This window comes from Salminus brasiliensis, chromosome 9 (genome assembly GCF_030463535.1).
Source record: "Salminus brasiliensis chromosome 9, fSalBra1.hap2, whole genome shotgun sequence".
Lineage (NCBI taxonomy): Eukaryota > Metazoa > Chordata > Actinopteri > Characiformes > Bryconidae > Salminus > Salminus brasiliensis.
In genome coordinates this window covers 19,780,370-19,909,769 of record NC_132886.1, presented here as the reverse complement: position 1 = coordinate 19,909,769, position 129,400 = coordinate 19,780,370, and the positions used below count along the sequence as shown (strand labels likewise).

Sequence of the window (129,400 nt, the reverse complement as noted above, 5' to 3'; positions counted from 1 at the left end):
GTTAGGTTCGTCTGTTCTCCCAGAGCAACAGGCAGAGTGGTCTTAAAAATGTAATGCAATGGCTGCACAGTGTGGCCTGTACAAAAACTGCTCTGCACTGTGTTCCCCTGTGGGATCATGGTAGAAATATAAAGTTTAGAGACATAAACCGTTCCCCCAATTTAGTAAATGGGTCCCTTAGTCTATAGGGGATGTTTTAGTCAAACCGAGAGAACTATTTATTAAATTGTGGAAACTGAGTGTTAAATTAAAGGAAGCATTTATTAAATGTAGGGAATACAAAAATAGGGAACAGAATATTAAATTGAGGGGTTGATTTATAGAAATTGAAGGGATTTTAAAATATATTTTTATACCTTGAGCTCAGTACGTGCCAAATCTGTGCAAGTGAATTTATTACTGTAGATACCTTATCAGTGCTTGACTGTATTTACAGATAGTTCAGTTTAGAGATAAGTCAGACACACATCCATGAACCCAGTAAAAAAAAAAAGCAATACATTGGATTGGCTTGATTGAGGTGTTTTCTGCCTTCTTTAAAAAAGGTTCTTTAGTAAGACAGTGGTTTTATATAAAACCATGATAACTCAAGAGAACCTTGTGGATACTTAATTGGTTCTCTGCTTTGTTAAAGGGTTCTTCAGATTCAATGTATATTTAATGAAAAATATTTACTGTAGAAAATAGTGCACTTAGGTTTAGACTGCAACAACAGAACATCACCAAATAATTAACTACACACGCATTTCTTAAACACCACTTAGACGTTATAATGGATTTTTTTAGAATGCTGAGCTACATGCAGATAAAGCAAAAAGTATGTGAGCTTTGCTCTCCTGTAGAGAGTAAAATCAACAAGCTTGTCCAGACGGAAGGTGCAAATGCACCAGTAATATTTTGGTTTTCTACCAAACTAACAGTAATGGGTATTAACAGTGTTATATAGTCAGTTTGTACAGAATAGACTTATTAGTATAAACTATTAAGCAATGTTTGAAGCTAGTCCGTTAGGTAATTATATGGTATTTATGTTACTATCAGGGAAAATGCAAATGTGTCATAACTCGTTAATGAATTTGGATAATAACTCATTACAGTAAATTTGCAGACAATAGTAATTGGTTCTGGTGTACCTCGTTTCCACATGAAACTAAAAATACAAGTGAAAATAAGTCACATAGAATACATTTCTGCTCATTTGCTAAATTAAACATAATTGACATGCTAAAAAAAATATTAATGGTGCTTTAAATGTACATGTTTCCTATAGAGGATTTGTTTACCTACTTTTTTATTTAGAAAAATCTTAAAACATGTAATTTAAAAAGGGGTGCCCAAACATTTGCACATTATTTTGTCCTGTGTGTGGAAATGTGTACAAATTGGCATCCATTGAATATTAAAAAAAAAAAATATATATATATATATATATATATATATATATATATATATTGCTGTGTATGCTGTACAGTCTCGTGCAGGTCTATGCATGTCTCTTGTTGGCAGGGTGAAGATGTCTGGGCTTGGCAAGTTGCGAGTTGCTGTGATTGGGGCTGGGGCGGCAGGTCTCTGTGCTGCACGAAACCTTCTTGCACGGCAAGACCTTTTCGCTCCTCCGGTGGTCTTCGAGATCACCAAGAACATAGGGGGCACCTGGGTGTATGAGGAACGAGTGGGGCACTATGACAACGGGCTTCCCATCCACAGCAGCATGTACAGAGACCTCAGGTAAAACACTGTGTGCCCGGATGTCTTTTGGAGGCAGATGTTGGTTAAACCCTGACCTCCTAAAGGTGTATAAATGGGTCCACACTTCAGGTTTCCAGTGTCATTAAAACTACTGATTAGGGCTGCATGATATATTGTTTGGCATTAGTATTGAAATACTGGTATTCCAAATATTTTTGACCAACACCAAGACCAACACCACATTAGTTTCAATAGCTATTTTCATTAATGAAGGCTTTAACCTTAAGATGAGGTGTTTTTATTCAAACATTTAGTCCATATTATGCAGCCCATCTACATGCACTATATATTAGTGTCAGAGTAGTTATTGAATAATTCAAAATATTTACTTTATAACAAGTATAAATAGTTAGTAGCTGGACACTAAGCCTATATTTTTAGGGGTGACATAATTTTGTCATATGAAAAAGCATGAATACAGTGGAGAAATGGCTTCATTGTTCTGTGGTCAGTGTTAAAAAACATAGTGAAGAAACTTTTTTTTAACCAATCTTTGGATTTTTCCCATATGGCAGAACCAATATTCCCAAAGAGGTCATGTCATTCCCTGACTTCCCCTTTGCAAAGCATCTTCCCTCATTTGTCCATCACACAGAGGTGCGGAAATATCTCGAGCAGTACTGTGATCACTTTCACCTCTGGGACCACATACAGGTAAAAATTTGGCACAGATGCTGTCATTAACTGCTAATAAAAATAAAAGATTATGTGTCTTATCTGTCTGATAAGTCCTGATGCCTTGTGAACAAGCTGCACTGTTGTCCAGATCATCACTCATCACTCTCTAGTACTTTGTGATAAAGGTCTGGGTTTCTAAAAAAGTGGAAACTGCAAGAATTTTCTAATATAACCTGTAAGCAGCACTGCTGTAGGAGTGTGGATATATTTTTTTTATTTTAAAACATCACAGTTTATATTATGCAACAGTTATACGATTATTACCCATATCTTAACAAACATATCCATGGCTCTTCTGGGAAACCGCTTCCAGTTTGGCACCACGGTGGACGCAGTGAACCCAATTAAAGTGCAGAGTGGCTGGAAAAATTTGGCTTGGGACGTCACTACGAGTGATGGTGTAGACAGGAGCAAATCCATCAAGGAGCGCTTTGATGCTGTCATGGTGTGTAATGGGTGCGTATAGTATTTCTAAGCCTGTAACAAGCCCTAAAAATGACCGTTAAGCATTTGTTTCCCAGAAGGTACAAAAATAATTAGTGTAGAATATATAGTGATTCATACTGTAGGGAAAGAATATGTCTCTTTTATGATATATAAAAAATGGATTTGTCTCTTTTATGATATATAATACACATTCTCTTCATACACAGGTTAGAAGGAACTGAGATGTTTGAAACATCCAGTATAGTTATATAGATAAAAGATTGATGTCAGTATTCAGGCTGTAAAAATGTGAGTTGACCGTTTATTAAGTGCACCTGTGTTCTATTTACACTCATTGGCCATTTTATCGACTACACCTACCATATAAGAGAGATGACACTATACCATGTTTTCTTTTCTGATACAGATACAAGTGTTTTTTCCTTAAAGAACTACAACACTTTAAATGAGCTATTTTAATTAAAGCAGTCTAATTGAAATAGGCTGTCATGCTCAGTCACTCTACTACCGCTCAGGACACAATATACCACTAACAAAATGACATCACGCAGAGTAAATGTGGGTTGTTTCAGGCTAGATTTGTTACAGGATTAGGTTGGATTCATTTGATTAACCCTCTGATATCTGATCCAGCATTTTCTGCTGATATTGGCCCAATACTGATTCTTATTGATGCGGATACACCTTCTGTATTTAGGACCACCACTGGCCACATATTATTTGGATGGCCATTCTCAGCACCAGTGTGGCATGAGTGGCATGTTAATAAGTTCTTTGAGCATTCCCATGGAAGAACAAGTTTTAGTTCCATAAGTACCATTTTTGTAAAAAGAGATGTGAGTTTGAAGAACCTTAAAGTTCAAAATGTTCTTTACACATGTATTTCTTCATAATAATAGTTATTTGTGGGACCAAAAATGTTTTTTCCATGGCATCACATAAAGTGGTGTTAAACAATAACTACATTTTGGGAGGAGGAAGATGCCTGAAGCCTCTCTTGACAAATCTAATATCCTATAAAGTCCATCTCATTTTTGTTTACATGTCTTGGACATGTCTTTACAACACTCCAACCCTGGCATCTATCATTCCTTGCTTCAGTGGCTTGGCTTCCTTCCACAACCAGAAGTCCTCATCATAAGGCATGGTCCGAACTAGCACTGAATTAAACAGAAATCCAGCACTGTTCCGTTTCAGTGTCCCTGATATGCTGAGAATGGTTCATCACTCAGATAAGGTCAAATCTATTTAGTGGTATTTTTTTTGTCCTGGTCATTGATGTAAATAGTAGAGGATGGTCAATAAATAGTGCAGAAACAGATGGTCTACAGTCAGTATATGCCCACAAAGTGATCTGATATGATGGATGGAACAGAAAAAATGGCCAGTGAGTGCAGGTACAAGGTACAGTAGATGTACTTAATAAAATGACAGCCTGGTGTATATCTCACATTGTGCTCCTTTACACTTAGCATTCCTGTTGTGCTGTTAAAGAATGCAACAAGATTTCACTTTTGTTTTTAGTGTATATTCTACAATAAGTAACCATCTCTCACATATTGTTCAGGTTGAATGAGTGCAATATGGACTCATCCAACTCTTTCAGTAGTAATGTGATATAGCTACAATTGTAGCAGAGTGATTGAAACTGTAGTGAGACTGAAGTGCTTCTTCTGTTTTGATGGTTTTGAATCATAGACATTTCTATGACCCTTACATCCCTACCATACCTGGATTGGAGAAGTTCAAAGGTATGTGTACCTGCAGAACACTGTAGCGTTACGTAATAAGAACATATGATGTGAAGTTTATACAACTCCACTATCTTTTCCAGTGGCACACAGTGTATCAGTATTAATTGTTATCTTTTTCCTTAGTCTTTGTGGCGTACTGGGACTGAGATGGATATAACTTACATTAGGCTCATCGCCAAGGAAATTCCTACTTGAAACCTTTAGGGTTAGAACTTTGTAGTCATAAAGGCATATCTTATTACCAGTTTAGTGGCCCTTTTAATTATTTACATAATGTAATGTACAATGGAGTGTACTTTCAAACTTCCCTTGAAGTGTCTAGGCAAAGACCTGAAATATGAAATTCCTCAAATTTCTGAGAAAAAAACATGTCATAACAGCCCAGAGAAGCTGAAAGTGCTATAATGAGTTACACTGTACTTCTCCACAGTATATGGCCTGTTCTATTAAGGCAACTTATGTTGCTTAAAACTGCAGAATCTATATGCATATGGTTTGCATTGTTGTGTTATAGTCCTTCCCCATACATATTCTATACTTTCTGCATGTAGGTGGTAAACAACTACAAACAAAAATAACATTTTTGGTGACCAAGACTATTGTGTGTTTGTGTGTAGGTATGCTCATGCACAGTCATGATTATCGCAGTGCAGAGGCCCTTGCCGGCAAGTCGGTGGTACTGTTAGGGGCTGGTCTTTCTGGATTGGACATTGCAATGGAGCTTTCCAATGTTAATGCTAAGGTAATTTCACCTGTATGTATCTGCCATATTACTGTACCAAAACATGTGCCAATATGTGGCCTACAAAGGTTCACATGCTGTTCTTCCATGTGTGTGTCCAATATATATAATCATATATAATATATTATATATTACAGTTAATTACATGTCTACACCCAACATATCCTAACAGTGGGACTCTTTACACACATATAAAATACATTTTGTTAGAACTTAATAAAACAGTGTCTCGTTAGGTTGAGTGGGATGTTCTGTAAAGCTTGTCTAAATGTTCTTTAACCAGGTAATCCTGAGTCATGGTCAGCGCCCCCTGACCTGCCCCCTTCCCACAGGAGTGGAGCAGGCTCCTCCAGTGGTCAAAGTACTAGAGGATGGCACTCTGGAGTTTCAGGATGGGAAGCAGGCAATGCCAGATGTGTTCTTATTCTGTACAGGTTACAACTTTACTTTTCCCTTCCTGAATGAGAAAGTGGGGGTTCAAGTGAAGGATCACCTGGTCTTTCCTCTCTACAAGTTTTTGATGCCTCCTGCCTACCCATCACTTTTCATAGTAGGCATCTGCAGAGCCATATGTCCCTTTCCTCACTTCCATGTTCAGGTGAGTTACATGGTAAAGGTGACTACTCAATGAGTAAATGCACTCTCACAATTGAAACTCCCACAATGAGTAAATGCACTCTCACAATTGAAACTTCCACAATGAGTAGATGCACTCTCACAATTGAAACTCCCACAATGAGTAAATGCACTCTCACAATTGAAACTTCCACAATGAGTAGATGCACTCTCACAATTAAAACTCGCACAATGAGTAAATGCACTCTCACAATTGAAACTCCCACAATGAGTAAATGCACTCTCACAATTTAAACTTCCACAATCAGTAAATGCACTCAAATTTTATTTAAAGTCTCATAAAGAATAAATGCACAGATTAGTCACAGTTTTAGTCATTAGTTTTTTCACAGTGTTCAGTCCTTTACTGGTCTCCTCTTTTCTTTTCCTTTCCATGCACTTCCCCTCCTAGTCTAAGTTTATCATCTCTGTGCTGGATGGCTCCTTTCCCTTGCCCTCACGTGAGGAAATGGAAAAGGATATCGAGTTGGATATGGCGGCCCGTAGGGCTCGCGGAGTTGCCACCCGTCACATTCTGAAGCTGGACTCTGAGCAGTGGGCCTATAATGACCACCTGGCTCAACTGGGTGGATTCCAGCCCCTTCCTCGATACTGGAGCAACTTGTATGAGTCTAACAAGGTGTTCCGTGCCCGGGATATGCTCAACTACAAAACACACAACTACACTGTCCACAATGAGACCGACTGGATGGTGCAGAATCTGCAGGGCGAACAGTTACCAAAGCCCCAACTTAAACACATATAAGTTAACATGGAAGAACTATTTTGGTAAAAATGAATGCAGAAGGATAATTTCTTTTATTTTGGCATACAGTGCATTCAGCATCAAGCTACTGATCTCTAAAACATGCATATTATTTAATGCATATTGCATATATTAAGTGCTCTTAATTGCCTGCTAAAGAGCTGTTGCAATTTCTTCTACTTTCCAAACAATGGTGCTAATAACTTTTAGTCATGATACATGACATGTTGCAATATCATCTGAATCAGCAGAGCAGAGTGAAGATGTTGTACTTCTCTGTCTGTTGCTTATTTACATTTCCGTCCTCCTTGCAAATCAAGTTTTTAAATGCAATTAAGCTAAACCAATGTACTGTTGTAACCTCCTCTTTCTTGCATTAAAGAGTAGTTGCATTAAAGTGCAGTATTTTATTTTTGGGGACTTTTTGCAGTTTGTGTTGTGGACTATAGTTTGTATATCATCATTGTCACAAAAAACTTGTTTCTCCAAATCGGCAACTTAACAATTTTCAATGGAAGTATTTTTTTTTAATTTAGTAAAAAATTATTCATTATGAAATGCTGACACAACATAAAGACCATCTTCCAGATTCAAATTACATTAAAAAGTGAACTACATGCAAGGTTTTTGCATAAAGTAAATTAGCGTTTCAAAGGGGTGGAAAATATCAGATCAATTTCCAGTAAATTACCTGTAACTTTCAATGGGAACTTTAGCACGGGAACTTGAAAAATATTCCAAAATGTAATATATCATATCAAATTATTTTAGCCAAGATTGTGCGTCCGTATAGTTTAACAACTATGTAAGTTTCTCACCTTTACCTTTAAATATTCCCATTTTATGAATGTCAATTCCTGTTAATTCCCATAATTACCCGTTAATTCCCATGGTAAATTTCCCAACTTTGAAAATTCACAGAATTTTGCAGCCCTAGAGTAAATGCACTTTTACAGTTTCAATTTAAACACAATGAGTAAATGCTCTCAAATTTAAATCGTCACATAAAACCTTGTATCTCTAAATCTGCTTATATATATATATATATATATATATATATATATATATATATATATATATATATATATATATGGAGATTTTCTATTTGTTTATTCATTATGAAATGTTATATTGACACAATATAAAGTCAGATCCAAATTACATTGATAAGCAAACTCCATGCAAGGTTTTCACATGACAGCAAAGATAAGCTGCTAGTGTCCCAGGACTGGTGACTATGATACATGACTAACACGTTCTGTTGAGCTGATCACATAACGCAGCTGAACGGAAAAGGCACCGCTGGGATTCGAACCCAGGATCTCCTGTTTACTAGACAGGCGCTTTAACCAACTAAGCCACGGCGCCGCACGCGTGTTACGCTACACCGGTGACGTCAGGAACACGCGCTGCTCGCTGGTTGATTACATAAGAAATAGAGCATAGGTTGAGCCAAGCTGCAGGAAGATTATCGCGCTGTGTGCTTTGGGGTTGGGTAAAGGGTCACAGCAGGTCATGTTAATTTCCACTGAAACGCAAACTCAACCGAAATGGGGTCTGAGATCTCTGCGCAGTGCTGACTGCCATATTGTCAAAAATAATTAATAGTCGATTAATTACTTATGTGATTGTAATGACATCCGATAAAGATTTTATTCCATTACAAACACCTTAGATTTAGTCGTAAACATATTTAATCATACAAAGTCCTAAATTATGATGTAGGTCTCTGAGCAAAACAACTTAATTATAGACATGCTGATAAATCAAGTTCTTAGAAAGAAGCGAAAGCTGTTTTAGTGAACAGTAATTGTCACCCTTCAACGTTCACCCATCACTTCTAGTTTATACTGTTTTAACTGAATAATGGAAAACTAAAAATGTGTCGTTTATGCTAAACTGTAAAATGCAGAATTAAACAGTTATCATAAGAAAAACAATTGTAAGAAAACAATATTTTATTAAGAGAATTAGATATCTAAGAGCATCTTATTTTTGTAATAATTGCATTTAAGAACTAGTTTGTTTGTTTGTTTGTTTGTTTGTTTTTATCGAGGAAAGCTGTTGTGAATCCGCCTCTAGCCTCTGTAGCATGCATTGCTGTGGAGGCCAGTGTTTGACTATCCACGCCACCAGGGGGCGCCATGATTCAATGACTTAAGGGAAACCAGCAGCTACAATTGTAAACCGTTAGAGCATTTATTAGGGAATATCAAAAACACAACAATGTGAAAAATGACTAAATAAATAATAACAACACATTAAATGCATTAAAGACATGCAGCGAAATGTTTGGAGTTCATTAAGAGAAGCTGAAGCTGTTCTCGACAGCTGTACAGACTCAACTGTCTATTAATGCTTTAAAATACGAAAGATTAACTGCAGAGCCGATTACGAGACAGGACCAGACATGGCACTGGGACGCTTTCCTATTATTATTATTATTGTTGTTGTTGTTGTTTTATATTTTTCATATTCACTTTACAACACATTGCTGACATTGGCAAGTCCTCGTGCTTCCTTGTTTCACGTGCCCCATCGTTAACACTCTTGGTTCCACTGGAGGAGTGAATCAAGTGTGTGACAGCAGGGAGAACTGAACTGCAGTGCTGTTGCCCTCCAGGAATGGAGTGTGATAACACATGCTTTCTGAATGCTGTCACATGCCTGCATGACCACATGGAAAGCTTTCCTGACTTGTCATTTCCCCTAAAATCCTAGTAAGTGACTTGTTGAATTTTATGCCATGATATTCACAGATTCACTCTGTGCACATGCAACTAAGGCTACATTTTAAGAACCTGTCCTATATCAAGTCGCTCCTATATCATCGTTAGAAAAAAATATAAAAGCCATTTTTTAATAAATGATTGCCATATATTGGCAAAAATATCAACCTCCACACCAAGCTCCACACTTAGACATAAGTATATATATATATAGAAATTGATTTTCAAGTCGTAACATCAGATCATGATGTTATATATATATATATATTAAACAATTTACTGACTGCCACACAAGCTTTCTGGATACCAATACCAATTATTTTCATTTTAAACAAGGACCCACAGTGTCATTAGTGTCACAATGTCTCCCCCTGTTGTGGCAAATTGGTATTGACTCTTCCAGTTCTGACCCCTCAGACCCCTGATCCTATAGCTCTTAGCTCCGCCCCTCACCTGATGTAGATTACTAGTCTGTCCTGCAGCTCATTCCCAGACTTGTTGTTTGCCCCATATCAACTCCTTGTTTGCACTCTGCTTTTGTAAAAAGTCAGTGTTGTTTCACCTGAGCTGCGTTTTTGTTGTTGCTTTTTTTATTTATGTGGGATGTCCCTAGCAGGGCTCCGTATCTTTGCTCTCTGCATGACTACTTTTTGACCTCTGCCTGTGCATCTGACAATAAGGTTTGGATTGATCCCTATAAAGCTACTGTGCACTTACGGACTTCATCTACTCGTTCAGTACAATTAGTGGGTTTACCATCCACCATTTTCATTTAGTTACAAATGTATTGTTTGGTTTATTTAATTTTTTTGTTATTTTGGCAAATTAACTGGGCCGCTTCATGACTGGTCCTCTGGTCACACCTTTAGTCATACTTTATTTATAATATTCTTCTTGATCAAGTCATTTTTTGATCAGGTCCTCTTTCCAGAAAGCATTTTAATGTTAAAGTCTCTGGGGACCTAAATCTTTCTTTCTAATTAAGTTCATCTGACTGGGCCCCCATGGCAAATATACAACATAGGCTGTCTTATTAATGTCTTCCCAAAATCTGGACATCTGCTGTATTTCTTACATTTAAACGAGGAATGGGCGGTCCTAATAGTGAGTAATTTGTACGTCATCTTACCCCTGACCAATCACAATGCTAAGATGGTTCCGCCCTCTCGTCAAGCGACCTGGAGAGTAAAGCTCAAACCGCGACTGGGGGAGCGGCTGTCCTACGTCCGTCACCTCTCTGCTTCGCCGCGGAATTTAGCGGCTAAGTACCGGGAATGACGACGGGCACGTGGGACAGCCGCTTCCCCAGTCAAGCTCGAGCTTGTAGCTATCTATAAACGGACTAGTAGATTACTACTAGATTATAGATATCAAGTAAGTTAAACCAGATAGATGTGTGAAATCAGAGCCGCAATTCGAAGTAAAAAACTAAAAAAAAAAAAAACCTGACTGGCTGTGTGCTGTGCCACGGTAACGTTAAGACTGTTCTCCAGTGATCGAGGGCTGTCAGTCACGCACTTAAGACCACGCCCAGATCGTTCTCGGAACGGCCTGATAAGTGAAGAGTGTTTATCTGTGTTCCTGCGTTGCACTTTTCACAACAAATGTTACGAATTTCATAAAGCAGCTTTACGGAGATCCGGGTCCAAGCCTTCTATGAGCAGGCCAGGGGTGACAAAGGCAAAAAAAAGTTTCCTTAGATCAAGATAAAGAATCATGTAACCTAACACCCAGTGTTAGTGTTATACAAAAATGCAGTATATCAAAATGTGTTCAAAAGGATTTAGCAATTGTTAAACTGAAAGGGAAAGCTTGATTTTAGGAAGCCCAGAACAACTTCTTGTACTCAAGCCGTTTTCTGGAAAGTTGATTTTGCTTTTTCCTGAAGTAATTATTTCATTGCCATAAAAAAGCCCACTCTAATAGGCTACACAGCTCACTGGTAAGAAAACATACTGCAATTTGGTCACTTCCACTTACTAGGCCCACTATCCACTGATTTTGTCCTCCCAGAGTGCACTGAAACTGCTGAATGACAAAATGAACCCACCTCTAATCAGTTAAGGATTGAGTGATTGATATCAACATTGCTAACATAGTCCTAACAAATGTCATTTTTCAGCCACAGGATATCCTGCAGACCAGAAAGTGTTCACTCAATGTTGAATTCTTGCTGTAAGTGTTCACCCATGGCCCAAATACCTGTAAACAGTAGTTAAGTCAGCTGCCTACATCACAGATGTTGAAATAATAGTGCACACACACACACACACACACATGCACTAATACTTACTCACCTTACATATCTAAAACCCACAGATGTGTAGTAGACTGGAAAGTGGCTTGTGGTTCTAATTCTTTCCACATCTGTAAGCAACTCTAACTTCAGTAACCTCCCTAAAATGTCTTGTAAGACTGGCTGTTACAGTAGTCCACAGTCCAAGTCCACAGATCAGAATCCACTGTCTTTTACTGAATCCGCTGCAGCTTTTGTTTCATTTGGTCACTTGTCAGAAATGAATAAGTCCACCTTACTTACCTACACAACAATGACCATAATTCCTAGTAGCAAATTGAACTAACATGACTTATCCAGAATAATACTGTGTCCTCCCATTTAGTCAGTGAAGCCTTCTACCCTCCACCTGTGTTCTCGATGGATTCGTTTCTGTTTTTGGGCTGATGTTCCACCTCAATAAAAAAATGCAGAAGGCAGCCATTTTTCGTTAGAACACAAGTAAGCTAGCCAAACATGGACAAGGAAGGAGAAAACATCAATGAGGTGGAGAACAGAGAGCAGTGCAATCCTCTGTGTTGAAATATAGCTGCGCTCAGTTACAAAATGGAGCTATTAAGTAGATAAAAGCGACCTTACTGTTAACCAGGTTTTGTGTCTTCTTTGTCTGAACTGTGGTCTAATCACAATAAAACACTCCCAATTGTGCTACACTCTGAATATTGGCACTGATGTGTTAATCTTAGTCCAGAATGTTTGAATGGCCAGTGTTTATCTGATAAACCAGGGCAACATAGAAATTCTGGGAACATTTGGGGATCATGATCTGATGTTACGACTTGAAAATCAATTTCAGATGTCCTTCTTTCCTATGTACTCTCACTACATTCTAAAACTGCTTCATTTTTTTAGGTTCAGCTTGTTGGGTCCTTTTTACTTGGGTATTTCCACAGTGCTGGGTAGATTTGGTGTAGCCCTGCCTCTTTAACAACCTAGCCAATAGGTCATTTTAGTGTTAATGCAGAACACGAGAATGCTGATTAAAACAGAAACTGTTTTTCATCAGGCTGTGGTTTAGAGTTTACTACTTATCAGCTTATCAGCAATTTATTAACAAGATACATGCTTTATTTCAGGTAAGAATTATATTAAAAACTATATTTCTCTGAGCTGTTGTGCAACTGATAGGATCAGATAACATTTGTTTGAATATCTGTGTCAATCTGTCTTAAATGTATTTAATACAGTATTGTATTGTAATCCAAAGAAAGTAGCACATCCAGTACACATCTAGAAAACTCTCAAAAACTCTAAATTACCACCCCAATAACCATATTGCTGCTGTCCAATGAAAAACATGTATCTCCATTTTTGTCCATTTACTTTTCTTTGAACTATGTACATTATCTGTACACTGTGTACATAATTATTGTTGAACAGACCAAAGAAAATGCTCTAAACTCTTTGGAATAAACTCTTATTTTACACTGACTTCCATTTAATGTTAAGGCCTTCTCTTGTAAAGTCAACATTTTGGAGATCCATGTTTTTCACTGGACAGCAATATATATACTCTTATGATGCCGGGTATTTACATAACCAAGTGATTGTGGATCGAATTAACCGACATATGTTCTGTAAAATAATAACCCTATGACCCTAATAATGACAACCTTTTTAAGTGTATAAAGCTGTGTTTAAATGTGGCTAGTTTGTGGAAATATATAAGTTGGGTTGTTTTTAAGACAGCATTGAGTGCTTGAGGTTGGTGTGACTGTCAAATGGAAGTCCATACCAGCGATCAGTTAAACTGTAGAAACAAACTCCCACAGTGTTGTAGCTTTCTGATTGGAGAAGGAGATGTTAAAATGTCTTTTCAGTGAACACATTTGTCAAGTGTAACAATCTGCTTTTGTCTTTAGATAATGTGACCCCGCCAGTTTTGAGTTCCAAACCTCCAAAGTGTCTCTTCCTGGAACCTGTTCTTGGAAGAGAGTCAGTAAGGAATTTCCTCAGCTTATTCCAGTAGTTTTCACAATATCCTTCACCATCTAAGCCTTTTCATCATGATCTGGAATAGTTTTTACTGTAATCAATCAATTTGAAAGAGTAACAGTAAGTCTTTTAAGGCCAGTTTATTGAGCCTTGTTATCTATGATGTATCTGTAACATAAGCACTCATGCACGCATCAGGCCAGAAACTCACTTTGGATGTGTTGAAAATATGATGAAACTTCTGAAATTCAGGGACTGTTAATCACACGAGAATGTTTAGAGAATTATTTCTTTGCTTTCTTGCAGTCTTTTTTAATTATATCTTGGCACATTGTTTAATTACATCATTGCAATATTCAGTTGATGTGTGTGGTCAAACTTGAGAGTTGTTTATAATATAATATAAGACTTGCTTGTTTCACCACAGAATGTTCAGTTTTTAAGGAAGCAGATTTTGCTGCTTGAAAACTGAACCGTGACAAACATTTTTTTGTATTTGATATCCTCTGAGTCACTGTGGTTTCTGTTGAAATTGAAGGCAGAGTTGGCGTTATCTTCACTTACCTTTTTTCCTCTGGTAACCGTTTAATTTAGTAGGGGGAACATTTGATGAAACTCAGTCCAATGACTGTTAATCACGTGAGAAAGCGTATTTTACAGTCACAACTAACGGTCACTAATTTGGGAAGCTTTGTGGCCTTGGATGAAATACAAAAACATTTGCCTATATTGCGGTCAAGCAAAACCGAAATACATTTCCAGGCTCTTTCACTTTTTTCCTGTCAGAAACAAAGAGTGTTGGGAAACCCCATGACTTAATTCCAGATGTTTATGTCCTTGTACAGTGCGGCTTGTCTCTCTGCACCTTGTATTTGTCCCATTCCGATTTTTCTGGGAAGATGAGTTTCCTGATGATGTTATTGACGCCTAAATGCTGTGCACAGGAACTAAGTGCAGAATCATAGCATGAGTTTCCAGTGTGTTACATCCTGGGACGTACACTGGACAGTGTTCTAGGGTTATCTTTAACCGTGGTGTTTCAGGAAATACTGGCCTAATCTATCCTTATGCAGCATTTCTCATCCTGGATTCTACTCAGGGCAAACAGCATGACTCACTCAGAGCACTCAAATTAGTGATTCAAACATATATTATCAATCTATATTATTGCTTATTCATGACACACACACACACTCGCACTGTTCATATATATATATATATATATATATATATATATATGTATGTATGTATGTATGTATGTATGTATGTATGTATGTGTGTGTGTGTGTGTGTGTGTGTGTGTGTGTGTGTGTGTGTATATATATATATATGTGTGTGTGTGTGTGTGTGTGTGTGTGTGTATATATATATATACACACACAATGTTTAATTGTTGTTACAGTACTTATGTTTAGTCATTATTAGGGTGCTTAAGAATGTCAAACTATTTACTTTGGCATTCTTTAATAATTTGTTCCATGGAAACGACATTGTTGTAAGAACCTCAAACATTGTTGTTTTCCACAAGTAAAACAGAGCTGTAAAGCCAGGCAGTTCCAAAGAAGCTTTTTAGCTTTTTAGTCTCACTTTCATGCTCTCCTGAAGCAAGCCAATTCCAAAGGGTGAGCCTTTGGAATTGGCTCGCTTCAGGAGAGCATGAAAGTGAGACTAAAAAGGCTAAAAGCTTACACATGACCAGCTGACCAGGTGAAGCACCGCTTACAGAAGGGCCAACTGAGCTGCTGAAACTATTTGCGTGATGGACCGACCATGAGGAGTACTGCAAGGGCTGCAGAAGAGCCAGTAAAGCGAGCAGGAACAGTCTGGGTGCTAGGACAGATAAATTCACCATACCCTACTACAATCTCAGACAGGAGAATAATTATAAAAATGATTACAATTCATGTCACATGTCTAAAACCAATGCTAGACTAGGCTAAGCTATGTGGCTACTGTGGACAGTCACAGTGCCATTAGCCAGAGCTTTATTTTTCCACCAGCCCACCATAAAAGGAAAATCAATGTGTTGTTCTGAGTCAGAATAACAGGGTTGTGAATAGGCTTGTATCTGTATCTGGGCATTTTCTGTCCCAACCAATTGCACATTGCAAATTTTATATATTTTATATAACAGCTTAAATACTGAATACATGCATTTAAAGAACTAGAGTTAACTATGTCAAATCACTGTAACACGTAGTCACTTATTGCTTAATTTAAGGTACTGGTATTAGAAAACATGAGACAATAGACAATATAATACATAACATAGACAATATGATACAATATGACAAATGATAGCAATATATTTAGAAAATAATGGAATTCTTTTTTTTTTTATAATAACCACAAGGAACTATCCTTTGGTTAAGCAATGTTGATTGTTAACGGTTTTATTAAGGTTGCCAAGCAACATAAGGATGAAAGATTATTTAAGGACATGAATGAATGGTTTTTTAGCATGTTAGTACAGTTATACAGAATCTGGTTGAGGTGTGTGGTCATATATACACATTTGGAGTACTTCACATTGGGCTTAGAATGTGGTCAATCCCATCAGGTTTTAGGGAAAGATTTATCTGACTTTTTCTTTTATCATTGAATGATTAATCCTGAGGAGAATTGCCTTTGCTGTGGTGTGCTGAAACCTGAAAAGAATCTCTATGACTGTCTCAACCGTGACAAATACTTTGCATTTGATGTCCTCCAAGTCATTGTGGCTTCTCTTGAAACTGAATGGGGGCTGTAGCTGTTAGCTTCACTTTTTTTCTTTGTGTCTTTGGTGAATTTACATTACTTCCGTTGGGTTAACAGTTGTGGTTGGGAACAAAATCACTCTGTAACTTGCAAACCCTGTCTAGCACTTTAAGAAATGAATTACTAATAACTGTGCTATTTACAGGGGTAGTTTCAAAGGACACAAACGCAGAAGTAAGCGGAGAAGCGGCTTGTCTAGCCTGAAACCAACAGACTTTATCAAAGACAGTATTGGGAAGGTAAACGGTTCATGTGCTCCAACATGGGAAAACAACAGAAGATTTGAGGAAAAAATACCATGACTGAGTCATGTTGAGTTTATATATTTATGACAGCGTGGGTTTAACAGCTCAACAGGTTTATTTATCAAGAGGGAGTTTTCCCCTAATGCTTTTACATTGTATGTGCACTGAGGGACTGCTATTACATAATGGTGAGCCAGGCAAATTGGAAAATCTGTCTCAGCGGAATATCTGAACTCTGACACACAGCATAGAGAGCTTTTTTTCTTCTATTACTGAAGATGCCAGAACACAAGGAAAAGGATGACACAAGCATGCATCATAAACAAGAATGCACAGGCAAGAGTGAAGTGGTTTGAATTCAGAATGAAAAGAACAATGAAAAGAAAATAGATGTTTTTATCATGTAAACAAATGCCAAACCATTTTTACACTCCTACATAATCATAATCTAAAATGTAATTGTAATCCAATTTACAGGTACAACGTGCCTCTGTGCAACACATGGCTCATGTTTACAGGACCAAACAATACAAGCAAGGACATAAGAGTGCAATTAGACAAGACAGTGTGTTAGAAACACCATCAGCAATACAGTCAATTCCTAATCGTGAACAGCTTGGTTCAAGGTCCGACAATGAATACAACAAAATTTAATAAATCATTGCTAAAAAGTCTCCAAAATGTAAACTACAATGGAAGTCAATGTAAAATATGTTATTCCAAGTTGTTTTGGAGAATTTCTGCTGGCCCTATTCATCATGAAATTGTGACACAATGTGAACAACAACTGTCAGACTCACATTATGTTAAAAAGTGAAAAAGTAAAAAATTAAGATACAGGGTTCTTTGTGACGGTGATGAAATATTCAGATCAAGGCAGTATAAGAGAGAAGATTGTATAGGACTTGCTCTTCTGACTAAGTAAACAATAGAAATTGTTTGCGATATTTAATATTTACTTCAGATTGTTCTATAATTCTGTTGTTTTGGGCTATTTTGCAGTATGATGAGTAGCTCCGCCCATCCTCATACATTTTAATGACAAAACAACTAATTCTCCATCTAGCTTTAGAGATGCAGTGGATTTTCCATGGATTGCACTTTTACTGTTGAAACATTAAAAGTTACTTACTGGACAAATGTTTTTTGCTTGGCTTCTGTGCTCCATCTCTGGTCTTTAATGCACAGAATCTGACTGTAAACTGGATGACATGAAGCAACATGACAACAATTTTGGCTTAATTTCTATGTAACAGAACAGACTGGAACCACAGAGTCCATGTTTTACATACATTTAGATACAGAAAGAATTGCTCAGATGTCCATGTGTCATAAACTGATGTTCAGGGGCTGCTGTTCATGTTTCAAGGGAACTGTCATCTCCCTTTTGCTGGAGAACCACAGAAAATGACTTGACACACCAAATAGTCAACGCAAACTGCCACAACATTCCAGTGATGGAGTGGGTTGAGGAGCGAGAAAGTTCAGGTGAGATAATGGCAACAAAGCCTTGTGAACTTGTGGGACTGTATTGGGAAATGTGTGAGTAAAAAGCCAACCACTAAAGAAGGTCTGTGGAGAGATATGATGAATGTGAGAAAAGTTGTTCATTTAGACCACAAACACTATGATCTCTATGAAACCTTTTTTGGTACTCCTTTCAGGTTTTATCACTGTATGTGCAACGATGCTGGGATCGTGAAGGTTAAATGTGTGAATATAATTATTGATTCATTATGACACAAAGATTAAATTATGCAAAGCTAAGTAATGGGTAAGTAACTCAAGCTTGAATACCCACAGAAAAGTATAAATGAAAGTATATGATAATATATGAAGAACACCTGTGCTTATGCTACCTGCAGAGCATAAAAGGAAAGATCAGTGAGTGTGTACAGCAAATAAGAGAAAGAAAGTGAAAGGGAGAGAGCCAAGTAGAGGATCCGAGGTCCTGTGTAACCAGCCCAATGTGACCTACCCCCCTGGGATTTGTTGTGTTCGTATTTAGAAATTCTTACCTTGACCAGATTATTGTCTTTTAAACAAGCATTGGTATAACCAGCCAATCCAAAGTGCCCTCAAGTTTCAATGCTGCTTACCTTTTTATAAGTTATATTTTTATATTTTATTATTTCTGCTACACTACATAGAGCCCTTTTGCTAATTGTATACAATGTTTACAAAGTGTGCACTGAGCTGCATTTTTAGGTAGCTTTGTAGGCTTATTGTTTCTGAACCCATCATGGGGTCACTTATAGGACCACCTCTGACCAGATAGCATTTGGGCACTGGACCATTCTCATCACAACAGAGACTCTCACATGCTAGTGGCCTGCTAGTGGGTGTTGAGGCCTTTTTCTGAATACTGTGCACATTCTGTTTACCACGCCTATCTTGTTGGTACACATTGTTGCTACAACATTTGAAGCCTAAAGCTGTTTTTACACATAATTTGAGCTAGTCATCACCTAGCCCTTCATTGGTTCCACTGTTCCACTTGTTTTTTTGTCAGACCATTACCTTGTTGACATTAGTGCTATGTTGAAACTGGTCCACAAATCAAATACTACCTTGTAAGCAGTGGTCCTAAGGGGGTCCCTTGCTAGTGATGGACAGCAAGAGGGTTATAGTAACTGCATGTCTACAGTAAAACACCTCTACGTATAATAACTGGCAATGGTATGTGTACCTGGCATGCTTAAGCACACCATAAAAAAAGATCTGGATTTTCCTTCCCTCTAGTAGGCCTTCAGTGTAGAGCTGGAACATTGTGTACTTTTGGATATAATCTCAAGGCATGAGGCATCTGTGCACCCCCCCATCCCTCCACCGCCCCTACACACACACACACACACACACACACACACACACACACACACACACACACACACAGACACAACATATTCTGTTTTGTAGAGGCGTCTCCCTTGGAAATCGGCAATTCTGAGTAAGCATTTAAGCAGTAAAACCATTTGCATGCTTATCCAGAACCATTTGCGTGGCTATAGGTCAATAACTATTGCTTACTGGGAAGCCCATACTACAAGTGACTTGCTGATGCAGCTTGTAATATGTATGAAATGGTACATTTCGAGTCATGTCATGTTTTTGATGCTTCCTGTGTCACTCCAGATGAAACTAGACCACACTAGTTTGCAGACTACTCCAGGGTATTAAAAGAATGGCAGAATGCAGCGTTTGAGGAAGTACACTTTCATGTGACAGGATTGCTTGTGTGCATTCTGCATATGGGCAATGTGGCTATTTGGGCTTTTTGTATGAAAGCAAGCTCATGGTCAACTCATGGTCACAATTATATGTGCAGGGTCAGAAATATGCATACAAACAGCACACCTAATATTTGGTTGAATGTCCCCAAGCAAACTGCAATTTGACCAGATGCTTTTGAATTTGATCACACTTCTTGGCGAGTTCAATTCAATTTGTTGGTTTTCTGGCAAAGACCCTGCTTTAAAGCACATTCCACAAATTTCAGGTCAAGAAGGTCATTTCAAAAGCGTAATGTTATTCATTTTATTTATTTATCTTATTCTGCTTTATCCATTCCACAACTGCTTTGATGTGTGTTTGGGGTCACTGTCCTGTTGTCATGAGTTTGTTTTGAAAACATTTGACATAAAAGCTCATTCTTAACTTCTTAAAATTAATTTTTAGTCTAACAAAAGCCTTGCAGGTGATTCCAGTGAATGAATCACCAGCTTTTTTTTAAATGCCTCTCTAATGAGTAGTGTTCAGCAGGCACACATGTGCTCAGCATATGTGGAACTCCTCCGGGCGCTGCTGGAAAAGCATGCCAGCTGACTTCTCATGAAGCTGTATGAGGGAATGCAGACAAAGTGTAAAACTGTCATCTAGACAAAGAGCTACTTCTTCTAAGAAGCCTAAAATAGCTTTGACCAGATGTGAACAAGGTTATTTATATTATTAGCATTATTTTAATGGCCAACAATATTACAAACTAGACACCTTAAAATTTTATCACCACTTTGAAAGGAGGAAGCGTTCTAGATATTCTTCTATTGTGATTTTAAAAAATTAGATCAATTATTAGATATTGTATAATATATTATATATTAGTTATTATATTAGATATTAGTTGTTAACTTTTGGTAATGTTTAGTTTTAGAAACTGTAAGATATAAAACCATAAGGCTGCTCATAACCAGTGTGCTGAACTAATTTATCTTGTATATCTGAAACTAAATTAAAATTAAATTATTATTTAAATTATTGACAACATTGATTACAAATGTTTAGCTGTAGTAGACATGGCATAGTGCTTCAAAGATCTGATGCTTTTCCTACTTGAAAAAATACAAAAAAAGGAAAATACTTTTTTTTTTTTTACAGTATGGGCATGCATGTGGGTTCATACCTTAAATCATCACCCTAAAATGACATGACAAGCAAACTAGTTTTCAAGCAGTTACAAAGTTTTCTAAAAGTACAAATAAACAAAACACCTCAAATGTTCACAGGGTTGAAATAAAGATGCCAAAAAGGTAGAGGCTTTAGTGGAGCGTTTATTGAGGTACCATTCTTTGTCACTATGATGTGTATGTGTGAAGGACCTAAAGATTTAAGACCCTCCACATAGTGTAAAGGTTTCCATATCAATAAGCTGTTTCTCACCCAGAACGGAACAGCTAGGCCAAGAATCATTAAGCCTTTAAAACATTTTAATTGTTTGTGTGTGTGTGTGTGTGTGTGTGTGAAGAACAGTAACATACCAGTGTGAGAAAGTGACTCATAGGAGGCTGGTGTTGTTATGGAAAAGTACTTTTGGAACATGGACGATGTACGTGATTTGGAAAGGCACTTCCAGACAAACGAAGCGGCAGTGCTTTAATATTAGATATAAACAATCCTGTTGCTACAACAAAAAGTCCTGCTACTAAATCTACAAAAAGGTAAAACATTTAAATGTTCACTTTTCAAAATCAAAAAGAGAAATATAGGGGTTGTCACAGTCGGGACGCAGACAGGAAGTATGTCAAGTTCTTAATTTCCTGCAGGGCTTTCCTTGCTAGACAGACAGGTATTTACTTAAGCGGTTCAAACTATGACAGTGGAACACTCACTGTATAAGAACATGAAGAGATAAGACAAAACACCTTAAAGTGACTCAGTAATGCCAGCACATTGTGAGGAAAACAGTGAGTCAGGACACACACACACACACACAGACACACACACTCACTCACACACACAGACACACACACTCACACACAGTGCAGGTATAAAAGTCCAGTGTAGAAAGCAGTTATAAAACCCCAGACATTTTGGAAAACATACATTCAAACAAGGCATGTCAAGAGCTATGAAATATGTTCCAAAATGGTTAGATATTATTTACAAATGGGCATTTTCACTGTGTGTGTGTAGATAGGGTGTGTATCCTGGCTGAGTCTTTCAGCAAGGTGTGTGTCTGGACAGCACAGTTTGTTATGTAACATGTCTGGAAGTTGCTGGATGACTGGATGCATGCATTTGCTGGATGCATGCATTTCAGTCTGTAACTAACTGAACACAGTCACTACTTCTCATGTTTTGTCTGCATTGACTTGGTCATCTACTATCTTTTCCTAAATGCATGAAATTACTTTCTTTAAGCAACTCTCTAAAGCCATGTTCACACTGCAGGTACAGTAGCCTAAATCCAAATTGCTCACCAAATCCAAGGCTGTTAAAACCATCTTAACGTGACTTATATCTAACATTTGTTAAAACATTCGTTCATGCTCTTTAACTGATGCACATGCGCAGAGGGGTGTGTGTTACACGGACCAGATGATGTGGGACAGGGCAACAGTTATGTTCCCTGGAACACCGGGAGTAAAAGAAGGAGACAGTGAGGCAATGTTTCTGGTTTAAGCTCTCAAGTCCATCTTTTTTTTTTTTTAATTTCTTATTAAAAAGACACAAACATTAAATCTCGTTAATTTGGTCAACTCTGGTCTTTTTCACTCTTTTTTCTGTTTTGCAGTTTTACGTCTCAGCTCTCTACTACATAAGCACACTTAAAAAAAACATCTTCTGCATAATCTTCTGCATAATGCATTTTAACGTGTGCTATACACAGAACATTTAAATATATGTGCGACTATCATCACCATGAGCACAACATCTAGACATCTCTAGAGTCTAAATGACTTTGGTAGTAATTATTTCAGTAAATGTATACCATAAAACCAAACACTATCAAGTAACTTCTTAAAGTAAGACAACATTTCAATTTAGCTATATAGCAAATAGCTAGACTAATGCTAGCAGGGAAACAATTGGCATGTATTGAGCTACCAGCTAGCTAAATAAGCTAATCTACCAGGGTAAATAGGCTAATGCCAGCGATGAAATACTAGCTTGAGCTAGCGGATGCTTATTTGCCTGGTTTATTTACCAGGCCAAATAGGCTAATGCCAGCGGAGAAATAATAGCTTGAAATGTTGTCATTTAAAAATGTATTATTTAGAAATATTAGCTAGAGCTGGCGGAGGCAAGGTGCCAATTGCCAATGGGCTAATGCTGGTTGGTGTGGCGCAGCAGATAACACCACTACGTGCCACTGAGCTACCACACCATGTGGGAGGCTGGGGTTCGATTCCCGGTCTGGGTGACTATGCTGTGCTACATCAATAAGGGTCCATGGGCAAGACTCCTAACACTACACTGACCCACCTCTGTAATATGAGTAACCTTGTAAGTCGCTCTGGATAAGAGCATCAGATAAATGTCATAAATGTAAATGTATATGTAATGCTAGCAGAGGCTACATGTTTATTTACCAGGCTAAATAGGCTAGTACTAGTGAAGGAATACAAGCTGAGGCTAGCTGAGGCTTGGCGTTTATTTACCAGGCCAATAGGCTCATGCTAGCAGAGAAATACCTTCTGGAGCTAGAGAAGACTTCCTGCTTTATGAATAATGCTAGTGCTGTATGAATTCCCTGCATCAAGCGCCCACCATTACGCTTTAATGTATTTAACAGACACCCAATTATGTGCCAAAACCAATATTTTACACCCTAACATTAATTATACCCAACAGCAAAGTATATGATTTCAGTGTATGGTGCTTAGTGTATTTTTTCCCCACCTGGAACACAGGGTGTAACAGAAGGAGACAGTAAGGCAGTGTTTCTGGTTCATGATCTCAAATCCATCTGAGAGTATTTCTCTTCTTTGCCTAAAACCCCTTCCTCTTCTTCAAACACAGAGCGATTGCGATATGTGCCTTCTAATTTAGTTTAGTTCCATGTTAGTTTAGTTCTCCCTATCTGTTGTCTGCAATTTTGCCTTGTCTTCAGCATGGATTTATGAAGAACATCGAGTTGGATTGATGTTGCATGAATTCCCATCTGACTGTGAAGGTGCTGAAAATGTCAGATTCAGTGTACTCTTTGCTGTTCACACTGCAACACAGAAAACACACCTGTGCTACAGCTGAAAAAGATTGGATTCAGAACACTGTTACCTGCAAAATGTTCTGAACTCTTAATGTAATGTAGTCAAAGAGACTAAAAATCATATCATATCAAAAACAGTGTTCCTCACTACTGGAAGTCTGTGATTGTTTTGAGTGAATGCTTGTGTATGCAGATGACTGGTAGATATGGACCTCAGTTTGTGCAGACAGCAACCACAACCTCACCCTTTAGCAACCACAATCACAAAACAGGTCCATACAAGCTTTGCCCTTTAGTGGGACATCCAGCTGGCCGGTAAAATGTGTGAGACATCAGGCTATTTCTTTTCTCTTGGTTTGAGAGACCATGGCAAAACCAGACATTTGTGCTACTGTGTCTTGGCAAGCGGCAGAAGAAAAAACTCATGTTGTGGCTTTGCTCTGTTATGCAACATTGAAAAGGCCTGTCCTAAGAAACTGCCAAGGCCGTTGTGTGTTCGAAATTATTGCCCTTGAGCTGCTGTTTTTAAATTGTTTTCTTCAGTGCTGCTTCTGTTCAGAGTCTAAGCTGAACACACTGTCTCACAATCTGTACTCATTGAACTTATTCAGAGGCATATTACAGAATTACATGGTATATAATATTATATTAATATATATTATAAATATAATATATAATATAATAACTGCATTTAAAATGTGTAGTGGGCTCTATGAAAAATGTGCTATATGTCATGTATACATAGTTTTCTCTTTTTATTAGGTCACAGATAGCAAATAATATGTACTGATGAAATACATTATTAAAGTAACCCTTCCAATCCTTGCAAAATAATTTCTCAAGCTAAAGTTAGTGCAGATTTGGGGTCATAAATTCAGGCAGCACAGTTAACAATTAATGCACTCACATTTAGGCTACAGGACTAAACAAGCAAATTAGCGAATTCTAAATAACCACAAGGTAATTGCAGAATATGAGGGGATCGGTGGGATGTTGGTGAATAAGGTGAGAAGCTGTAAGTTTCTCTGGTGTCTACATAACTTGCTTCTATGTCCCCCAAAAACTGAGAAGAGTCAAACAGCCACAACCCCCTTCTCTGCAAAAACGTCTACAGGTTCATTTAGGAGAGCATTTCAAACCAGCAATTACAACAGCTGCACTCCCAAACATACAGGGTATCTACAATAAACTGTGCAGGGTGATTGGCATTTGCCAGAGAACACCAGAATTGGCAGATTTATGACAATGCTAGGCCTCATATGGCTTAAGTGTGTCAGCAGTTTCTGCATGATAAAGGCATTGATGCTATGGACTGGCCTGCCCGTTGCCCAGAACTGAATCCAATCAAGCACATCTGGCACATCATGTCCCGTTCCATCCACCAACACCACGTTGCACCACAGACTGTCCAGGAGTTAACTGATGCTTTTATCCATGTCTGGGAGGAGATCCCTCAGAAGAACATCCACCACCTCTTCCGGAGCATGACAGGCATTGTAGGGAGGTCATACAGGCACATGGAGGCCACACACACTACTGAGCCTCATTGTCTTGAGGAATGATCCACTTTTGGATCATCCTGTAATTTGATTTTCCACTTTTATTTTGAATATGATTCCAAATCCAGACCTCCAAGGGATAATAATTTATAGATTTACATTTATCATTTTTATGTTATTTTGTTTTCAACGCATTCCACTATGTAATGAATAAAGAGATCTAGGATGTGTTATTTTAGTGTTCCCCTTATTTGATTCTACCTTTTGACCTGCAGTTATTTGCACACATTTCGTACTCACTGTCTATGGGCATATTGTCTTTGTCTTGTCTATTGTCCTTACACTAGTATTACACTTGCATTGTCTGTGCCCCAAACCATACGGTACCAAACAAGAATATCTACTTGCACCTGAAAAATGACTATCACAGATTTGCTCAATAACTGAATTCCATGACCTGTGAAAATTCAAGCCAATACATGTAAAAGCGCTACATGCTTCTCAGTCACCAGACATTGTTTAGTCATGAAAACTGTTGCACACTTCCTCTATGCTTTTCTGAACTACGTGGTTAACAGGCAGTGGTTTGTGTCAAGACTCTCATCTTTGTGTTGATGTTTGTTTACTGAACTGCTCATGAACTCTTAATTCAGTCTCACCGTTTAACAATTCAACACAGTACATTGGTTTGCTGTCCAGGGTAGCACACAGGAAATGTTTTTCCCTTGTCACCCCATTGTCACCCTATTGGTCACATCCTGTTCTTAAGGTTGCTGCAACTTTGTTTTTGCGACTTTGTGTGTCAAATGTGATTGGGCATCCAGAATAATTGTTCTTCATGAAACATTTAGAATAGTAAGAGCAGGCCTGAAATGCAAGGAATTCAATGTAGTGGCTTAAAGTGGACTCTGTGATTCTACTGTAGATTTACATATAACAGTAGCCTCAGTATGAAGGGCAATGTCTTTTCCTCAACAGTTGCACTTTCAGTGTAGCAAACTGTGTCTCTGGAGATTGTTATATTATAAAATAATTATTTTAGAAAATAAATAATTAAAAATCTTGTTTAAAAAGCCATCATAAAGAAAAGTAATATACAGATACCATACAGATACTGCTCCAGGTTACTAAAATTCATTGTGCTGTACAGGAAATAAAAACTACATTTGCTTGAACTGTTTATTGTGATTATTATTAGCAACAAATTAAATGAATTATTGGATGATAATGTATTTTATTACTGTAGATATTTATCACTATATTTTGTCACTGTTTATTAAATATATTTGACCATTTTACTCTGATAAAATCACTGTAACACACTTATAGCTTGTTGCTTTTTTATTGCTTTCTGAGGCTGGTGATCTAATAGGCCTACTTGGTGAATAATTAAACTCTAAAATTCTAACTAAAAAAAGGTTAGTAATAGGGTTGCCTTAAAATGACCAAAGAATGCATTTATTTAGTATAGGAATAAATGGTACCTGAGTTTGGTTGGGGTGAAAAATGCCCAGACATGTTTTTAAACCTGATATGCCATGATGAGCTGAGCTTTTATACAATACCACAACAGCTCACAGGAGTCACTTAGCAGAGCATAACATTGTATAGCTTTATTATTAGCGCTATAGCAACAATTGTTAATGTTGGTGTCCTCTCTATGTCCTTTAACCATTAGAAGAGATTCAGGTTAGCTAATAGATTACACCTTTATTTAACGTAAATACAGTTTTACTAAGACACCTTTATACTTTTGAAATTGAATTGACTTTCTAATGGTAAATTACCTAAAAAAGCTGTGTCTTAAATTTTGGTAACTTACTATTTAAGGTCAACAAACCCAACATTTTACAGCAGCAGGTTACTCATGTCTTAAGTTAGGAAGTCATTTTTTACATTATAATCAACAAAATATAATTTTAGCTTAAAATCATGTTTACGCCTTACACTATTCTGTAGACCTTATTTTAGACAATAAAAATGTTTTAAAGCTTATTATTCCAATAAGAATAAAAAAAAAAAAGATAGATAGACATAAAAAAGAAAGACACAATTACAATTAAAATGGTATCTATCATTTCAGGTATTTGCATTGGGTTGTTGTCACATGTGGAAATGCAGCCTCATCATTTGATACTGTTACTCATCTTTTTCACGTTCACTGCTCAGGTCAGAAAGAGTGCAGGGTGCCCATCGCGTAATGAAGGGATTCCCTGGCCTCTCACTTGTACACTAAAAACACACAACTCACAGTGCTTCTGCTTTCTTTCCTTCACACTTCTCCATTTGAGTTGTTCAGCAGACGTCATTACATTAGTCACTCTCTCGACCAGTGTCAAGGCTTTCTGTTTAAAGCTCCTGTTCCTGGCTGTAATGTTACTTCTGGGAAGAACAGAATGGATATGACATATATATTTAATAAAAGAAATTCTCCACAATTCAATTCTTCAAGTTATGAATATTAGAAGTGAAACAACATTTTCGTATGAATGAATAATAGGAATAAATGATCATGCACTTCCTCCAATCGTCATTAAACATGAACTACTAAACGACACATACTTTGAATAAAACAGTGCAAATTAAATAAAGTATATATTATTATATACTGTGATCAATTACAGTATTATTTTATTTATTTAAAAAAAAATATTTCTGTACTGTTTCACTTTTTACAGTCAGGAACCATCAAGGCTGGGAATTAAATCATATACATCTCTCTAAAATGTTTGTTTAATGGAAATCAGGCATGTACACCTGACACATATTACATTGACACACATACTTCATTGTTAAGATTAGTCAAGATATGGTTGGAAACAACAGGGTTAGATTCTTTAGACTAAATGAATGGCTCATGGTCTACTCCATGTTTTATTTATTAAACTGTTGGGTGATATTAAAACAAGCTTCAGCTGTGTGGACACAACCGCCAGTGCCCTAGAATTTGCGAGTTTTGGGAGTGTGAATTTTAGTGTAAAAAGTGGCTATTTATTTTGAGATTTGTGGTGGGTTCTTTTCTACCGTGGTGTTTATTAAAATGGCTTTGTTGTTGTGGGGACATTGTGTGTGTTTTGTGTTTTTTTCTGTAGTTGATAGGATTATATGTTATATAGTAGGGTTTTTATGTTGTGATGCTCACACTGATTTGTCGTCAAGACTTAAAGCTACAAGCTAAGCAATTTTGCATTCAACCTGATTCAAAGTTTCACATATAACATGTATATACATATATTAATTTAAAAAAATCTGTTTTACTTTCGTTTCTTTTTATATCGAGCTTGTTCTTCCATAAATCCCCCAGAAAGGGAAGGAAAGGTGTTTAAATATAATACTACACAGCAAATTTACCAGATTTAACACAAATCGTGTTGATTTAACACTGGAATATTTGCTCTCTGCTTACATTACATTTTATTACTACTTACACTGTCATCTTTTAAAATCAGTACATGTGAATAGAGATAACATTTATTTAACAAATAGATGAAATTAACATATATTTGAAAATGGGAATTAAAAATGTGGGACAATTTACAGGAATCTTACTGTACACCACTTATTCTCTGAATTCAGGTGTTTGATTCAGCCCCCTTGCCTATTTAGTATTACAAGAAAATTTAAAATGTTATCTGTGAGGAAAGGTAGTCCATCCCCTTCAAAAACAGTAATGATTTGTAAAAAAATGAAAACAGTATTATACTTTTTAAAGTAATAAATTACAATAACAGCCTGCATTTAAAGAAATAGTGTTTAACCATACATTTCTACAACAGTGAGATACTATTAATCTTATGGTAACTATGTACGATTGTTCAGCTAGGTAATTTGGTGACTTCTTTATTACTTATTATTTTACGTAGTATTTTTACATTTACTATTTCTGTTATTGTTAAAGAAGTAAACTTTGAATACCAAACATGCTAGAGGTGTGTAAATCAGGATGTTTTGGCATTTGTAATGGTCTTGCCCTAATCCCTTTATTGTCCATGTTCTTGCCTAAAACAATTACTGACATCTTTGATATCTCTTTATTTCACCCTATTTTTCCTTTCTCTCCTTTTTCCCATCACTCCTTCCTCTTTCGCTCCCACTCATCCCACTGCTCCACCATCTGGTGTCTTTAACCCATCGTTCAGCTATTTTGAGCTTATCATTTATTAGTCACGGACAGCAACAATAACAAATGTTATTCGTTTAGACTGTTTGTGTCTTCCTTGACAACACAATACAGCAGTACTATTATTCAGGGTCAGGTCATTCTTTTCTTGTGTATCAGGATTACAGATCCTATTCATTTATGCTATTGAAGACAATTGGAAAGTTATTATCTTAGAACAACATACTAATCATGAAAGTAACACCCCAACATTTACACAATATCTCTTCTTTGTAAGCTGACTCGTTATAGTCATCCTTGTATATAGGGTTTAGATACAGTCTAAACAAGCTTAAGTTGCACTCAACTCTATAATAAAAAAGGGTTGTTACAGAGTGTTTATGAATTAACTCACAAACTTACTTTGTCAAACGTTCTACTAACTCACAATTTTCAGTTCTGCATCTCTGTTCAGTCAACCATACATATTGAGTTAAACCTCTAAATCATTAGTAAATAAAGTGCAGTTGAAATTGTTATATTGAATATTTTTTATTTTTAGTCTGTTCCAGCTCCCACCAATTTGTTTACTGCTTATTTCCATCTGCAGGTTAGACTCTTGACATCTGTTCTCAGACTCCTGACCATGGAGGACTGCAGTGTTGACAGAGTTAGAACTTATGACCTTCTGTTTCTTGACATGCAGGCAGTTAGACTGTTGTCCCACTCCAGAGTAAATTTACACTACATAAAAACACAGTTTTGAGAAATTGTACCTTTCTGTTCTTTCTTAGACACAGGTAATGTTTATGGTGAGGAAATGATCAATTCAAATCCCTTTTAAGGGCTTAGCGCTCGAAAAGCTTTCCAGTCCGGGGACGTCATATGAGGAGTTCTAATGTAAAATGTAGAATTAAGGGGCACAGACAGAACATCTTACAAAATGTTTAAGCAATTTCAGCTGCAGCTAATTTACTAATGTTGTGAGATTCAGCTCGATATGTAGTGTTGATATAACCAAGATGCCGAACTAAACAATTTAGGTGAACTTTGGCCTAAACTAAGCTGAGTGAACTCAAAGAACATTCTTTGCTTAGTTACCTTATCATTTAACATTGGCCAGACTTCATTTTTGTACAGCATAGAGCAATCTATAAAATATCTTCCACCAATCAAACAAACATTTGGACCAGGCAAATAATCATTTAAGCATCCAGATTGAGTTTGAGTTGAGTCATAGTTTTACATTTACATACTTGAAGAATCCTTTTATTGGAAACTCATATTTGGTTGCAGAGAGGCTTAGAGCAACATACTAATCATGAAAGTAACACACCAACGATTACACAATATCTCCGCCTTACAAATTGCAGTCAGCCTTGGCCTGATAATCACTTTCAGTCAATGTCAGTTACAGTGTATGAGCTTGTCTGCTGCATGGTAATGCTATGTAGGGTGTGGATACACTCTAAGCAAGCAAGGCTCTGTATATAATATTGAAAAAGTTATTTTTTTAAATCGTAATGATAGTAATGACACCCTTTTTGACACTTTGACACAATTTTCAAAGGTTCTAAGATCTACAAAAGATCTTCCACCATTCCAAAGAACCTTTTGAACATGCAAAGAACCTTTGAAGCATCCAGATTGAGTCAGAGTTGTCATGGTTCTTTATGGAACCATTACTTTTATTATTTAGTGTGGCAGCCATTGGATACATATCTTTAAGAACATTAAAAGGTTTCTATTACAAAAGAGCCCCACCTTTCATATGAATTAGGTTGTGTTTTGACTTTTGCCCTCAGGACTGTCTTTTTGAGTTTGTTCATAGTTTAATGCCTTACAGGTGACAGTATTCCATCTCCTTTTCTGCAGAGCTGTGTACAAATCATCATGAGCCAGGTTGACAGCCTAAGGCAACATGGTGATTGATGTATAGTTAAAACTAAGTGAATCAGGAGTTCACAGGAACAGAGGATTAAACACATGTTTCTTGGCAAAGGTTATGCCAAATTCCTTTAATATGAATCATATTCATAGGTTGACAGGTTTTCAGTAGCGAATCGGTAGCAAGAGCATGATGTTACGGATGGCCCACTGCAGATGTTGTGTAGATGCTCAGCTTGTCTGTATTCAGTTATTTTTTGATATCCACTGTATGCAGCTGTGACTGTACAAAACTCGTTCTACAGTACTGAAACAAGGCCAGGCAAGCCCAGTTTTGCTTGACAGTCATCAGCTGTAAAGGATTTATCACACTTTTGTGTTGCTTAATAAAGCATGCCCAAATGAATTTCTTTGTTACCCCTTTATTCCTAAAAATAAAGGTTATTCAAATGCTAATTTGAATGAGAATGTCATAGAAGAACCATATTTGGTTCCATAAAGAATCATGTTTGTAATGTAATGTAAAGAGATGACTGTGAACTTTAAATGAGTAAAAATAAACTTTACATCAAGAGGTGTGGTTTTTAAACTAGGTTAAAAGGTTCCTCACACTCACACATCTCACACATTACAAACATGGGGCCTCATTGATCAACATCTTCCTTAAGTTGTTCTTAGCTAAGCTATACTCTTCCAATGATGGATCCAATTCTTAAACAAATTGGTGTTGGTGAATGTCTGAATGATTGTTAAAGCCTGCATGATAATTTACAAAGTTGTGCCCATGGTTCTTTATGGAATAAAAAGTGGTACTCCTATGGTTCAAACCATTTGACACACCTTTATTTTTAAGACACTGAGAGATTGCAGATTAGTTAGCAGACATAGTGTGTTCTGTAGGTCTTAAATTCTGTGAAGTCATTGTAGGCTCCCTGCCCACATCAGGCCATGTGGTAAGTGGTAAAGCTGGAGACAAACAAACGGCATGGTGGTGTTGCATAAAAGCTTTGTGCTAGACCCAAACTGCGGTTTGGTTTAATAGATTTTCCAAAATGGTCTTGGTTGGTTGCCACGGACACGATGAGTCCTCGTCCAGCCAAAGGGAGTTCCCATGTTCATCTAAAATGTGAATCGGGTGGGTGTACACACTGGGGTCTGTGTGATTCTACATTTTCCATTCACCCCTTTATATGGAATGAAGTGCACTTTGTGGAGGAGGTGGGAAGTGATGATGTGTACAAAGGCTAAACGTAGCTTAATGGTTTCATGAATGGGGAGTGGATGAGATGAATTGATTGGTAGTTCAAGCATGTTGTGTATGACAAGTATAAGAAAAGATAAAAGGATCACTTTCCACAGTATTCCTGTGGTATTTCGCTTCAAATAAGATCACAAAACAAAGCCAAACAATTAGAGGTTAAAGAAACACCAAAATGTAGTAGATCATACTTCCAGAACTCTTAATTTTACTGGCTCTCTGTTTTGTCATTTCAGAGTCTGGTCTTGTCATCAAACTGACAGACGTTTGTAATTGTAATTGTAATAAGAGATTCAAATAAAAGTGGGGAACGTTCTCTGAAATTCCTCAACCTCCTTATCAAAAGAGTCAAATCTATTCTAATCTAATGCTACCTTTCACTGTGCTCATCCGCACTCTTAAAAATAAACCATAATAAGTGGTTATTGACCTAAATATAGAGTTCTACTCCTACAAATAAAGGCTTCATTTAGTGCTTTTAAAGATAAAGGAAACCTTTATCAGTGTAGTAACAGTGTAGAACACTCTTAAATAGGTTTAGGTTCCCTAAAGAACATTTTAATTGATGGATGGATAATTGATGGCCACATTATGTAAAGATTCTTAATTAATTAATTTTCCTAGAACTGTAAAGAAAATGGTTGTACTGGTAGATAATCCTTTGAATACCTAACTTGGTTTCTAAAGAACCAATCAGTGGATGGTTACTATTAAAATAAAAAAAATAATGGTGGACATGGTGACAGTGCAGGTAGTGCATGTGTCGCACAGCTCCAGGTGCTGTTGGTGTGGAGTGTGTCCCCTGTGTGTCCATGTGGGTTTCCTCCTGCCACCGAAAAAACATATTGTAGGTGAAATGGCCATGCTAAAATTGTCCTTAGGTGTGTGTGTGTCTGCGTGTGAGAGAGAGTGAATGGTTGGTCATCTCTATTCTGCATCTCCAGGTACAGGCATATTAAGTCATATGAGGCATGCTGACATCATTTTATTATAGACGGCTGGTTTAAATGTGAAACAACATTTCTCCCGGCTTTTACTCCTCCTCATCTTACTCTCGTCTCTCTGTCGCCAGACGCTCAGTCATCTGTAGAACTCTGAGCATGCAGCTCTGTTCGTGAGCATGTCCCAAGGAATGCTGGATCTGTAGTTCCAAATAAGGCAGTGTGATGTGTCAACTTTTCCAGAGACCCTAGCTGGTGAAATGTGGCCTCGACTGATGTTTTTAATTGGGCTACATAAGAAGAAAGGATTTCGGTTGTGTTTCCTCTCAGTTCCACTTCCCATTAGGGGTTCCAGGTTAAAGCCTCTAATGAGCAAGGAAAAACTCCATAGCCCATCCTCCTCTGCTTGATGCCAGATAGAAAAACAATAATACAAAGAGAGAAGATGGAGCTATGAAAATAATGAATATAGAAATGTCTGATGAATATAATAATTAGAGAACCAAGGTGAGACTCATCACTGAGCAGAAGTATCTGGGATTACCACTTAAAACCAAATGGTTAGAAGACCCTGGGACCCTTACCCTACCTATTACATACATTGTACTTTCATATTAGATCCCATATGATTTAAAGTAGGGACTGAACAATAGCCCTCAAGATGAACCTTCTCATGGTTGATGAAACATCCTTCTTTCTGGTCAGGGTCACAGTGGGTACAGAGCCTACAAGAGATCATTTGACGTAAGGTAGGAATATCCCCTGGTCAGGGTGTCAATCCATCACAGGGCACCACACACACAACCATTCACTCACAGCTAGGGCCAGTTAGCACAGCTACTTCACCTACCATGTGTATTTTTGGGAGGCAGAAACCAAAGTACCTGGAGAAAACCTGCGCAGACATCGGGAGGTTTGAACCCACAACCCCACATGCACGACCTGTGGCACCACTTTTTTATAATTTTTAAAACAGGGCAACGTTAATAGCCCACTAATAGGCCTAGAGTTCAAGAAGTTAACCTAAAAAGGTAGAAGTGGTGTGTACAATACGTCTAAACCAACAGCACCCCAAGAATGGAATAGGCCTAGATCATTGATACCCCCTATTTTTATTTAGACCGAGCATTTTACTGTTATTATAATGTGCATCATCTTTATTAAAACCAGATCTATCTATTTTCACCAGTCTGGCACTGGGGCATTGAAGCTGTGATTGTGTAATGCAACATAGTGCGTGGGCATACGAGTGAGTGGGCTTGTAATTGAATTAGGAAACGATCCCAAAAGGTTCACTGAGTCTAAGTTGCTGCCAAATCCTGTCAAAGTCAGCAGCGGAGCTCCCTGGGGAGAACAACATGACTAGATTTGCTTAAGCCCTGTAAAAGAAGAGGGTAAATCGCGTGTGTGTGTGTATGTGTGAAAGTGAGCCAAGGAAGAAGGATGGCTCAGGCTGGAAAAGCAGACAGAGATGACTTCATAACTTCCGTTCACTTTGAGGGGGAGGGGCTCTGGGTCCAATAAAAGCGGAGGAAGGCACTCAGGCTTTCAGTCCATGCTTGGGTGGTACAACGGGAAGAGATATCCACAAGCCAACAAGCTCAGAGCCACAAAGCCTACTACTTTCAGGTATGGGTGATTCCTGCTTGCACTGTTTTAGACCTAATTTGTGCTTTTTTTAAGGCTTTTTTTTATTTTGTGGAAAAGAATACTACTACAAGAGCTGGAGTCCTGTAGCAATGCTATTGTGTATTATTTTATTTAGCGTATTACTGTAATAAATAGCCTTTTTGGGTCTGGTTACCTCCACTAAAATGACTTTCAGTAAGTATTCTGAGGTTAACTGAAGTGTAACATCTGAGTATAAGCTATAGCCAGCTTTTAAATGTGACTGTAATAGAGGAAAGCTGAGCACAGCAGTAAATAATCTGTAGTGAATGTTATCCACTGATGAAAGTTACTGTCCTGCAGTCCTTGGTATTTGTAAGAACAGGTCACATAACTAAGCTGGTTTATTTTAGAGAACTTGTGAATAGACCTTTTGAGAGATGGAAAGGTTAGTCAAGGTTAGCAGTCAGGAACAGCAGCACTGTATTTACATTGTGGGTGTTGAAGCACATAGAAAAGAATACGTGCCATTCAGACACACTCTTGTGGGCTCCTTAGGGTTTGGCTGAGGGCTACTGGCGTCAACCACTTTCAGTTGTGTGGGAGTTTAATAGCTTAAAACAGTTACTACAGCACATGCCAAGTTAGGAGTAAAGGACAGGAAGCACTACATTATGAAGGTGGTTTACACTATCGATTCACGTATATCTTGGGGCACTAAATGTAGTAGTAGTAATAGGTCTCATTCATTCATTACATCATTAGATCCTTTATTAATTCATTCATTTATTTGACTGATTGATTGGGCAGCAAAGTATGTGGACAGTGTAGTGTTTATTATCAGGCAGCAGTCAGCTAAAAGATAAAATCCATGTTCTGATCTCATTCATTCTCTCCCAATGCAGAATGACTCTCTGTGTACTGATGACTCTCGCCCTTTACGGGTCAGCGATGGGTAGCTTCCTGCAGAAGCAGCAGACAGATTTTGGACTGCGGGTGTTCTCAGAAGCTGCTCGTTCACATCCAGACCAAAACTTTGCCATGTCGCCCTATGGCATCTCGTCTGTGATGGGGATGGCCCAGCTGGGAGCTTACGGCAGCACACTGGAGACACTCAAAGACCACATGGGTTACTCTCTGCAAGGTAGGAATGGAGACGAGATGTTCAGCCATGATATAAAAGTTTTGCACCAAGGAAGTGCTTGTATGTTTCCCCTTAGAACTGAATGTCCAATCCAAGAACCATTTAGAAACTTTACTTTCTATACTCTTCAGACCGTGGAATGCCACGACAACAGAGGCTTCTCCATAGAGACCTGTCCAGTGAACATGGAGTTGAGGTGGCTAGTGGCGTAATGGTGGACAGAAAGGTGGTGCTGGAGAAGGGCTTCCGACGCAGCCTTTCAAAAGCGTTTCAGAGTATCCCTCACCAGGTGGACTTTAGCCACCCAGAGACTGCCCTGCAGGTCATTAACTCCTGGACGTCCGATAGAACTGGAGGTATGTGTGTTTTTTTTATTTATTTTTTTATTTATTTTTTTATTTTTTTATTTATTTTTTTATTTTTATTTTTTAACGTGAGACTGTATGTGTTTTGCTTTAAAATGTAATGACTTTAGTGTGTGAGGATAAACTACACTTAGTCTTTTTATATTGCTGTAAGATTCAAAGATTGTGTAAGAGTAAACAAGAGTTATCTTCTGTACTACTGGACAAGTATTGAACTCTGTGCTCTCGCCCACATCCCTCAGGCATGATTCCAAATTTCCTGCCATCTGGAGTGCTGAGTGAGCAGACTCGTTTGGTGCTGTTAAACGCTCTCCACTTTCATGGCCTCTGGATGACTCCCTTCGACCCCAAACTGACCATGGAGATGCTCTTCTATGGTCCTAATGGCAGTGTAGTGCCAGTGCCAATGATGAGAATGATCCAGAAGTTCAGCTATGGTGAGTATGAAGATGTAATGATCAGAGTGAAGAATTAAACAAGCTTATTCTGAGATTTCATTCACTTATTGTCAGAAAATAATACATAAACCATACCCATGCACTTTTTATTGTATAAGACTTGCTAAAATGTAATGCTGTTTATTTTCAAAGACAAGTGACAATTAAGAATTGTCAATCAGTCAGCAAAACACTGTTTATCTGAATACTTGCTAATAAAAATGAAATTGCTTGTGTATTAGTAATGATGAAAGGATGAATTAATGGAAGATACATGGGTATAAGCTCTAAAGAAACTTGATAACCAGCATTTATGAAGCTACGTGCCATTGTCTAATTTTGCCTACACGTCTTTCTACCTAGGTGAGTTTGTGACGAAGGAAGGTGTTGATTACGATGTCATTGAGGTGCCTTATGAAGGGGACTCTCTAAGCATGCTCCTGGTGTCAGCGTTCGAAAAGGACATGCCACTGTCTGCCTTAATCAAGGAGCTGAGTGGCAGCCAAGTCCAGGAGTGGAGAAAAAAGCTGAAGAAGGTTAACCGCCAGCTGGTGCTGCCCAGGTAAAAGAAAGAGCCTTTATTTCACAGATGTTGAATACTTAAGTCTCAGATTCTGATTCTTAATTCTGATTATTCAGTGTCTAATGGAAGTTTTTATCAATGTTATTTCCAGGTTTTCTATTGACACTGAAGTTGATTTGAAGACCACACTGAGCAAATTGGGTCTTGGGGACATCTTCAGCCAGACCAAGGCAGATTTCTCTCGCATCACTAGTAAGTATATGCTAGCATGCTTGTACACTAGTATACTATATGCTAGTAAATAATGCTATAAAAGAGTAATTTTGGGGTTGTGAACTTTGGGTTGTGGAGAGTGGTTTCAGTTGAGATTTTTAAAGAATCCTCAATTCAAGGCAACTAAATTCATGATAACATATCCTGACTGGGTTAAAACTGTTTGTGTGTGTGTGTATATAAATATTCTTTATATATCCAATATATTTATTATGCACTCTTTCTCTTCCTTAGCTGAAGAACCATTGTGCGTATCTGACGTTCTACAGAGAGTTAAGGTTGAAGTGAATGAAGATGGCACCAAAGGCTCTGCTGCCACAGGTACAAACAATTCCCAATTACCATATATACACTGCTCTTCTCCGTATAAGATCTGGGAAAGATCACACATTTGTACCTTTTTTGTATTTCTACAGCTGCCATCATCTACTCTCGCATGGCTGTAGAGGAACACACTTTGGACCGTCCATTCCTTTTCCTCATCCAACACAAGCCAACAGGTCAGTCCTACTATCAGTTCAGTTCTGAGTTTGATAAGTTTGACAGTTGACAGCTCACTAATACTGATAATCTAACCACTATTAAACAGCAACACGTCTCTGTTTAACTCCACAGGCTCTGTGCTCTTCATGGGTCAAGTCAACCAACCTCAAAATCACTAGCGATCACAGTGCTTCGTCAGAATTCAAACTGAAAGCACAGACTAAGAGCGTTACACAGACATTGACCGTATCTACTGTCAACCAACTTACTACTGAGGTTACACGTTTGGGGACAAGATAAAGAAGACACTGAAGATACTAAAGTGTACTTTGGAACCTGACCCTCAAAGCAAATGTATCAATATGCAGAAGCTTGCCTGAAGTTAAGTGGAGACTGGAGAGTAATTATGATTACTGGATATCAAATGAAATCAGTAAGAAATGTACAAACAGTAATGCGTGGTGGAGGCAATCACACACTATTTAAAAATGCAGATAAAGATGAAGGAAATGCAGCTTAAAAGCCAGCAAATGTCACAATGATTTGGGATTAAGGATGCATTTCAATGCATATGGATTTGGAATGCTTTTAAAAAGCCATAATCCCTGTTAAATGAACTTGAACTATTTAAAACAACCAGTGCAGTGACGGGATGTATTAATATTGATGGGCAATATTTTGACATTTTGGTGTTTATTTTTCATATTATATTAAGTGTTATTTGTATGTTTGAAGCTGTATATCTATTTTTGTATATTTATACTGAAGTTTTTTTATTGACATGAAGATGATCTATTTGCACATGATATGTATATAATAAACATATTTTATGATTCAATAAGTCTTTGCTTAGTGCCTTTGTAGGTAGGAAGTTCATTTGCAATTGGCGACACCTGGTGTCTGCAGATTTATATCACTGCAGAGAGAGAGAGAGAGAGGAAGCGAGAAAGAATAAATGAATAAATTCTGACGTGGGTAACGATGAGCCTCTTTTGGGATACACGTATTGTTAAAATGCACTGTAAACATTTTACTACAGGAACGGAATTGTCCTCTATGTATTTCAACATTTCGCATGTCGGAGGTCCCTTCACTGTCCTATAGCTACATGTAATGTAAAACCTGCCGAATCCTAGCTCGGTTACTATGGTAACCTGAATCAGCCTTCGGCTTTGTCATGGCAACGAAATCCGAACACCTCGTCCACTCCACACAGTAACCGGCGACCACAAAGACGACGATTAACACAATAAACAACATCAGTAACCTGTATCCTGACCCTGACTGAGGAGCTGAACCCACTCTAAACACACATGAAGCGACATTACTCCCCACTTTACGGAGTCGTCACTAGAATTTATCCCAGAAAAGAGTCTTTGTAGCTGTTTGACACCTTAAGCCAGTAATGCGCAATGCGCATGTTCGCTGTGGGCGATGACGCTAAACTACCTGATTCCTCTCCAGCCAGTCTCCCTCAGTGGGTCTATCAAACCCACCGAACTACGAAGTCTGAAACAGACATGAATCAGTAGTGCTTTCGCCTTTCTGATGAAAAGGGTCTGGTAATATATTGCGATCGCTAGGGCGCTCTGGAGAAGGCAAGAAAATGGTAAGTTAAAACTCGAGGGTTGCCACCAACCAAGACTTTGCCAGCCAGCTAACGTTAGCTGTTGAGCTAAAGGAAGAAAATCAGCTAGCTAGTTCGCTAGCTAGTTTAGGTTCTAGATAGCACATAAACCCTGGCAAAATCTAGCCATGGTTGTCATGCTGAAGCTGCACAGCTTTCTGGCACCGTCAATTATTTTTGTAGCGGTATATTGAGTCTTAAAGCCAGCTAAATGGGCTGGGGTCCAGTGTGTGTGAGAGATGTGTGTCGAATGTGTCGATGTTGTATGTGTGGATATCTCCGAACCTAGGAAGTCTTAGCCAGCCAGCCAGTCAGCCAGCCAGTCAGCTAGCTAGCAGAAGAAGAACTCGTGTAGTTAGCTAGCTAACACTACCTAACTTTATATAGGATAGTCTGTTTCTATTACAAACTTTTTTTTTATTGTCGATATGTCATAAATATGAAGTACTTTAAAAGTTATGCACTTTCTGTGTGCTCATTAGATATTCATGAACATAAGACCGGAAACGTCTTGGTTTACCTGTGTAGCTCTGAAAGTCCAGAGACACAAGCGTTAGCTAGCTGTATTAGCTGCTATTTACTGCTGTAGTATCGTGGTCTGTCAGATCTGCTTTACAGCAGCTACAGTGCACTAACCCTGCGCCATTCAGAAAAGAAGAGCAGCTATTAAATGAATATTAATTGCAAAACTGATAGTGATAAGTTTCCACTATCTGTTTTCTAGCTAAATAAACGTGTGCTCTGAACACCTGCGTTTCCTCGCGATGTTCACAGACTAGATAGACAGACGTTGTACACTCGCTTGATACATCAGACGTGGTTCACTCGCAGCTTATACTGAAAAGTAAGAAATAACATTGAGTGTATATTCATTATTACAGTATTTTGTATTCCTGTTTCACAACTACTTGTGAAGACTTCCATGAAAGTGGTTTCAACAAGAATCAAGTTACTTCAAGTGTAAGAATCACGTCTGGGACGTTAATAGCAGTTACTACTGGATTTTGTGGTCTGCACTTTTGAGAAGGAGGTGCAGGCTTTCTAGATGTCCTGAATTACCCACCAAATGTTATGGGATACAATGATGGGATTATACGCTACCAAATGCGAATACAACCTTTGAAAAATCTGTCATTAGACATCATGTAAATGATTATATTAATATATATTCCACATTTGGCATCTAGACCTATAGATATCTAAATTTCCAGACCACACTATTTTAGAGTGTTATTGTTTCATAGGGCAGAGCAAAGTAATGGATGGACTTCCTGTGTTTTACAAATTTCACCGGCAGGAAAGTGTTGTTCAAAAAGATAAGGTTTAAATGGTGTCTGTGTGAGCTATTTGTGTTCCTTTGCAGGATGAATTTCTGTCACAAGTTAAGAAGCTCTTATTCCCCCCTCAAACCTGTGGTTATATATGGGTAAATACTATTCAGGCCCCAGCAACGGCATCATTGTGGTGACAATAACCGTGTGTGCTGTGTAACCCTCACTATTCAGTCAGCTTTGATTATTATAGACTGTATCTTTTGCTACATTCTAAGTTTTCTCTTCCTCTTTTTGTGAACATAGACATACAAAAACAGCAGAGAACGTTCACCTCTGTAAGTAAAATGACTAGATTAGTTGTGTCTGGCTCTGTTTGTACTGTAGATTCTGTGTTTGGTGTATTAACAGTAGCTGCCCGGCAGATGTGAAGCCGATGTTCCGCTTTTGCATGTTATTTTGAGACTAACTTTCGTTAGGAAAGAGTGATCACAATCAACTTTCAACCAAATTATACTCCCTATATCAATTTCACTAGGCTTTCCTAGTTGTGATTTGTCTGTGTCTGTGTGTGTGTCTTTTTATAGCTGACGTGTTGCTTAAAAAAGGCTGCTAAATATAAATGTAAAATAAGAGCAAGTACATTTTTTTTTTGTCTGATCTGACACAGATGAGCAGAAGGTAGCCGTTCCCTCTTAGGAGGACTCTATTTTTGTCCATGGCCTCAATTAATCTTTCTCTCACACGCCTCATCATACCAGGCTAGGGACGCACAGTAAAATCAGATTAGATCACATTTCCTATATCGGCATGTACCCAGTGTGATACTGGGTACATTTGGTGCCAATAAGTCAACTTATTTATTGGATTGGGGAATCTTTAGTGATGCATCAGTCTGTTTCCATGTTAAAACACTTCGTGATAAGATCTGGTGACTAAAAAGGACAATCCATATATTGTGGCTCCTGGGCCTTGAAGGCCATACATTGTAGGTCACTGACTCTTTTGTCTGCGATGTTTATTTTTCCCTACATCAACTGCACATCCAGACCAAGTCATATACTCATATTTTTAAAAAGTGGGGATTAACTTTAAACCATTCTGAGCAGTTTGATTGTATTGTATTTGTTTTACCGCATTTAAATAAAATATCATGGTCCTCAATGTCTGATAGTAGTTTGATATTTGACCTACTAGACTGAAGGCATAAAAGCATGTTGTTTTGTTAATTTTCAGCAATATCAAGTATGTACATAGCATTATGTACACTATTCAGCTATAAGATTGAAAGTACCTGTGTAATATTATGTAGGTCAAACTCATTCTGCCAAAACAGCTCTGACCTCTTTAAAGCTTGACTCTATGACCACTTTAAAGACTCCACAAGACCTCTGAAGGCATCCTTTGATATCTGGCACCAGATCCTTACTGGCTTGTAAGTTGTGAGTTGGGGTCTCAAAAGATTGCACCCATGACAGTGTTGCCGGTTGGTAGGTACTGACCACTGCATTCCAGGGACACCCCACAAAACACCTGAGTGATGTTTTGGGGATGCTCTGACCCAGTCGTCTAGCATCGCAGTTTGGCCCCACACAGGAAAATGCATATTTTGTCACTTAAAAATAAACAAAAACTGTATTTTGATCAGAGATGTCCAAATGTTTGCATACAACTATATCTGTTTTCATATTTATAATTTACATTTGTATCTTAATAATAAGTAATTAATCTAGCTTTCTAACAAATCTGTTATTAAGTTAACAGGGCAGTAATTGGTGAGTTTAATTCTGTCAGTGTTTCATTTGAAGTTTAGTCAAATCTACAATTTGTGGCGTTTTCACACCTGGTGCGGTGTGAGTACAGGAATTGCACACGGATTCGGACCAAAACAACCGTATAGAGAAGCTTGAGAAGAGGTGGTCTCAGTCTTGTCTCAAACAAACTCTGGAGCAGATCTTCTGTGGTGATAACATGATCTGATCTCGACCCAACCCAACTATCAGGTGTACTGCTCAAGTTTGAGCTAAACGGCTCCCACAGCCAGGTGTTAACCTGGTATGTGGCCCAGATAAATTACTACAGCTCGGAACAAATGCTATTTCTGCCAGTGTCCCATGTTAATTTGCACAGAAATATGCTGGAACTAGTCCGGACACAGCACATGAACTAAGGGTGCCAAAACATTCATTTACAAAATGTCATTTTACAGTGCATGTCTACTGCTATACTGTACTTACATTTGAATACATATTCTAAAATGTATATTGTAGTCACACTTAATCAAATTAATTTTACTGCCCACTGTCTGCTTTGACACTAGCCTGAAATGTGTTGTCTCTTCTGTGTGTAGCAGCCGTGTTTGTGATAGCATTCGTCCTAATAGTTAATAATTTCCTGTCACTGCCCTTCCAATGTGTGCAGCAGGCACAGAGTTGCAGGCTGGAGTATTAGCTGTATTAAGCTAAGAGACAGGATGGAGTGAGCTCAATGAAGAATTGTGTATATAGGCCAGGGCCGCAGGGAGCAATGTAGTGCTCTACAACTCCATTCTTAAATATTTAACAAACGTGAAATGTATAAGCCCTGCACGTGCTCCAATTTTGAAATGCTAAGTGATGAATGATGTTGAAATGTGGCAGTGGAGGTCGAGAAGCTGTTTGTAATATTCTTAGCTGGCAAATTTTGTGGTCAGTGTACAGCATAATGGATTTATGCTTCCTAGACTAATTCCTCCTAACATGTTCACCCTACATGAACTAGCCGTGGTCCTGAGTTAAAGGACATCTCTGTAATCAAAATAGCTGATTTTTGGCAAATGGACATTTGCAGTTCTCTCAGTTAATCCAGTTATCATTAACATGTACAAAAAGTTTGAAGAGCCTTCATGTGGCAAGATTTGTGATGGGCTCTCTACAGGGACCTGGAGATTTTGAGATCTGTTTAAAAGATTTTAATGAACTCTCTGTCCTATTTGTTTCTCTGTCTCTCTGTCTTTTCCTTCTGTATGTGTCTGTGTGTGGGTGTGTGTGTGCGTAGATGCGTTTTATGCTGCTGTTTAGCCGGCAGGGGAAGCTGCGGCTGCAGAAATGGTACACAGCGACAGCAGAGCGCGACAAGAAGAAGATGGTGCGGGAGCTCATGCAAGTGGTTCTGGCCAGGAAACCTAAAATGTGCAGCTTCCTGGAGTGGAGGGACCTAAAGATAGTGTATAAGAGGTGAGATGACGAATCTGTAGTTGATTTAAGCACATCAGCTCACCCAAAGCACTGAAGCTTATTGCAGTCATTCCACTTTTTTTTTCTTGTGTTTACATTGTTTAAAATACATGTGAATAAACACTTTGTGAGCTAAATCAAACAAATAAAGCAGACAAATAGAGTTAAAGCTGCAGTGTATCTGTCCTACCACTCACCAGTTGCATTTGAAGTGCACTGATTAAAAACAACACAATCCAAACACAACCATGTCCCTGTGTTTGTGAGTAACACTATATGTGCAAATGTATAAGGACATCCCTTCAAATGAATGCATCCAGCTACTTTCCGTTGCACTCATTGCTGACATAGCTGTGCAAATGCACACACACAGCTTGTCTAGTCCCTGTAGATAAGTGTTGCCCATAGAATAGGACTCTCTGGAGCAGATAATTATGAAGCTATTAGCACCATGCCTGATACTAGACATGGGCTAAAGAAATATAAAGACCCCCATCATTAAGCAAGGGTCTCTGGAATGAGAGAACACAGTTGCTCCATTCAGTACATTTGGGATGATTTGGGGAGTTGAAGAGGTGACACTCCAATGTCCTGACCTCAGTAACACTCAGGTGTCCAAATACTTTTGTTTATAAAGGGGTGTATCTAACATTTTTAAAACAAATCACTTTTATTGTCATGTCATATTGTCATGGTCTTTTGCAGTAAGTAATACACAATAAATACACAATAAAACACAGAATAATATATACACTAACATACAATTTTGCGCTGTTTGTTCCAAACATAGAAGTAATTTGCAACTTTCACCAATTTTTACTTGTTACAAGCTTAAAATGGTAAATGTCAAGGTTCTTTCAAGGAGTGTCTTGAATAGGTGCTTTGTAAGCATGCTCATGTGATTGTAAGCTAGCTGCCCACGTTTATTACCATCATACATGCAAACAGTTTTAATAAGGAAAGTCACTGGTTAATAGTTTAAATTCTGTAAAAGGTTGGCAGATTGTGGTAACTGGTGAATGTAGGTTGTGTACGTGCAGGAAGTCACAAAGATATTCTTGACATGTTCTCATGCTTTTTCTAATATGCACTCTCACTGACGCTCTGTGTAAACAGTAAGCTTTCAGTGTGTAGCTGTTTGCACTGTGTAAACTGCTGCCAGGCTCTGTGACTGGAGTTGACCTTAGATGTCAGAAGTTGGCACATCAGATTGCTGTCAGTGATGACTTATTCTGCGTGCCAGTGCGGCAGTGTGGAATCACTTATCACATCAAAACATGCGCACATTTATAATCCTCCCTGCTAGTCTTTAACCTTTAGAAGTCCAGGGTTACTGCTTTTGCACTGATGTACTGTTCAAATGTAATTACATTAGGTAATTACACAGTTGAATAAGTATTTTCAATACATTGCGTTCTTTATGGAGATGTTTGAGATTTTTATTTGTTTCGATGACAAACGTGGAAAAAATTGAAACAATTAATTTGGTTTCCTAAACAAAAACTGTACACACACCGATCACTTCATCAATTTCAAGTTATAATCGAACATCTCCTCTTAAGTTTACTAAAGAAGTGTGGTATTGATTAAAAGTTTAGACAGCATGTCTTCACTTGTTTTAATGAACTGTGATAATTTGAGAAATGATTAATATAAAATTACAGCATGCTTGTTGAAGGCAATAACTGTGACTAAAGGTTATGAAGTACACATTCACATTTCTCTTTATCACTGGCCATTTGCACTGCCACCAGACAAAGGCTGCATGATGTTTCACTTGGTAGAAATGATGTAGGAGTATTTGCATATGTCTGTGTGAATTCTGGCCACCAGGGGGCTCTCACAGTAAAGTGAACAAAGCCACATATGTGAACAAGTCATACACTTTAAAGTACAGTGGTTCAAACTAATTGTGCTTTAACTGAACTCAATTAAACTTACCCCAGTTGAAATTGTGTATTACTGATATATATATATATATATATATATATATATATATATATATATATGTATGTATATATATATATATATATGTATGTATATGTGTGTGTGTGTGTGTGTGTGATAGATATATATCAAATGTATCGCTTCTGTTTTTGGTTTTCTCCATGGCTTAAACCCTGAAGCTGCTCTGTACACTGTAAACTCTGGCAGAGTAGACCAGAATAGACCAAGACCAGACCAGATCATGTTAGAACAAATGCACCTAAACATAAATACATTTAAAGTAATCAGAATTTCTCAATTTGAAGAAAGTAGTTGAGTAACACCCTGCATACTGCTGTTTTATGTGCTTCTACATTAGTGCGTGTATGAATATATAATAATGGCATGTTATATTTTGCCAAATTTGTTCTCATGTATATATGCCTGCATATATGTGTGTGTGTGTATGTATATGTTCGTGTGCGCAGGTACGCCAGTCTGTATTTCTGCTGTGCGGTTGAGGAGCAGGACAACGAGCTGATTACCCTCGAGGTCATCCATCGCTTTGTGGAGCTGCTGGATAAGTACTTTGGCAGTGTGAGTCATTCTTCAATTTTACCTCTTTGGTCCGTTTTCTTTCTCTTTTTCTCCTTTCCTCTGTTTCTCTTCCTCTATCTTTCTCTATTCTTGTATCCCCTACAGCAATGTCCTTTCTGTTCTCCGTTTACTTAATTTTTTTCTTCCTGTATCCATCTTTTTTGCCTCTGCCTTTTCTCCCAGCCCTTCATATCGATGTGTGAGCTGGTTCTTGCTTTTGTCCTCTCGCTGCCATTTCTTCTTCATTTCGTTGATCCCAGCATGTTTTTTCACATCATTAGTAAATGTCAAAGCTACATTCTTAACTTCTTCATACTGATTTATTTTGGCTGTTGTGGTCTGGTATATTAATATTCATTAGTACTGTGTATGTTTGTGCTAGATGTAAAGCTATTTAGAATGGTTTAAGATCTTGTGGTATTTTGTGATTAGTTTTTAATGTTCCCTTTGTCTGCCTTATCTGTGTCTGACCCATCCAGGTGTGCGAGCTTGACATCATTTTTAATTTTGAGAAGGCTTACTTTATCTTGGATGAATTTCTGATGGGGGGAGAAATCCAGGACACTTCCAAAAAGAGTGTGCTCAAGGCCATTGAACAGGCTGATCTGCTTCAAGAGGTGTGGGTTTTTGTGAAAATGTATTTAAGACAGTATTTAAAATCCTTTTTTTTTCATCCTTTCAGATGATCATATGGTGTTATTATTAGACTGTGATTAAATATTTCCAGGATCTGACCACAGATAATGTCAGCGTTATTTTAAGTGATCAATAAAAATGTGTTGAATGATGCTTTACAAGCTGATATGATATCAGTATGTTAAATTCTAAATGCTAAACAGAAGATGTTTTTTTTTTTTGTTACTGAAAGACATTGCTTAAGAGTGGTTAGGAGCGTGGCCAATTGTGCACTTTTAGACTCCAGCTGTCGATGGTAAAGTGACATGGCTTGGGATTCAAACTCACAACCCCCAAACCATAGTGATAGTGCATTAGACCGCTGAGCCACTCTGAGCCTCCTTGTATTTCTCGTCCAACCATTTGTTTGTGATTTATTACGGGCTGTTTCAATCTAAAGGCTAGGTTTTGATCAATTTTGCATGATTTTATTTCATCCAAGGTGTTTTATGTTTCAATTTACTAGTTCAGCCAATGGTTTCATATTTAGCTGACATACACTGTACAATAAGAAACTAATGAAATATACTGGTAACCAGCAACTTAACCAGGAGTCAGACTAGTGAATTCCTGATAGTACATGTTTCACTCATGTCAAAAAAGGTGCTTAGAGCTGCTAATTCTCAGTGCTGTATAGTCAGGGGGGTTTGCAGATGCCAAAATATCTGTGGGTCAACATCTGCTAATATTATCATTTGATCTAACACTCTCCAGCCCAAATCCATAGTGCAACCATTGTTTAGTTCTGACTGCTTTTTTCTGTTTGCTCTTCTCAGGAGGACGAGTCTCCTAGGAGTGTATTGGAGGAGATGGGCCTGGCATAAAATCCATTCCACCTTAGAAAGGACATCTTTAGGTACTACTGCTACACATGGTGAAGAGATGGGCTTTATTGAAGTGGGTTTGGGGAGGGAGGGTTTAAAAAAATGAGAGGACAGATGGATGGATGAATGGAAGACTGTAGACAACTTTGATACTACTGAGTTCAGCATGTGATTGTACTTTTTTTTTTGTTTTTCCTTTTCCCCTCCAGTTCCCAAATTGTCTTCATACTCTTAAGATGTGTCTAGCTAGAATTCCTTCTTTCGTGAGACACGTTATACAAAGATTATTGCAGGTTGGACCTTGTGAAACTTGACACAGAGCCATTTATTTGAAAGGTTGAAAGGAGCTAAAAGTTCATTGAGCTTTACCATATGAACAGCTTGGTTGCTTTTGGCCTGTATGATTGTTATCTGTACCTGCAATCTCAAATTAATGTATTGATAAACATTTTGATTATATTTTTGCTGCTCAGGAAGGATTGACAATGACCATTCATTCATGCATGTCTATTTTTAAATGTGACGCAGAGTTTTAGGTGGAAGAATTGTCAAGCTTGAACTGCTTGCTTTTGCAGTGTAGAGACTAGGGCTGCACAATATGGACTGAATATCATGTTACTACAAACTGCAATATTTTATAGACACAGTAAACCAGAAACCCTCGGTATAACCAAGGTTAAAGACTGGTCTGTAATATTTTGATTACAGTTATTTATGTTTAAAGTCTTTTATCCATGAAATCACACAGTCGTTGTCTCTGAGATCCAAGGACGTTCACAATTTACAAACAGTAAATTGCAATGAGCTCATTTGCATATCGCAGTTTGCAATATCAGTATTGCAAAGACCAATATTGCTATATGCTGTGATCTATTATACAGCAATATATCGTGCAGCCCTAGAAGGGACCACACAGTAAATCTGTGTACATTTTGTTTGTGTGTTTGTTTCTAGTGAGTGGGAGGACTACCTGTGCTCTCAACTTTTGGCTAGTGCAGTTTACCGTTAAAGCAGTTTTCAAATAAGCCAGATTTTAAAATGAAGCATGATGTGCGTTCCCGACCTATGAAATTAAAGAGGAATGTTGAATAGGCATTTAACTTGATAGAATATTGGCTACGCTGTTGCATATGGTCTATTCAATCTATTCTAATTCTATGAACCACATCTGAAAAGTCTCTTAATGTGTGTCTTAATATAAAACAAAGGCACAAAAAACTCCAATCCACTAAATAGCGCTGAGCCCCCTCCCCACTTCCTCTTTTGTCCCTGTCTACTTCCTGCTTTCCAAAGAGATGTTTCTGACTGTAAACGTGTAGTTGAGGAATAAAAAGGGAATAATATTTGAATAACTCCTTGAAACACAAAGCAAGAGGGCTATGACATCGAGTGTGACGTAGTTTGGGTGAAAAGTAACACACAAAAAAAGCTTTCTACTGTGTCATGTGAATTAAAAGAATGTTTTAAGAAGAGTTGTGTGTTTTGTTTAGTTTTTTGTTTGTTTGTTTTTCCTTTCTTTTAACATTGAAATGTTGAGTCATTCTGGGTCGAATTGCTCTGAGCCACCTGTCCTGCGTTTTGGTGCTAGATCGTTGTGAGAAGGTACATGAATTCTGTAGGTGCTCTCTGAACCCTGGTGGTGAGGAGGTTAATTGAATGCAGAGAGGAGCGCACAGATGTTCAGAGGTTTCTTTCAGCTGGTTTAGAATGTCGTAATTACAGATAGGGCCTTGTCTTAGCTCTGTCAGTGTTATATAGCTCAAATGAATCCATAACAACCTTGCAGTGAAGTTTCTTAATTGCAAAGTTTTAACAGTACAACCATAGAGCCTGCTGTTACTAAACAGGATAAGAACCTTTTTGTTCCATTTGTGTAGTTAGTCATGCAGGGCTTTGGAGAGAGAGCTTGGTGCAGAAATGCAACACTCCAGTTACCATTTATTTAAATTAAATTAACCGAGGTTTCTTCAAATCTCAACTTTTATTTAAAGACAGTGATATATATATATATATATATATATATATATATATATATATATATATATATATATATATATATATATATATATATATATATATATATAAACAACATGCTCAAACAGCAGCTTGGATGTCTTCATATGTATCATGTGATGCACTGGCTCTATGATCTTTGCCAGGTGCTGAACCGGTGTTTGTTCAGGTGATTTAACGCAGAATGGCTCAATTAAGTAACTCAGCATGAGGGCATGTCTACCTGTCAAATAGCTGTCAGGTAATTGAATCAGATTGTGTGTGAATGTAATTTTATAATGAAATAAAAACCCAATTTCATTGTACATTTGGATCTGTATGAATCAATTTTTTTTCCTCCTGCGTTTTCTTTTTGTTGTTATTGCTATTGTCAAATTATCTGACACGTCCTAGAACTGTTTGTACTGATGGAATATTATTTGCATCTTCATAGAATGATGACCGATACACTACAGGGAAATGCTTTTGTTTGCATGTGTGGAACAGAGATGGACGCACACATACAGAGCGAGAGCTAACGACAGAGAAAATGGGAAGGAGAGGGAGAGAGAGAGAGGGAGAGAGAGCAAGCGAGAGAGGGAGAGATGGAGCATGTAAGTGGATGAGTCACCGCTCTTTTGTCACAGTGGTGCAGTGAAACTGACTGCATCACCTCGACAAGAAAGACAAAGAATGAGGGAGGAGGCAGTTTTACATGATCCTCAACACTCTTGTGTGTTTTATATTCACACTTATTGGAGATTTGGAGGAAGTGTAAACTTTAGGTATGTTGACTTGTTCTGTGAACCTCTGCCTTTTTTATTATATTTTATTATCTCTCTCATTGTCTGTCTCCCCCTCATACAGACATAACAAATTTGTATGTAACTACTGTATCCATTAGAGGTATAACTATACCCATAAATAAGGGATAATAATATGTGTGTCCGTACCAAGTCATCATGGTATGTATGTCACAGTTTGGTGCATATGTTCATAAGGACAATACATGGACTGTGGTTAGCTTTGAACAAAGCTTCCAAAGATTACGGAACACAATGGGAAACCAAGGTCCACAACTGCTATATTATTATTTGCAATGCATTGAGAAAGTCTTCAGACATTTTCACTTTTTCAAGTTTAATGTGGATGCCTTATGTTAAAATAAAAGAAATATGTTTTCCTCCATCATTCTGCAGAAAAAACTAAATAGTGCACTGATAGGTATTCAGGCTCTTTACTCAGTGCTTAGTAGAATCACCTTTGCAAGTCCTCTGGGGTATGATGCCTCAAGGTTTGCACACCTGAATTTGGGGATTTTTTACCATTCTTCTCCGCAGGTCCTTCAGCAATTCAGTGACAAGAACAGTAGCGAGGTCTGGATGTTGGATTAATGTTGAATGATCACCATCCCACCTCACACTCAGCTCCCCAACTCATCCAAAAAGTATTAGATGGAGCACCATCATGGGGGGGGCTTCATACCCATCTAGCCCCTGTCTGGCATCAGACATGGTGCCAATAAGTTCATGTTTATCTGAACCAGCAATGGGAAGCAAAGGCCCACCTGGTTCGACTGCATAGAAAAGCTGCTGTAGCCTAAGCAAAAACGTTGTCTATGAGAGAAAGGTGTCAGAACACACCATAGCTCATTTTGCTGTGTAGCTGCAGGGTCCCAATCGGAGTGACCCCTGTCCATAGCTGATGGCACGTACAATAGGCACGTGATCATTAAAACATTTTTCTTTGCATCTCATGGACAGCTGGGTGCATCATTTTCATGGGGGAGAGATGGTGCCAGGATGCGCTATGGAAAGAAGGCAAGCTTTGTTAAAAGCACTTTACAAAGACAGGAACATCTAATCGCTCCTGACATGATAGGTTACCTTTATTTTTTCTGGTTTGCTTTGCTAAAAATACATGGAAACAGCAACGTCTTTCTTCGGCCTTTCCTGTTATCAGCACTCAAATTTTGAAATATCTGACCTGTGATGTGATTTTGCCCTCCATCCATCTAAACGTAATCGCAGTTGAATGTCTGAGCGCAGTCCATTATATTTCATCCTTCACCTGGAACTCTGTTTTCTTTTTCTAAGCTCTTATCTGTTTGTAGTCCTGTGACCCATGTATCAGGGCTCAGACAGGGACAGTTTCAGCCCTGCTTTATATATATATAATTTTTTTTTTGTAAAAGGCCAGTTGATAACTTTTTCTAGGTTTTCTAAATCTTTCACTGGAAGAACAAAGATAAACAAGGAACCTTTCAGAAACTATATGTCAAAAACAACATGTTAACACAATGTGGGTATAAGTATTATGGAAAGACCTGTAAAGCTTATCTCTGAAGATTAGTGCTAACCCCATTAACCGACATTTTGGTAGCTCTTATAAGTAATTCTGCATTTCCTTACTCCTCTGAAGAGCTCTTTAAGTGATTCACCATGCAAAGCATTCATGAAGCAGTAATGACGTCACAGATTAAAGAAAGGTGCCATCTTAGCATTCCCATCCAAAAAGACAAGCAGTTCCACATAGTCGCCTCAAATAATAATGCAAAGGCTCGCTTCTGTCACTGCAGCGCAAACTGTATTAAACCCTTGGTGGTAATGCACTCTCAGAGGATTCTCGTTAATAATCTGTGGGCGTACAGATAGATGTCATCTTATTTGGCACAGCTGAGTCACATACATTTTTTGCAATTCCCTTTACCAAGGACATCAGATCAGAGCAGTATTCGTTTTGAACATGACATCCACCAACAGAAAAGTGGCGTTGACTTTTAGTTAGTGTGCACTTAGTAGGTCACTGCTTATAGGTCACTAAAAGTGTGTGTAAATCGCTTGTTTTTAAGTGAGGACAATTGAGCTCTCAGGACTTATGTAACACACACAAGGCTTTAGTATTATCTTTGGGATGTTAATTTGCTTCTGAATTTTTCTTTTGCTTCTGAGTTCTGGCATTGTTTTTTGGAATTGGTCCCAGAAGACAGTGCTCACCTTAAGTGTCAAATGTCCCCAGGTCATTAAAAGCAACATTATGTATGTATTTTTACCTTAACATTACAGCCTCAGAGTCATGTTGAAGCTCCACTTACCTGTAATAGGCAGAATACCTCCTCTATTGTTGGTTCTGCATCTCTCAGCTTGTCCAAAAATGTGTGTGTAAAATGCGTTCTTTTGAGGGAGCTCAAAGCACAAATTAAATGTCCTTACTGTAGGGGGAGACCAGCAGCAAGAAATACCAAATGCTCAATGTTAAATACGGGTACACATATTGATGGAGCTTTCTGTCTGTACATGTTTAATTAGTTCGTATTTCAGCATGTTTTCTAAAAACCTTACGGATACAGACGAAACAGAGCAGTACCAATGGAAATCGAGGGGTCAGTGCAGCCAATAGTTCAGGCCAAATACGGCCACTTCCATATGGACACGGCGAAGAAGAAACTCTAGCAGAGAAGAACCTTTACACTGTTTATTTTATTTTTTATTTTTTTGACTGCTAACACCGGTGCCACTTTTGTCTTTTTTGTAGCAAGTACATTATCACGACTTCCTCCACCGTTGCTTGTTGCCGAACTTTTGTCTCTGAACTGCCCTCTAGTGGATATATTGCTTATCATCCATGCCAGTGTAAAGGACACCCTAAAGTATGTGGGCAAGGACAGTTGAATCATTTAAAACGGACACCTAATTTTTGTATAAATGAGCCTTAGTGATGATTTAAATCATTAATGGAACACATGCTTAAGTATACAAACCTTGTTGGACAAAGCTGTGATACCTTTCCATTTTGCAGCTCCAATCACTAACTAGGATATAATTGGTAGATTAGGCTAGCGACCGCTTGTAGTGGCTTGTATGCACTACAAGTGGCTTGTAGCTACCTCGTAGGGACGGAAATGACATTACCATTGCCTACTGCTAGGCTGTGCTAGGTTGCTAGAGCTGAGTTGGCCTGCCCACAAAATAGTAGATTACCTTCCATGTAAGGGGCTGGACCTCTATTTCACCATGCCAGTTCACAGAGTGCTGTTGCTCTTTCCTCCACATTAATCACTGCCACTTTTTTCATGTTAATACAGTCAGCAAGCAATTTTTAGATAAATTGCCGGCCTGAGGAGGAGGGTATTTATTTATTTTTTTCCTTTGCTTCACCTGTTATTTGACAAGGATGAAGTTCCAGTGCACATGCTCTGACTGGGTTTGTTCTCAAGGACACTTCAGAGTTAGGAACTGTCTAACAATTACTTACAAAAGAGTACTGACAGTATCTTAAAATGTTTACTGTATCATTAATGGCCATTTGTAGATATGGTATCTGCCTGCAGCATTGATCAGGGCTGAGGTTCCCAAAAGCCTCTTAGCACAAAGATCACAGTTAAATGATGAAAAAGCGAGCATCACAGTGACATTCTCTCTACCATTTCAGATGATGTTAATACTATGAGACTTTTGGGAAACTGGGCCTAGGTTCAACCAGTTTAGCCTCATTAATTATTTTTTTCTTCTTTTAAACCGGCTGCAAATGAGTTTTTACATTTACTGGAGGCCGCTACCATGGTAACTTGGTCAACTGTCACCAAGCACAGGCCTAGTCTACAGCTTTGTTTAAGACTGCCTTAACATTCTTCAGTTTGCAAAATACTGGATACTGTTTTACACAGTGTGCATCAAATTATGCAAATATGGGCCTGCCCATATACAAGAAATGTTCACATCAACCACGATGATGGATATAAAATGTGATCTGATTTGAAGCGTGGCATGATTGTTGGTTTTAAGTATTTCTAGGACTGCGGATGACTCCTGGGATTTTTAACATCCTGTGAGCCACAGTTCGGCAGATGGAAACTCCTTGTTGATAAGAGCATGGCCAGGATGGTTTGAGTTTACAGGAAGGCTATGGTAACTCAGACAACAATTCAATTGTGTACAATTGTGGTGAGCAGAAAAGCATCTCAGAATACACAACATGGCCAATGGACTACAACAGCTGAAAACAACACTGGGTTCCACTTCTGTCAGCCCAGAACAGATAGCTGAGGCCGCAGTGTTACAGGCTCACCAACATGGGAAAGTTGAAGAAAAAATGGAAAAATGTAGCCTGGTCAAATGAATCTCGTTTTAATTTTTTGTAAAAGAGGTCTGTGAGTGTGAACAACTTTAAAATGGGTAACGAGCCTCAAAACATTCCTAATCACTTACAGACCTTTTACCAAAAATTTTAATGAGATTAATTCGACCAGGCTCCTTTTTTAAAAAAGTGGTTCTTCTGTGGTATCGCTTAAAGAAGCCAGTGTAGCTGCTTTATTTTCAAGAGTGTATGGAACTAATGGCAAGGTATTTGGACACCAATTATTTATATATTAATCACTGAACTGATAAGTATTTATAGAGGTCTTATTTTTCATGCAATGCCAGTTTTAATGACTTTATACCAAATAAAATATGTCTGCTTCCATTCAAATAAGAAAATGCAAAAAAGCAGATTATGATGAGGTGTGATTTTTGTCCAGTTGCATTGTAAGGAAGTAGTCTTGGTGAGACTGGTGCATACATAAATAGACAATACAAAATACAAATAATAAACACACATGCATAGAAATACTAAGAAACCACCATGGAGGTTATATATATATATATATAGCATGTATTATATACATGAATATTTTACTACAGCATACCTGTGGTAAATTTAGGTTGATTAGCATTTACATTTATGAAACACAACCATTCACATTTTCTGCATTGTGATATCCCCAAAACATTAAAAGAGAGATTGCTTATATACTATAAAGATTGTAACATTTAATAGACAAATTCCTTTTCAGGTTTACAAGAACCAGGAAAAAGGCCATCTTTGGCATCATCTCCCCCCACCTAAGACAGACTTTGTCAACCCCTTTATACCTTTATGCAAATCATATGTAAATTAGAAAAACAATGCATTAAACACTAAAACAAAACACTTGTTGATTCATCGTTCAGATGTGCATCATCACAGCAAAACTATTGAAACAATGGAGATTCCTTAAAAACATTACTAAATACAAGATAATTGGTTAAATCAGTCAACAAAGAGAAGGTTCGTCATGCGCCAAATGATGTCTGTAACAGTCACAAATCAGGCACGAATCAGACACAAAGTTAGCTTTCACACAGTTCCAAAGTAGGGGTACACACAACTTATCTCAGCCCCAAAGATCTCAACAAAGATAATGTCCATCCACAAAAAGAACGAACAAAACACAACCACAAATGTGTAAGGGTATTGCAAATATATGCATATGCTTACTATGTAAATTTAATGTACAGACTGTTTAAACACAGTTCTAGGATAGGACAGCAAAATACACTACATGGTCTTTTTTGGCAGATCATAAATCATAGTTTGTCTTGAGCAGAGGCATCACTAAACTAGGCAGTAATAGAACAGGTCAGGGTAGACTATGACTGCCTTATAGTACTGGACTAGTGTTGCTTGTGGGAGGTTGAAATACTTTAGCAGCCATGGGATGAACAGCCTTGGCTGAGTCTTCTTGATGATGCAGGTGATGTTTTCATCCCACTTGAGGTTCTGTGACAGGATGGTGCCAAGGAACTTAAATGACTCAACTTTTTGAACAAGTGAGCAATTTAAAATGAGTGGGAGATGAAGGTTTGTTGTTGATGGGAATGTTGGAACTGCTAGCACTGGATCATTTTAACTTTAAGTTTATAAAAGGCCAACAATGAGTAGTTAGTACTCACTTTACTGAGGCAAGTACATAAAAGTGTTTTTTTGGCTCCATATATGTTTTGATAGATTTAATTTATTTAGGATAAATACATAGTAAAGAATTGTTATGGCATTTTTATATGCATAATGGCTTAAATACTGGACTAATCTAATCTAAATCTTGGAGATCAGCTGTGTAAGTTGCACTGTACGTTTGTCTCAGTCTCATGAACCTCCTGTTTCACTGTGGAGTAAAATAGAGTTATTATTTATATATGAGTTATTATTTATATGAGTCCTACTAAAGCATGAGCAGACTGATAAATCACTGATCAGTTCACTTTCACCATGTTACTGAGCTCATTTGAGAGATTATTGAACTGAACAGCATACATAGTTACTAGTTTTATGTGCCTTACTTGGTTCACTTACCAACAATGGATTCAGTACCTGTCTATAATAGAATTAGGTAATAAGAGCCCATTAACAAAAATAATTAAGAATTCTGGAACTGCCTTGTCAAGATGTATGTATTATGAATGCATATTCTGAATGATTTTCTGTGTTGTAACAGAAATAGCTTATTGAATTCATTTAGGATTTCACACTATGTAAAATTGTCATTAAGGGTGTAGAGCTATAGAAAAACACCTTCAGCTCCCTAAGAAATATTTTAAGTGAAAATTGACATTTTTGTTAAATCTATTAGAAGGTTCTTCAGGGACCTAAACATGGTTCTTGAATGACATCGTTACAAAGAAAGAAACACTTTTTGGTTCCTTTATTGTCAAGAGTGCATGCTTTCACACATACACACCATGTTTCCACTAGGAAACACGACTAAAGCTGAATTATTAAGAAATCTGAAGTATCAGTTAAAGCAAACCCCTTTGAGCTTCCAGAAAGGGCTTCCAACCTGCCTTTGATTTTCCCCTGCATGAGGCACATCTGCACTGATCTGGCCTGATTTTAGCTCCGTTGGTGACTGAGACTCTGCCAAGTGCTCATGGCCTCTGCTGCTCCTTTCTCACCTCACGTGTACTAGCTCCTTCATAGTCATCACTATGAATTTTTAATGCCATGTTTTTACAGCCTCCCATATTATCCGTATGGACTGTCGCTTGGCTACGGCATCTGCTGTTGAATGTCATGATAACACTTTTGCAGATATTCGTACACACACACACACACACACACACACACACACACACACACTTGCACATTACATTGACAACCTCAACTTTCCTTTTAAAAGGTCATGGATTCAAAGTGTGTTTTGTCGTTTTTCTCTCAGGAGACTCAGTTTATCACTCTTCCAGAATGCTTCCCATGCAGTGAATGTCAGATGTCTAGAAAACACGAATGTGGAATTGTGTTTTCAGCACAGAATTGAGCCAGATCAGTTCAGTGGCTCATTGCCATCACATAGAGTGAAGAATCTGCCTCGGGCCAGATGCTGATGGACTTGGTGAAAGCTTATTGGAGGCTGCACACATGGGCTTTCTGTGGGTTTATCCATTATGTTGTTTTCACTTTTTTTTTTATTCCTGGAGCAATGGGTTTTGAGTCACGCAGAATGTGGGAAGAGATCAATATTTGATAGCAACAACAAAGTGGGCTCTCGATTTCTTTCAGATTTTGTAATAGCACTGTGTATCGCTTCCGACATATAAAAATCTTACCTCTGTATTATAATGGATTTATTTATTTGTTTGTTTGTTTTGTTTATCTATTGTTCACCTGATCACCTGAATTAAACAAGCATGTCAGCTGTTCTTTATATTAGTTACTTTTACATAACAAATGCATCAACAGGAATAGACTGAGGGCATTTTCTGCATTTACTGTCTGGTTAAATCAGATTCAGGTTCATTTTAATCCTTAATTCGATTCATTTGGGCAGGTCTGAATACAGTAATCGCACTCAGATGTGGACCAAAACAAACATGCCAAAACCCTTGAGTGAATGTGGTCTCAGTCAGGTCCTACATGGCCTGACCTTGATATGACCCAGCTATTATCTGTACCTGTACCTGTACGTTAAACAGCTCATGTTTAGCCATTTGACCTGGTATATTACCCAGATCATTACTACAACTATTAACAAATGGCATCTCTGTCATCATTCATGTTAAAGTTCACAGAAATATACGCTATATATGGAACGCTGAACCTTCTTCCGACTCCCGCCTCAGATCCTGGGTCAGACCAATAAGTGGAGAGCACATTCTCAGGTGGTTTGTTGTAAAAAGCCCTTAAATGACTTATTAACTCTTTCACAAATACGGTCCCACTCGTAGGAGTCAATTTCTCAGCTTCAACAATCAGCTTCAATTCTACAGACGCATCAAACACGTCCACTGATTAGTCTTCCCACAAAATACAGCGCATCATGTAGAAATTTGCTGTTCCACCTTAAATGGTGCAGAAGTTACAAAACTGCAGCAGTGTGCATGCTAAAATAACTCACTCTGGGCGGCCCATTACAGGTGGGCATGTTTCACATGAGTGATCATGTGAAAGGGTTAAAGTCATAACTAAAAATAATTTCAGTATATAACAGTTTTTCCTACTAATAAAAATGTTTCTGTTTCCGTTTGACATTGAGAATATACGAAGCAGGGAAATACTGTACATGTGTTTTCGTTTGTGTCTGTATGTCAGGTTTGTTTCAAGAAGGAAGGGTACCTTCAGGCATAGACGTGCATCAGTGCATTAAGCAGTGTATTGGATGTTACAGCCTTTGTGAGATGTTTGTGTTTGTGAATATGTATTGAAATGGGGACCATCACCTACTCCTTTACTGAATTTGACAAAGACTCGAGGCAGAGGCTGTGGCTGAGTTACTGAATATAAGAAAGTGTGTGTGTGAGTGTATATGTGTGTGTATGTGTTAGAGGATGGGGGTTCTGCAGTAGAGGGAGTATGACTCACACCTCAACCATGTGACTCATGAATCACTGCACCTCCGTGTGGGCTGTGCTCTTCTCATCAACCTCGCCACCCCCTCCCTCTCTCTCTCTCTCTCTCTCTCTCTCGCTCTCTCCCTCCCTCTCTTACTCGCTTTCTTTTTTCATTATTATTATTATCTACCTTTCACTGCTTCATTTAGTATCCTTTCTGCAACCTTTTGTGTTTGCTTTGATTGTAATTTCTCTACATCTGACAGCTCTATTAGTTCTCCTTTGTTCTCCCTCTACCATCTTCCCTCCATTCTGTTTTTACTTGTTCTCTGCATTCCGTCTCTCTGCGTCACTCAAACTATTGATACATCTTTTGCACCTTTTGGTCCTGCTCTTTCTTTCTTTTACAGTTTGAGAGTTTACTGTGTGTTTGTAGCCCGGCAGGAATGACAGACTCATTAATGTCATATTTAAATAGTTATCATATAATGTCACATATTTATTAGTTACAGTAATCCTTTACTGTCGTTTAGCAACTGACTCTACTTTTCAACCTATGAATCAAGCGTCTTTCTTATTCAGAGCACTAGAAAAAAACATTACATGTGCAAAGCACTGACAGGTATACAAACTGCTGGTATACATTTAATATTTTAAATGTAATTTAAATGCAATTTTCTCCCAAATTTAGCTGAGACAATTAAACCACCCACCAGACTTCCCCTATCACTTGCAATGATACTGACACTAGGAGTGTCATGACAAGCACGTGCCTCCTCCAACACTTGCAAAGTCAGCCACAAGCTCTTTTCGTACTGCCACTAATGCAGCATCACTAGGCAGCCAACACGCTCAAAGGAAAGCATTGGATACCCAGCTCTGATACATCACACAACACACATTTGTCATCTGTCAACAGATTGAGAACCATTTAAAACATAAAACAAATATTTTGCATTCTCGTTTAATTTATTTAAGGAACAAAGAAGCCGAAGATGCGAATCACCCTTATGAAAAAGCCAACCCAAGCAACAAAATTACCATATTTCATGAGATGATAATGAGATTTATTATATTATACAAAGCAAGGCTTAAATGCAGCCAACCTTGCTGAATTCGTACCCCACTCATACTGACGTTTATAGTTAGAGTGATTTAGGTGCCATAGCGTTTTTTAACAAGCACACTGGCTCATGATCAAAAGAAAAAGAGTGTAGCAGCAACTCATCCAAGAAGTCCAGAAGAACATCTAGTGGACTTTAGGTCTTAGTTAAGATCAGTGTTCATGACTTCACAGTTAGAATGGGTCTGGGCAACTGCTGGAGAGCAGCAAGCTAGAGAACGCTGCTAACCGAAAGAAACATCATTGCTTGAATCTCATTAGTAAATGTGAGTGACTTCTAGGCCTTTTGAGATAATGGCCCATGGACAGAGCAGCCTTAAAGCTAACTCTGCATTTTGGAGTAGCAAAACACAGGGAACCTGTAGAGATGTTTTGCAGTCTGCAGGTACTTTGTTCATCTGTTCATCCCACCTCTAAAATCCACCTTTAAAAGGCATTTACTGTATGCTTGAAAACCTACACCCTTGACCAAATGACACAATTGGTGTTTCATTTCAATTAAAAAGTAGTAACACAGCCTCACAGCTAATCACATATAAAATGCAACACAGTGAGCAAATGTAATCCACAGTTACTCTGTATAAGAAATGTAAGTTCAAGGATACTGTGGAGGGCAAAAAGAGATCCAGAAGACCAACTTTTGGAGATGACTACACATATGCTGGTAAGATTATCAACAACAAGACAATTGTGAAGCATGGGGTAAACCTATCATGCTTGGGGCACTGGCACTGTTGCACTAGTGGGTGGAAATATGGATTTAACAAAAATACCTGCAAATCCTGGATGCAAATGGCAAACCATTTGTTAAAAAGTTGAAGCTGGTTAAAGAGTATGGCTTCTACAATAGGATATTGATCTGAAACATACCTCAAGGTCCATCTTGGACTACCTGAACATACACAAACTAAAGCTATTGGAATAGCTCTCCAATCCTCTGACCTAAACATCATTGGAAAAAATGTGAATATATCTTAAACAAGCTGTGCAGAAAGACAACCCAAGAACATCTCAGAACTAGAGGGTTTCTATCATGAAGAGTGGGAAGAATTCACACTACAAGAATTTAACTGCCACAAAACATGTTTGCAAGTTGTGATTTTCCCCAAAGGGGTGTTACAAAGCGCTGACTCAGTAAGGTGCTCAAACTTTTGCACCCGCCACATTATGTATTTATTTATTTACTTATTCATTTTGAAAAAAATTGCATTAGAATTTTCTGAAAATGTTGTGTTTCATGATTGATTAGCTACAGAAGCCAGGTTTACTCTTTCTTAATTAAAATATATAGACATAATGTGTTGTTTGCCCGAGGGTGCCCATGCTTTTGCATACAAGTAAATTAAAGCAGGTCTATGAGGAAAAATGGTCTCACATTCCTGTACAACTTTGTAAAAGGCTCATATCAAATCATAGGAATGTAGGTTTCCGTTATTGCTTGTAGGCCAGGCAACATAAAGTTATTAGTTTTAAGGAACAATTACTCTTTTAAAAAATAGATTCAATTTAAAGAATAAAATAAAATATAAATATTAATAACATTTTTGACATAAAAAAATCTTTAAAGAGCATTCTTTTGGATGCAATAATAGGAAGAAAGGAGAAAGTCAGGAAGAGGGCGATGGTTTTCCACAGCACTGGATATGCATAAATTGACTGGATGATTCTTGCTCAACATACACATTAGCAAACTGTACATGGTACTACGCTTTTACACTCCTTCTAATGAAAGCATTCAGCTACTTTAAATTGCACCCATTGCTGACACAAATGTGCAAATGCACCCAGACAGCTTATTTAGTCCCTTTAGAGAACAATAGAGTAGGACTCTCTGGAGCAGATAAATATGAACTTACCGGCACCATGACTAATGCTAGGGCTAGAGGGGTATAATGTCCCCCAGTACTGAGCTGTGGAGCAATGGAACTGTGTTCTCTGGAATGATGGTGCTTCATCCAATACTTCTATTACGTTAGGGAGTTGGGGACGAGGTGGAGTGGTGATCTTCCAACATCCTGACCTCACTAACACTTTTGTCGCTAACTGCGACCAGATCCCCACAGCAGTACTCCAGAGTCTAGTAGAAAGCCAAAAGAGACTGTACTAGACAGTAGAGACTGCTATTCCAACAAAAAGAGGATAACTTTTTTTATGATTCTTGATTTCAGAATGGCTCAAAAAACCCTTTTGTAGTACCTTTATTTTGAAGTGTATGTCATACAAGTCTTTACACTGTGTGCAGAATTATTAGTCAAATGGTGTATTTTGATCACATCATCCTTTTTATACATGTTGTCCCACTCCAAGCTCTATAGGCTTGAAAGCCAACTACCAATCAAGTAAATCAGGTGATGTGCATCTCTGTAATGAGAAGGGGTGTGGTCTAATGACATCAACACCCTATATAAGGTGTGCTTAATTATTAGGCAACTTCCTTTCCTTTGGCAAAATGGGTCAGAAGAGAGATTTGACGGACTCTGGAAAGTCCAAAATTGTGAGATGTCTTGCAGAGGGATGCAGCGGTCTTGAAATTGTCAAACTTTTGAAGCGTGATCACCAAACAATCAAGCATTTCATGGCAAATAGCCAACAGGGTCGCAAGAAATGTGTTGAAAAAAAAGGCGCAAAATAACTGCCAGTGAATTGAGGAAAATCAAGCGTGAAGCGGCCAAGATGCCATTTGCCACCAGTTTTGCCATATTTCAGAGCTGCAACGTTACTGGAGTATCAAAAAGCACAACGTGTGCGATACTCAGGGACATGGCCAAGGTAAGGAAGGCTGAAAAACGACCACCTTTGAACAAGAAACATAAGATAAAACGTCAAGACTGGGCCAAGAAATATCTTAAGACTGATTTTTCTATGGTTTTATGGACTGATGAAATGCGAGTGACTCTTGATGGGCCAGATGGATGGGCCCGAGGCTGGATCAGTAAAGGGCAGAGAGCTCCACTCCGACTCACACACCAGCAAGGTAGAGGTGGGGTACTGGTATGGGCTGGTATCATCAAAGATGAACTTGTGGGACCTTTTCGGGTTGAGGATGGAGTAAAGCTCAACTCCCAGACCTACTGCCAGTTTCTGGAAGACACCTTCAAGCAGTGGTACAGAAAGAAGTCGGTATCGTTCAAGAAAAACAGGATTTTCATGCAGGACAATGCTCCATCACATGCATCCAAATTCTTCACAGCGTGGCTGGCCAGTAAGGGTCTAAAAGAAGAAAAAATGATGACATGGCCCCCTTGTTCACCTGATCTGAACCCCATAGAGAACCTGTGGTCCCTCATAAAATGTGATATCTACAGGGAGGGAAAACAGTACACCTCTCTGAACAGTGTCTGGGAGGCTGTGGTGTCTGCTCCACGCAATGTTGATCGTAAACAGATCAAGCCACTGACAGAATCTATGGATGGAAGGCTTTTGAGTGTCATCGTAAAGAAAGGTGGCTGTATTGGTCACTGATTTGTTTGAGGTTTTGTTTTTGAATGTCAGAAATGTTTATTTTGATATTTATGAGTCTTTTGGGTTGATTGAGAACATAGTTGTTGTTCAATAATAAAAAGAATCCTCTCAAATACAACTTGCCTAATAATTCTGCACACACTGTAGATTAATGCTGTAGAGTGTATACTTAAATATATAGGTGTCAATAGAGATTTTCCTAAGGAATCATTTTTTAATATGGCATTACTACTAAGAAAAAGATTGTACTTTGTAGAAGAGCTAATATAAAAATCAGCATATAATAGGATCACATTGAATGAGCTAATGTGAATGTTGAGCAAGCATCTTCTCTGCCCCCACTGTCTTATACAAGGTGGCAGGGGGTCTGTAGTCTCTACTCTGCATCTCCCACGGGTAGTCTTTGATTCTGCCCAGCAGTCCTAGTGCGAGCTCTAGTGTGTAGTGCACTGTGTAGCCAGTGTCTCATTAACTCTTCCCTTTCACATTAACCTCCCCCAATCTCTCCACCTTCCCTCGAGAGACCCCTGTCAGCAAATCAGGCTAATCAGCCTCTCCTCTAACCCTGTCTTTATGCCGTATGCCTTGCCGTATGCTCCTGTGATGTAGTTTATGTGTGTGTGTGTGTGTGTGTGTGGTCATGCATGGGAGCATATCAAAGCTAACCCTAAACTCACTCCTGCATCTAATTACAGAGAGCAAAGTTGTCAGGGATGTGCTCCATGACTCAAGCAGTTTGCTGGGATAATTGCTTTATTATAAGAAAATCCCTGCAGTATTAACATGACCACACCAGAGCCCATTAGCGGGATCCTCTTTGAAGGCTACTTCCAAAGGGACCCTGAGCGCACCCTGTTCCGCACTCCTTTGGGAAGAATTGTTATTTTGATTTTGTGCTTTAGTGTAGAAGCGTAGAAGCGCTTGCTCTGTGTTGGATGGTTTGAGAGGTGAGTATTTCATTTACTGCTCTGTTTGCCAAACATGCTCATACTCACATATTCACATCAGTCTGTTTTTTTTTTGTTTTTTTTATGTTGTTAGTTTATATAAGAAGTGTTGCATGGAGGAGGTGTGTGCAGTAATGAAATGTGTGGATAGTGAAGTTTGTGCATGGTGTAGAAGAAACGTAGACCTCAGAGTCATGTCGTCCCCAAGACGCAATTAAAAGCCAAATGTTAATAAAAAATAGTTGATTTTATTTAATTCTCTCTGTGTAGCAAAACTAGCCATCAACATGCGGTTATTTACATCCAGCAAACGCATGTTTATTACGGTACGTACAAGGTACATCTAGAAATGACAAACAGCTGATTTTCCTTATACAAGACATTTTTTATCCTATGGTACGCTAGTCATTTATCTTTTGTCATTTTTTTATACTTTTTTTGAATGCTCATAATGTCTTCAAAGAAGAAACACATTTTAGATGCAAGTTCACATAAACGTGCAGACACTCGTCTTCTCCACTGTTTCAGATCACTTGGTCCATTTTCCTATCCTCAGCTTTCTTCTCTTCCCAGATTTAAAAAATCGCTTAAAAGAATTAGGATGTCAAGTGCTAGTCCCCCCTCCACACACACCTCCTCTGTCCTTCTTCTGTCTCTTTCATCTCCCTTACTCTCATGGTTGCATAAGGTATCACACATTTTGGGTATTAGGTTGGTTGGGCCACAGTTTTTTTTTTAACATGTGGTGCTAAATTCATTAAACATTATTCTTTTACATTCATATTGAAATAAATAATCAAAAAAAGTTGTTGAAGAACTTCTATTCAAACTAGTTGAAAAGGTGACTTCTAAGAAGTTCTCTAAAAGGTGACCATTCGCTCTGAGTGCCAGGACCTCAGTGAGAAGAATGAATCATCAATGGACTCATGCTGTTCATGTGTACTATAGGCTTTGTCCAGTAGTATTAAATCTGACCTTGGTGAGAATTGTGATTTTGGCCCCAGCTGGACTCCGAACTATTGTGCGAGGGTACATATCGACCAAAAGCTCCAAGGGATGCGTGAGAGAGGATCAATTTCAATTAGAAGATTGTCAATGCTGTTTAGAAAGAACTTTCATTGACTCTGAAATCTCTTCTTGTGCAGATGGTTCAGTTGTTCACATAGAGGAAATGTCTAACATCTCACTCATGTATTTCATAGACATTAATCAATAGACACGGCTTGTTGGGAAGTCATTTTATATGACGGAATTTTCATGTGACTTATCCCTCCATCCCTCTGTTTTTGCTATTGAACTGACCAAAGTGATGTAGCTCTATTGTATACGAATTTGAGTATCTCTAAAAATTCCTGTGACCAGGATCGAACCTGCGAAACCAACGATGACAGAAATGCTGCTTGTCTCAAAAAGGGAACGAGAGTGTCTCAATAAGGCAATAAAGAACTGTATTTAAAACATCTCCTATGAAATAGTTGTGTTTTTTTCTTCTTAGAAATACTCGGAATGTATGAGCGCTCCCTACACCATCGTTCAGTCTTTTTGCGTAGAAAAAACGGTTTAAAAAACACGCTGAAAGGAAACAAAATGTCAGGCTAATTCTATGTACAGGACTGAATGTGTTCTTACCGTTACATGAACACACACATGTTAAATGCTTAAGCAGAATACTTCTAGATACAGTTAAGACACAATACATTTGTTCAGTAGGATGAATCAGATCGGAACACTTCCAACAGTATGGCACTGATTTTTGACTCTAAGATTTCAGCATGAGTTGTTTTTTTAACGGAGTTGAATAAACATGCTCTTGGTGCATGCATTCTTTAAAGGTGCAATTTAAACATTTTTTGCTGTTCTTCTGTCTTGTAATGAAATGACCATGTTAAAAATAAATAAATAAATAAATGTTTCTGAACTTTACAATCAAAACATAAAAGTAAGGCTTACAAAGGGATTTCCCATTGATCTCTGTACTTTTTAAAGGCCTTCTTGGAGTATGGAAAGAATTTAAATTGGGTATTTGAGCCCTGTGTGCACCCCACATAATAGACAAAAGCACCCTTTCCTCAAGTCATTCCCACTGTCTCTCAGTCTTATCAGGGGAGGAAGGCAGGAGATGAGGTGAAATGAATGTGAAGAGGAGTCTCAGTATCATCTCTTGTTACATTCTAATCAGAACAGAAACTGTGCTGTTTCTTGGAGCGAGAAACGGCATTGAAAACGGCAACAGTCTTCAAGGAAATTGTTGAATGGGGAAAGTACCGTTAAACTACCGTAAAATTTAACTCAACTAATGTAATTCTGTCAATAAAACCAAAACATGGATGGGTATGGGCAAAAACAGTCTTTCAGTTGTTCCCTTTCTCGCTGTCCTGTTTTTCTTTCTCATCTCTCGTTCCTTTATCTGCACCTTCACTGAAACATCTGGGGACCTTTCAGGAACACCTTCTTGATGAAGTTTTCTAGCTCCTCATCATTGTCCCGCTGTGGCTGCGCCAACTGGCTGTAATAGTTACCCTGTCTAGTGACTACAGAAGCTGGGGGCGGGTAATAGAAGGTAGGCCGACGACGCAGAGGTGACCGGGGTTTGGGCATGGGTACGGCTTGGAAAGTCCGGGCATGAGGGTAAATGTAGTTAGGGAAGTAGAGGTTCCGACGGAACGCTGGAGGAGCTCTTGGGCGAGGTTGTGTCCAAGGACGGTACCTTTGTTTGAGGGGGTAATCAAAGTCATAGTCCAGTGAATTCCCCAGGATGTCATTAAGGGAGTAGGAGGGCTTGGCATAGTAGCGTGGTTTAGATTTGGGAGGTGGGATGTAGATGGGGTAGTAGCTACTGTAAGGCTTTTGGTAGAACCGGTAGGAGGGGTAGGTCCGAAAGGGCCACTGTTGCTGGATCCAAAAGTCTTGCTTACTAGGCTTAACAGAGGCTCTGTCCTTGAACCATGCTTTAAATGGATTCGTGTTGGGTTTTGGTGGTTTTGAGGGGGGTGGTGTTCTTAAGACCGTCGAAGGGGCGATGGGGGCTGGAAGAGGTACAAGAGGTCGCTGCCACTGCAGATTTTCAGGGGCATCTTTCTTCTTCTTCTTCTCCACATCACTGATTATATCAACCACATCATCTGCAGGAAGGTGCAGCTTACTTGAGATTTCAATCAACTTGTCAATAGTTTGTGGGTCAATATCATCATCATCATCATTGGTATCTTCCTCTGAGCGTTTGTCTTCTGCCGCATTATTGTTCTGGTACTTCTTTCCATCTTGCTTGACCATATACTGCAGGACCATGTCTGATGCAATGTCTGCAAGCTTCTCTTCTTCTGCCCTAGCTCTCTGGGCTTCGGCTGCCTGTCTACGCACCTCTTCCTGTTCAGCTTTAGCCCTAGCCTCTTCTTCTTCAGGACTCAACAACTCCTCATCTTCTTCATCCTCACCATTTTCCTCAACTTGGTCATCAAGATTTTCATTGAAATCATCCATGAAGTTTCCTCCCTTATACACTGGCCGATTCTTGTCCTTTTCCTGTTCTTGCTGCCACTTGAGCTTCTTCTTGGACATGGCCAAGTCATAGCCCTTAGCTTTGGGCTTGATCTCGTTATTCATGAGGCCATTTCGGTCCAGATAATCAAGGTAATCGCCACGGCTCTCCCTTTGGCCAGTTGAGGAGTCCCGCTCTCTTTTTGTGGCGGTGCTGTAGCTCTGGAACTCCTTTAGCATGGTCTCCAGATTCTTCAACTCTTCTGGGTTCAGCTGCTCTTCCTTCTCCCCATCTGTTCCTCTCTCTGACTCCTGCTGCCCCTCCTTGCTCACCACCTCCTTTGTTACTGCTTCTGGTTCTCTTACAGGCACTGTCTGGCTGGTGGTATGACTTGTCACCTTTTCTGTGAGTCGTTCTTCCTCTTCCTCTATTCTCTTTCTCTCTTCATCTTCCTCCCTCTCTCGCTCTTCTCTGCCCTGCGCTGCGGCAGCTGCCATTACCAGCTCCAGCTCCTGATGTCCATCTCTGTCTCTGTCAGCGCCCTCGTTGTCCCTCACCTCTTCTGCTTTTTCCTCTTCTCCATTGTTGTTGTTTCCCTCACTTGTTGTCTTCCCCTGAGGCTTATTGAGGGCTTCTAGGAGCACCGCTGCTAGGGTTTTGGGGTCGACATCTTTGAAAAGTTCATCCTCCTCTTCCTCTTCATCCTGTGCCACTTGCTGACTGTCTCCAGCTTGGGTGGACTGAATCTGCATCCTTGTGTGTTCAGGAGAAGGTGGTCCATATCGACTGCGTAGCGTCTCTTTATCTTCAGTCACAGGGCTGGTGTTCGTGGGCTCAAACGTGAAGCTGAAGAGGATGAACAGAAACACAACTGGGGCACTTGAAAGGTGTTGGCACCGGATCATGACCGTGCAGATCAGGAGGTGAGGTGTGAAGGTGTTACGCCTTTGGAGACAGAGAGGAGGAAAGAAGAAGAGCATATTCAGAGCATATAAGATCAAACATAGGTCAAATGTTCAACCTCATAAATGCACCCATTTCTGTCATATATCGAATAACACATGCTTATATAGAAGCATCATGGACACCATTATACCACAAGCTCAGCTGCATTATGCACATGGAACATTTTCCCTGATGACATGATGCGCAGTTTTATGATTCACAGCTGCCTGCACATCCAGACTAGAAGACAGCTAATATCCTTTCATGTCGAGATAATATTAGAAGATGAATTGTATACACCAATTAAACAAACCTTGCATATTTATCTACTTTAGTCCACATCTGTTTTTATCACAAAACCTTCAAAAGCATGCTTCTATGGATTCTGCGCATTTATTTTGCGGCAAGTCCACATTCTATTCCTTAGATAGGAGCTGATGGATTTCTGTCACCATCGAGTGCGCACTGCCTTATCATTAAAAAACCCACTAAAAAGAAAGTAAGTAAATAAATAAATAAAAACGGAAGCGCAAACATTGCAAGAATGACGTTAGTCAGGGTGCAGCAGAGGAACACATGCTCTGCCCCGGCTATAATTGATGTCTGTTGCGTGTTCTGGTCTTCTAATTGACTGCAAATTGACGCGAGCGCTCGGGAGAGGAATGAAGAGCGCAGCACCAAACGCGCGCTAAAAAGGAAAGACCCTCAGAGATAGAGTCTCTGAAGGGGCTACAGTGTAACTGGTGGCAATAATTAAGAAATAAATTACAGTCTACTTTGTAGCGTTACTGTTAATATCTAACAGACCTATGAGATTTTCTAAAATGCACTAAAATAATAAATTAATAAATCAAAATAATAAAAAAACCCAAAGCTTTTGATTTAAACGCAGTTGTTAATAACCTACTGTATATACGTCCACAAAACTAAGACGTGCATCAATTAATCAATGAATTAATGAATGAATGAATGAATTAATTAATTAATTAATCTTTTTTATTTAGCATAATTCAGACTGTCAAGTACATTAAGTGATATTTGGCTGAATGAACAGATGCGTCGCTCGTTTAGGTTTAACTAGACACATAGCATCCACTGTAAAAGTCAGTTCATAATTGGCACAATCATCAAATGGTGACATTTTCTATTTTTATAGCTGAAAACATAAACAGTAGCAGTCTGACTTGATCTTCTTGCTGAATGAAGCGATTAAACCATACTTTAAATTTCAGGAAAGCCCCAGAAGTAACTGCCTTTTCTCTATTGTGCCTTTTCTACTCCCATCGCTTCCAGTAAGATGCTCTGGGGAGGTAACCGCGCCAAAGCACATTAGTAATCCGCCTTTAAGACGCCGTGCCTTCACGTAATCTTCTGCGCTAAGCCGGGAGGTTTTAAAGAACTGGGAAAGCCACGACGCGGTATCACGACTTTCAAAGCCGTGAAACTGTGAACTGTCTCACATCTGAAACACACATGCCCTCTAACGAATGCAGCACCATGCATTGCCTATTTTGTGTAGCCAGTATCATCCGCCACATCCAGTTTGGGCTTGATCAAAAGAATCATCTCACAAAAAAAAGTGGAAACGCCGAACATTAAACTTATGTCTCCATGTCTTGGTCTGCTGTCTCTAATGGGAGTCCTTGCTATTATTTTTGGGATGCTGATGCTGTAGTGATGGGAACGCTGATGAAAGAGGCAGTGGGGGAGTGGCGATATTAATGGAGCTGAGATTTGGGAGCTGAGACTGCTATTGATCTCCAGAATTCCCACAACTTCCATCATGTCCAGGCAGCCGCATCATTACAAGTACTGTCGTCATTTACTGGCACGTCTGAGCTGCATTTTACCCAAATGAGCGTGAGGATGATGGTGATGGTAATGATGATGAGGAGGAGGATGGTGCTGATGCATCAGACCCGACTCCACCCAGTGATGTCCCTCATTAAATGTTCTGCTTCTGGTCTGAAGAAACTGTTAAAAGTGTTTGTTTTATTTCTTGCTGGGACTTTAACCCTAAAACCCCTTAAACGCACTCCACTGTGAGCAGAAGCAGTATATCTTCTACAACGTTCATAAACAAAGTCAGTGGCGCAACGTTTGTCTTTCTGTAACACCCTCTCACAAGCTCATAAGCGTTACAGTAGAAACCGTTACAGCATTAACCGATACCACCGTGCACCGCACACGGTACTGTAAAGTACTATTCCTCACTTTGCTCTTCTGTTATTGTATGAAAATGAGGACTTACCGGGATCCCGAGCGTGACGTGGTCCGGTGCGCTTTTCCCTCTGCTCCGCTGATGGAAGTTTGGCGGCAGGACTCGGTTTATTCTCTCTACTGGTGTGGAGGTTTCCCTTTTTAGGAGGGTAAAGTGTCAGGAGTGAGAGTGCGTTGGTGAGATCAGTGAGGGTGTTTCTCGCTCACGCCGCTGAAGCACGTCTTCGTGACGGCGCTGAGGGATATTTTCAGCACCCTGGTCAACTCCCCGCCTTTATATGCGGGCCCTCCTGCGGCCACGTGACCGCGCGTCACCGGTGCCCATTGACGTCATTGCCTTCCATTGATAAGAACGTCCGCGTCGATCGAACCCGCGAGCGTTCGCTACGCTGCAGTGCCCAGATGAATGAACGGGAGAGGGATGAATGAAATAGTACTCCGGGTTTTTTTCCCTGTTGGTGAGAGAGGGAGCGAGAGGGAGAGAGGGGGCTAGAGACAACACTACGGCGGACAGAGAGACTGAGAGAGACTCCTAAGGAGCTGTTGCAGTTCATAAAATGCACAGATCCTCTGCGTTTGCATGTTGACCATGTAGACTGGCAATGAAGAAAGATGTGCAACGTATGCAATACATGCATGTTTAAACAGACGCAGAGATGTAAACAAATGTTTATTCACCATAAATGTTATATTCTTCTCACTGGACATGCAGTATAGCATTGCTGTCATCTCAATTTTGGACATATTTGGACTTTTTGCCATCATTTTAATCCATTGTTCCTCACATTGTTGGACCAATTTAAATGCTCCAAAATTATATATTTACATTGACTTCAATTGTAAGTTGTAAGACATTTTGGAGATATGAGGCATTTGCATTACAGCTATAGTATACAGTATATGCAGTGCTGTCATATAGGAATCTACAATCCTATTGCATTATAGATACAGAGGTTCCTTAGTTCCATATAGAAGCACAGGAACTCAATAAACCCATTGAATGCTTAAATGGAGACTCTTTGTAGTTTCTTTTTCCAAGCATGACACAGAGTGACTTGCATTTGCAGTGTGCCCTCCTTGTAACTCCCTTAAAAAGGGAGTTCGTTAGTGATGGCAATGAAGGCATGGGGATCTTCAAGAGTTCTGCAGTAAGGCAGGGGTTTTACAGGGAACCACAGCAATTCAAGTGTACTGCCTGTTACATCCATGTATTGTCAAGTGTCATTATACAGGGAGATATCCCTTGTAATACATAGCTCATTATTTTGCTGCTACAACCACTTTTACTGTCCCAGTATGCCTCAAACACAGTGAGTAAACATAAAGTTGAATATTTGGAGACCATTCCTTAAACAAATCCCAGTATCTTCATATTACACTGTCTGCTGAGGTTTGCAATGTTGCCTTTTAGTGCTCCATAAATGTGTAAGGAACTCTAATGTAGGTGTTTCATCAGATCATGTATGCATGTATTATGACCGGCAGAACCTCTGCCATCCTGTCCTTTGCAACCAGCGTATATGTGTGTGCGTGTGTGGGTGTGTGGGTGTTCCTGCAGGGTGAGAGAAGAGGTGGCAGCAACCTAACAGGGTGCCAAAGGGCAGATTGTGTTATAGGCGTTGAACATTATCGACTGCCACTGAGCTCTAAGAGGAGAAACTGTTTTCAGCGTCCATTCCCACTCAGTGACTCACCTTCCCTCACCCTGCGTTTGTGCTCGTCCAACACACAATCATGTTCGTTTGCTGGGGAGAAATCTAAGCAGCAGACAAACGCTAAACATTCATGACATGGTCATGATAAATGAACATATCTTTCAAAATGCACATGTAATTTTTTTTTATCCTTGCTTGTGGCCATTGTTATAAACGTGTGAATGTAGTGTGTGTGTGAACAGTAGGCCTGTGTATTATGACCTATGGTTCAATATTTAAAAGGAAGTCTTTTCATAATCAGTTGTCATCTAGCTAAAGGGAGGCCAAGCTGCAAAAGGTTGCAGTTTTGGTGTAGCCCACACCTCACTGTTTATGACTAAAGACGTGATGCAGTCTCCCCTACAAGTCACAGAAATCTACTGTTAATTTGCAACACTGGAAGCAATCTACTAAAAATAAAAATGCAACAAACGCTGCACTAAAACCTCCCTAAAAGGCTCTGAGAAATATCTGAATGGGTTGCCTGGCTCAGCACCAAACTCTGTTCCAGTTTAAAAAAAAAACTGCTGAGGGAAAATCCCAGGTTCAGTCTCGTGACTGGCTCTGCTGTAATATCCTTTTCCATGAATATAAATCGTCCCTTTTTCCATTAAGCCAAAAATCCAGGTCTCACGTTCACTGTATCATCTAAGTGAATAGCTCGCATCTGTCTTTTCATATTCCTGCTTTGCTTGCATTTCATGCAGCAAGTTAAGCCAAGCAAGGCAGACGATAGAAAACCTGTATGCATCAGTGCTGCATTAGTCAAAAACGTCTGTGTTCTCATAGCCTACAAGATGTCGGAAGCCATGTTAAACAAACAAAGCTTTCAGAAGGTAGACGGAGTAGGCTGTACACATTTTTAAAGCTTAAGATGGATGAATTGGATTAGGTCACGCAGAGAAAGGGTGGACAACATTTTCGCATGGTTGTCAGGAAAGATTTTAGGTCACTATACGCAGCTGTCGACTTACATTAACGTCACACGGAGGCGGTTGTTTGTCCAGCCCACGTAAGTGGTGCATCTCAAATCAAGCCCTGCTTCTGTAAATTACTGCCTTATCAAGTCTTAATGGGGGGCTAGATTTACTGAAATGTTACAACGCTTTGGGGAAATGCCCTCACAGCTAACAAAAAGATTGACAGCATATTAGACATATCAATATCAAAACACGAAATACCTGCAAGAGTAATGGGGTAATGGGGTAAACCCAATAAAAATCACCACAAATGACAACAAACATTCACTGAGGAGACACTCCAGTGAAAATGTTCAATAAAACCTTTTAGAATCTCATTGTTTTGATTTACTTGATTAATTAATAAATATTATAAATAATAAAATTTATTATATGGTTTTCTGGTCATTTAAAACATTGTTGTTGTTGTCCAATGAAAAACATGTATCTCCAAAATAATGACTTTACAAGAGAAGGCCAAAATGTTCTTTGAATTGAACTTTCCTTGAACTTTGAATGGAAGTCAATGTACAATGTGACAGGGTTGTGCAAGTGTAGCAGAGCTAGGCCTTCAATAAAGCTGCTGACTTTTGTAATTACAGTAAGATGTGGACACAATCACAATCACAATCACAAAACACTTTGTTTTTTAACCAACTGATCCAACAAGTATGTGGAGCCATGCTTTCTGTAAGTGATGAGGCCTTGCACAGAACTGACTACCAAACGTTTCTGGTGAATGTTGATCAGTTGCCTTTCTTCAGCTGGGATGTGGGTGGACTTTCTTCTATGAACTCCATTTACATTTACATTTACATTTATGGCATTTAGCAGACGCTCTTATCCAGAGCGACTTACAAAGTGCTTTGCCATTTACCCAAGAAAAAATCTTAACTAGTTAGAATAGACTAATAATTCAAAAGAAACCTCTAAGCTTAGACATTACTAAACAATACAATAAGGCGACCATAATACTCTATTCATCCAAGTATTCTCGAAAGAGGTGGGTCTTCAGTTTGCGTTTGAAGACAGCGAACGACTCGGCCGTTCGGACACCCAGGGGAAGCTCGTTCCACCACTTTGGTGCCAGGACAGAAAAGAGCCTGGACGCTTGTCTTCCGTGGATTTTGAGGGATGGCGGGTCGAGCCGAGCCGTACTTAAAGCTCGAAGGGCTCTTGGTGCAGACCGGCTTTTGACCATTGCCATCAAGTACGGAGGGGCTGGTCCGTTCTTGGCTTTGTAGGCCAGCGTCAGGGTTTTGAATCTGATGCGGGAAGCAGCTACAGGAAGCCAGTGGAGAGAACACAGCAGTGGAGTGACATGGCTGAATTTAGGGACATATGTTGGTCTGGACTTTGACTCAACTGTTTCAAATTGTCTTTCTGTGTCACCCATTCTCTGGTGGACTGAAATGTGTGCTTGGCTGAACTATGTGGCTGGTGTAGTGCAACAGCAAACACCACTTACCACTTACCACCACACTAGATGTGGGAGTATGGGGTTTGATTCCCAGTCTGGGTAACAATGCTGTACTACACCAGTAAGAGTCCTCGGGCAAGACTCCTAACACAACACTGGCCCACCTCTGTAATACGAGTAACCTTGTAAGTTGCTCTGGATAACAGCAGCAGCTACAGTTGACCAAACACTGCTAGACAGAGTAGTAGTATTTATATAGTAGAGTATATTTAGTATTACCACAATATTTTGTTGCTAGTTTGATTTTTGTGTGATATACTAGATTGTTTAAGGCACACTTATCCCATAAAATATGAGGTACATTGTGGGTCATCATTTAGGGCTTCAGGGGAAATATTAAGCTGCAACTTTAGGTTTTTTCCATGGTTGTTTTCCAGAAAAACTGTTCTAATAAAATACAATGAGCCCAAGGATGTTGAGTTCTTCCCCTCATCCCCCCTTATTTCCCCCAAGCACTAGCTCTTCTGATCAGTTTACAGCAGCCGCTGTCACTCTCTGCAGTGAAACACAGAACATGTAAACATACCCGTTACTGATTATTAGCTAAATTGTGCTCGTTCCTAGCATAGGCTAATCTAAGCTAGGTAAGTAAAAAGTAATAAATAAATAAATAAAAAATAACACAAGAAATCTTTAGTCATTTGCATCAGGCATCTATTCTGATGCTAAAAAAAGGGGTAGGACTGTGCTCAGTAAGCTCTGACTGATGTAAATATGGAAGATTCATGGATGTCCACTTTTGGGTTAGCCTTTCCTGTCTTAAATTGGCCATAAAAAGATGTTGTTTTGTAGAACTACATGCCATTTACTTTTCTGACCAAAATATGGATAACCAAGTAGTCGGTACCTTAGCAGCTACCGAAGCCAACTTTAACCCACAACCTAAACCTTTCTAAACTCACGGTTTCAGGATAGTTTTTTTTTTTCTACATCTTCAAAAGACATAAAAACGTTCTTGAATGTCATATTATTCATGTTTTTAAACGGGCACAGGGTAGTTAATCAGAAAATACCTGCTGTGAGTTTTATTAACATGGCTGGTAAATGTGCGTTCAGGTTATAAATAAAAATACACTACACAGCTATTGCACAGGGGTACAATTAATTAACCCATCCACTGCAGTGAACAAGGCTTTGCCCCATGGCCTAAAGGCCCTATAGTGACGTCACTGAGGCCTAATGCGTCCTAGCTGCTAACTCTAAGCTGTAAGCAGGACCCTCTAAAATGAAATCCCAGCTGCACCACTGCTACACAGCGGACTTTACGCCCTGACCACTGAACGAGTGAAGCATCTCGAACACAGCAGTCGATCTGAGGCACAAAAGGAAGTCTTCCAGTGCTTTCTACATCAGAGAATGAACAACACTTTGTTGACAAAGCAGTGTTGCTCGCTGTGGCCTGTGGGACCTTAAAAGGCCAGTGGCCTCCTCCTCCTCATTTCCGCCCTGCCGCGCGCGTTCACGCTGGAGACGGATCGCCCGCACACTCGCCTCTGACTCGGAGTTAATGAGGCGGCGTGCGACGCGGTTCAGTCTTCCCCCCAGATCAATCTCTCTCGCTGCAGCAGCCATCATTTCACCCAGCCAAACCTTTCCGAGGGAGCTCTTTTAAATGAGCCCATTTGTAATGGAGGCAGACGGCAAGCCGTGGGAGGGGCATGTCGCCCTTCGTTTGGAAATCAGGCGGGAAGCCACCCAGCCCACGCACGCGCACAAAAAACAAAAAGCCTCCATGTGGGGGCGTGCAAACACGAAGCGCTGTTCTAGGGCTTTTCCTTAGTTTAGGCGTAGGCGTGTGAGTGTGTGCGCGAGTGAGTTAGTTAGTGTTTGAGGGAGAGCGAGGGAGTGATAAGAGAAGCGTTTTACACACACACACACACACACACACTCTTTATCTTTTACACACACTTTCTATGGAGCAGAAACAATTACCTTCTTATTTCTTATCCAAGAAAAAAAGCCTACAGCAAAAGTGAGTGCTGCATTTGAACATAGGCCCTGCTATCTGCTATTACCATGGTAATAATGAGTAATTCTGTCCTCTAGGCATCATGTTGATGTCTGCTTCTTCCAGAGCTCATTTCTTAAAATCCTTCTACCAAACAGCAGCAACTATTTGGCCTTTCCCTCTCGTTAGTCACTGCTTTAGCTGCATCTGTGATGGTGAGTCGCACTATTGATTTTTCATCTTATCAGAGGCTTGCAGATAATGATAATCCTTGTCATACTGTAGACAGAGTAATAATCTAAAGCCGATTGCAGTTGCATGAGTGGTCAATTTACCAGTATGAGTCATGCTCCTCGCCAAGCGAGGCTCTGAGCTTTTTTTCTTTTCTTTTTTTTAAGCGAAGCAGAGAAAGTGGTTTGTGAGGGACTGATGGTACATTTCTTACTGGCTTGACGTACCTGGTCAGTGTGTACACTTATATACCAGATAGGGTTCTTTGAGTAATGCCGTAGAATGACCATGTTGGTCCTTCAATAGCATGTTTGAAAAAAAAAAAAAATTAGGAACTTTTACATAACCTTTACATAATGCCGGCATTAACCTTTTAAGCAATATGTGCTACGTTAGCTCTTCTGTGGTAGAGGACCAGACAGGCTAGGCTTCACCATCCAGGCACAAACATCAGCCTTCAGGGTCCATGACCCTGTCACCAGTTCAACGATTGTCCTTCCTTCCATCACATTTGATAGGTAGCAACCGCAGCATACTGAGAACACCCCATAAGACCTGTCTGATGTTTTGGAGATGCTCTGACCCAGTCATCTACTCATCACAGTTTGGCACTTGTAAAAATGACTACAATTTTATACTTGCCCATTTTCCCTGCTTCCAGCACATCAGTTTTAAGAACTGGCTGGTTATCTGCTGCCTAATATGTATATCCCACCCTGTGACAGGAGTCATTGTAACCAGAATGCTGTTGACTTTATCTGTCAATGGTTTAAATGTTAAGGCTGATCTGTGTATGTTCTCTATTAAGTCATCTGCTCTAGTGACCAGTCTAACAAGGTAAGACAACACTGTTTATGATCTATTTGGGGTTTGGACCCCATCTACATATCAGGTGAGGTATTCAGTATGTTTTTGTGGGAAGCTTTTTCTCAGTGTCCTGTTTCTACATTCTTCTGTTAGACTACATTTAAAGAAGAACCACTTCTAGTTCCCTAAAAACTAACTTTGGCCTGTTCTGTAAACATCTATTGGTGACCTTATTTTTTTACTGGTAACCAATAAAAACATTATGTGAAGGTTGTTGAAACCTTTCAAAGCTTCTTCGCACCCGCAAATCTGTTCTGCAGACATGGCGCTGCCAGAACCAAAAGTGCTTCTTCTGCGGCATGTCTCAAAGAACACTTTGTGGACTTTTTTTTTCTTTTCTTTTTTTTCTAATGTGTCTTTACAATAAGGTGCCATTCAGGGTTCTTTGAAGTGATGCCATAGAAAAACTGCCAATGGATTCTTTAAAGAACCGTTCAGTTTGTGGCTCTTTAAGGAGCACATTTTGTAAATAAGATATGTAAATTTAAAAAAGATCCACAGCATGTAAAGTAATGTTTCCCCACAACCATTAGGAACCTTTATTTTTAAAAGTGTACTATCGCTAGAGTATTCCCCTAGCTCACTAACAGCCTTGTTCTAATTAGAGTTCACTGAAGTGTTGGGCAAACGTACAGCATCACTTAGCTCCTTAGATTGCTGCGGCACATCGGCTGCATTGGGCCTTCTTTCTAAAAGCTCTTTAAAATGCACAAGGTAATGAGGGAGGTAATGCTCATTTACTTTTCCATTACACATATGGATTATCCACTGAAATATTAGCTGCAGTGGGCTCCAGTCATTACATTACATTCACGAATCAGCTGATGGAGTATTGGGAAAGATACTTTGTGCCCACACACAATACAATCCTGCAACAACAGCACACTGCACAAAGTCACTGTCCCTGGGCTAATACCCCTCATGTCACTGTCTTCAGTTCTCCCTAACTAAATCAGGGTCGTATTCCTGTGCTGTCTTTTTTTCCTACTTGCATTGCGTCCATATACTGACTTCAGCACAGTATGTGGTATTCATTGTGGTCCAGTTTGGAATCGGTAGAGTAGTACAGAGCAGGTACCAAATGTGGATGATAATGAAGTTCAAGGGTTTGGAGACAGTCCATTGTTTGTTAGCAACATTAGCAAAGCATTTTCCATTAAAAATACACATATCTTGGCTGACTGACTGCATCTCGGGTTAGTGATGAATTATGTTCATTAGATTTTTTTGATGAACTGTACCTTTAAGAAATGTTTAGTGCTAAAAAATAAAAAACAAACTGTTGTTTAGAATGAAGCTGCCAACAACCTTTCATTTGATTGGGTTTTGTTGACAAACCATTAAACTAAAAGGTTCTTTAGAGAACCAAAAGTGGCATTGCTACAAGATTTAAGGATGTACTGCTTATTAAAACCCTTTGTAGAGCAAAATATGTATCATTAGAATTGCTAGTGCTCTTTAGTTCTGGGAATTCCCAATTTGACGTCTCATGCTACGAGCATTGATCTAACCACTCCCTGATTTTGTCATATTTGAATCTTTCAGCAATAATGGAAATTATTCAAGAATAATTGCAGCACAAAACACTTTCTTGCATGTTTGGAACTATCCTGTTTAAGAGCTCATGTAATGGGCTATGCAAAGCCATTAGAATATCCCATATATGCTTATATTGTACCATTGATGACAAGGGACAATAACCCTTAGGTGGATATTGTCGCTGTCCAATGAAGTGACATTCCAGGAGAAGGCAAAAATGTTCTTAGCTTTGAATGAAAGCCAATGTAAAATATGTCTATTCCAACTTAGAGCATTTCTATTGATCTATTCATCCACAATTAATTACACAATGTACAGAGAATGTACAGGGTTCAAACGATGGACAAAAATGGAAATACATGTTTTTCATTGGACAGCAGCGATATGTTATTTTCCCTTGTAATTCATAAAAAGCTCAGATTCGTCATTGCACTGCAAGATCTGAATTCTGCGGCTATTTGATAGAATAAGCATTACAGGCAACCCCAGCCTCTTAAGCTATTTTTGCAGCAAAGATTTGACCTTTAATCAGTAGACATATAAATGAATGATTCAGTATTTGGCTGGGCTTATATAGCCTTCCCTCAGAACTGGGCAGCCTGCCACAGGCAGCCAGATGAAGGGGAATCTATCTTAATTAGACTGTACATCAACTGAATACAGTTTTTCACTTATAAGCTCTGTTATTGTCATTGTATCTCTTTCACAGTGATGGTTTCGATACACTCAGCATCATATAAAGTGCATTTTCTCATATAGTGCTTACTTAGTATGAAACCTGCACTTGAAAAATCTTCTCGCATTTTACTGCAGAGTAAACAAGTAAATGTGCTCCTTGAGCCTCATTTTAGTTCTAGCAGTAGATTAAAGTGACTTAATCTTACACTGGAAATGTACACTTTGAACATGATTAGGAAAACCTTAGTCAGGGCATCTGCGCCTAGGGTTGCAGCTTCTCTGTTGCTCAATTTTACATTGTCCTGTCCAACTGCATCCAGTCTGGGAGCAGTACAGTGTTACCAGGGCAGCAGGGGTGTCAACTGCCTTGCCCAAGGGCACATCAAGGGTTGTCCACACTACATTTGCTGTAAATCTACAGTGGATTACTGTGAATTTGCTGTGTTATCACAGATCATTTTTTAAGATGAGGTCATTTTATAGTATAATGATAAATACAGTAATTTACTGTAGAATAAAACAGTAGTCCATTCCGACAGTAATAATCAGTGCAGTTAATTTTAGGACTACTACACAACCAACCACCACTGGCTGTTCATTTCCTAATATTTGATTGTATGCTCTCTTCATCTGGATTGATGGATGAGGAAGGAGGTTTGGTGTCAGAAGGCAATGGTATATAAATTATTTAAGATGGCCGTATATCATCACATTCAATTCAATTTATATTTCAGTCAGATGAACCTGGTAGGATGACCTGCACCTAATAGCCTGTGATACTGGTTTGTAGGTTTTAAAGAGCTTTATAGATCTTGGGATGATGTAACAACTTATGGTCTCCTTGTTCTGCTCTCTCCAAATAATCTCCATGTGCTATTTGTGTTGTCAAGTTGGACAAGTCAGTCCCAGTGGAAATGTATTTGCTGTCATTTGAGGACAGGTTTGGGCATGAATATGTTATGTTAAATGTTAGATGTTAAATTCAGCAAATAAATATAATTTGTGCTCTAAAATGAGCAGGAATTACTTAAGTTAATTTACTCTCATACAGAAAAGGAGGATTACATCATTTTGTATAATGAGATTGAGACATTTATTTAACTTTTAATTTGTAAACATCTGAATGGAACAGAACTTAGGCTGAAAATCTCTCTGGGATTTTATTAAAACTGAATTGAACTGGTGGGCAGAGTATAGAAAGTTCAAGCTAGGTTGGTTTATTGTTCTATGGGTAATCTGTAAATGAGAACTGGACCTGCCTGACTAAATATGTTTGGCTTATACCTTTGCTTTCCCTTTTAGTCTTTGTCTTTTGAAGTTTCTTTCCCCTTATCTCTTTTTCTGGCTCGCCAAAGGGAAAGGTGAACTGATAGCTAATAACTGATAAGTGACACCTCATTTTTTAGGGCATGTTCTGTCTGCCAGAAGAGTGATGAAAGTCTTTCTTTCATGTACTCATTCTGTCCTTCTCTCTTCTTACTTCTCCCCATGCTTCCCCTGTCTTTTACCTTGACTATCTGCGTCATTTTGATGCTTATCTGCCTTGCCTACCCCCATTTCTGTTTTCTGATTCTATCTGTGATTATTAACTTCACAGCACTTTTTAATCGTGTTTTCACTCAACTACAAACCGCATCAAAAATGCATTTAATCTCCATGCAGAGAAAAAAAAAGACACTTCGATATCAGTTTCTCGATTTGGAGAGAGAGAGAGCGAGAGAGAGAAGGAGAGAGAGAGAGAGAGAGAGAGAGGGAAAAAGGGAGAGAAAAAGGGAGAGAGAGACCTGACATTTATCCTAAGCTTTATCCTTATAGGATCGGTGACTTTTACCCAAGTCTGGAGCACTTGTTTTTTAGCTGATTGAAAAAGTGATGTATTGTGAATGTAAATAGCAGAGAAACGGAACGAGTGGAAATTGAAAGTTGTCTGGAAGGAAGGAAGGAAGGAGTGATGGGAGTGGAGGAGACGGGAGCTCTGTGGTGTGTGACAACATCAGTGCGAGGGAGAGGGGCAGGAGAGGGAGGAGTGGAAGTGATGAATGAAAAGTGAAATGTAATTCAGAGAAAGAGATAAATACTGCGGGAACGAGTAAATCTTTATACACAAACACACAAACACACACTCACACACAAATGTGTAGGCATAGATATTAAAGATAAAGATCTTAATGTGAATTGATCTATCCATGCTCCACTTACAGATTGGTTCTTTTGCAGCAACATACTGTCAAATAGAGGTGGGCAATATGACATTTTTTATGACATGATATTTTCTTGTATCATAATCACTTTTGATATCATTGTGCACAATACGCTTCTCTAAGCACATTAAGGACATCATTGGTGCTTGAGGAACCCTAATCAACTGCACGTTTCATTTATCCTGTTAAATTGGATGAAGAGCAGCAGAATTTGAAGAAATATCCCTGTTTGGAAGAGTATTTCCATAGTAGTTTTTTAGACTCTATCGCTACTGGTGCCTTTTGTTTGCAATCATGTGTATTGCCATAAAAGGCATATTGTGAAAATTATTATCTTAAAATATCATGAGGTAATATTTTTATTATATCGCACACCCCTATTGTCGAAGTACTGAGATGCTAAGTATGTTTAAACTCAGAGGGGGATCTTTGGTTCATCTTTTTAAGGAACCATTTACAAGTGGTTCTCTGTCAAAAAGAAGAACCATTTAGCCAGGTAAAGAACAATTTAAGCATTCAAATGGTCTCTTGGGTTGTTATGTTCTTTGTAGAGCCATTGTCTTTACTAAATAACCTTTAAGATCCTCTACATTCCAAGGAAAAATGGTTATATGTAGTACTGAAATTTAGTTTTTCTAAGCTTTCCACCAATCCAGCCTCTTTAACCAGGCAAAGAACCATTTGATCCAAAAAGGTTCTTTGGGTTGTCACAAACAAACAAAAAAACTTGTTTGCATGTGATTACACTTTTTGTCACTGTTGCTCATTAACTCATTTTTTTACCGTCAGATTCCTGAGCATAGAGAGCTGTGGTGTTGATGGGTTTCAAACTCATGATGAGTGGCACCAGCAGGCATACATTTCATAGTATGCACAAGAAAAGCCTGGAATGTAGGTTAACTGTAGGGTTCCAACACACACACATAACTCTACTCAGCAAGCTAATAATAAGCATGAGAGAAACTGATTCAAGATTTTAAAAACTATGATTACTCTATTGCATGCATTTCAAAGACCAGCCAGCAGGCCTGAAAAACAGCAGCAGCAAGCTAAATAATAGGCTGCAATACACTAAATTATTATATATTATATTAAATGTATAGATAAACATGCAGTACAGATTATCAAAGCAAACAACAGACTCTCTCATTTAGTAGCACCATCATAAGACCAGTTAGACATAAAGTGAAAACATTATGCAACCGCAAAGCCAAACCAAGCTGCTATGAGATACATGGAGATACGTCACAATATTCTGCCACAAAATCACAATGTGTGGATATGAATATGTTTGCTGGATCTGGACGACCAGATCTCACACCAAATTATGATTCTGAAAATGACAGGTCAATTAAAGACTTGGTTATAAGAAAAATAAACATTGTTTAACCTCACCCAGTGAACACGGAATATGACCTGAGAACTGAACTCTGCACCAGTCTAAATGCACAGCCAAAAGGCTCTACGTCATTAGCATGTTCTGAATCTTTAAATATCGTGAAGTAATATTTTTACCATATCACCCACCCCTACTGTCGAAGTACAGACATGCAGAGTGTGTTTAAAGTCAAATGATAATAATTTTGTAAAGGGTTGCACTGTTGGAACACACTCTGAGGGGATCTTTGGCTCATCTTTTTAGGGAACCATTTACAAGTGGTTCTCTGTCAAAAAGAAGAACCATTCAGCCAGGTAAAGAACAATTTAAGCATTCAAATGGTCTCTTGGGTTCTTATGTTCTTTGTAGAGCCATTGCCATTAATAAAGAACCTTTAAGATCCTCTACATTCTAAGCAAAAAGGGTATATGTAGGGTATATGTAGAGAACTTAACTCTGCACCAGTCTAAATGCACAGCCAAAAGGCTCTACATCATTAGTGTGTTCTGAAGACCAAACTCTAATTTTGAACTTGCAGTGATCTATTGCTGGTGGCATTAACACCACAACCATCAACTTTCAAATGTATCTGCATCATAACATTGTGAGTGGACACAGTGGACGTGACCAAAAAATGCATTTCATTATTCAATAAGAAATCCAAATAATCTGCTGTTGTCACAATTTTATTTTCAGGAAAGAGTGGTTAAAAAAATGTACTCGCAGAGTATACAGAATTATGGCTGCCAGCACCAGTGCTTGTGATCTCCTGTCTCTTGACAAAGCAGGCAGTTAGAGAGTTGGGCCACTGTAGAGCTGTAAACCTATGTACAGGTGTCCAAATCTGTGTCCAAGAAAAAGTGTAAAGGTAAATTTACTTAGAAGTGTGTTTTCATGTAGTCTAATTTCACATCTCTAGAGTGGCCCTACGGTCTAACTGCCTGCTTAGCAATTGTAAGGAGCTACTCAGTGACTATATCGGTTTAAATTGGCCTAAATGTTATACCTCAGCTGAGTTTATCAGCTGACTGGTCAATTAGAGATGAATATGTACATGTTTAATCACATCCATTTCCGATAACTATGTCTAAACCTTAACTCTCTCTGTCTCGCTTCCTCTCTCTCTCTCTCTCTGTCTGTCTGTCTCTCTCCCATACACTCTCACTCTCTGCCCTTCTGCCCCTCTCCATGTTATATTCACAGTGACAGTGCTGTGGAGTTGATAGTATTGAACCTGACAATTTACCACCTTGCTTGCTACTGGACTCTCTCCCACGCACTTTCACCCCTCACTGCACACGCGTGGGTGGGCGAGGAGAGAGAGAGAGCGATGGTCGCTGTGCTTTCTGAGCTCTACACTTTTTCAATGTCGACTCACCCTCACACACACGCACACACACACACACACACACACACACCAACCTGTGTAGGTTTGTCTTTCACACTTTAGAAGCAGCATAAGGCACATCAAATCCTAATTAAAATCATTACAATAGCCATAATGCATACTGGCTTGTCCCACTGCGCAGACATATTTGTTTAAGAAAGGTACGCATCCAGAACTGTGTGTGCTGCTGCCGTCCAGATACACTCTGAGCCTCAGCTGGTGCGTGTCACACCAGATTCATCTGTTGATACAGTTTGCTTTCTTTTTCCCTCTCTCTCCCTTACACCCCCCCCCCCTCCCCCCCCCCCCCACACACACACACACACACACACATACCCAATGAATCCACATTCCTACAAACATGTAATGGAGCAGACAGTCACACACTGGCTCTCTGGATGTTTGGCCTGGTGTGAAATGTGTGGACAGGTTTATGTAGCGCTGCTAAATAAGCTTTGCCCCCCTTTGGTTATTCGATTTGAAAAGGCTGCTTTTGCTCAGCAGGGGAAGCGCAGTCAATAGGGCGACTCGTCAGCAGAATGCGGCTCACAGGCTGCTGCACTGGGGCCAGTCGGCCAGCTAACACAGGATAAGGCAACACATACTGTGTGCATCCTAGTGCATTCGAATGTGTGTGTTTGTGTGTGTGTGTGTGTGTATGTGTGTGTTTGCGTTCATACATTCAGAACAAACAATGCTCTGATTTCTGAAAAAAAAAAAAAAAAAACATGTAACATTAAAACCTTGCATAACATTAAAACCACTGAAAAGTGAAGTGAACAACATTAATTATCCAGTTACAGTGGCACATGTCACTTCGTGTATACCAGATACCATAGGACACAGACTTCAGATGACTTGTGGAGGATCTACACAATATTAGGCAAGTGGCTTTATGTTATTACCTATATGTAATAACATGTACCATATCTACTTTGTAAATAACCACCCATATGTAGTAATATAAATATACACTATATGTATTATGCATTGTATATGCAACTAATATATGTAACATGTCCCATATACATTCTTCAAATCCCTCCAAAGATTATCTACAGGTGACTGTGATGACCACAGAATATTCAAGGACATCTTCTGAAACCAAGCCTTGGTGGACTTTGAGGTATGTTTGTGATCATTCTGCTGTTGGAAGATAGAGATGTATAGGCATGGAGCAGCGTTTATTGTGCCCCCAAATCCTGCTACAGGTCACTTTTTGACCACCTGCCTCCTCTGGAATCTGGTGGCAGCCGATGATAGCTTGGTCCAGGTAGTGTAGCCAGTGTTTCTTTAACTTTGAACTTGTGAACTATGCCTTCAACTGTAACTCTATGACCATTCAGTGTCTTTGCTCTTTTGCATCCTTTCTTTTTGTTTGTACAAAATTCTTTCTTCTCTTCTCTCTTTTTGGACGTCTTTTTTGACCTGACCACATCTGTAACATGCAAAGCCCTAGCTACTCCAGGTATTTGACATGTTTTCTCAAGCATATATATATATATATATATTATATATATATATATATATATATATATATATATATAATACCTTGATAAAACAAATGTGTATGTGTGTGTGTGTGTGTGTGTGTGTGTGTGTGTGTGTGTGGATTCCAGAGGTGAAAAACAGAATGAAAGTCGAAGAAGTTACAGGTTGCTAGAACGTTGAAAAACAACAAATGGAAATGAAGGTGAGGGGGGCACTCTTCAGTCCACATACACATGTTTTTACACAGAGTCAGGACAGGGGGACAGCGAGATAAAAGCAGACTTTTACCGTGGTATGAAGGTGTTAAAGTGGGCAAAAAGAGCACAGAGAGAAGGAAAGCTGGAGCAGGGGGAGTGAATGATGGAGGGAAAGAGGGAGAGATAGGGTGAGAGAGAGAAAAGAGAGAGAGAAGAGAGAAGGAGGGGTGCGGATCCCCGGGGGCTGTATGACTCATGCTCCTGCTGCTGGCTCGTGCGTCACTGGCGCGGGGCTGTGTGGAGGAGGAGATAGTGGAGAGCTCTGCATTTAATTACCGCCTGCCAATTTATACACACTGGAGTGATACACACACACACAAACACTCACACACACAAAGAGATACGCACAAGAAAAAAAAAATCAAGGAGCAGATGTGGAGATTGACTGAAAAAAGGTTAACCATGCCTGCACTCTCGCACAAACACGCGCACACACACATGCCTTAGTGACACAGTGCTGCAACTGTTGCCGCTGCTGCAAAGCACCGTGTCTAGTTCAATACACAAATGACATGACGACAGTGAGATCAATGAAGCACCAAAGTCAAAAGCAATAAAGACACAGCAGGGAGATTAAGACAGGAACGTCAGTGTAAATAAACAGCTAACATGCATCTTGTGCTTGTAAAATACAAGGTTTCTCCTGTCCATTAGTGTGTTGTTGCTTTACATGTTTTCAGCTGCACCTTTGAGTTATTGTTTTCTACAGTGGGTTTCGCTACAGATTTATGAATGGGGCTTTACTGTGGGGGGATGTGGGGCAGGCTTCATTCAACCAGCACAAATGAAAAGCCTCTTAAAATGTTCGTCATGATTGTTAAGTAGATAGTAGCAGTAGATGTCAATTTGATTATAAAAATAAGTTTAATTGACCAATACAATATCTGTCTGTTCATAATAATATTAGTATTAGTTAGTAGACACAAATAAGGTATCAATGCACTTCATCAGCTTCCAACAATGCAATGCCCTCTCAAGGTTATTCGAACACACTAGAAAAAACAAAGATACTGCAAAGGGTTCTTTTGGTCAATGCCTTTTGCTGTTGTTACTGTTTTCTGCTGCATGTTGCTGTAACTGTTTTCTGCTGCATGTTATTGTTACTGTTTTCTGCTGCATGTTGCTGTAACTGTTTTCTACTGCATGCTGCTGTAACTGTTTTCTGCTGCATGTTATTGATACTGTTTTCTGCTGCATGTTATTGTTACTGTTTTCTGCTGCATGTTATTGTTACTGTTTTCTGCTGCATGGTATTGTTACTGTTTTCTGCTGCATTTTATTGTTACTGTTTTCTGCTGCATGTTATTGTTACTGTTTTCTGCTGCATGTTGCTGTAACTGTTTTCTGCTGCATGTTGTTGTTACTGTTTTCTGCTGCATGTTGTTGTTACTGTTTTCTGCTGCATGTTATAGTAACTGTTTTCTGCTGCATGTTGCTGTAACTGTTTTCTGCTGCATGCTGCTGTAACTGTTTTCTGCTGCATGTTATTGTTACTGTTTTCTGCTGCATGTTATTGTTACTGTTTTCTGCTGCATGTTGTTGTTACTGTTTTCTGCTGCATGTTGTGGTTACTGTTTTCTGCTGCATGTTGCTGTAACTGTTTTCTGCCGCATGTTGTTGTTACTGTTTTCTGCCGCATGTTGTTGTTACTGTTTTCTGCCGCATGTTGTTGTTACTGTTTTCTGCCGCATGTTGTTGTTACTGTTTTCGGCTGCATGTTGTTGTTACTGTTTTCGGCTGCATGTTGTTCTTACTGTTTTCTGCTGCATGTTGTTCTTACTGTTTTCTGCTGCATGTTGTTCTTACTGTTTTCTGCTGCATGTTATTGTTACTGTTTTCTGCTGCATGTTGCTGTAACTGTTTTCTGCTGCATGCTGCTGTAACTGTTTTCTGCTGCTTGTTGTTGTTACTGTTTTCTGCTGCATGTTATTGTTACTGTTTTCTGCTGCATGTTGTTGTTACTGTTTTCAGCTGCATGTTATTGTTACTGTTTTCTGCTGCATGTTATTGTTACTGTTTTCGGCTGCATGTTGTTCTTACTGTTTTCTGCTGCATGTTGTTCTTACTGTTTTCTGCTGCATGTTATTGTTACTGTTTTCTGCTGCATGTTGCTGTAACTGTTTTCTGCTGCATGCTGCTGTAACTGTTTTCTGCTGCTTGTTGTTGTTACTGTTTTCTGCTGCATGTTATTGTTACTGTTTTCTGCTGCATGTTGTTGTTACTGTTTTCAGCTGCATGTTGTTGTTACTGTTTTCTGCTGCATGTTGTTGTTACTGTTTTCTGCTGCATGTTATTGTTACTGTTTTCTGCTGCATGTTGCTGTAACTGTTTTCTGCTGCATGTTGCTGTAACTGTTTTCTGCTGCATGTTGTTACTGTTTTCTGCTGCATGTTGCTGTTGTTACTGTTTTCTGCTGCATGTTGTTGTTACTGTTTTCTGCTGCATGTTGTTGTTACTGTTTTCTGCTGCATGTTGCTGTAACTGTTTTCTGCTGCATGTTGTTACTGTTTTTTGCTGCATGTTGCTGTTGTTACTGTTTTCTGCTGCACGTTGTTGTTACTGTTTTCTGCTGCATGTTGCTGTAACTGTTTTCTGCTGCATGTTGTTGTTACTGTTTTCTGCTGCATGTTGCTGTAACTGTTTTCTGCTGCATGTTGTTACTGTTTTCTGCTGCATGTTGCTGTTGTTACTGTTTTCTGCTGCATGTTGTTCTTACTGTTTTCTGCTGCATGTTGCTGTAACTGTTTTCTGCTGCATGTTGCTGTAACTGTTTTCTGCTGCATGTTGTTACTGTTTTCTGCTGCATGTTGCTGTTGTTACTGTTTTCTGCTGCATGTTGTTGTTACTGTTTTCTGCTGCATGTTGTTGTTACTGTTTTCTGCTGCATGTTGTTACTGTTTTCTGCTGCATGTTGCTGTTACTGTTTCTGCTGCATGTTGCTGTTATTGTTTTCTGCTGCATGTTGCTGTTACTGTTTTCTGCTGCATGTTGTTACTGTTTCCTGCTGCATGTTGCTGTTACTGTTTCTGCTGCATGTTGTTGTTACTGTTTTCTGCTGCATGTTGCTGTTACTGTTTTCTGCTGCATGTTGTTACTGTTTTCTGCTGCATGTTGCTGTAACTGTTTTCTGCTGCATGTTGCTGTTACTGTTTTCTGCTGCATGTTGTTGTTACTGTTTTCTGCTGCATGTTGCTGTAACTGTTTTCTGCTGCATGTTGTTGTTACTGTTTCCTGCTGCATGTATTTCCTCTTGGAAATTATGTGTTTGTGCGGTGTACACATCGATATACACGAGACACACACACACTGGCCTGGCTTTCTGTGGTGAGTAAACTGCTGTTGGAGCAGATGAGGGAACAGCTTGTGGCAGTGACAGTGACGGGCCCTGTTTCTCTCTGCCAACAAACACTACAAACACTTACATGATTAATAACAACAGCCTCAGATTATGAAATACATCATCTTAATATTATTTACGCAAAACACCTTAAGAACACTTGCAAGCAGTGTGTTTAATTGACATGAACAAAAAAAAGATCACAATATTGTCTGGTTTATTATGTTAATGACAGAGACTTTTCTCGTTGCAGATGCCATACACTCTAAGAAATAAAGGGCCATGAATGGTAAATACCTATAAATTGAAAGATTCCTACTCCACTCAACACACACAATTTTTTGTTATTTCCAATTCCCACCACCTAACTAGGACTCTGATTTTACCAGAACTGGGAGGGTTATTTTCATATTCAAGTGCTGTTAATGCAATGTCATTAAACAGCTCAACATGCTTGGAGGAGAATGCTAACTGCAAGCTAATAGACGCTCGTGCTATCTAGCATCATGCTAAAAGATGAGAAAGAGGGAGGGTTATCCCACCCACTCAAAGAGAATAGAGCTAATTTTGCTCATTGGAACTCGTTGCCACGGGTGGCTGTGGCATCACCAGGGATCAAACCAGTTATCTCCTGGTTGCACCACTGGTTCTTTACCTTTACAAAGGTTTTTTCAGCACTGAAGTGCTACCGCAGAGACACCCTAAATAACCATTCCTCAAAATAATCTATAAATGGGTGATTCTATTAAGATGCAATGGTAAATGGGACATAGACGTATGACCCTAAAATTTTAAAAAAACTCCACATAATGGAAAAGGTTCTATGACAATTAAAAGTTTTTCCTCACTAAGCCAACTGAGGACTTTGGGGAAACACTTGTGATTTTTATTAAACTCGCGCTCCTGCTTCCGTGCATTGCAATGCATTCGGGACTCCACTTTGACAGATGAGTTGTACAAGCAGGCTTTCAGAGGGAGATGGCTGGAAATAACTGTTAATTGAGGTGCAGGCCAAGCAGATGGCTTGGCCAAACTGACAAGATGTTTCCTCGCTGATACTCTGTGTGGTCAAAAACATCATGCCCCTTAACATGCAGCAGAGGACTTGCATATATTATTTTAAAAAGTTTTTATTTTGCAGGTAAAATAATGGCTTTGGTTGTCTAAAGGTAATATGATCAATATGGAGTGATTAATATTAGGAGCATATTTTTTGCTCTAAAATAACTAGTGGTGTTAATCTATTAAAAAGTGTAATCACATCAACAACAATAACCTTAACTTTAATAAAAACAACCTTTTGTCATCCTTTTTTTTTGGCAAGACAAGAATTCTGTGTTCATCTACTTTAGCTGTCCTCTGTGGTCTTTCATCCCTTTTGATGTTGCTGAGCTCACCAGTGTATTCATTATTTTTAAGAAGGATTTGGCTACTCCCAAAGTTTCTGCTCTCTCTGATAGGTTTGTTTTGTTTTCCAGCCTAATGATGGTTTCCTTTTCTTGCATCAATACCGTTTTGGACCACATATTGAAAGTTCCCCGGAACGGCTACCAAATGCAAATTCAGCACTTGGAATCAATTCCAGACCTTTTATCTCCTTAATTTGTCATGAAATAATGAGGGAACAGGCTACACCTGTCCATGAAATGGTGTATCAGTCAACTGTCCACTTAATTTGGAACTGAAGGGACTATTTTTTTAACCCCCTTGAATTTAAACCTAAAGTCTACACTTCATTCACATTTTTGGTTGCTTAATTTCAAATTCGTTAAGGTGGTATACAGAGGCAAAATAACGTGTTGCACTGTCCAAATACCTATGGACCTGACTGTTAAAGTAGTATGCACACCGCTCGGCCACAACAGTAGCACAGTGGAATCTGTCAAGGGGTGGATATATCAGTCAGCAACTGAACAGTCTGTTGTTTAGGGTGAAAAATGCAAGCATAAGAATCTGGGCCTTTGTGATGACTAGACAACGCGGTCAGGGCATCTCCAAAACATCAGGCAGGTCAGTACCTACCAAAAGTGGTCCAGGAAAAGATAACTGGTGAACTGGCGACAGGTTCCTGAGTACCTCTTGGTCTCATTGATGAGATCTTTGAAGGGCCCATCCTCACAACTTACATGACTTAAAGGATCTACTGCTAAGACCTTGGTGCCAGATACCACAGGACGAAAGTTCAGTCTCTCTCCAACATTACACTACAACTGTAACTTCTTATCTGCTGGACAATCTTCTGTCCATCCTCCCTTCAGATAAAACAGTGGCCTGTATTTACCTTTGCTAATATTTAACTTTTGTCTACATTTTGTTTCTGACTTTTGTTTCTGACTCTGGTCTGTGCACACATTTTGATGTAAACTTATCATATTATGCCTTAGAGCAAGTAGTGTGTATGTGTGCAATTGTTTCAGTGTATTTTACCCTAGACGGCCTCCCAGTGATGTATGGTTCTCAGTTACTTTTATTTATCTCCTCGCTGAGGGTTATAAAGGCTTTGCGATCACTCCACTCTGGAGGTCCAACATTAAATCTTTCTCTTTCTGTCACTATCTTTCTCTCTCTCTCTTTCTTCCTTGCACCCCATCTCTCTCCCTTGCCTCTTCTTTTTCTCTCTGTGTCCTTCTCTCCACCCCTCTTCCCCTTCTCTCCCACCTCTCTCTTTCCTACCCAATCTCTCGTTTTCTCTTTATCTCTCTCTGTCTCTTACTCTTCCTCACCCTCTCTGTCTTTCTCTCTCTCCATATCTCTCTTATTCCCTCTCTTCCATCTCTTTTTTCCACCCATATCCCTCTCATTCCCTGTCTCTTTGGGTCTCTCCCCCTCTTCTTTCCTTTCCTCTCCACCCCCTCCTCACCCCTCGCCCCATCTTTTCTTTCTCTTTTTCTTTCTATTCTCCTTATGTCTCCACCCATTTTCTCTATTCCTTTTTCTTCCTCTCTTTCCTTCTCATTTCTCTCTCCCCCTCCAAACCCATCTCTCTCTTTAATCTCACTGTCCCTCTTGCTATCTCCTTGTCCCCTCATCTTTGTCTGTCCCCCCATTCCCCACACACATCTGTTTCCCTCACTCACCCCTCCTCTCTCTTCACTTGCTCTCTTCTCTCTCTCTCTCTCCTCTCTATAATGAGGTTTCATGCCTGCAGTCCAGTTGCTAGACCATGAACAGACACAGGGACCTGAAGAAGGGGAGAGAGAACGAAAGATGAAAGGGCTACACAAAGGGAAGACATCAGGGTGAATAAGGTTGGAGTATACATGCCAAATAAATAGACACCGAAAATGAACAGATAGGTATAAATGATTTTGAGCTATTAATTGGCTTTTAAAAAGGAGTTCACCTCATTTCACATTGAGCCTGACTGAGTTCTCATTAGATGATGTTTAGGCACACTGTTTTTATAACAGGTGCTTCATTCAATGTAATTCAAATAAACCTTTATTTGAATGACTTCGATATACTAATATTAACTTAACTTAACTGAACAATGTTCTATGGAAGTGAGGAGGAACGTTGTTCAATTAAGGGTGTAATAAAATATTGGTATATCGAAGTATTGCGATATTATGTTGTGCAATACTGTATTGTCTCTCAAAAACACAATATTGATTTCCAATTAATATTTTAAATGTAAAGATTGGTGGAAGACAGTGGTAGTTTATGTTTTGTGTTGTGTTTAAACCCCCAAGCACTAGATAGTAGTGTTCAGTCTTCAGATCCCACTGTTCTGACTGCATAAAGAGTAAACTTTACACAATACATTTATATACATACCATCCATATGGCTGCTCTTACCATATTGTGGAGGGGAAGCCAACACAAGAACATCCTTACCCAGAGAAAAGGCTCAGTTACCGGCCGATGTCCTATCTGGCAGCCTCACAAGTACCCGACGCGTCTGCTGCACCGGAGCTTCATAACCGAGTTTCCCATCTCTGATCTTTTTATGCTGTGTTGGAAAGCCAGTTATATGTAGATATATATATATATATATATATATATATATATATGCTCTAAACTGCTCTAAATAGCATAAATAACCCTGTAATGTTAGGTTAGCATAGCTAGCTGTTTTATAATCATTGTCCTCAGCAGTAGTCTACTTTAGAATGCAATTACTTAAGATGGGATGGGAGGTAAAGAAAAATCACAAAATTAATTTGCCCATGATATAATCCCTTTAATACCATACTAATAATAACCGCAAACATTTCCAGAAATCAAACCTAATTTCTTGGTTAATGTGAATAAAAATAATCAATATATCGTAAGGTTTTTCATATTTGTAAAACACTGATATGCTATTTAGTTATGTGTAATGTTTTATTTATTTGTTTACTTGTTTGTTTATTTAATGTTATTGAGTCTTGGTGACCTAACCACAGTTGAGGCCATTTGTCGCCTTATGGCTGTGCACTGTTTGATCTTCAGTATTAGCAAGCTAGCTTGTGCTTTTGACATATCTGGGGGTATTTTAAAATTGCTTCCCTAAGAAGCAGAAGAGACTGACTAGCTCCTCGCTTGATCTCAAACAACAGCTTCTTTTGATGACAAAACCAGTGAGAGCTTCTATGTACAAATGTATGTGGGACAGTGCTTAGCAGGGGGTTACCCCGAGTGTGGAGTAAATACTGGGATGTCTCCGCCAAAGCATCTGCATTGTCTTGTGGTTCTGCCTGAGGCAGACGCAGGAGCCTCTATTTCTTCTGCCATTGTGTCACTCCAGATTACCGCTGGCCACCGTGCTGCTGGTTTGACAACACAATAGTGCAGCGCTAAACTAATTTAAATGTGAATGGGCAAAAGGTAGAGGGTTTATGAGGAGAAGGAGGAAGAGGAGAGAGTCTGGAATTATGGACATCAGCATGCAATGTGGTGATGAGTCATCGCTTTGATTTGGGGGAGAGCTTAGCTTAGCTAATGAGAAGAAGGGACAAAAAAGCAAAACTAGTGGGCACTGTACTGATTTGGAAAAGCTGAAATCAAGCTTGAGTCAGGAATAATACCTTTTAATTGCATGAATCATATGACCATTGTGGTCAGGACATAGGCACAATATGTAAAAATGTGAGTAGATAAAAGATGCCAAAATAGGTTTTGGAGTGAGACCCTAGAAGAACCACTATTGATTTGCAAAAGAGTATCTCAACTGCTGTAATTATTGTAGGTGTGAAACAAGGTTGAAGGACATTTTTAATGTTTCAAGAACCTGAAAATGATACATTCTATACATTCTATAAGTGCCGAAAAGGGGGTGATTTTGAGGGATGAAAAAAGAACCACTCTTGGTTCCCTAAATAATCTTTGAAAGGTTCATTAAGGAACTATGTTCACATTACCAGACTGAAGGAACTCAAATCAGATTTTTTGCCTTCATGTGACACAAATCTAACGTTTTAAGGGCTGTGTGGACGTCAAATTCAATCTTTTCAAATCAGATTTGAATCACTTTCTCAAATCTGTGGTCCTATATCGGATATGTTTCCGATTCGATGACGTGAATGTGAACAGTCAGATCAGATTTTCGGTGTCTTTTTGCCAGTATGCAGGCACTTAGTGGTGTTTCAGGAATAGATCACATTACAGGTAGATAGTCTGAGCAAAAAATCTGAATGGATTATTTAGGCTTGTAGTGTGCATGTATCTTAAATATCCACATCTCCACATGACATCAACATCATAAAAAAACATATTTAAAAATATAGTTTTTTGGAGTAACACCATAGAAGAACCTTTTGGTTGTTTAAAGAACCTTTAAATGTCAAGTCCAATTCAGTAAATAAGATAAGCATTTTTAACATTTAAAGAACCTCCACATAATTTAAAAGTTTTGCAATCATAAAATAAAGGTGTCAAAAAGGTGCATATAGAGGAACCACATTGTAAAAGCTTAGAATTATGAGTCAATTTATTACACAGCCATTCTTAAGTTACTTAACTTGAGAACACTAGGGTGCAACTTAGATTTCTAAGTTTAGTTCAAAGTTCTCCTAATTCAGTATTGCATCTCAGTAAACCAGCAGTTCTCATTTTCTGGACCTCTACCTGTGTAAAAATAAAATACACAGACCTTGACGGATTTATTTTATCGGTACAAATCAACTGTTTAAACGCCACACACATTAGGCAAATATGTACCATTGTATTTATTTGCTGGGAGCACGATCACTTCTCCAGTAATGTGTGGCTTTTGGCTTCCACTAATCCGCTGAGCTACAGCATCCAGACTCAGTCATTATTTTTGGAAGTACTCTTTACTCTTGCCGCTGTTCTTTTGTTTTGTTGGTAAAAAAAAGAAGCTTCGTAGCTTTGTAGCTATAGTTTCATTAGAGGCTAGAACCCTGAGACAGATTACATTTGACCTACAATCTGTGTTCTCCATAAAATCAAACTTGATGTGATTGTCATTTTTGTGTCGACATTTGATATTTAGTTGATTTCAGCTGGTTTGCTGAGTGATGAGTGTAATATTATCATATATGATATTGTGGAATGTCTTGTTTCTTCTATTTTACAGTTTATATTGGAAAAAGATCACAGACCCTCTGGCTATGTATAATGAACCCCATATTCACAACCATGGATGTGAACAATACTATATATATATAAGATTATAAAACAGAATGTAAGAGATTTTTCTTCTGCTGATTTACTATTTGTTGTTAAATTAACCCAAAGGTTGTGATCAGCCACAAATCATTTAAAACTAAACTTAAAATTAAATTTCAAAACTGGGACACCTGTATATTCATTGTTTCTTCAGAAACTCTCCAGAATGTTGGATGATCACAACCCAACCTCATCCCCAATTCTCCAACTCATCCCAAAAGTATTACTATATATTGAATATGTTTTTTTCTTAGTAAGTGTTTTGTGTACAGGTTATATCTTTTAAACCTTATTAAGATGAAAAAATATTACATGTGGCCAAAAAATATTTATAATTATTTTTATAAAATAGTTTCATGATCCAAGGTTCTTTAAGAAGCCACATAAAAAGGTATATATAACGGAACAGTTTTTTAGTTGTCATAGTTCTGTTCACAGCCATTGACATTACTGAAAGTACCCTGTTTAATGGGGTAAAACTGTATATACAATACCAATTTCCCTGAAGAACCTTTCAGTGGATTGTCCTTTAAGGCCACGTTATTAAAAATGAGATGTATGCGTGTGGAAAGACCTTTTAAAGTTCATAGAGGTAAATATGCATAAAGTAAAGGTTATGAAGTTTTTTTAGAACCATATATCCAAGCCAAAGATCCAAGCCAAGCATATCTTTATTGTGACTGACGAACTGACTGATTGATGAACCTTGTTGAAACATATATGTACAAGAACTGCCTTGTTTTTGTAGAAGACATTTTCTCGTACTGACGGTCTGAGGCCTATATTTTGCCACAAAGCTAACAGGTATGTGTGCTGCTGAGAGGAGATGTAATCTTAGGTAAGCTGTGTCTCCTTGCTCGAAATATCACAGAAAAGGGAAGTGGTGAGAAGACATACAGTCAACTCAACATTGTTACCATGGTGTTAGCATCGCTGTCCCGCGATGTTAGTCACAAGCTACATTCATGAGGTTCAAGGCCCTTCACATCTAAACACTAGTAAATATGTGGTCTACATTTTAAGGGTCTGAGGGCAAGGCTTGACTCCTTTACCCGGCAGGGTCACATAAAATGATACACATACACATTTTGGCAATGCACTTTACTTGAGCCTTCATGGAGCTTAGCAGTACAGACCTAAAATGTTACTGTATCAGTAAAAGGGCCTGTGAAGCAGAACACAAGGACTTTGATTGGTGATTGAAGCACTGCACGAAAGAATGTGTTGTCTTTCCAGTGTTATGAGCTTTTCTGTTATAAATGTGACCAGGATGAACTATAAAAAGATGAAGAAATAGCTTTTGTGAGAACAGAGGGTAAATGTCAGAAACAAATGTCAGTTTTGTCTGATAGGAAAGGTTAGAGTGGGCAAATGAAAACAGTGAAGAGCAAATGCAGATGGCTTATGGCTGATATTAGTATCTATGTCGCTGATCATTTGCCCTCAGATTATCACAGTCTATGTATGTATTAGAGATTTGTTAGTGAATATGTCAACCCCTCGTCACATTCACACACACACACAACACACACAAACACACACACACACACACACACACATTAAATCCAATTTAAGCCTTAGCTGATTTAAAAGCAAGGGATTTGTCATTTTTGTATTTATGCCTGCTGTCTTCATAGTTTTCTTCATAGCCTTTCCAGTCTCGTACATATTCCAAAATTACCAGCTTCCAGTGCATCTGTTTCAGTGGGCAGGACCCAAAAACTATGAGCAAAGCATATGACTAGGTTTGAGTTAGTGCACATGCCATTTCTCTCTCTCTTTCTTTCTTTCTTTCTTTCTTTATTTCTCTCTCGCTCATCTCACTCCCCTTCCTACACATTTCTTTGTCCTCTTCAAAGCTTCTCCTCTACATTCCTCCTTCCACCCTCATTAAGATAAACAGGTCTATTCTGGTTTCAGGTGAGAGACAAACCAGTGAGCAGCTGCAGCATTAAATCACTCAACTAGTAATTAAGAGAAATTACTGCCTGCCATTTGTACCAGCAACCTTTCAGGAAACGCATACGGTGTTAACTACCGTTTAAGGAGTGTACCTTTCATTGTATGGTGTTTGGCTGTCCAGGCTTTACACCGCCATTACTAATGTAATAAATTACAACTGTTCTAAAGAAGAAATCTCTTCTTAAAACCCACATATGCAGTTTTTATGAAAATTCTGACAATTCAATTTATTTGTTTATATTAAGAGGAAAACAGGATCCATCATATAAAAACAGAGCTGTGATCAGTTATGTGGTTTAAAACACTTAAAGATGGTAAATGAGGCTCAATTTTATTTGAAATAATGTTCTGAAATACAGAGGTTTCTGAGTTCTCATCTCGCATGAATGAGGCGCTGATTCATGTAACACAGTAATTCAGAAACTTCAGAAATCTCGACTTAGTCAGAAACTGCTTCTCAAATAACTCTGTGCATCTTATTTTGTAATCTAAGAGCTACTGCTGTTACTTTATGATTTGTCACAGTGCTCCTAACACCAGCACTCTTTGAAAACTTTGATTGAAGGATTTTACCTCCTGATGGTAACTCAATAACTGCCTGTCAAATGATCACCTAGCAGGCAAAAAAAAGAAGTGAAAAATTCAACATACTTTGGGGCAAGGAAGTAGTTACATAAGAATTGCTATTGAAAATGACCGACTGCTGGCAGCTTCCTGAAGGCTTTCGATTATGAGACACTGCTAGCCCCTTAAAATGCGACAGCATGATGCTGCTCATTTACTGCAGCCTGAACTGTATTAAACAATAATGGCCTGTTGTGAAGCTCTTTGATTTTGGCCTCAACACAGGACATGCTGACTGCTAATGCACGATCAGTTTAACTATTTTTTGTCCTCCCTTTTTATATACTAAACAACAAAATAAGCATTTTTAAAATTCTTTGTGCCATGAATGTAATGTCAACTTAAATTCATGGTTGCTTGAATAATGCATATGAATTTCACTCATCCAAGCTGTAATAATTGGCAGTATCGATCTTTAAGAAGAGTTTTGCTCATATTACAGTTTTTTTCTCTTCTGTACAGGCTATTTACTTGAATAAGAAACATAGGATTACATATCCAACCCCGTTAGCAAAAAGGGTTGCATATATAGAAAATAGGGTTCTCTGACTTATAGCCATTGTGCAACCTTTTTAGGCGCTGTATTTAATAAAGTCAAGTCAAGTCAAGTCAAGTCAAGTGGTTTTTATTGTCATTTCAACTACATACAGAGTACACAGTGAAATGAAACAACGTTCCTCCAGGACCATGGTGCAACATAGACACAGTGCATACAGAACACAAGTGCAACACAGTACAAGTGCAGACAGACAATACAACACAATACAGACTATATATTAAATAATTTAGGGGTAGTGTGCAAGAGGTTATACAAAAGGTTTTCTATTACATAAAGAATGCATTTAACCAGACAAAGAACTTGGTTATGCATTAAAATGTTGTTTGAGTGATTTGGCATGGTTTTGTATAGAACCAGTGCTTTTGCTAAGAAGGAAACACTGCAAATACTTTGAAATACTTCGACTAAAATGTATTTTAAAAAAGTGTTCCATGTGGTTTAGTCAGTCAGCATTAGCTACAGTGATGCTGGCCAATGTATGAATTATTAAAAAAAATTAAGATTAAAAAAATTAAGCCAGTACTGTGATTAGAAATACAGTACTGTGCTTAGATCTTACATACAGTGACTGTACAATTCAAGAAGAATGGCATGCTAGTGCCAAAACCCATGAACCCTACACTTCCTTTATACACTCATCTATGCTCTCTCTCTCTTTCTCTTTCTCTCTCTCTTTAGCATACCAGTCTGTTCCTCACTGAGTGAGAATTAGTTTAATTTAATGTTTCTCTAATGGCTGCCTCTTTACCCAGCATGCTCTGGGCCTAATGGCACTCGTGGTCCCCCATTCCTGGGCTTATTTCCTGTGATTAAGCCCTGCCATGTCACTGCAGTTGCTTCTGTACACTCACGTACCCACGTTTATCAATTAAAGCCCTTCCTCTGTCTCCAAGCAGCCGGCTAATTAGCCTAGTGCTAAACCGGAGAGGAAGTGCAGCTAGATTAATGGCTGCTTTGTTTGGGAAATTATGTGGGACTGGTGTGTTGTGTTTTGTGCTACAGTGTGTAATTAGGACACGACTCATACTGCTTGAAGAGTATGAGTAAGGTTCTGTCCAGTGTCATCTGGGTTACAAGAGCACAAAATGGGCTCAAGATGCAGAAACAGCTGCAGTTTCTTCTCTGCATAAACAGGAGCATAATACTAAATAGCACTGCTTGCTGTACTGCAGTGTAACACCAAATTCCACTATATGCTCACTGCAGTGTAACAGCACAGCATGCTGAACAGCAGTGTAACACTAAATACCACTAAATGCTAACACCAGTGTAACACCAACCAGCACTGCTCTCCATAAAGCAGTGTAACACCAAACAGCACTGTAACACCAAATAGCAGTGCACCCTAAACAACAGTGTAACACCAAACATCACTGCACCCTAAACAACAGTGTAACACTAAATAGCACTGTACACTAAACAACGGTGTAACACTAAATAGCAGTGCGCCCTAAACAACAGTTTAACACTAAATAGGACTGCGCCCTAAACAACAGTCTAACACTAAATAGGACTGCACTCTAAACAACAATGTAACACCAAATAGCACCGCACCCTAAACAACAGTGTAACACCAAACATTACTGTACCCTAAACAAGAGTAGCGTGGTTGGTATGGCGCAACATATAACACCACTACCTGCCACTGAGCTACCACACCATGTGGGAGGCTGGGGTTCGATTCCCGGTCTGGGTGACTATGCTGCACTACACCAATAAGAGTCCTTGGGCAAGACTCCTAACACTACACTGACCCACCTCTGTAATGAGTTACCTTGTAAGTCGCTCTGGATAAGAGCATCAGCTAAATGCCATAAATGTAATGTAAATGTAAGAGTGTAACACCAAATAGCACTGAACTCCAAACAACAGTGTAACACCGAATAGCACTGTACTCTAAACAACAGTGTAACACCAAATAGCACTGTACTCTAAACAACAATGTAACCCCAAACATCACTGCACCCTAAACAACAGTGTAACACCAAATAGCACTGTACTCTAAACAACAGTGTAACACCAAATAGGACTGCACTCCAAACTATAATGTAACACCAGATAGCACTGTACACTTAACCACAGTGTACAAAAACACAGCACTGTACTGCAGGAAAAAGTTAGCAGTGTAACATCTATGCAGGATAGTTCTACAAACAAAATTGACCTTCTTTGGACCATTGTTGTAGAATAACAACCTTTGGTTCCCTAAAGAACCTTTATGAATGTCTTTCTCTCAAATGCAATGACAAGTGTAACAGAGATTAACTGAGATATTCTAACCTTTTTTTATCCATACATCAACGACAATAAATGTTTGTCAAGTTGTGACTACACTGAACATAAGCCTTTATCAAAAAAAGTCAAGAGGTGGCCTCCCTCTCATGCATCCAAGGGGAACTTGGGTAGCCTTTATGTAAGATATTTTGGGAACAGCATGAAACACACTCATCTCTCCAGAAAGTAGGGTTTTGAAGACCTGTGTGGGAAGCTAGTGCCCTATGGCAAGCCCATTGAACGGTAAAATACGCTGTACTTTTTTAATGGAAGTGCAGCAAAGACTGAAATTGACACAGAGAGCAGGTTATTATCATCATCACCATCATCATAAGTATAATGATTATCTGCACTAGCAGTTAAGGCAGGCACCCCTCCTTCTCTTTCTCCTCCTCCTCCTCCTCCCTCTCTCTCCCTCTCCCTTTCTGTCCTCAATCTCTGGGATGTGTCATTTGGCTAGGTGAAAACTGTTCAAGTACCAGCAAACAAATGAAATATATATATATATATATATATATATGTGTGTGTGTGTGTGTGTGTGTGTGTGTGTATCCATGTGTTATATTACCTCCTTCTCCCAATATGTATCCTTCTCCCATATGTTTAAATAAAGTAAACAATGGGGTCCTGACTTTTTAAATGACGGTATGAGAGAGAGATGGGACTAAGGCAACTGGAAAAAGTGGTAAAGGGATACAAAAAGAATGGGTATGAGGACAAAGAAAAACAAAGAGAAGAGTGAGAAACAGAAAGAATGCATTAAGATACAGAGAAACAGAGAAATGATTGGAAAGACAGATGGAGAGAATAAAAAAGAGAAAGAGGAGAAAACAGAATGAGACAGGTGGATAATAGGAAGAAGAGAGAAAGATAAAGAGAGATTTAACAACACACAGAACACATTCCTCTGCCAGCATTTCTACCATTCTTCTTGTTTGGTTAAATGGTCCTCTGTGCCATTTCAGAGTCGACACGATTGCTTACACTGATCTCAACAGAGCGACAGTAACCTTTCACTGCACATTACTTTTTATTCTGAAAAGTCTTTACTGACAAGCATTTCCTGCGCTCTTTATACTTATCACTGCCCCCCTCCCTCCCCAACTGCTGCACACTCCGCACATCAGCTATTATGTGTATGAGTCACAAAGCAGGGCTGAGCTCAGTCGAGAAAAAAAGAAGAAGAGAGATGTATTTGGACAGAAATAGTGTTAATTGAGTATTTGCACTTTCTTGCACTCCTAGACTAAATGAACAGGAATGAATAGTGTGATTTCATTCTGTCTGAACAGTGTAAAATGCAACATTGTGTTGTAACACTGCCCTGGAGACAGCCGGCTGCTGAGTGCTGCCAACTGCTGGATTAAAAGTGCATCTGTCTTTCTTTGCATCCAGACTATTCCACATTTCATTCACAAAAAAGCACACAGAGGAAGGTAAGAATGGTGGCGAATGACGGATGGGAACGCTGCAGTCGCTTTTATCACACTCAGCTTGAAGGGTCTTAAATATATATATATAACACAAGGGTGTTTAAAAAGTAGCTGTCTATTTGTCTGGGGAATGATTTCTATTTGAGTGCTGCTTGTTGTGAGGATTTGATTGCATTTCATTGCAGCAAGAAGAGTATCTGCAACTCTCAGCTCATTCTAAAAATATTGGATGGTACACCATCACTCCAGAGCTCAATTCTGGAGGGCTTTATACCCCTCAAGCCCATGTCTGATTGATCTGCTCCAGAGAGTCCTATTCTATTGGCAATACTTCTCTACAGAGATTAGACAAGCTGTGTGTGTGTGTGTGTGCATTTGCACATCTATATCAGCAATGGGCACAACATATGAGTGCAAAGCAGTTCAATGCATTTACTAGTAGGGATGTCCACAAACATTTGGACAGTGTATACTGTTTAGATTTCGTTAATATATGTATATTTACTCATATCAAAGCTTATATGTATATATTTTAGATTCAAAAACTTTTGCTTGCTTTTTTTTTTACCATAGCCTTCAATCATCCAGGAAGACAGCGGTGCAGCAAAGACGAATTATATTAATGGCCCTTGGACCGTCATTGTGATGCAGGGGATGTAAAGTTTTATGATGCCAGCGCTTGCCATTTCAGTGCACGTACATTATGTTTGGTCTGGTGCACACATATTTGTGTTCCACGTGGTGTTAATGGGCCTTTTTTGCCTGCATTGCTACATTCTGAATGGCTACACGCAACCCATTCACAAGAAAAAGCAGCACTCAGGGACAAAGAGTTCACTGCAGATTTCTTGCAGAGGATCATCTTAAAGAAGCAGAAGCATCAACTTTTGTACAGTGCTTCTATAAAGACATTTACTTTGAAAATTGAGAATATTATGTATTGGTAAGTATTATACATTATTTATTTACATTCATTTCCATTCAAAGTTCAGAACATTTTTCCCTTTTCCTGTAAAGTTACAATTTTGAAGATACATGTTTTCCTTCGGACTGCGACGAAAACATTTTATTTCCTTCTCACGCTTCTACACTAGCACTCAATCACAGAATCAGTCATCTGTACACATTAAACACGGATGATTAGCAGTTGTTATGGATGTGTTTAAAGGAATCTGTCCCTTGATACATACGCCTACAAGACAATGCAAGCTGTCACACTGCTCAAGAAGAGAAGCAGTGAGTTGAGGAGTAAGTGTAGATGATGTTATTGTGATGCCATCATTCAGCCAATATGGGAGATCTGTGCAGAGCAGTGAAGAATGAATTCATTTGGAAAGTCTATATTCAGTGGGGCAAAAAGTATTTAGTCAGCCACTGAATGTGCAAGTTCTTCTACTTAGAAAGATGAGAGAGGTCTGTTTTTTCATCATAGGTAGGTACACTTCAACTATGAGAGACAAATTGAGGGAAAAAAAGGATTTTTAAAGAATTTATTTGTAAATTATTGTGGAAAATAAGGATTTGGTCAGCCACAAACAAGCAAGATTTTGTGGCTCTCACAAACCTTTAACTTCTTCTTTAAGAAGCTCTTCTGTCCTCTACTCGTTACCTGTATTAATGGCACCTGTTTGACCTCGTTATCTGTATAAAAGACACCTGTCCACAGCCTCAAACAGGCAGACTCCAAACTTAATCATGGCCAATACCAAAGAGCTGCCGAAAGACACCAGGAAGAAAATTGTAGACCTTCAGGCTGGGAAGAGAGAATCTACAATAGGCAAGCAGGCTGGTGTGAATAAATCAACTGTGGGAACAACTGTAAGAAAATGGAGGACATACAAGACCATTGATGATCTCCCTCGATCTGGAGCTCCATGCAAAATCTCATCCTGTGGGGTCAAAATGATCATGAGAACGGTGAACAAAAATCCCAGAACTACACGGAGGGACCTGATGAATGACCTGCAGAGAGCTGCAGGGACCAAAGTAACAAAGGCTACCATTAGTAACACATTACGCCAATAGGGACTCAAATCCTGCAGTGCCAGAACACCATACCTACTGTGAAGCATGGGGGTGGAAACATCATGCATTGAGGCTGTTTTTCTGCAAAGGGGACAGGACGACTGATTTGTGGTAAGGGACGAATGAACAGGGCCATGTATCATGAGATTTTAAGCCAAACCTCCTTCCATCAGTGAGAGCACTGAAGATGGAAAGTGGCTGGGTCTTCCAGCATGACAATGATCTCAAACACACCGCTCGGCAATAATGAAGGGGTGGCTCTGTAAAAAGCATTTCAAGGTCCTAGAGTGGCCTAGGCAGTCTCCAGACCTCAACCCCATAGATAATTTGTGGAGGGAGTTGAAAATCTGTGTTGCCCAGTTACAGCCCCAAAACATCACTCCTCTAGAGGAGATCTGCATGGAGGAATGGGCCAAAATACCAGCTACAGTGTGTGCAAACCTGACTTACAGGAAACGTTTGACCTCTGTCATTGCCAACAAAGGTTATGTTACAAAGTACTGAGTTGAACCTTTGTTATTGACCAAATACTTAATTTTCACCATAATTTAAAAAAAAAAACAATCTTTAAAAATCCTACAATGTGATTTTCTGGGTTTTTTTTTATCAGGAGAACTTCAGTGGCTGACTAAATACTTTTTTATATATATAGATGGCCTCTCTAAATATTCATGGGTCGTCATTCATGCAGTGTTAATCCTAACTAATTAAAAAGCTTAACTGTGAATTGTTGTGGTCTGACATCTGCATTTTGCTTTGCTGGTATTTTATCTATTCTTTCATTCAGCAACACAACCCCAAAACATGCTAGATCCACTGAAAAGCTGCACGGTTGGCAGGGTGTTCTTTTGAGGAAATGCAATTTCATGAATTTCCTTTTTTTTTTTTTATTAATCCACAGCACTTACTCCAATGTTCTGTAGCATACTTTAAACATTGAGTTTTGTAACAAGACAAAGTTTCCTTCTCATGATTCATGAAGATGTGTTTGTGCAACCAATGGAACTTGGTCTTGATCTTATCTTAACCTCCTCAGTTCCCCTTATTTCTTAACAGTCCACACTGAAACAGCAGGCTGAAAACGTTTGGCAAAATTCTCATAGCCTTGTGAGCCCTGATTACATTGATTATCAGGTGTTTAGACAGTTGCTTAGAAGAGCCTGTGATGCTGAGTGTTCTCACAGGGTTTTAAAATTCTGAGAAGTTTGAAAAGTTGGAAATATATTTAGCTGAAATTGGTGACATGCCTCAGGCCTTATTGCTACTCAAGGCATAAGGACCTTGAAGAAACCTGTCAAAAAAACTTAGCCTTTGCTACACTTGGGTGTCCAAGCATTTGCACAGGGCACTGATCATTTATGCTTTATTTTTATGCAAAAAAAAAAAGCAATTGTTCTTCAGGATTCACAGATATTGTGTTTTATGTTTGATTAGCTACATGGGCTATGTTTACTACTTCTCAAAAAAACAAACAAAAAAAGGCTACCCAAACTTTTGCATTCAACTGTATATGAGAGATCATTACAAAAAACATTAGAGCAATTATTTTCCACTGCTAGAATTCTATTTTTCTTTGCCAACCCCAGGCATTAACATTTCATTCACAAAAATGTGAAAAAATGTCATTCTCAATCCTTCTTCTATCAAGGCCTGCAAATTTAATTCAAAGAAGATTGATTTTCTAATGTGCACGATATTTGGTAAGGGGAGGTAGCTTTGTGTTTTTTCTCCATCTGCTGATCTCATCAATCATTACTGTACTCCACCGTGCCACTGTGCTTCATTTCATTAATAAAGAGAAGGTTGAAAGTGGAACAGTTTGTGCCTGTTGGCATCTGACAGAAGGGCCTAAGCAGCAGGCAGCATGCTTCAACGTACCTGCATTTAAAACATTGCAGAACCACGCATTTATGATTTTGTTCAAAAGCTCTGCATTATCCTTTTTTTCTATTTTCTGAAGCAGTTCATTTATAAATTTACACACATTTAATTCAGTATTTTTCTATATTACATTATCAGCAAAAAGAGAGCAAAGGGGGAGTGAAATTTTAATGTTAAAATTGGAAATTTTTTTTGGTACCAGTATTTTCAAGGACTGCAACATGTTATAGTACAGTGTCACATATTTGCAAATATTAAGACCATATTTACCACTAGTGTTGGACACAGATGAAATGTGGCCTCCACCTTTAACCCATCCGTGCAGTGAACACATACACACACACACACACACACACACACTAGTGAGCAAACCACTGTGATATAGTGAGCCCACGTGCCCGCAGTGGTGGGCTGCCTTTGCTGCAGCACCTGGGGAGCAGAGAGTGTTAAGGGCCTTGTTCAAGGGCAGTGGCAGCTTAGCAAACCAAGGTATCGAGCCACAACCCTGTCATCAATAGCCCAGTGCTCTAAGCGCTAAGCCGCCACTGCCAGTATATTCAATCTTTACTATGCAAATATTGAGGGATGTTGAACATTCTTCATCGTTTTACTTGTTGTAAATAAACTTCCCCTATGTATAGAAATTGCAAGCACTGGCAACAATGACTGACCTGCTAAACTACAAAAGAACTTTTACTAACTTTTTACGTCTTCCTTGAATTTTTAACTTTTTTAATTCAATCAGATCTGTACAACTGTAGCTTACAAAATGCAGCCTACTAAAAATATGCTACAAAAAAAGTGCTACAAAGGGTTATTTGTGTGATGCCGTAAAGAACCGAGATGTATATGTAAAGAACATTTAAAGGTTCTTTACACTCATCTGTTTTACAAAATGTTTTTTATTAACGAAAAATGGCTCTTCTATGGCGTCACTTAAAATAACCTTTATAGCACCCTTATATAAGAGGCTACACATGCCATGCAATGCTTTTAGAGATCAGTGGTTACACAGGGGTTTATTATCTTTGTAAGTATGTAAGGATGAATAGGCAGAAACATCTGCACTGTGCTGAATATCAGGCAAAAGAAAAAGCAGCCTTTTCTCTGCTAATGCTGTACAGGGCTTGTGCATTGAAATGATTTTGATTAATGAATAAACCAATCAATCAAGCTGCCATGAGATTAATAAACGACAAATGGCTTTAACCTTGCTCATTTGTTCGCAAATTAGCCACTATTAGTTCTTTCACTGCTAATATTAGATTCTCACTTACCAATTAGTATTCTGTACCGGGACGTTATTTCACTGAGATCAGGTGTTGTGTAATAGCAGATGATGAGGCATGGTATCACAGTGTACTTCTGCAGTGTTGGTTAGGATTCCGACGCACATTCAAAAGCCACCCTTGTCCAGGAGACAGTAATGATGTATATGTTAATGTAAATGGAATAATAATATCATCAACACATCATCATGTGCGTTAGGGTTAGGAAAAATGGAAACCGAAAAAAAATGCAGGAGCTTTCTACTGATTCCAGTACTGAGTTTAATGGGGTTTGTGGTTATTATGATAATGTGTGTGTATGTGTGTGTGTGTGTGTGTGTGTGTGTGTGTGCATCTGGTAATAAGGTCTGGTTTAAGGTACAGCATTCTAGAGACCAAATCGAAGCTAAAGGATTATATGGTGATGAACAGATGAAAGAGGAAAAAGGAAAAGAAAAACAAGCACAGCAGAGACAGGTATGGTTCAGGTAAGGACAAAGGAAGAGAAGGTTAAGGAAGAAAGAAAAAAAGCATAAAAGGCATAAACTAAGCTGTAAACTAAAAATAAACATAATAAAAGAAGAGAAAAAAGGGAATGAAAGAAATGAAGTGAAAAGCAGAATGAATAGATTTCTACTGAATAAATTATTGGCACTACCAGAACATCGATTTCCTTTACATGCATCATACGTTTCCTCCAAGGATTCTTTGCGCACTTCTCTGCATTGAAAGGCAATTATGCAGCGCTGTAGCAGGAAAAGAGGCGGATTTTCCACAATGTTAACCTCCTTTTGACTCCATCACTTGTTTCTTCAATTTCTTGCCACCTCAAAAAGCAACAAGGATTATTCACAGACAGTCACTGTTTTTGGTTTATTATGGTTTATTATTATTTGGATGTATACAGTCTTGTTTAAAATGTATTTTTAAAGATTGTTTATGCTGACTGGTCAGTTTAAGAAAGGAAATTTAACATAAGAGAAACTGATAATATTTGATTCAGAGATTGCTAGGCAGACAAGATAACAGGCTTCATCATTATTGTATAGATCATTATGTTCACCAGTATTTAGGTTATATTTGTTTATTACTAACTAACTCCTTTCTCATGGCTTAATTAGTGTTACTTAGTGTTAGTGTTGCTTATTTGCACCTATGTCATCAGGTATTGGTCTAATAATTAATTAAGCATTAATATGATTTTATAAACATAAAAAACACAACGGTTCACCATTTAAAATCAGGTATCAGTATAATTTTGGCATTCCCTATTCAGCGGTCATTAAAAGTCTCATTTTGTGTTGAATTTGGTGAAAGCACTCGTTCTATTAATTGTGTTGAGCTTTTTAAATTGGTCTAGTTTGATTGGTTTATTGCAAACAGCTGAAGGTTTGTAAATTGTGCTAATAACCCTATTTTGCAGGTTGAATCATCTCGATCACAACTCTAATCTTGTAAATACAGATGATGGGTTACATTTAATAAGCATATGTCATAACAGTGTGTTTAGATGCTGGCATAAAATATCTTCTATGTAATGTCTAGAACTGGCTGAATGAACTGTGTTTATTGCTACTTAATGCCCTTTGATCTGAATCATATCACATTTGATTTATCAATAATGCTGAACTCCTCTCATGAGAGTCTCAAAGACATGTCTGATTCTCTTTCTGCCCCCTTCTACCAATCATGACATCTCTCTCTCCAGAAACATCTGCTCCCAGTAATCCCCGAGTTGCTTCACTCCCTCATCTCCTTCACAGAACTTTCTCATGCCCGCCCACAGAGCTTGAGGCATGTAGATATGAACCAGAACAGTGCCATGAATCTCCCCCATTACCTGCTCCAAATGGGTTATCAGTGCCTGCCTTGCCAAACAAAGGTCTTCTCCATACAGGTCAATGTTTAACCTCAAGGAACCTCCATTGAAAGGAATAGGGTATGGATGTGTGTAGAAGCTCATGAATGTCGGTTTGTCATTGGAAATGTTAGCTAACCAAGTAAGCTTCCTTCTTCTTAAGATTTCCAAGTTGCTTTCCATCGGCTTTAGGGGCTGCCAGTCCTGGATGATGGCACCTCCTGGAAGCTGAAGTCTGGTGGAAAGGTCAGGATTCAGAAGTAGGGCTTCAAGCTTCTGATCATCCTTCAGAACAACTAGCTGGTGGTTGATAGTTGTGGATCCTTCTGTCTTCTCTATACTATCCAGTTTTGTTTTCAGGCCTAAGACAAAGCTTTTAAACCTCTCAGCCTCTCCAGTCAAAGTCAATGCAGCCTAAAACATGAACACAGGAAGAAGAATAAAGTATGTGAAAATATGACCAGGTGCGCAAAAAAAAAGGCTACAGGAATGAAGGGAAAAGAACAAGCCAAAAGAGTTGCACCGAATCTTTGGTTATGTTATAAATGTTAGCTTAGAGTCAACTATAGCACCTATGGTTCAGAAAGCTACTTGTCGATTTGAAGTTAGTTAAGGTGAAGTTCTAACTCACCCTTCGAGCCAGAATAGTGAACTTGGACATGTGTCCAGGTTTTGGAGCATCACGTCTTGTTAGTCGTTTGGTGTTTACACTTGGGTAAAGCTGCTTAACATATCTGTCAGTCACTCTTTGGATCACTCCAGCCACACCACGACCCCTTTCAGTCGGACACACCCTTAACCCTTCCATCACTATTGTCTTGCCTCCATCCACCACCAGTCCAGACTCCAGTGCCATCTACAGGCAAAGAAAAGTTAACTGCTGCAGGTGTGGATATAAAAACACAGCAATTTACATAAAAGTAAAAAGATATTACATCATTAGCATATGATCATTTTTCTGAATGTAATGTTTTGTAATGATTGTTTCAATATGATTAAGCAATGATTTTACAAGCAACCAGGAAACTTAACATATTCCGGTCTGTCTTACCAACTTTCCATCTCTTCTGGCAATTATGGTGACTCGATTCTTCTCAGTCATCCAGATTTTGTATCGATGAGGTAGGTAGTCATTGCCTGCATAGATGCCATGTGATATGGCCATCACCTCATCATAGTCCTGTGGTCTGGCCAGCCAGAATGTCAGCCCATCACTCTCTCCTACATATTGTGCTTCCATTGCTTCCTTGAGGATGAGGAACTACTGGGAAATGATAGGGAATTACTTGGTGTCCTGAAAAAACTTCTGAATGCAGATCTATTCATGTTTATTCATGTTTTTCAGAAGCTGTCCACACTTTTCAACATAGTGTCATGCAATGAATGTATAGACAAACAAGCAATACTGAGTACTGAAAATACTACTGTAAATGTGAATTTTACTTAAGTTTATATTACTGGAAGGTGCTTTTTGGAGAGAATATATATTAAATATTTAAGTAACACTACTTATGAATTAGTTTATGGTTATTCTACTGCTTTCCACTATATGGGCAAAATGCCCAAAGCATTTAGCCTGAGCTACACTCGGGCTACTAGCGTTTCGAAGACGTATTGGTGTTCGTGGTTTAGTCCCAGGACAAACAAGGCAAAACATTTTTGTGTCGAAAGTGTCGAAAAAGAACATTTTAAGCATATTTTTCAAAATCTCACATTTTTCTTTAGAAAGTAAAACTGGTTCAAGCCTGCTGAACTGTCTTACCTCGTGACTTGGCTGAGATTTCACCTTGGACAGGGTTCAGTCGGTGTGGAGGAGCAAAGAGCTTCTGAAAGATTACCTTTAGCCTAAAGTGCTTATATACCGTAAAAGTCGTATCATTTACTACAGTTTAGTAAGTAATAAACCGCTGGGCCTATCTGTTTGCAGAGCCGGTGATGTTAGCTGCGTATAGACGCGCCTTCTTCAGGTTCAGATGAAAAAGCCAGATGCCCACCAGGTGAGCCACTGACAGACAGTGCTGGTTTCCCGTCGTTTGGACTCCTTTCACTGTCATTGCAGTCATTAGATCGGGTAGATCGGGAACTCCTGACTCACGTTTAACATTTGCGACTTTGTCTCGGGCAGATGTTTGTGTTTACTGAACAGTGATGCTGTGGCGCCACCAAGCGTGTGCAGGAGGACAGAACCAACCGCTTCATGCTGTAAGCTGCCTCTGAGCCAACGACAGCCACCTGCTCACCACATCCGTTATGCTGCCTGCCTAAAAATGTGTTAAAAAACAGTACCAAGATTCACATACTACCATACTAGATAAGACTAGACTACAATATCGTTCTGACACACTATGATGGTCTATGTGGTTTTGAGGGTGGCTATAGGCTCTGTTGGAGATGCAGCTCAGATACTGACTGTGCCCACTACTAAAGCAGCGATTTTGATATGACCTGAATCTGGGGCACATCCTGCATTTACTTGTGCCCCACATACCTCGTGAAGTGATGATACATAAGGAGGTCAGATGTGGTTGCTGGAACAAATATAGCATTGCTGTCCAATGACCAACATCTCCAAAAAAGCTACTTTACAGCTACTTTACTACTCTACTTTACTTTACTTTACAACTTCCAATGGAAGACAATGTCAAAAGATGCTATTCCAAATTTTTTTGAAGCCTTTCTATTGGTCTATTCATCAAGGATGATTTACACAGTGTACAGAGCAGATACCGGGTTCAAAGGACGGAGAAAACTAAAAAGGTTTTTAGTTTAAATGTGGCTGAGATGTGAGCCGATCACAGCTGTAAACCCTTTCTGTGCCATCTTTCGATGAGGAAAGTGGGCCACAAACAAAAAATAAACTGACAGATGTTGCCCTGGTTCAGGTCAAAAGAAAAATTGTGACATTAATTAAACCAGTACACCAAATATACCGCATACTGAGGCCAAGTTCATTCCCCAAATATTCCAGTATGCAGCCAGAGCTATTGTAATGATACACTGTATCCCATGATGAAAGGAGGTCAGTTCAGGAGGAGATTATGAGAAAGAGAAGGTCACAGGGCCCTCTAGCACACAACATAGTCCCATAGTTACATCTGGTCACTTCACTGTGACTAGTACCTAAATTTGTGTCCTGATTTAGCTACATGAATTTACGTTCGTTGGTCAAATGCATCTTCAGTTAGTCAGACTGATATCTGAGTGCTGTGTGGGGTGGAATATGCAAATTCACTTATGGCGTGGCAATTATTACTGGTGTTTCGGTTGTACTGGGAGAGGTTTTGGTTGTCGAATGAGTCTTGGAGAGACGGATATGTTTTCACTGCTATAACGTGGCTCAAATGTGTTTCAGAATACCTTCTGAAGTGGTTTGTGTAATCAGACTTCTATATGGTTTAAATTTTTATGTGACTTGGCCTAAGCCAGATATAATCCTGATACTCAGAACACATTAAGTGACCAGGTTTAAACCAAAGGGTTTTTCAGAATAATGCATCACACGTACACATGTTAGTGTGCTATGTTTTTTTGGACCCAGCCTAATGAGAAAAAACACAGCTCTGAATTATTCACCTAAAACAGACTTGTAGATGATTGTATTATATTATTTGAAGCATAAAAAGAACATACAGAGTAGGTTCAGCAGAGACACATAATTTACATAAGTGTTTAAATCTTTTATTGATTTTCTACACCTTTCTAAAACATGCAGAATTAAATTCCAACTATTGTACAAGTGCACTGATATTAGATTCAAGCAAGCTCTTTAAATGACTTGCTAGTATACATGCAGACATGGTATATATGGTATATAGAGTTTTCACATTTGAACATGGACGTTACAGTGTGCTAGGAAAGGCTATTTCTGTACCTTTTTTTGCTGTATTTGTTTTTTTCTTGCAAAATGATATAGGCTTTTGCTTTTCTGGTACTGTGTGCAAAGGATAGCTTGTAGTCAGTAATAAATAAGGATGCATTCATTTGTTGCTGTCTACTGGTGGTGATGTCATTGTATCTGTGCCTGTGGGTGTGCTTTCTTTCTCTCCCTGTGGTAGGCGTCTTTCACCCAGACGGTAGTAAATCTGTCTCGGGGCAGACGGGGACCCTTGTGTCGGGATTCTGGCTCTGCCTTGGTAGGACTTCCAAAGCCGACCGTAATAAAGATCCTCTTTTATCTTTGCATATAGTTTTGCAGGGTCAAATCCAGTGACGGTGTGTTGTGCTTCATGAATCTCTTCTGTATTTGTCTGAGGAAAGATAAGTGGAATGAGTTCCTTGTTAGGCCATCTATAGTTTCCTGCAATTTTTTTTTTACCCCCTATAACAGTCATGAGATTTGTCTGGATAAATAATAAAGGACTGTATTTTTACAGCAAAGCAATGCACTCAAATTTTATATTTTTTCAGCAGATCTTTGAAAAACAAGATAAACAATCTTCACATTGGTACTTTGTAGAACCAGTGCAGCTTTAAGTCTGGCTGGATGATGGTTGGCTGGATGATGCTCATGGACCACAATGTTCACAGTATCACAAATTTGCACTGAGAGCTGGACTTTTACTTTGCCATTGCTGAACATTCACGCTTTTGTTGATCAACCTCTTCTGTGATGTTTGTGCTTGGGATTACTGTCCTGCTGAAGGGTGAAATTTCTCCCAAGCTTTACTTTTTAGCAGGCTGGAAAAATCTGACTTGCAGCAGGGGCGTTTCTACACTACTTGTTGAACTGGGGCACAAACAAAACTGCTTGCCTAATAATAATACTAGTTCATCATAATATTATAAACAAAATGATATTATTATTATTAGTATTATTATTATTATTACTGCAATTTAGTTTTGCATCATCAACGTATTTTAGCTAGATAACACAGGCTTTAAAACTGAATTAACTGAATAAAACTGTTATTAAGGCTATATCACGAAGCTCATTTTGCAAGCCTGTGTCATCAATGCTTTTACCAGCTAGCATAAATAAAGCCTATGCTAACGTAACTGACGTATTTGCTAGTTTAATTAATGGCTTTGCCTCAGTGGTTTAATATGTATTTTCGGTAGGATATTACAATTATACGTGACTAAAACATACAGCTATGAGCTACCTTTACCTTGTCTGTTGTATGACTTATTTTCGATTAAGTACGCCGTGCAAAAACCCGACATACTGACTGAAAGCGTTTGCTGCTCAAGCGTCGGAAAGACGCTGAGGCATTATGGGAGATGTAGTGTAGTGGAAAAGTGTGACGTGTCCTGTAGTGCTGTTTAGCAATCCAGGATAAAATGGACCGTTTACCGCAGTGACTTTATTGGGGCACAGCAGCATTTAACTGGGCCACGAACACCAGTAATTTGGGTTTATCGACGCCCCTGCCTTGTTGTATGTGCCTGTGTTTAGCATCATCCAGCCATCTTTAGCTGTAACCAGATACACCCCTACAACATGATGCTGCCATGCCCAGGCCTCACTTTTGGGACGGTGTTCATTGAGGAACTTCAAAATAGTGTTTTGAAATTGGAAGACAGCTTTCTAGACATGTTTGATGTGTTTAATTTCTTCAGTAATGATTTACTGTCAGACACCTTCCCACACAGGCCAGTTAAATGGCTTTTGCTGCCATTGACTAATGAACCATTCATTGCCTGTCTTAGCCATTAAACTCTGTAGCTCCTTCAACGTGATTGTTGGTTTTTCTGTGGCTTCCCTTACAAGTCCCTTTTTTGGTCTGATGAGTTTACTAATGCAAACAGCGTGTTTCAGTATGAAACCAATTTCTTACTAGTCATCGAAATGTTAATGAGATGCAAAAGGAACTGAAAGCTAACTAATGAAGACTTTCCACTAGCTGGCTGTGTTATGTTGCAAATTCACAGTACCTCTGCTGACTCTTTTACATATTTCCACACAGTTCAGGGCAGGCTTTCTAAGCACGGACCTCTATATTGTGAATGTTTAAATTCCGATATTGATACAGTGACTTCAATACCAATTCCACAAAGATTTTTGAATTGTTATATTTTAAACAATGAGGCATTCTGGTTGTCTTACAGATGCTAAGGCTCTCTGATCAGGTATTAAAAGTGGGTGCCATAAGACTAGCACTGAATTTCAATACCGTAACCAAGCTATTTTAGCCCCCTTTTGAACAGAAAGAGCTTTCCAATTATGGTAATGACTGTCAAAGGTCCTTACATTCTTCATTAGAGTATTGTTTTTGTGTGTGTGTTTGGTTGGTTAGATTTACACCAATAACGCTGGGTTTGATGTAGTATGGGTAGTTAGACTACAAAGCAATATCAGTAGGTATGGGTATTAGGGGTAAGGGTTTAGAAAGGGTAATTAAAAAAAAAACTTGTCTGCCTTTATTGCTGGATTGCTAATAGAGAGTCGTGTTTAGTGGTCTGTACCATCAAGAACGCCCTCATTTTGTTATTTCAGTTAGAAATATGCGTGCATGTCTTAACTTCTAAACTTGTAATGGAAAATGTTTAGATTGTTATCTGTGAATGTGAGAACATGCTGAGTGGCGCAGTGGCCAACACATCTCAACCACAGCACACACAGTACAAATACAACTGAAAACAAAAAACACAGGAAACTCACATACCACAACTGTGAGCTCTTAAGGTCAGCTTCAAACCCAACTACAGTTTGAGCTAAAAAACGCACTAGTCTGTACATCCTCTGTACATGTTTTATAAGGTAAGATTGATTAAAAATATATACTTAGGGTTAGTTTTGTTACCAAAAAATAAAAGATTAACATTTAAATCCAAATGAAACCTGATTCATTTAAAACTACAGTTAAATAAGATTAATTTTATCTACTTACCTCTGTAGATGCCAGTGGGACTGTGAGGTTTGCCTGCTGTACATTAAAGACTTGTTTCCTGGGAAAAAATATTTAATTCAGTTTAAAGATTTACATTTACATTTGTTTATGCATCCAAGGATATATTTACAGTTATTGCACATAGAAACAAAAGTACCAAGAACATGCACTTACTAAAATGGAACTACTATTCTTATACTTCAATTTTTCAACTTTAGTTTAGTTTAAGTGTATATATGTAGTTGATTGGCTCTGTAATGCCACACCTACCATGGATAACAAAGTCCAAACCGATTCAAGGTCCAGATTTATAGATTACAAATAAGAAGACATAGGGGAATTAAGCCTAGGGGAATGACTAAACATTGATGGTGAATTTGACTCAAATTGGTTTTATTCCACACACAAACTCCCTGTATATTATTGAACCAGCACATCTAACTCAAATATTGGACTTGTTGAGAAACATCAACATGGTAGAAACTATTAAATTCAACATCAGTGCATTATTTTATTATTATTATTATTATTTGTGTGTACTATTTTTAAGATTACATGGGCCAATCAATCCAAGCCAAGTTGATTCAATTCAAAAACCAGTTTGATCAAAAACAGTTTGTGGTATGTGGCATATATCTAGTTTTACGTACAACAGACTTTATTTATTTGGGTAAAATAACTTTTGAGACTACAGTGTAACTACATAATGTAATATTTAAGTATGTTACATTAAAATAAACTTTTTTTTTACTAATTTGTAAACATTCTGTTAGATTTTTAAAGTGTGCAAAGTTTACTTGCAAGCATTTTTTTTATCATGTTTTAAATAAATACATACATTTCCTAGTATATTTTCAATTTTCAGTGTAAGGTTCCTTAAAAAAAAACATTTCATGTTAATGAGCTGTAAGAGGGTAAAGTCTTTTACATAATGTTTTGTTTGTATTCCAACTATATATATATATATATATGTTTTATTTTTTAATAGAGTTGAGTTTTTTTTGTCAATCTTGTCATTTATACTGCAGAATGTATTAATTAAATAATTAAATTGTATTTAATTTCTAGGTAATGTTTGTGTCAAACATTAGAGAATGATCTGTCAAAATTAGTAAACTGTGGCACTACCTTCTATGGCAACATCTGTAACAAAGGTAAACAGGGATGGTGAAGAATATGAGGGAAAGAATGGAGGCAATTATCAGCACTCCAAGCTGTCCAAGTAAGCCCAGTTCATGGCCTGCCCCCTGCGCTTCACCTTAAGATAGATACACAAACACACACAATTGTAGGTGCTCTCATGTACACAAACTATATTACAGTTTAAAGAACAATAAGCAAAAATGTTGGATATCAACCCTGTCATATCAAAGTCTTTAGACCAGTTTCTAAGAAATGGATAAGTAAAAATGGGCCAAAGTGACTTGGAATAAAAGATTAGAATGTTTTCCCAGTTCAAGTCCAGTAAAGAGTCAACATACTTTTCACTGTTTTGGTGTTGGTGACTTCCTCATTGTTGCTGATTTTGGCACACTCCTTCAGATTGCCTGAAGGAAACGTCATGAATGTACAGCAGATTTGTCCACTGTTGTTGAACAGCATTATCTCCAGAGACACAGAAGAGCAGGCATGAGGATGTTGTTTCCCCTCAATCTTTACTTTGCCAATATGCTCTGGTCGAACATGGTGTCCGTAACTGGGATGAAAGACGCCCAGGTTGGTGCGATTAGAGTCTTGCACCATCTCCCAGTTGACTTGAGTTAGATTCTCCTTGCCAGACAAGATGCAGGTCACATTTAGCTGCTTTCCCTCATACCTTTGACTGATATGTACACTACTGTTGGAACTGCCTGTTGAACAAGAGACAGAAGAGAAGACAAGCTGGAATTACAACCAACAAAAAGTCATGGTTAAGATACCACAGTTTTTAAGAGTTGGTTTACACTCAGCAGACAGCTGAACACCGAGGTACGCCACATTTACATAATTCATGATTGTGTTACATCCACATGGTAGCCAAATGAAAGACAGAAATTGTGTTGGCTTACACTGTTTGATTAGATAGGTTAAATATTAGATGAAATAGATTTGAATTTGGTTCTGGTGTTAAGCAATGCCATAGAAACTGTTCTATTTAGAGCATTGTACATCATTCATGTCCTAAAAAAGTCTACATCAGATTCATGATGTGTTTTTAAACCACATAATTAATCACAGCTACTCTTATAACTGTGGATCACACTGTCATCTTGAACTGAACATAACCCAAGAAGAAGGAAATATTGGTGAATGTCACAATCTTTGTGAAAACTGTGTGGGTGGGTTTTAGAAGGAAATTTCTCTCTAATTCTCTATGGTTGGTAAATAGGCCCTATTTTTGTAAAAGACGAGTGAGTGTGAAGAACCTTTAACGTGATAAGGAACTGTGGCATCAAGTGGCAGTTCTTTAAACCTTTTCAAAGGTTCTTCACGCTTACACAACATGTATCTAACATGGAAGTGGTTCTTCCATTCTTCTATCCTCTTTATTCACTTCACTGTCAGTTTCATGAGAAAACGGCTATTGATATTGGCAATGGCTACTAAATGCTTAGTTAAACAGTACAGGTGATAATAAGGCTATGATGCTTTTGAGAAGCTCCCATGTGTGTCAGTTTATTAGCTTTGCATTGGTTACCAGTGTCATTTAGATTTGATTTTAAGCTTTTAAGCAATTTACTAATTTTGAAATGCCTTCATGTTCTCGCTCCACAATTACTGAGTGATCTAATTATACAGTATGTTCCCTCAGGAGCCCTCAGATCAGCACTGGCCACCTAATTTCAATAGTGGCAAGAAAGCCTTTTCCCATTACGGCCTCAATTTTCAAAACTATTTTCCTGATGACCTGAGGGCTCTTGAAAATAAAGACCTGTCTGTTTCATCTGGCTTTTAACTAATCATTTTTTTTACTGTTTTACTGCTTGCATTATTTTTGTTTATACACAAATACACACATATATATATATATATATATATATATATATATATATATATGTGTGTGTGTGTGTGTGTGTCTGTCTGTAAACTTTATTTTATAAAAAAGATCCTTATAAATTACGCTCCTTACTGAAAACACTCAGTTCTTTATGGTAAGTGGCTTGTTCAGGAAAAGTCCTTAAATGGTACTGAACCTCAACCTGGGGCTGTTTTCCGCAATCATCAGAGGGAAAGCAGGTGCAAGTGGGCTAAAATGGAACAATATATATAACAGGATATTTTATGTAATTAATAGGTTAAGGTAGAATATGCTTCTGGTCATCTTCTCATTTTTTCAATATTGTGCAATAAGTGTGACTATGTTTGGTCTTTGCCTTGGTTTCTGTGTAATACAGCGCCATTTTAAAGCATGTTAACAATCCACAGAGAAAGCTAGCCAGACTGAGAGGCAGTCTCCACACAACAGGGTTGGTTATAATGCAGCGTTACAGCTAAATCTTATAAAATAAACGAGAGAATTGCATATTCCACATTCCCCTAGCATATATTTGTAAACCGTGTTAGCCAACACAGTGGCCATTATATGCTTTTACCAGTCTTTTCTTGTTTATCGCTTACAAGATGAATGGCGTTACAGTTTTATTGCAGTTCATAAACTCGCAATCCAGTCCTACAACATAATAAAAAATAAACCACTGAACTAAATTCCATCACATTGCGATTATAATGGACAAACAATTTGTGCTCTGAATACAGAGAGATGAATCAGTCGCTGGTCATTTTGAGCTGATTTGTCATAGTGCCAATCAGTGAAGATTTCTCAGCTTCTAAAGTGTGTACTGACTGCAAGTAAGTGGTCTGATGATACAAAATCTAATGAGAAAACAGTGTGCGTTGTGTTCAGAATGTATTAACATAACTGTTGACTCATAGACGCTGAACTCTCTCTGCAATATGAAATTTACACAGAGGCTAGAATTTTATCTGCCACCTCTTTAACTTTAACCTCATCAGGGTTTAATCACTGTTTACATGACGTAGTTGAGGACTGGGTTTCTGTGCTACTGTAATACACTGTAATATCTTTTTTAACACGCTCATTCCATTATCTTGCCGTGCCATCATGAGCAATGCTAGGTTTTGTTAATTGCCATTGTAATAAAAATAGCCCTATTTTCCACATGCTTAACCTAATGCATGTGTGTCATTTGTCAGTTTCATTTCAAGTAAAGGCAAGTCTTAATGAGTTTTGAGGAAAGGTTATTAACCTCCTTACAGTTCGTTAGAAGTTTCAAAATAGCGCTATGCATGTCAAAGCTTTCCATTGATGATGAATACCTGCATTCACAAATACTCCACAGTTGTCAATCACATTATCACATTCTTTATATTTTTTTATATATATATCATTGCTGTCCAATGAAAAACATATATCTCTAAAACAGTGAGGATTACAGGAGAAGGTAAAAATGTTCTCAACTCTGAATGGAAGCATTTCTATTGGTCCATTTATACAGTATAATTCACACAGTGTACAGAGCAGCAACAGGGTTCAAACCATGAAGAAAACTGAAAAAATGGGCAAAAATGGAGATGGTTTACATTGGACAGCAGCGATATTTTACTTTACTATTTTACTAAAAATCTAATGAATTTATATGAAAAAACTATGAATTCTCCCACTGCTGGTGTCTGACCGCTCACCCTAATGAACACATTGTTTTACACATTGTTCTGATTTGCATTATGATTTACAGCCTGCATTGGAAATAACCAGTGTTGGCTAGCTTTACAATATATGTTATTGTAAAATATTCAGTAGCACGTACCTGTTTGCAGAAAGGCCAAGATGAAGAACACACAGAGAGATTTCTCACTCATGGCTCCTCTTTGACGCAGGAACTGTTAGGCTGCTTCCTATTCACTGTTTTTTCAACCTGTTTGCACCTGCTAAGGCAAGTATAAAGAGGAAGAAGACAAAAAAAGGAAAATAACTATGCTCTTATGTTAATCATGTAAAACTAGAAGTCAGCGACTTTTCTACTCTGCCTGTTTTTCGGTTTTTCGGTCTTCGCTTATTTCCTCATTGTCAGCTCAATCATAATTAGCCAGTGCTTCAGAGGAAGGAAGTGATGGTGAGCTCTTTAACATGTGGGAGTTTCCATGAAGTTCTCAGTTCTCACCCTCAAACTGCACCTGCAAAAAGCTGAGCAAAGCTTACTGTATCTGTTAAATCTCTTTAGCATAAAGTTCTGATGTTGAATAAAAGGGTATGATAATTATGCTCTGCAATAACCATGCTCTGGAATGCTGTACACCCTTAAAAATAAAGGTGCAAAAAAAAAAGAACAAGCATTATTTGAAGCGATAGAAGCCGTAGAAGAACTACTTTTGTCTCTCAGAAGGAGCTCTGAAAAACCCAGCTGAAAGCACTCAATTGAAAGGTTCTCTAAGGAACCTAAAGTGGTTAAGCTATGGCATCGTCCCAAAGAACCCTTGGATTCTCCCCCTACCAATAGAAGTGATGTTGTGTTTGTGATGCATTTGAAGAGTCTACACCTGCAAATAAAATAGTCCAATACAAATGGAGTTGCTTTGTTTCTGCCTGCATCCACTTCAAAGTTAGGGCTCATCTAAAAATTATTAGTATTTCTGTAAGTACATCTGCTAGTGCTTACAGGAACATCACTAAACGTGTGTCTAGACGCAATGTGTGATACACTTGCAGAGATACTACTACTATTAGTACTGCTACTAATAAAAAAGGTACATGTTGTATCCTGTTTTGAGACAGTCCCTGAAATTGAAGCAGACAGTGATGAGTGTGAGTTAAAGTATATTGGTAGCCCACTACGGCTTCTTTAGTTTGCAATAGCTACTGCTGCTAACAGACACATAACTTAGATTGTCAGCAATGAAATCTATGTTAAAAGGAATCCCATCCCATTCAAAATGCATCCCTAGCTTCAGTTGTTTTGCACAGACAAATAGCTGAACGATCAGGCAGCAATTTTAGCTTCCAATTCATTCATAATAATTCAATTATGACTATCAATGCTGTTTTACAAAAACAAATATTTTACTTTCAAAAGATTTTTGAAGAGTCTGGTTTGTATTTGCAAGATGAAGTTGATGACAATCTAGAAGACTAGAGTTTGTTTGCAATGTTACATTAGATCTCCCGTTATGAACTAAAGGAGCACATTTGTGAATACTAATAATTATATTAATTCGATTTGTCACCTAATTATTCCTTTAATATTTGTCCAAATAAATAACTAACTAAACGCACTATGCAGTTCAGTAAAAGCTGTGATTGTAGCATTCCTGTTATCACAGTTCATTGTCACTGAGCAAGGGTCTGTATTGAAGTCAAAGAAAATGTCTTGGAAAACTACAGAAAAGTGATTCCCTATGAAGAGTGGGGTAGATGTATTACTTCCTTATACCTACCTGCACCCATTGGCCATTTTCTCAAACAGTTACCACACTGATTTGCTTTGTCAGTTTATAATTACAATAATTACTTTAGTTCATCTGTTACTAAACTTCAACCCCCTCCACTTTAATCTATAAATGTAAAGGGACCACCATAGGACCCTTCCCTTCACTGACTAGATATTATGTTGATGATGAGCAATTATCAGCACAGTTTTGACACTAACATGGCAGGTCATGGTAGTGTGTGATGTGTTGGTGTAGCATTAGTGTGTTAGGAACTGAAGTATAAGGATTTTTTTAACACTTCAGTGTTCTTCCTGGTTTGTAAGTAGTCCATAATCCACAGTCTAATCTTTAGTTAGAGACTGACTAAACTGCTAAAGGGCTAGATAAAGATAAATTATGGTGTCTAAGTGTGCACAGGTCAGTTCATACTGTATATGAATGTACCTACCAATCAGACATGATTTTATATATATATATATATATATATATATATATATATATATATATATATGCCCGATCCTTTATGATACTGTGCATATATTGCAATATATGAAATTCCTGTGTGAGAGGGGCCGGCAGTTGTAAACCTAGTTGTGATGTAGCTTATTAGTGCATTTAAGCAAAATATATACAGCTCTCCCAAATTTCTTTGCTGACATGCTGATTATAAACACAAGAGAAAATGATAAGTAAACTCTTCCTGTAAAATCCATTTTGCCCAAGAAGTAAAAAAAAAAATTTACATCACCTTAAGAAGCTGATCAGAATACAGCTGGAAAAACAGCATTTTTTCAATATGTGTTTTATTCCAGTAAAGAATTTGCCAACATTAGCTTTCTATGACGTTATCATGCTTCCACTGTTTCTAGCTCTAGCCCAGTTTATGATGTTTATATCTGAAAAAGAGTTTCAATTATTTATTGTGTAGAACAGTGGCCCCTAACCCTCATCCTGTAGGATCACTGCCTCACAGCTTTGACAGACCAACTTCAACTTCATTAGTTGATGAGTGACTTGGTTGGCTCAGGTGTGCTTTGAGCAGGGAGAACACTAATATGTGCCGGACAGCGGGCCTCTAGGGACCACTGGTGTAGAATAATGTTTCAGGTATGATGCAGAAATAAGAACAGCTCTCTCTTTCTCTCTCCCAGTTCCTCCCTCCCTCACACCCATCCACCCTCACTCACACCCACCCACCCACCCTCCCTCGCCTTCCTTCTCTCTCTCCTCCCTCCCTCCCTCCCTCCCTCTAGCTCTTTCTCTCTCACTCTTTCAATCTCGAACACACACACACACACACACACACACTCAATAAATAGACTGTATGGGGGTGTCAAGACCACGTAACCATGGTGACTAATACTTGACTCCAGTTCAAACAATGTCTGTCGCTGGCTATTGAATTTTCTTTTTTCTTCGCTCTCTTTAGTTTTTTCCTTTTAAATATTTTACTATTTGATCTGTCACTGTATCCACAGCCATGGAGACATGCGTCACATGTTTGAGGATTTGACTATTTTAAAAAAAGAGATCTCTCCCACAATCCACTTTTTTCAGCATGTCATCCATCCATCCATCTTCTTACCTGCTTCTTACTGGTTAGGGCTGATGTTGGTCCAGAGCCTAGAATCATTGGATGCAAAGAAAATAATTCCCCCTGTACAGGGTGCCAGTCCATCACAGAGATTTTTTTTACATGAAATAACAATAATAATAATAATAATAATAATAATAATAATAATAATAATATATTATGTGGTTAAAATGAAATGAGCTAAATTTGACACTGGTTATTTTCACTGACCATATACAGTATTTCTCAAGCAGAGCTACATCGATCAACCATAACATTAAACCACCTGCCTAATAATGTGTAGGACCACCCTTATGCCACCAAAACAGCTCTGACCCATTTAGGCATGGACTCGTGGTATCTGGCACAAGATGTTAGGAGCAGATTCTTTAAGTCATTTAAGTTGTGAAGTGGGGCCTCCATGGATCACATCAGTGAGTCTTGGGTTCATATGACCCTGTCACCGGTTTTTAGTGTCACAGAGTTTTTAGTTTAGCCCCTCAGTCTGTTACAGTTAGCCCTCTCTGTGGAGTAAGGTGTAATGCTTGCAATACTTTTCCTTTTATGGCAGAGATGTGTTGGTTGCTTGTTTTTAATACTAATAATCTTGCTGCATAAGTGTATTAAAGTGTATTTTATGTATTTTATTCCTGCTCTTTTCTACTTTTGTGAATGCCTACTGAAGAATTGTACTCCTGTGCTGGTTTGAATGAAACCTCTTTTTCGATCTAGGGCAAGGGTGTCCATTTCAGGTCCCAGAGAGACAGTTAGTGCACCACAGTTTGGTGATTTCCCTGCTCAAACATGGCTAAATCAACTCAGCCGTAAGTTACCAGGTTTAGTAGGTGTGTTTGAGCAGGAGAATCACAAAACTGTAGTAGACTCTGTCTGAACACCCCTGGGCTAAGGCATATGGAGGTAAAAGGCATGCTCTCCTGCTTTTATTAGCAAGGGTGCTTTTTTACATGCCTGCTTTATGCCAAAACACTGACTTCTTGACCTCTAGGCCCTTGAGTGACAATATAGAAGTGCTTGTTCCACAAGCAGTTCACTCTTTGACTCTCTTTCTTCATAACAGGGTATTTAATTGAACTTTTAATGAGTGTGATTTTTTTTAATCCAGCATTAAAATGTGTCTTTTTGTTTTTATATGTATTTAAATGTAAATACATTGTAGATATGTCTAGATTTGGTCCTTTCTGAGGATCTCTTATTTGCCACATATTGTGGAAGCTACTGTTAATGATGGAAACCATCATCTGAGAACTGGAAATGCTTATAGTAAAGCATACACTGCGTTTTGTCACATGGCTGGTGCAACCAAATCAAGGTGAGCCAAATCAGTCTGTGTAGTTTATATCAATGGCTTTGTAGAAAGAAGACATTTTAACTCTAACATTGAAAAGAACTGAATTAACTACATTTTGACAACCAAGCATGAATATCAGGGCCACTTCCTCCTGTAACTGGTGTAAGCAGTCGCATAGGGCCCATGAGCCACCAGGGGGCCCAAAATATGCACTTTTAAAATATATTCAGCAGCATTTGTGGACAGAGACTTCTATTATTTACACAAAACCATGGATGGGCTCCATATTGCCCCTAAGTTTAAATCTTTTTCATCCTATTATTGCGTCCCAGTTGTATCGTGAGTATTAAATATTATTTCTCTCACATGGAAAGCAGGTTATATTTAGTATAATCCTGCCTCTTTTTTCTTCCTGTACTCTGCTGTCTCCAGCTCCCTCTCTCATTTCTTTTTACCATCTCGCTCTCCTCCCATCCCCCATTGCCCATCTGTCCGTTCCAGAGGAGGGTAGGATACAGGAGAGCTGTGTGTGTGCGCGTGTGTGTAAGAGAGAGCGAGAGAGAGAGAGTGTGTGTCGTGACTGCGGGATATCTTACTGTGAGGACGGTGTGCCGCAGTGTTGAGCAAACACTCAGTGCTTTCACACAACTGCATGCTCATTACTGTGGTTTTAGTGCTTATCATTTGGCTTTTGGTAGAGATTTCTACACCCTCTGCTGATTTAATGCCATATAGTGA

At 38.7% G+C, this 129,400-nt stretch overlaps 6 protein-coding genes and 1 non-coding gene across 10 annotated transcripts in view; 3 read left to right on the top strand and 4 right to left on the bottom strand.

Annotated features, from left to right (window-relative positions):
* LOC140562251 (uncharacterized) overlaps positions 1 to 7,161 on the top strand; it is a 7,621-nt gene extending 460 nt beyond the window's left edge. The window contains exons 2-8 of one of the 2 annotated variants that reach the window (XM_072687743.1): positions 1,507 to 1,728; positions 2,265 to 2,403; positions 2,741 to 2,883; positions 4,573 to 4,625; positions 5,246 to 5,370; positions 5,654 to 5,968; positions 6,398 to 7,161. In XM_072687743.1, the coding sequence (XP_072543844.1) occupies positions 1,514 to 1,728; positions 2,265 to 2,403; positions 2,741 to 2,883; positions 4,573 to 4,625; positions 5,246 to 5,370; positions 5,654 to 5,968; positions 6,398 to 6,751 (1,344 nt within the window). In that variant the 5' untranslated portion in view covers positions 1,507 to 1,513 and the 3' untranslated portion in view covers positions 6,752 to 7,161. Of the gene's footprint in view, positions 1 to 1,506; positions 1,729 to 2,264; positions 2,404 to 2,740; positions 2,884 to 4,572; positions 4,626 to 5,245; positions 5,371 to 5,653; positions 5,969 to 6,397 lie in introns of those variants that run through there. The other variant, XM_072687744.1, reaches the window with a different exon arrangement.
* An 884-nt stretch (positions 7,162 to 8,045) lies between these two features.
* On the bottom strand, positions 8,046 to 8,119 carry trnat-agu (transfer RNA threonine (anticodon AGU)). The gene has a single exon. It is a non-coding gene; the product is annotated as a tRNA-Thr (tRNA).
* Positions 8,120 to 35,394: 27,275 nt separating this feature from the next.
* On the top strand, positions 35,395 to 39,505 carry serpine1 (serpin peptidase inhibitor, clade E (nexin, plasminogen activator inhibitor type 1), member 1). Its single transcript, XM_072686837.1, has 9 exons — positions 35,395 to 35,452; positions 36,337 to 36,575; positions 36,707 to 36,931; positions 37,183 to 37,377; positions 37,741 to 37,939; positions 38,052 to 38,152; positions 38,408 to 38,494; positions 38,590 to 38,673; positions 38,789 to 39,505. The coding sequence occupies exons 2-9, from the start codon at positions 36,338 to 36,340 to the stop codon at positions 38,833 to 38,835; spliced, it is 1,176 nt and encodes a 391-aa protein (XP_072542938.1). The 5' UTR covers positions 35,395 to 35,452; position 36,337; the 3' UTR covers positions 38,836 to 39,505.
* A 501-nt stretch (positions 39,506 to 40,006) lies between these two features.
* ap1s1 (adaptor related protein complex 1 subunit sigma 1) lies at positions 40,007 to 51,111 on the top strand. Of its 2 annotated transcripts, XM_072687741.1 has the most exons (6): positions 40,007 to 40,265; positions 41,861 to 41,892; positions 44,591 to 44,769; positions 47,184 to 47,292; positions 47,772 to 47,909; positions 48,744 to 51,111. In XM_072687741.1, exons 3-6 carry the CDS (start codon positions 44,591 to 44,593, stop codon positions 48,789 to 48,791), a joined length of 474 nt encoding a protein of 157 aa, XP_072543842.1. In that variant the 5' UTR covers positions 40,007 to 40,265; positions 41,861 to 41,892; the 3' UTR covers positions 48,792 to 51,111. The 2 variants fall into 2 exon arrangements, with proteins under 2 accessions (XP_072543842.1, XP_072543841.1); XM_072687740.1 differs by lacking the exon at positions 41,861 to 41,892 and having other exon boundaries at positions 40,011 to 40,265.
* Positions 51,112 to 66,166: 15,055 nt separating this feature from the next.
* vgf (VGF nerve growth factor inducible) lies at positions 66,167 to 72,815 on the bottom strand. Its single transcript, XM_072687739.1, has 2 exons — positions 72,613 to 72,815; positions 66,167 to 70,361 (listed from the first exon to the last, which is right to left on the bottom strand). The coding sequence occupies exon 2, from the start codon at positions 70,319 to 70,321 to the stop codon at positions 68,354 to 68,356; it is 1,968 nt and encodes a 655-aa protein (XP_072543840.1). The 5' UTR covers positions 70,322 to 70,361; positions 72,613 to 72,815; the 3' UTR covers positions 66,167 to 68,353.
* Positions 72,816 to 109,538: 36,723 nt separating this feature from the next.
* On the bottom strand, positions 109,539 to 114,778 carry nat16l (N-acetyltransferase 16, like). Of its 2 annotated transcripts, none has more exons than XM_072686834.1 (4): positions 114,287 to 114,778; positions 113,576 to 113,788; positions 113,156 to 113,380; positions 109,539 to 112,938 (listed from the first exon to the last, which is right to left on the bottom strand). In XM_072686834.1, the coding sequence occupies exons 2-4, from the start codon at positions 113,762 to 113,764 to the stop codon at positions 112,354 to 112,356; spliced, it is 999 nt and encodes a 332-aa protein (XP_072542935.1). In that variant the 5' UTR covers positions 113,765 to 113,788; positions 114,287 to 114,778; the 3' UTR covers positions 109,539 to 112,353. The 2 variants fall into 2 exon arrangements, with proteins under 2 accessions (XP_072542935.1, XP_072542936.1); XM_072686835.1 differs by having other exon boundaries at positions 113,576 to 113,785.
* A 1,408-nt stretch (positions 114,779 to 116,186) lies between these two features.
* LOC140561607 (uncharacterized) lies at positions 116,187 to 124,413 on the bottom strand. The gene is made up of 5 exons (XM_072686833.1): positions 124,163 to 124,413; positions 120,836 to 121,204; positions 120,483 to 120,612; positions 119,355 to 119,412; positions 116,187 to 116,771 (listed from the first exon to the last, which is right to left on the bottom strand). Exons 1-5 carry the CDS (start codon positions 124,212 to 124,214, stop codon positions 116,502 to 116,504), a joined length of 879 nt encoding a protein of 292 aa, XP_072542934.1. The 5' UTR covers positions 124,215 to 124,413; the 3' UTR covers positions 116,187 to 116,501.
* Positions 124,414 to 129,400: the final 4,987 nt, after the last annotated feature.

Excerpts from the sequence above, each read along its gene's own strand:
- serpine1 (XM_072686837.1), top strand. The coding sequence starts at position 36,338 with ATGACTCTCTGTGTACTGATGACTCTCGCCCTTTACGGGTCAGCGATG. Across the intron at positions 36,576-36,706 it reads CATGGGTTACTCTCTGCAAG|ACCGTGGAATGCCACGACAA; the intron begins GTAGGAATGGAG and ends TATACTCTTCAG. Across the intron at positions 36,932-37,182 it reads GACGTCCGATAGAACTGGAG|GCATGATTCCAAATTTCCTG; the intron begins GTATGTGTGTTT and ends CACATCCCTCAG.
- ap1s1 (XM_072687740.1), top strand. Across the intron at positions 44,770-47,183 it reads CTAAAGATAGTGTATAAGAG|GTACGCCAGTCTGTATTTCT; the intron begins GTGAGATGACGA and ends TCGTGTGCGCAG. Across the intron at positions 47,293-47,771 it reads TGGATAAGTACTTTGGCAGT|GTGTGCGAGCTTGACATCAT; the intron begins GTGAGTCATTCT and ends TGACCCATCCAG.
- vgf (XM_072687739.1), bottom strand. The coding sequence starts at position 70,321 with ATGATCCGGTGCCAACACCTTTCAAGTGCCCCAGTTGTGTTTCTGTTC.
- nat16l (XM_072686834.1), bottom strand. The coding sequence starts at position 113,764 with ATGGAAGCACAATATGTAGGAGAGAGTGATGGGCTGACATTCTGGCTG. Across the intron at positions 113,381-113,575 it reads CCAGAAGAGATGGAAAGTTG|ATGGCACTGGAGTCTGGACT; the intron begins GTAAGACAGACC and ends CTTTGCCTGTAG. Across the intron at positions 112,939-113,155 it reads TCACTATTCTGGCTCGAAGG|GCTGCATTGACTTTGACTGG; the intron begins GTGAGTTAGAAC and ends TTCATGTTTTAG.
- LOC140561607 (XM_072686833.1), bottom strand. The coding sequence starts at position 124,214 with ATGAGTGAGAAATCTCTCTGTGTGTTCTTCATCTTGGCCTTTCTGCAA. Across the intron at positions 121,205-124,162 it reads CTTGGCCTTTCTGCAAACAG|GCAGTTCCAACAGTAGTGTA; the intron begins GTACGTGCTACT and ends CTTGTTCAACAG. Across the intron at positions 119,413-120,482 it reads TACAGATGTTGCCATAGAAG|GAAACAAGTCTTTAATGTAC; the intron begins GTAGTGCCACAG and ends ATTTTTTCCCAG.